Here is a 144179-nt window from a genome sequence, read left to right on the forward strand (position 1 = left end):
TTATTTGGATTAAAAAATGGTTTTATTTGTGAAGCGTAACTCCTTGGAGACTTCACTGGATTACCAAGCATGCTGTCGAGGTGACACAAAGATGAATCATCATGGTTCCGTTAAACGTTCAATGGATGCTGATTAATTGAGGATGGCCTCGCGCACTCCTTCCGACGAATCTCTACCCGGCGCAACCTGCGCACCGCTGGCGGACTCTCAAAACACCATCAGACGTGACAACATGATCAAGGTTCTTCAATGCTTTTACACATTATGCCTTCTTGCCTTAGCCCCATCATAGCCCTGGTGATTGACAAGGGTCCATGCTCATCAGACGTGACAATATTTATGTCCCCACATAAAATAATTTTCTTATTTTGTATAGATGTAGGATGTAGAATCAAGCGGGACACTCAGCGTTTCATGGAAACTATTTATATGAGTTTGGGACGGAGATCTTTAAATGGCTATTAAACATAAGGTATTCGATATCTGCATTTTTAAGGGAAAACAACTTCCTCAATAGTTGCCTGCACATTTTGCTGCACATAGGCAACATCACCATCGTTTTGCAAATAGTTATTATTTGTGTTGTAAACTGTGTATTCGCGGGTGCTAGGTGTATTGGTCAATTATTTTAGCCAAGCTTCTGTAAATACTAATACCTCAGGACGATGTTAAATGCCATAAAACATAGTTATGGTTTCATCAAAGTTTTTACTTTAACTTCTTTGTTCAAACAAACTAAAGAGTTCGAGTGTTTCAAAAAATTTTAACAACCAAACTTGTTAAAATTGTTAAATTAAGTTCAGTATTGTCATCCAAATCAATGTTTTTTCCTAAATCGATTACCACTTTTCTTAAGTATTGTCGGTGCCTTTTACCATCCAACTTCTATATTCTATTGAGGTTATCTTCGTGTTTTATTTCTATGATTTAAAAAAAAAAAATGTATTAAACATATTCTAGTAAAATCAGATTTTTTTTATTATTTATATTACCATATGCTTTATTTATTTAAGAATGCGACCATCTGAAGATATATTTAATACATTGATAACTGCAAAAACCGAGTAAGTTCGTTTTGTATTGGCCATTGAATGGTGATGATGTTTTTTTTTACGTAACTACACAGGTTTCAGATGATTCTGCGTGTTTATACAAGAAATGTTACTTTTTTGAAATTCCAACGTTTTAAGATAGATTTCAGGTAAATAACTGAATGAGGTAAAGGAAAAATAAATATTCTTCTATGGAAAAATATTTTTCTACGTTAAAAAACAATAAAATTTCGAAAAAAATAATTATTTTTTATACTTCTACCATGATGTTGTTCACATCCCGAAGTTAGTGCACTTTACCCCCGGATATCCTGTATAGATAATCTTATTAAAAAAATTATTTCAATTAGATAAATAGTTTTTTAATATCATTTTATAAAAGCATATATTTATATACTTATGAATATGTATAAAAAACTAAGTAACATTTGACTACGAAAGATGTCAGTAATAAAAAAATCAGTACATAATAATTTATCATTGACGAATATGGAACCCCTCTGTGCAGTTTTTGAAGCTTTTGGCGGTGGGTGTTTACAAAATTAAAAATCCGTTTGGGTTTGCAGGGTCTTGACGAGGGATTTAGGAATCACTTTGGACTAACTTTTCGTTCTTACATCGATTCAGCGTGTAACGCTGCCAAACAACTGCTAGGTTTTGTAATCTGCAATCAAAAATCTTTTACTAATACGGCAGTCATAAAATGCTTTATTTTACTCTGTTTCGTAGTATTAGGGTACCCGAAGATACCACACACTCAAATGATATAGAAAAGGTGCACACGAAGTTTAATTGATACCTTTACATGAGAGCGCGCTAATATTCAAAACGATTGGAATGAACAGACGTAAGCGACTGCTGTGAAAATATTTAACTAAACACGACTTTAAATAGAGACAAAATCTCTCGACAATGTCTCGAGAAGCATTTAGGTAAAGAAATACTGTGAATTTTTTTTAATTCCTGTAATGTGTTAAATAACAGATCATCACCTCTTTTTTTTATTTTTTTAGGAGCATATTTCGCGATTTCTTTCTATGGTGGGTATTTCAGGAATTCACTTATTTAGCATAACAAATGCACGGAAATCATCTTCAAAAATAACATATATTTTTTGAAGAACTTAAATGAATGAAATTTGAAAGAACGGAATGCCGGGTCTTAAACAGAAAACTGGATAGCTATCCCCATATTTACATCTTGGGAGGCGGGTTTAGGTACCGCCACCCCAAGAACAATTCATTAGATAAATATAATAAATACATCTGTTTTTGGTCATCCCAAGTGGTTCGCTTCGTTTTGGTGCCGGGGTTCGTGGGTTGAGGTTTGTCCATGTCTTGCTGTCAACAATTGTATGGCGGGCCGGATTTAGAGAAGTCGGTTGAGGGAGAACCTTTGATCTCTTCAGCCGGACCCTCTCGAATCATCGCCTCGCAACGCAGTGGGAGAGATGCATAGGTCACTTCTGGAGGCACTGACCACTCTTTGATTCCACAACCCACCTTCTATATCCTTTTTCCTTCTCAGAACCTCCTTTCCGTCATTTAAAAAAGACCCTCCCTGGAGATTACAAAGGCCCACAGGCCCGCAAGCATATCAGGGCCTGCATACTATTATTATCTATATCTAAAATTTTACCAGCGCAAGCATATCAGGGCCTGCATACTATTATTATCTATATCTAAAATTTTACCAGCGCAAGCATATCAGGGCCTGCATACTATTATTATCTATATCTAAAATTTTACCAGCGCAAGCATATCAGGGCCTGCATACTATTATTATCTATATCTAAAATTTTACCAGCGCAAGCATACCAGGGCCTGCATACTATTATTATCTCTATCTAGTGATTCTTCGACTGATTGAAATAGTCAATAAAAATCAATACTTTCAGGCTGTGGGTATAATGCTTCTTTATGCTACGTATACATCCGCGAGCCGAACTGCGGAACTGAACCTCAACTTATGGGAAAGAAACGAAGCAACCGCAAATGGCGCGAAACGCTGCTTGCAGTTGATTCGTTCCTTTCCCGTAATTCGTGGTACGGTTCGCATTTCGGTTCGCCAATGTATACGTACCCTTACAAAGTGATAGAATATTATACCGTCATTCCGCCATGACGTTAACATTTCCGATTTTGCGTTTATTATTGCACGTCACTATGAGGAGGCTAATTATTAGTGCGACATTAGTTATAACTTGAGTAACCTGGAATAATGAACCACTGATCAAGATCGTTTGTCCTTATAAATTCAACTTCAGTGACTTCCTCTAAATAATTACTTGTAGCCATATGTTTTAATATATAATATCCTTATCAGTACTTAGCACTGATAATGACATAAATTCGAATTCACGTCAAGAGATACGCAAGTTCATTCCTGCTCCGGTCGCACCTTTCCACCTCCGTTACCATTTGAGATTAATATATAAAACTCAGTAAATAATCACACAACCACGGTCAATTTATTTGTTGTCAAAAAGATTTTTCTCTATAAAAACATAGTATAGGTACAGCCCACCTGGATTGGATAGTAGAGGTTAGTATTTAAGTAGAGAAAGGTTAACGTTCGTATTAATGTTCGAGTTCCCCGATCCAGTCAACGATTGTCCATGATCTCCGGTTGTCACCTCGGTCTTATCGGAAGGGTTAGGTTTTTCCTTGTCAGGGGTGTTGCTCTGCGCGGGGTAATGGTGGTAGTGTTGTGTTACTTTGGGATTTTCACAATTGTGTAACTGGCCTTGGTTATTCTGGACTAGCTGGTATCTGTTTGAGTCCCCCATTTTGAACTGTAAGAAGAATTCCGTGTTTTGTTTATTAATAAAAAATAATGTAACATTCTTCACAGAAAATATGCTATAATGTACATAATAATCATTTCACATAATGTTTTTTATAAGATGTAAAGCTAGGCTTAGAGGGGGATGTGTTATTACGTTTCTTTATTTATTAATTTATATGTGCTGTCTCGCGTTTTATACTAGTACAATGTAGCGTCATATTATTATTATCCGTGTAATAGAGCACCTACGATGTCTAAATAATAAAATGTTCTTTGAATATGCCAACCATCTCTTAAAAAACATCTTACGTGTTTGATAAATAAAACTGGGGTCATTATCATTTCAAAAAGAAAAATATTGAGTTACGGGAACTATTTTAGGTAAAACGAATCCTGGGAAACGAAACAGTAAGATGAAATAAATTAAATCATCTGTTAGTATAAGTATCTGACAGCCTGTACAGTTTTGATTGTTGTAAACGGAAGTGGGGTCCTCTGTTATTTTCAAAAAGTATCGTTTTTCTTTAAGAGAAGTTTTTGAACAGCATCACAATGAGAAAATTTCAAAAAAAAAATTTACAAGCAGTGAAAAAAAATTATAAAATTTCCCGACCGATTTTCAAAACCATTATCGCAAATTGCCAGAAAAAATTCCTGATCATAAATTTTTTCAACATTAAAATAATTTCCCAATTTCGTATTAAAAAATTTCCCCGATTTTTCAATAACATTTTTTTTCCTAAAAAACAAAAATTTGAAACAAATAATATCAAAATGAAGAGTCTTCTCTAAAAATTTACCGATCTATTTTCCAATCAACTTTCCCAGAAGAAAGTTTTCCAGGAATTTCAAATCTTCGAATAACGAAATCAAAATGATAAAAGTCTAACGAAACTTTTTCCAAAGTTATATAAAAATTGAAAAAATAAAAATCTAACTTATGAACCCACCCAACTTCATGTACGACGATATTCCTGTCACGGTTTTTTTCCTTGCGACTGCTGCCACTGGATCGCCCGATATTATTTTTCTATAGGTACAACCGGCTATTTTTGGAATCGGTAATCGGTGGAATAAGCTATTATATAAAATTCCGAAATTCGAGCTGTGCCTATGAAGAAAAATGTATCTACACTGATATAATATATATTGAAAACGGTAATGTTCAAATTTTAGAGCACTCAAACCGATTTAGTCAAAAAATATACGGGAGCCATTGGTATGGGGGAGGTATTGCTGAATTGGAATCAATAACAGGTAAGAGGGAGGAAACACAAATTTAATGCAAAAATACCCAATTTTAGCAGCGTTCTTAAGCTTATCAAAAATCCACCTGCAGAGCCTGCTATTAATTTTTTTAAATAGTAGGTAAGAGTAAAATAGTAGTAATAAAACATATAGAAAAGAATCCTCTTAAATCTAAAAAAATTCTTGTATCTTACTATCAATACGTTTTGAGATAGTATAGTTATTTTCTTCTTCTCATTTAAAAATTCTTTTGTAGTATCATATTTAATACTAACAGCTGTCACATAATGATCTGCTATGGACATCTCGCATACACACGCTGATAATGGTTCCATTTGTTTAAGCCTATTAGTGTATCTAACGTATATATGATCTATACATGAACGTGTTATTCGCCCATTAGCAATTGCTTCCCTTGTGACATCGTCTATGCATTTAATCAAATAAATGCTTGCAAGAATATTCTCAAACGAGGTTACTACAAGATTTTGAGAATTCATCAAGTTTAGATTAATGTCCCCAAAATACAAAACATTTTCTCGTGGGCCTATTAAATCCGTCAGAATAGATTTTATTTCCCTAATGAATGATTGTTTGCTAAGATTCGATATAAGGTCTATTTTATCTAAAAGATCTAAGGTCGATATATTGCTAATATACTCAGGCTTTCTTATTTGGAAGAGTAATTATACCAGAAACATTTTCAAGATAGTAAGATTGTAATATATTATATCGGGGATTATTAAAAAATAAAAGACTGTTGACTCAGACCTATGACGTTTATGCACAATGATTATTATCTCCCACGTGACGCATCAGGACTGCCAACATAGCAATACATATCATAATAGTTTTTGTTTTAATACCAGATTGTTCCTAATATATAGCAATACACCTCCTCCTGACCTATTAGAATCCACAAAATAAGTCACATCACCCCTATAACTACCTATCCAACGCTTTTATCTTAGTACATAATTTTTGTATTTTTTTTTTAATTATATGGGAACTCCGCAATCGGTGTTAAAAACATTAATTAATAAAATTTACATTAAAGTAATACGAGTATGTGTTAATAATTAGTGATAAGACAAATAAAGTTAAGTAAAACAATATTTTGCTACCAGCTTCAGAATAGGTGAGTACCGGCAAATTAATTACATATATTGGCGTTCCCCACGAATTACTAATATTACCTCTTATAAGGTTTTTTCGATTGACCTCCCACTTCCGGAACCTCAAAACCGCCTCTGGTTATCACAGAGAACAATCGACGTCCAAATGAATTTTGAGTTTTTGAATCTGATCAAAAAAAATTTTTCATTTACTACTTCAAGCAAATAACTTTAAATATTGATTTATTCCACTTACCAAGCCGACAAGCGTTCTGCAGTGATGTCTAACGAAGACTATTCTTATCGAAGGGGGCTTATCATTGTCGTTCAAAAATTTCAATTTTAAAATAGGTTTATCTCAGATAAGAGAGGATCTGTTTCTGGGTCAGATAAACATGTCGTATGAGTCTTCGTTGCCATGATATCATTCTACTTATAGACCCAACACACCATCCGACTTTCAGGACCCGATAAGTCCCATCGAGTGGGATCTTGTGTAGGCAAAATATCCGATCGAATTATTATAATCCCCTTGTCAGGCGGATGGAACAATAATAATTGGGTAATAAGTCAGATGGTGTGGAGGATCTTTAAATCTACTTACAAAAGAGAAAATCTAATAAATTATACATGACTGCTGTTCTTACCAAGAACTAATGTAAATATTATATGTAAGTGGTCACGTCGCAAATTTAGACATAACACTGACGTCCGTTGTTTCCAATATTTCCCCAGCGAAGACCTTACATCTGAATTGAAAAACCGTATTAATTAATTAATTAATTAATTTACTGAACAATTTTTATAGCGCCGCTTTTGTGATATATCACCTCAGGGGCGTACAATCGGTTATAGGTACTTAATATTTGTAAACGTAAATTGTATTTAATTAATTTTTGTTTCATAATTATAATGTATGGTATATTTTCAGCGCGTCAAAGTGGAACATACTCTCAAGATTGTCATTGAGAATTGAATCGTTGCTTTACCCGTGTTTAGTGATCATAACTATGCGGAAGAATAAATCTAATAAATCTATATTGAGGTGCGCTAAAATATTTAAAAACGAACACAACTATCAGTTTTTATGGATAAGAAGTGCAAAAATCTACCTACGGAAAAACGAAACATCACCACCCATCAGTGTTGCCAACCCAACTACTTCAAAATATGCTAGAGTGATGGGAAAAATATGCCAGAAATATGCTAAATTCCTTTAAAAAATGCCAAAAAAAAAGCCAACATAAATTTAACTTAGTATTTATTGAGAAATAGAGTGATGGGAAAAATATGCCAGAAAAATGCTAAATTATTTTAAAAAATGCCAAAAAAAGCTAATATAAATTTAACTTAGAAATAAAATCAGTGAAATAAAATATCAATATCTTCATCTTTATCTTCATCTTCTTCTTCTTCATTAACAGCAGCTGATGTGGAAGGCTGAGAGACGGAGTCGTAACTTTCTTTGGTCCCAATGCAGCGTAGTACTTCGTCAGGAACAGTGTAAAAATAACAGGACTTTCTTGCTCTCTTTAGGCCAAATCAAAATGGCATTCAGGGTTCTCACCGCCTAACGATATCGGAGTTTTGTTTTGACCAGACTAATTTGGCTAAATACACGTTCAATGACCGCATTTGAATACGGCAATGTTAAAATAGACATTGCAAACTGACATAAATCACCGAAGGGGTTATTATTAACTGCATCTTTATATTGCATGACTTCATTCCAAAACTCTACAGTGGAAGTCAAGGATTCCCATTTAATGTGAACTATGTTTCTCCATTGAGACACCAGTTTTTCAATCGATATCATTTTTGTTAGTTAAAAAATTGGTTTTTATTATTTTCATGTTTCTTTAAAAATAAGCCAAATAAATATGCTATATGCTAAAAGCATAATAGTTATGCTAAACATGGAGTAATTATGCCAAATTTAGCATATAATATGCTAACTTGGCAACACTGCCACCCATACACGTCTCATGCGAATTACAGCAAAAAAAAACTTATCTAACTACCATTGCAATGTTAAACCACCTATCCTCTCATAACTACTATTTTTTCATAATTTTTTCAATATCACCCTTTTTACATTAACCCCACATGCTAATAATTACACTAACTGCTCACTACTACATTCTATAATATACTCACTCACTTTAATCGATAATAATAGTATGTTGTGCTTTGCTAAGCCCAGTGGACTCATGACTAATAACATAACTCTAGTATATAATATTCTTCAAATATATTCTACAGAAACCGAACATAATAATGTAATTACCGAAAATTCGCAATACATGATTCATTAATAATTTTTTATCAAAATTCAAGAGGTTTGCGCTCGAAAACACTGGAATTTCATCAAAATATACTGCTCAATAATTATGACTTGATCTTCATTACCGAAAGTTGGTTGGTTGATAGTATCCGAGATGAGGAATTATTTGATAATCGCTATTCTGTTTACAGAAATGATAGGGATGTACACCGCACTAGTAAATCAACTGGCGGAGGCGTACTCATAGGAATTAAAAAATAATTTTTTGTTACCCCTCGTTCTCGGAAATCAGACGCTGAGGATATCTATTCTGGATAACTGTCAATACATCAAAATCGAATCGTCATTGTTATAATATTCATATGTGCTGCGTGTATTTACCTAGCTTCGGTACAAAATTAACATCATCAGAAAGATTAGCATTATTTACTAGTCATACCAATACTATTTTTGACTTAACAATCCGTTTTCCCAATGACAAGTTTTTAATCATTGGCGACTATAACATGCCCAATATCGATAGAAATAATCAACAAATGCCAAGTAATAGAGATCAATGCGCACTCGCGTTACTTAACTGCTTATCTTTTGCTAATTTAACCCAATTTAACCATTTACCTAACAAATTCGGTCGAATTTTGGACCTCGTCTTCTGTAAAACTTCAGTTAATGTGTCGCTTGCCGACCACCCATTAGTTAAAGAAGATGCTCATCATAAATCATTGATTGTAGAACTAGAATTTCCACCCACTATTGCAACCCTCTCAACCCTTCGAACAATTAAATTATTCCATAAAGCAGATTATGCAGAGATCAATGAGAGACTGAAAAAAAACGACTAGTCAATCGTTATAAATGCACCTGATGTAAATACAGCGTTAAATTCGTTTTATGTTATAATTGAACAGATTATCGAAGCGTTTATTCCTAAGAAAGTCGTAAAATCTGGAAAATACCCACTATGGTACACGGCAGCCTTAATAAAAATAAGAAACGAAAAATTAAAATTCTTTAGAAAATGGAAGCGCCATCGGAACCCCCTTGATTATCTTTCATTTTCATTGCTTCGCAAAATGCAAAAAACAGTCGCTTCAGCAGCTAACAAAACCTACATTTCTACAATAGAATCCGGTATACAGAATAATGTTAAAAAAATATGGTCCTACGTCAATTCTCAAAGAAAATCTCCTGCCATCCCTGATCATATGATTTACGGTGAAAAAACTGCTAATGACAGTGGAGGAGTAGCCAACTTATTTTATGAGTATTTTGGATCTGTATTTTCGAATGCTCAACCTGCACATACAAGCAATGCCAGTCTTTGCTCTAATTCAAATAGCATAATCAACTCAATCGAGATCAATGAAGACATCACATTCAAATACCTTAATTCAATTGATATCAAAAAGGGACCAGGGGATGATCAACTTCCAGGGATCTTCATAACTTATTGTAGTAAACAATTGACACCCCCCATTTTTGTTATTTTCAAACTATCGCTATCTGAAGGAACATTTCCCGACAAGTGGAAAACAGCCTTGATTACCCCAAATATATAAAAATGGCAGCAAAAACGATGTCTCGAACTATCGACCTATATCCAAATTACCAATACTAAGTAAAGTATTGGAAAAAATTGTTTATGATCAATTATATTCTACTATCTCACCCTCAATCTTAAATAATCAACACGGCCTCATGAAAAATCGCTCTACAACTTCAAATCTTGCATTTTTTACAAATTTTCTTCATGCTCAAATGGATATGCGATGCCAGGTAGATGCCATTTATACGGATTATTCTTAAACATTTGACCGTGTTAATCATTATATTCTTTTACAAAAGTTATTAGGTCTAGGAATTCACGGTGACTTCTTTAGATGGATCGCATCATACGTCAATAATCGGCACCAAATCACGGTTGTCAATGGTTTTGCATCTCGCTTAACGGAAATCGTCTCAGGTGTGCCCCAGGGGTCGCATCTTGGACCACTCTTATTTAATATTTATATAAATGACATTACGTATGCTTTAAAAATAGTAACTTGGTTTTATACGCGGATGACATGAAAATTTATAAAGCTATACAGTGTTTACCCGATTGTATGGAATTGCAAAGCAATCTTGATAATTTGTGCGTATATTGTGAATCAATTTTATTGTCCTTAAACATATCTAAGTGTCACTCGATTACATTTACTAGAAATAAAAACAAAATCATCTATCCATACAACTTGAATGACAAACCTTTACAACCTATGTCTACGTGTAAAAATCTAGGTGTTTACTTAGATAGCAAATTAATTTTTGACAAGCACATTGAACACATTATTTCAAAATCTTACAGAATGCTAGGTTTCTTATTAAGAATATGCAAAGTTTTCAAAAGTGCTAAGACTCTGAAAATTTTGTTTTGTTCATTGGTCAGAAGTCCACTGGAGTATGCTTCCACAATATGGAAACTTCAATATAAGGTATACATAGATTTAGTAGAAAGTATACAGAATAAATTTTCGAAACATTTACTCAAGAAATACAACAAAACTACAAATAATATGTTAACTTTACGAAAAAGACGCACATTGTCAGACCTGTTGTTTCTACATAATCTGCTAAATAATAAAATAGATAGTCCCGAATTGCTATCCGTCATTGGTTTAAATGTTCCAACGAGGCGTACCAGGCACACTAGACTTTTTTCATATTGAAGCCAACAATACCAATGCAGCAAACAACTCGGTAATTACTCGCGCAATCACAACATACACCCATTACGAAAAATTACTACATTTAGACATCTTTCATGATTCCTTTCTAACATACAAAACTAACTTTTTAAATTTCTTAGCATGACATATTTCAAAAATAATTTCACATCATTTTTCAAAAATCATTAACATTAACAGTCAATTACAATTCGTGAGCTTATTATAGCTTACTAAGAACTTACTAAGAGCTTACTTACTAAGAGCTTACTAAGAACTTGCAATCATTATAATAAAACTTATTTTGATGCTGATATCCTGTCGTGTACCTTAGGAGCTTTTAAAAAAATTGTTAACAGAGTATTGTAATAATTAACCCTTTTCTATATTTAATACATTACATTCATCATTTATTCATTATCACTCTTACATATTATTTGTATTTAATATCAAATGTACGTGTGTGTATGTATGTATGTATGCATGTATGTATGCGCATGTATGTATGCAACTATCTATATGTATGTGTGTATGTATGTATTTATATGTGTATATGCATTTGTATGTATATATATGTATGTATGTATGCGTATGTATGTATGCAACTATGTATAAGTATGTATGTATTTATATGTGTATATGCATGTGTATGTATATATATGTATGTATGTGTTTATACGTGTATATATATACATTTTCTCTTATTATTTCCTTGTTTTTAACATTTCTTTGTTTTTAAACTTTCTTTGTTTTCTTTGTTTGTTTATTGCTTTTTAACCTTCTTTATCTTTATTGCATGATGTGAACATTGGTTATTGGGTTGTAACCTAATTCTTTTAATTATTTTTTCTCTCTCTCTATGCATGTTATGTTATAAACCTTTTAATGTTCCTAATAAAATAAAATACAAAATAAAATTAAAAAATAATTCTTGTTTTCAATTAATTTATTATTATCTATCCACACACTTCCTTCCTTTTATAACAATCTCAGGCAAAATTACGTAATGATATTTTGTAGACATACGTAATAGGTACAACAACTATGTAATAACTAAAAATATCCAACTGTATCTTATTTTACTGTGTATGTCTTAACAAATAAATAAATAAATAACTGAATAGCCAGGGTGGAAGATACAAACAGTATCACTTTGATATTAAAGTGTTTTATTATATGTCTTGAAAAGGGGTCTTTGTTTCCCAAACATTGAGCTTACATAATAGAGAGGTCTGTAACTCTTCCATTAAATCATTAAAACTATATTTACGCCTTTTGCTCGATACATTTTTTCTATATGGTACTTTAGGCGGGTTAAAATCAATATCAGTGCAAACAAGTCGATGGTCTGACAGTCCTATATCACGAATATCTGCTAAAAGCGGTGGATCACTGTTCTTTGAAATTAGTACATCTAATGTACCACCAGCATCGAGAGTTGGGACGTCGACCCATTGGCGGCATCCAAAGCTGACTAATAGATCTAAGAATTCAACAGTGTTTGGTGATGTTACGCGCTCGAGACGAATATTAATGTCGCCTGTAATAATAAGTGTGTCGGAGAGTCCGACTAAAAGTTCCAAAAAATGTGAAAATCTGTTGTAAAATTCGACAGAGATTAGTTTCGATCCTGGCCTACAAGTGTACACAACATGAACGACGTTCCTGAAGAAGAAACCCGGCCTCCAATATACTCAAACGTGTTAAATGTACCAAGAACTACTTTGTTTAACTGTAATCCTTGTCGGGCTATTATCGCGACACCCCCGTGATTCACGTGTGAGATATTATTTGATGGTTTCTCCCCACTAGGTCGGGCTTCTTCGAGCACCCTTAAGCTCGGAGTCTCTTAATTGAGTACGAATCACTGTTCTCGTGCCAAGTTTCTGTGAGGGTAAGGATATGGAGTTTTTGGTCTTAAAATCGTCCACCAACTCAAGTTTTTCGTTAAGATATCGTGCAATCCAGGAACCAATCGCAAGCTGTCTGCTCCTATAATTGGCATATCGTTCTAATCTTATTTCATTTAAGTTGCTGTGGAATTTATCAGAATCGCGGAGTGCGTTAGACGGTATGTAATTCTTTAAAAAATATATAAATTTGTTTTAGACCACTTTCATTTTAATACACTATAATTAAAGTGGTCTAAAACAAATTTATATATTTTTATTGTAAATTATGACGAGCCACAAAGTAAATGCTTATTACAAATATGTGGTATGTAATTCTCTTCGTCGATTGGTGTGACTACTTAAACACCCTGTACTGACGGAGGCTTATTATCATTACTATTGTTATTATTAATTATTGTTGGAACGTATTGTTCCTCCCTGCATAAATATTTTGTTTTTTGTCCACCGCGACACCCCCTGTATCTAAATTTCACATTCAGATCACGGAATCGATTGTACAAGGTTGCTTTTGCAGCCACTAAAGGGTTAAACACACTATTACTTTTAAAACTTAGGAATGTTGCCCGATCACTTACCTACAGTAAGAGTGTTTACAGGCTGTATCACATTGTTCCTTTCTGATACACAGTCTATGTTTTGTACTATGGCGTCCAGCACGGCAACCACGAAATCTAATTTTTTTGACCATTGCGTCAAAGGTCATACAGTGATATTTTTGCAGCTAACATAGGGTCCATAAAAACACTTTCACTACTTTTGAAATGGAGTAATGTCGCCCTGTCGTATCGGATATTGTTTACAATTACCATAGTTCAAAGAATACATATCATATATCACTTGACGTACGATACTCGACACATTATAATGGAAAGATAGCAAATCGATATTGCCAATTTATTTATCAGATCACTTCCAAAGCTTTGTACGAAAGTGAAATATCAGATACTAACGTAACGTTCATAATACTATACATTTTTTTATTACTTTTTATTCTTTATTAGGAATATTTCACGGAGAAAACATATTGATAGAAGCAACATAAAAGCAAGATAATCATTCCATTTACAAAATGTTTTCGTCGTGCAATTTTTTTAGGGGGCCACTGGGACTTCTAAGCTGGTCCGAGATTCCATCGAAAATGCCGATTGTCAGGTACATGATCCCAGTGGTTCCTGGGTTTTTTATGACGGTCACTAATAGTTACGCCGATCAAGGGGGCAATTGTTTGGTGATTGACCCTTAAGAGAACTTATTTAAATCGCATTCTGTTTGCAGAATATCATCCATTGTATTCGGGTTTAGGAGTGTCAAATAAATAAGTCACCAAAATTACATTATACAGAGGAAATATTTATTTATTAACACACACTTAAAATAGGTGTACAAATAATGATAGGTACTTCTGTACCGTCTAAAAGCTAACTAAGACTAAGAGCAAAGAGGAGTCATTAGTACTTTTCACACATGTCTAGTTAGTTAGCGCCCTTTGTGGCAGCTGGACGCGTCATGCCGTCTTCCAACCGCTTTGTGTTTTTTTTTGTATTTTCAAGGGAAACAAGGCAACATCCCTTTGAAATTATTTTAAAAATCATTGAATCAACATTTTAAATTAACTTACCAATTATTAATCAGAACTTTATAGTAATGTGATTAGAGTGCAGTGTTTTAAAAATGAATCATCAAAAATTGTGCTAAAAAATATTCCAAATTCGCTGAAGTTGAACTTGGGACGAGAATCGGTAACTGTAGGTACGCCAGATGTTTTCAATGGAATTTTTGGAAACTCTGAAAGCCCTAACAAGTGCCCAGGGTAATTTATTTTCCCGTCCGTTGCCTTTTATTGCGGAACAATGCACCACTAACATAATCACCAGGAACAAGTGTACAAGGATATGGACTTGCCGAACGTCACAGAGGTGCTGCCAAGGTTTGTTATCTATATGAGGATACTGTGACAGCGCTTAATGACACATAGCAGCAGACACATACATCGACGGATGACGAACCTCGTGCTGGCACTGTTGGTGGGCGCGGTGAACCCTTTCGCTGCAGCAGCTGGCCCAGTTTCCTCAAGACCTAGGATTCTTGCAGCAGATTCTCCATCTTCGTGTCACCTGTTTCTGTACTTCATTTTATTTAACTTAATTTCAATTTCAATTTGTAATATTTATATTTTTTTGTAATATCTGCATTAACTGTAAAGCGCCCCTGAGGTGATATCTCACAAAAACGGCGCTATTCAAATCATCCAATAAATAAATAAATACTGTATATTTATTTTTATAAGCAATAATTGTTCGCCTGAAACACTCATCCACATTGAAAAAATCTCCTGATAAAAAATACATGACGCCAACGGGACTCGAACCCGTATTTTTTATCAGGAGATTTTTTCAATGTGGATGAGTGTTTCAGGCGAACAATTATTGCTTATAAAAATAATTGTTATCCTTTGTGCTATGCATAAATAAAATCTTGTCTTTAAAAACATTAATTTATCAAAAAATAATAACTGTATATTTATTAATAGATAAGGAATATTGTGTCACAGGGTGCGGGAAACCGAGTGTAGGAATGTGGGTCGGTGTAATTACGTATGAACCAGGATACAAATACAGAAGGTACATTAAGGTTTCACAAACAAAGTAATTATACAATCTCAAATATTGATTGTAAATAAAATTATTAATCAAAGAAATAATGATCAACACCTTTTTCTTAACTATAAACTCATAGATTAACTATAAACTCAAAAGTTACGTAGTAAATTCCTAAACAATACAAACATTACTTCTTCCGGGTCGATGTTTGGGATGTTGACGTAGTTTTGGGTAACGCTGGCATTTGGACAATTGTGCAGCTGTCCTTGATTATTCAATGTATATGCGCACATTTTGACCTGTTATAATAAAAAAAAACATATTCAATCATTTATGGGCAAAACGAATAAAATATTTTCTTAGAATGAAAAGGTTTGTCTCCAATAAATGATTGGCAAACTCCGAGAAATTAACACCTCATATCCTAATTTTTAACCTTTATACTAATTTCAAAGTTCCTCTAATATGGAAATCCACAATCTTTATAATTTAGTTTATAGACTCCAGTTTTTTTTCCATTTTAATATCTCTATCCGTATTATTTATATGTAATTTTTAAGTTTATTTTTAGCGAAACTTTATTGTTTATAAACATTATTTCCATCCATTTTTTCCCATCCTGATATTCTAGCAGGATAAATATATAAATTAAGAAACTTGTTCTTGTATTTATTGTTTAAAATATTTTCAGTAAACTAGGAGTTATAGCCATTACTAATTGCAATTTGTTTAATTAGATTAAGTTCAATTAAAAATTACTTGGGGATAGAGGCACATTATTTATCTATGAATCATTGAGTGAAGTTGATGATTTGACGTGAATTGATTTATTATTTTCGTATATGTGTTTTTACTAAAAATATTAAATTCAAATTTGCTATTCATAATTGAATTATTTAAGTCTAAGAAATTTATATTAGAATTTTGTCCAATCTCTGCTGCGATTCGAATGTTTTTATGAAGCCTTTTTGGAATTGAGAAATTAATTTAGTATTTTTTATATTTTCGTAGAAAGCAATCACTTTGTGGTTTAACATTTTAATAAAATAAAAACAATATTTTTTGTTTAGAACCACGAATTTTTATTAATTTTAAGACCGACCGGTTTCGCTACACTCGAGCATCGTCAGGGTACAAAATTAAACTAAGTTAACGTTAGATTAATATTTAGATAAGAGATTATTAAAGATTATTTCGTTAGATTATTTTTTAATTTTGTACCCTGACGATGCTCGAGTGTAGCGAAACCGGTCGGTCTTAAAATTAATAAAAATTCGTGGTTTTAAAAAACAAATATTGTTTTTATTTCAATTAATTTAGTTGTCTCTCTCTACCTGTCCAAACACAAAACACATCGTCTATATATCTCTTTCAATAAAATACATATTTAAATAATTAATGCAACCGTTTTAAAATTTTATTAATAAGTAATTTGCAAATATGTTGGAGACAAAAGGACTGGTACTATCCCCGATAGCCACTCCATATTTTTGGTTACTAAGATAATGTCACTGAATTGAAAATAATTGTGCATTAATACAAAATTAAATAATACATTTATATGATGAGATAAGTATTTATATGAAAATAAAATATCTTTAATTATTGGTTTAAATTCTTCAATAGGAATACTTGGGAACAAATCAAAAATATCAAAAACACTAATAATGCTTTGTCAGGTTTTTCCAACCGTTTTAAGTATTGACCTGTATTCGAATGTCTTCTCACTCAAAACCATCTCGAAATAAAAGTGAATATGATCTACAGAAGAATATACTTTATAGGAAATAGATTTTTTTTAAATATATGCAAATACCATGATAAAAGTTAGGTATTGAAAGTTAGTGGGTCCCAATACCAACCTCAGTGCTACTGCTAGATGCCGATGTTGGTGTGCTACTCTTGAGGTGTGGGGTAGGTAATGAGGGTGCGACCATCAATGTTGCTGCTGCCTCATCCAGCTTCGATGCAGCCAAGAGCGCTTCAAGCTTTTTGATAAACTTCGCCTGTTGTCCAACTTTGGCAAATAATTTTTCGACCATAGATGACTTCAGCGCCAGGAATGCTTCCTTGTCAATTTCTTGTTCTGTATAGACAAATAACATAGGGTGTTTAGTACCTACTAATAATCACATATAAATAACCGCATCTACTAGTAACTACTAGCATTTACTAGCATTTACTAGCATCTACTAGCAACTAAAATACACCATCTAATTTAGACTGAAGTGGGAGTAAGATCAATTCAAAAGCCAAAGCCAACTTGCATCAAAGAACTAAATTTGAATCAATTTGGCAATGGCTTTTAACCCAAGCAGGATGGAACAGTCACAACCCTGGTGGCTTCTTTTCTTGGCTGGACTGGAATAGGTGTGTTATATGCAACTGTATAGGGTGTGATGATTCTGTAATTATATTATAACGATCCACATACCTTTAAAGTTATCGAGCGTCGCAGAGTCGTATCCCCACAGGGATAGAGTATCTCGAACAAACTTGTCGGACATGATGAAAAACGCACTATTGCGCACTATAATATTCACGAAGCGCACAGCTGACCGGACGTGCAATGCCGATAACGGCCGAAGTCGAATATGACACACTTTGTCGCTTTGCTAAAAATACCATAACTATTGCTAAAACAGCAAAACTTTTTTCTGCAAAGCTAGTTTGGTTTTTATTTTTCTCCGTGAATAAATTTGACACACCTAGCTGAATAAAATGTGAAACCGCAATGTGTTGTCTGATGAAGACTTGTTCACTAATAGATAGATCCCTTTGTTCTGCTTATCAAATATCCACACAGTCGAAGTCTGAAATTTTTCTGCTTATCTTGAATAAAAAAATTTAATTTCACCAAAACGATAAGATAAAACAGGATAATCATTTTTTTCATTACAAGTAAATTATAAAACATTACAAATGATATTAATATGCTGAGTAATATAATTTTTTTTATTATTCTACTATTCCATAAAATGAGCTCAGTAGCTTGTGTTTATGGGAGTAGTATTTAGTTAAAAAAAATTCTAATGAATTATTTAAACAATTATTATTTTTTTAAAGCTAGAAATAAAAAGTATAAAATAACTAAAAAGGTGTAAGTATAAACACGAAAATATTAAATAATATGTAAAGATAGGTATAAAAATCGATTAAAATTTAAATTTAACCACTTTATACCATGTTTTTTAATGTTCTGCCATAATAAGCAATTGCTTGTGTGTATGGGATAAGATATTATTTGTTTAGTTTTTTTAGATTTTTTTTGTATTATTTTATTCAACATAAATATTTTAAAAAAATTTTCGCAATCCTTCATGTATTTAAAATGACTGATTTTTGCATTTTACAATATAAAATTTTTGATAGACCTAATACGCCTAAATTTTTAATGAGTGAGATAGGTATAATGCCAGTATCCGAAATAACAAATGGTAATATTTTTATAGTCTGAGAATGTCAAATTATTTTTATCTCATTTCCTAAATCTGTTTTTATTCTTATTTCTTCATGAACAGATTTTTAAATATTACAGGAATTTGGAATAGCGACATCAATGATGTAAGTTATTTTTTTTTATTCTGTCATGTAAAACTATATCGGGTCTATTATGACTAATCGTTCGGTCTGTTTTATCATAATATATTTTATAAAATTCGTATTTTAAAAATTAATTTGGTTCGTATTCATAATATGGTATTATATTACGGCAGTCAATCAAGTTATGTTTAATTACTAACATTGGTGAATTATTTTTAAAACTTGATTGTGCCTAAATGTATACTCGGACGGTGCTAATACAGAACATCCCGATAAAATATGTTCTATAGTTTCCGGAAAAGCCAAACATTTTCTACATAAATCATCAATTTGATTTGTATCTTTATTTTATTGCCGGCAACCCGGGCGTTTATTGCAATAACATGATCAAAATTACAAACATGAAAGTAACCCGCCTCACTTGAAGATTTCTGTTCTGAGGCGGGTACATACATTTGCTTACACATACATATTATTTATACAAATATATATAAATAATACAACCTTAACCATAACATAAATATATATATATATATATATATATAGAGTGATGTTCTCGGTTTACCCGCGTAACGTAGTCCTTAAAAGGACTTTTTAATTCCTGACGTTTCGGACAGATCTCACTGACCATCTTCAGAGGCCTTAAATCCTGAATTTTGTCTCAAACTGAACGCTTTCAATAATAAGGAAATAAGTATGCGAAATACAACTCACTTATATTTAATTTGCATTTGCGCGTTTTGTAACATTTTCTTGCGGAATTCACATATAATAATAATAATAATAATAATAATATTTTATTCCAGGATGTGGGGAGGTTAGTGCAATCCCACACGTCCCATATAAATATACATATAGATTTACATTGTATAATACATATAATAAATTTACTAATAAGGACAACTATGCAGGGTGTGGTCTTGAGTGCGCTTGGGCCCAGCGCTCACTCAGGAGTGGCGCTTGGTGCTGGTAGGATGCGGTCACCAACTTGTTGGCGGAGGCCATTAGCCGCATCCTGGCTCCAGTGACCCGGTGTCTCATCAGGCCGGCAAATCCATGCAGTCCTAGTTCCGTGAACATCGTCGATGCGCTGCTATATCGTCGGTATCCAAATATTATTCTACAGGCGTCATTGTATTGAATTCGGAGTCGTTCCATCGAGCAAGTTCGGTAGTGACACCATGTCTCACACGTATACAGGCCAGTACAGAATGCGTTGAATAGTATTTTTTTAACGGTATTGCTGCATTTGCAAAATCTGCGGGCAATCATATTGGACACTATGCTTAGGCTTCTCCTTTGTCGTTCGATATCGCCATCGTCCGATAGGTCTTCATTAATAATGTGCCCCAAGTATTTCACGTTCGAACATGTTTTTATTTTTGCCTCGTTAAGGTATACGGGGAGCATCTTACTTGTATCTTGTCTTTTTCCGTGGTGGAACGCAATCAATTCCGTCTTCTTCGGGTTGTACATCATATTATGCTGTTTTCCATATTCTTCACAAATGTTTAGGAGTAATCTTAATCCCTTGATCGACGGAGCTAGGAGTATCATGTCGTCCGCGTAGCTTATATGATTCATACATATACTGTTAACACGACAGCCCGCTGTAACGCAGCTCCCGCAGCTAACAGTCATATGTGACTGTTAGCTGTGTGATCATTTTGATAACCCTTTCTGTTAGTGTATCAATCCTTTCTTTCGGTATTATAATTTTTTTCTTAGTTCTGCTGTTGTTTGTATAATGAAATTTGCTAATTTATCAGATTTTTTATTCTTGAGCTTTTTTAACAACAATTGGTTCATTGTCAATTTTCGAGGTCATGGCATTTTTAGGTCTTCATTTGGTTAATCAAATCTGTTAAGAGTTCTTCTTCCTTGTAGCCAGCATCAACACCCTTAATGATAGTGCAGGTTTTTTTTCTTTATTTCATTAGCTTGTATTCCAATATCCGGGTTTTCGTTGATTTCGTTTATTATTTTTTCGGTTTCATTATGTTTCTCACATGTTAGTATTATTTTGTTTTGATATGTTTTGTTTGGTCCAGAAATTCCTATTCTTAGTTTGTCTTTAAATATTTTTTCAATTCCATCTGCAGGCTTATCTTCTTTTGAATAAATTAGTAGAGCAGCATTTACTTTCGGTATTGGGTGAAATTTTTCCCTTACCACCATTGCATAGCTTTAATCTTCATGTTTTTTCTTCACTTGTTACTTTTTTATCAATGTTTCTAATTTTCTGATACAATCATCACTTTATTTTGAAGACAAATTATTATGTTTTGTAGTGACTTCATCTCAAGCTTCCATGAATCTTCGATATTGATTAATTTTTATTTTTTTCCCAATTTATACATTTGACATTACTGTTTTATAATAATAAGAAAGGAAACCCACTAAGGCGCAGTCTGTGCGTGGGTAATATAAGTGTATATATATTTTTTTTTGTACATAAAAATAACAGTAAGCATATAAAGAAAAACGGTAGGATTATAATTAAAGTTAGTCTAAAAGATTGTGCAAGAGGTGCATATTAAAAATAAATTAAAGTAAAAATAAACATTGTAAGATAATATATATGAAATAAAAAAACACAAAATAAAATAATAATAAATAAACAAACAGATAAAGAGAAAAAAGTAAAAATTAAATGAATAATGCTTCAACATTTGCATTGTACAGCCACAACTTTAATTTTTTTGGTATTGCGCTAGTTTAGTTGTTACTTGATTTTTTTTTGGTAATAGATTAAAAGTGCGAGGTCCAATAAATCTACTGTGAGTTTGCATTAAGTTGATATTGGTTTGTGGGGTATAAAATACATTATTTCTTCTAAAGTTGATTTTGAGTTCATATTTTTGAAATTTGTTTTGGTTTTTCAAGAGATATTTCAGGCTTTGAAGTAAAAATAGTTTACGAAGGTTGAATAGTTGAGATTCCTTGTGCAATCGATCAGTCGAAAATGTCCTCTTTTTATTATATATAACCTTGATAATATGATTTTGTACTATTTGTAGTGGTTTTATAAATGTATCTAGTGCGCCACCCCATCCTAATATACCGTATATAATTGAGGATTGAACTAGAAAAATAAATCATTTTCAATTTGTCAACATTGAGTACTTTCTTAAGTCTATAAAATATGTACGTCAGATATCTTAATTTAGAAACGGTGTCATTAATTTGTGGTTGCCAGTTTAAATTTGTGTCAATGTATATACCCAAATATTTGATCTTTTCAATTTTTCCAAGTTCAAAGCTAGAGGTGCATGTTACTTTATTACAGTGAGCATTATGTAATCTGATATTAAGTTTATTGGGAGGTTTGTTTTTACTGTTTTTTTATGAAGAGTTAAGTAAAATGTTTTATTTTAATTTAAGAAAAGTCTATTACAATTTAGCAATGATAAGACATATGAAATACATTTTGTTGCATTTAAAAAAGTTTCAGGCCATGATTTTCCATTTACTATTATTGCTGTATCATCAGCGTTAGATACAATTTTACCAAGGATAACAACATTACATAAATCATTTATATATATTAGAAACAGAAATGGGCCAAGCACAGTCCCCTGTGGTACTCCATTTTTTATCACTTTTTCTGTGCTATAAAAATTCCCTATTTTTGTTTTTTGAAATCTGTCTTTGAGATAGTTAGTGAGAATTTTTAGTGCATCCTTTTTTAAACCTATTTGATTAATTTTGTTTATGAGTATATTGTGATTTACAGTATCAAACGCTTTTCATAAGTCTAAAAATATAATTAGACTTTTTTATTTTGATCAAAATATGTGTATAAATTTTTTTCAGATCGAATATTGCATCTTCAGTGCTTAATTTACTTCTGAAGCCATATTGATTTTCAGTTCTCTCCAAAAACTTAAATCCAGTCCTCTTCTTCATCCTGATGATCACTTTGTATGCCTTATTCGAGAGATGATAGCCTCCATTCAAAGCTCTGGTAAAACTGTAACTCTGATTTGGATTCTTGGACATGTTGGTATCATGGGTAATGATATTGCGGATGCCTTGGCAAAACAAGGATCATCCAACCCTATTGTTACCCTCGTAAACCACATTCCCCTATCTGACGTTTTTTCCATCATCAAAGATAGATCTCGCAATGTTTGGTCGGAGTATTAGCATATTGCTAGTCAATCTAAGGGAGCTGCTTTGCCTCAATACAAAGGACTATTCCATCAAAACCGTGGTTTCAGCAAATCCTTCATTTTTCCAAAAAATAAATTTCTTCACTCATTCAAATGAGGATCGGACATTGTTCCGTTCCTTCCCATCTTTTTAAAATTCACGTCGTTGACTCCCCATATTGTACATTCTGTGGTCTAGAAGTGGGAACTTTAGATCACATATTTTTTGGTTGTCCCTCTCTAAACAAATATCCTCTCTTCTATCAAGCCTTATCTAAAATTGCCTCCCCTCCATTCAACATCTCATCTCTTCTAAGTTTGAACTCGACTCCAATTTTCATTATAATTTTGGAATTTGCCTATTTTAATAAAATTAATATTTTAATTCACCTTTCATTTCTCAATAATTTTGAATGGTGGCCAAGAACACCCTTGAAGGGTGAAAGCCAGAAATAATGGAAAAAAAACTCCATTTTCAGCTAACCCATTACTTGCGGATGATTCACAGGAGAAGTGATGTGCTGGATTTTTTATCTTTACAAAAAAGCTTAAATTCTTCTGAACAGAAAACAGACCCGTTATCCGATACAATAGTTTCTACAGTACCAAATGTATCAAACGTCTTCTTTAATTCCCTTAAAGTATAATCCGTATTAGCTTGTAACAAATCAATGATTTCTATCCACTTGGTACTTGCATCTACTATAATCAAAAAATTGGTATTAGCCATCGGACCAAAATCAATATGTATTCTTGTCCACGGCTTTTCCTCAATCGGTCAATGTTGTAAATGTGTTTTTGGTGGATTCGCCTGATTTTCCAGACACTCTTTACATCATCTAACTAAATTTTCTCTATCTTTGCCCATTTTTGGCCACCAGATATACCCTCTTGCTAACCCTTTAGTTTTAGCTATACCTAAATGTGAATTATGTAACATATTTAACAAATCCCCTCTCATAGCATTTGGAATGATGGCTTTATGTCCCCAAAAAATACAATCTTCCACTAAAGACAACTCATCTCTAATTTTCCAAAAAGCCCATAACTCACTATCTTTTGGAATTTTCCTTGGCCAACCCTGCCGTAAATATTTTTTTTTTTTTATTTTTTTTTTTTATTTATTCTTTAATATATTTGTTAAACAATGGTATAGTATATTGTCCTCCACGCTAGGAGTTCACCTGTGTTGTGGAGGACTTTTTCAATTGTAAAGTTATATAATTCTAAAACAATACAGTGGAGTTGGTTACACAAAGAAACATTAAAAATTAAAATATAAAATCGATTTTTCCATAGTTATAACAGTAGTTTTTCCATAGTTATTCCAAAAAAGTGAAATATAAAAAAATAAATATTAACAGGATTGTAGCCAGTTCCATATGTGTTTTTTGTATTCTGTAAGATTAGATGTTTTATATTGTGTTGGAAGTGAATTGAATAGTTTTATAGCCTGGAATCTGTAGTGTTTTTGTCCAAAGGATGTGTTGGTTTTTGGTATTAGTAGTTGGTGTGCATGTCTTGTTCTGGTATTGCGAGAAGTTTGTGAAGTTTTAAATGTGTTTAGGTTCTTGTAAAGGAAAGTAAGTATTTGTTTTGAATATAGTTTTTGAATCTTTAACACTGGGAATTGTTTAAATATGGTTGAAGTGGGTGTTAGTATTGGTACTTTAAGTATAACTTTTATTAAGGTTTTCTGAGCTTTATATAGTGTTTCGATGTATTTTTTACTGGCATAGCCCCAGGCAATAATGCCGTATTCCATTATAGATTGTGCTATTGCGAGGTATATTTATTGTTTTACCATTGATAATAAGTCATCTTCAATAGTGGTTTCCTTTAAATTATCATCATTTAATGGAACCTGAGAGTTATCACAAACATAAAATAACAACTCTTTTTCAACATCCTGAAAATAAATAGAACTGAGCTTCTCAATATGTAAATCCTCCGATTTATTTGTCTCTTCTATTGGTAATCTTGATAAAAATTTGAACAATTTTTTTCTGATGCTGCGTATTCAATTTCATAGTTAAACCCTGCCAAAATTAAACTGTAACGTTGCAATCTATTAGCACTCAACCCAGGAATGCCCTTTTTTTCTGACAAAATTCGTACTAAAGCTTGATTGTCGCATTCTTATTTAAATTTCCTACCGTATAAATAAACAAAGAATTTTTTAATGCAAACACTATCGTTGTTGCTTCTCAATCTAAAATGCTATATTTACTCTCTGTGTCTGTAAATTTCCTTGATGCAAACGCTATAGGTCTACTATGTAAAATTGTCGCACCCAATCCCTCTAAGGGTGCATCCGTTACTAATTTTACTGGTGTATATGGTTGTGGATAACATTTATTATATTTTACACGTATGTGGATCAAAATGTACTAACACGCAAACAGAAGAAATTTCTTTTTTAAGTTCTAAAACTGCATTTTCACAGTCTTTTGACCAAATCCACTCCGAATCTTTTTTTAATAATTTATATAGAAGTCCTAACAAACTAGATATATTCGGAATAAAATTTCTATAATAGTTAACTAAACCTAAGAAACTTCTCAACTGGTTAAGATTACAAGGACTACTAGACTCCATTATTGCTTTAACTTTACTTTCTATGACTAAGCTTCAATTTCGGTTTAATATTATTTCTCCTACTATGCCTCGAATTTAAATAATCACTTCGATGTTTCGATACCGATAGATTATTTTTCGGACTTTTTGATCTTGAAAGCAAACTAGCTACTTGATAACACACTTTTTCATCTTTAAAATTTGATTCTCAAGCCTCTAAACAAGCAGCAATTCTCAAACGAATTTTTTTCGCCCTCTACGAATAACCGTTCTCTAATTTTAGGGTTTCTCACTTTACAAATGAATAAATCTTTTAAATTATCTTCAAATCTAGTACCGAATTTTAATTTATGGATAAACTTTTTAACCGTGCCGCAAATTCTTTTACACTTTCTCCCGATTCATTAATTACATTATAAAATTTTGATCTTTCTTCAACCAACGAAGTAACATTTTCACAATAATTACCCAAAAATTCACACAAAATTTCTACTGTGACATCATTTATTTTTCTAGGAGTAACCAACTCAATCAATAATTTAAAAGTTTCCTCCTCCAAAGCGTTCAAGAATATAGCACTTTTCTTTTCGGCATTAATTTTCTCATCATATAAAATGAAGCAATTCTGTAATCTTACCTTGAAAACCCCGAAACAATCTGTCTTGTGACTGAAAGTCTCCAATGTCTTGATTTGAGCCATGATTTAAAAAAAATTACAACAATATAAAAAAATTATCCACACAAAACTTAATCTAAGGACTTAACTCAAGTCTAATGTTGCTGAAGCTCTGGTTCTGGTGATCCTGGACTTGTCAGGGTTCTGACAATCCACTCCCTGCTGCTTGCTGATCTTCCTTCATAGCTCTCGGCTGCTCCCAAGAATAGCTCTCGGCCGCTCCCAAGGATAGCCTTCTGCTGGACTCACTAATCCGCTCCCAGCTGCTCCTTGATCCAATACAGCTCCCAGCTGTACTGCTGCTTGTTCAGCCCCCGGCTGCTTATGGGTTAAAATAATTCAGCTCCCCGCTGAATATTTAGCCTCTTTTCGATAACCCCGCTCCCGCGTGATTATTTTTTTCCAGTTTTCGCAATTCAGCTCCACGCTGAATTCTTTGCAATCTTTTTTTTCAAAGATTCTACAATCCTGTTCGTTCAATGTTGCAAGACTCCCCGTCCATAACATTTAAAACTGCACCGACGCCATTACGTGAATACTCTCCGAATTTCTTCAACTTTAACAACACGCCCGTTTGCCGCGTGAATTCTTTTAAAACTTCGCCACTGTTTTATTATAAATAATTACTAAGTTTCCTCGTCGCTACTGTAGTATCCTGTAGATTCACATCAGGAACTTGGATTCAGGGTTGGTCTTCAATCACGTAAGGCAGGTTAAGTATTTACAGAGATCGTTTATTATACTGTTATCTGTGAGCCTACAGAATACGGAATGAACAACAGACTACCGCTGAGGCGCTCCCCGCGGTCCGTAGGTAGGTACAGAGTACCACAGAAATGATGTTGCTTCATGTTTGATACAATAGCTTCAAAATCGGGACTTTTTGATGTAAGAACAATTTGAATACAGTCTTCGGCGTTTAATCGATTTCTGTTCTTCGTTTTTATGTTCGTTAGAGTAGAAAAGCCTTGTTCACAAAAATAGGTTGTTGCAAATAGCAGCAACTTTTTTACCGCCTCCTCATGTGCAATTTTGAAAGCCTTCGTAGCTTTTGACATCCAAAAAGACAGATTGGTTTTGCTCTCAAATTGAATACGTGCTTCAGTATCAGATCGAAGTTCAAGTATTGTTTCTGCCGAACCCGGAGATTCTTCTGGTATATTAGCAATTTCACATTTAAAAGGATCTAAAACCCAATTGAAATTATGTATATTAAGATCTGGAAAGTAGTCAGAGAACCGCTCTCTGCGTTTGGGGTAAGATTTTTTATAACTGTATCCTTGATGTCATCAAAAGTAATATTTTCACAGTCTTCCAAAATAGCAAACTAGAAAAATTTCCTTATTACCCCAAAAAAATTTTTTTATCCCATTTGGGGTAATTCCCCGACCGCTGAATTAAATATTTACATACCTCACGCTCTTTGTCCTGGTTAAACACTCGATTGTGAGCCTTATATCCCATTTCTTGATTTTCATCGCCACGAGTCGCATCTCGTTTACGTACTTCGTTTACGTAGATCGTTTACAAGAAATAGTGGTTCAACAGGAAATAGTGGTTCAGTCCATTCTTTTCGAAGATCCCGCTTTTACATTTTCATAGACTTGTAAGTTATTAATGGCGTTTACATAGAAGTGATGCATGATGCAGTGTACATAGGAGAATATCTGTATTATACGGGAGATACTGACAGTAAATAGATGTAATCCGTTGTAAATTAGGAACAAAATACACAATTGTAAAATTGTGATTACAAGTATAATGAGAAAATATTAAGAAATAATAAAAAAAGATAGCAATATTAGTAAAACGTAAGAGTAACATATATAGTAAAAAAGGAGTCACAACAACAATACATAAAAGACAAAACATTAAAACTAATTTACCAACGCTACTCTAATTTGTAGGATTCGACAAAGTGTTGTTATAGATTATGCTTAATTCTATAAATGGAGTCAATAAATAAATCAATAGCATCCCCATACTTGTTGCCCAGATCATGCATCCTATTGGTCAGTGAGTGTGTCTGATAGTTGGTCGTGTATGTATTCCAGAAGAATGTTATATTTTGTCATGTATTCCTAGTCGGCACATGTAATTTAATAGTGGCAACGATGGCAGGACTATCAATTAAGTTGTTAATGACTCTGTGTAACACAACCAGGTCTGAAATAATTCTCCTGTCAGACAGTGTTATTAGATGCAATTGATTCATCAAAATGACATAATTTATGTAATCAATAGGAATTCTGAGCTTAAAATTTACGTACTTAAGAAATTTGTGCTGAACTCTTTCTATATTACTGGAGTGAACTTTATATAAAGGGGACCAAATTGGTGAATTATACTCCAATTGACTTCTGACTAATGAAATATAGAGGGTTCTCACACAATCTATGGATGTATAGTAGATATATAAATAGTTTAAATAATAAATATTCGTTTATTTCACGAAGTTTGGTTAACCCGATAAATATGTTTATGCCAGAGCTTACCGGATACCAGCAGTGTGGTTCCTTCTACCAAAAGGATCAAGGAAGATTACGAAGGTAAACATCTGTTCTGTGTTACTTGATAAGGAATAATATTCAAAATTTTGTTCATCCAATATGCAGACCTTTTCTTCCTTTCCTTCAACCACTAAGATCATTTCTTTTTCAGACATCAGTGTTCCTGTAGTACCCAGCGGCAGTTATTCAGTCGCCACACAGAAAAAATGGTGCTTCCCTGCGTAAGAATATTTATAGTCTCAGTATACATTTAAAATGTGTTTTGTGCTCATAAAGTCTGTATTCATATTAATTTTGAAATAATTTTATGATTAAAACCTCAAATTGAAATATGTAATCATTGAAAACGATATAAGCGACTTAAATGAATATTTAAAACAGAAAAACATCCATTCGCCGTCTCGATACCCATTTAAAATGTGTTTTGTGCTTATAAATGTATTTGTGCTTATTTATTTATTGGATGATTTGTATAGCGCCGCTTTTGTGAGATATCACCTCAGGGGCGCTTAGCAGTTAATGCAGATATTACAAAAAAATATATAAATATTACAAAAATAAGTTAAATAAAATGAAGTACAGAAACAGGTGACACGAAGATGGAGAATCTGCTGCAAGAATCCCAGGTGGTGAGGAAACTGGACCAGCTGCTGCAGCGAGAGAGTGCACCGCGTCCACCAACAGTGCCAGCAAAAGGTTCGTCATCCATCCAGGTATGTGTCTGCTGCTAATAGAGCGCTGACACAATGTCCTCTTATGGATTCCAGACCTTGGCAGCACCGCTGTGACATTCGACGAAGATAGAGGATGGAGACTCTGCAGCAAGAATCCGAGGTGGTGAGGAAACTGGACCAGCTGCTGCAGCGAAAGAGTGCACCGCGCCCACCAACAGTGCCAGCACAAAGTCATCCGTCCAGGTATGTGGCTGCTACTAATTAAGCGCTGTCACAGTATCCTCACATAGATAACAAACCTTGGCAGCACCGCTGTGACGTTAGGCAAGTCCATCTCCTTGTACTATTGTTCAAATCAAATCAAATCAAATCAAAAATTATTTATTGTAAAATTAAAATTACAAAAGGTATAGCTTATGGGTAGACCCTATTTCTTCCAGCTAACCACATTTATTTAATTACAATGTTTATACAGATAAAATAACAATATACCAATGAAAAAATACAAATATATATACCAATAAAAATAGGTGTTTCATTTACGTGAGGTATTCACTCAACGTGTAGTGACATTTATTAACAAGGAAAGTGTTTAGTAACGTTTTGAATTTGTGTGTATCTTGTATTTGTTTAATGTTATGTGGAAGGTTGTTATATACTTTAATGGCCATGAAGTATGGTCCTTTTTGGAATATTGTTTTGTTTGCTTTTGGTATTAGTAAGTTTTCTGTGAGCCTTGTAGCGTATTTATGTGTTGAGTTTTTTAGTGGGAACTTGTCTGTAGATGATCGCACTAACATGCATAACTCCAATATATATATGTCTGTGACTGTCAGAATTTTCAGATTTTTAAACATAGGTCTACATGAATCTAAACGATCAGAGTTTGTAATTTTTCTTATGCATCTCTTTTGTATGATGAAAACATCTTTAGCGTTTACCGAGTTTCCCCAAAAAATAATACCGTATTTTATTATTGAGTATACATAACCATAGTATGCGGCTATTACTGATTCGGTGTTTAATATTTTTCTTAAGGTACCCAGAACATAAGAAAAACTACTGATTTTTGCTACAATTTTTGAGACATGTTCTTTCCAGTTTATGTTTATATCTAATTCCATTCCCAGTAGTGAACAGGTTTGGGAAGGTTCGATAATATTATTATTAATGTTTACATTTATATTTATAGGTGTAGCTTGCACTGGACAAAATTTTAAAATTTGGGTTTTGTTTGTGTTGAGTGATAGATGTTGCGATAACAGCCAGTTTGCTATTAATTGGCAAGTCTCGTTAACTTGTTTGTTAAATTCGTCAACGTCTCCATTACATTCAAACAATAAAGCGGTGTCATCAGCAAACATTGAACATTCTGTGCCAGCAATTATTGGAAGTTCGTTTATATAGATAAGGAAGAGGAGAGGCCCAAGAATGCTTCCTTGTGGCACACCCTTGTTTATTGTTCTCCATTTGGATTCTACCATGTAATGGACCATTTTTTCATTGATATTTGAAATTTGAACTTTCTGCTGACGATTTTTTAAGTACGATTCAAACCATTTTAATGCTAGACCTCTAATACCCACATGTTCAAGTTTAGTTAGAAGAAGCTCATGATCAACATTGTCGAATGCTTTTGAGAGGTCGAGAAAGATACCTTCAGTTTTTTTACTAATATTAATATTTTCTAGAATTTTATTCAAAAAATTGAAAACTGCCTGTGTTGTTGAACGGCCTTTACGGAATCCAAATTGTTGTGGACATATTATCTCAAAGTTTTCGAGAAAGTTATAAATGCGATTGTACATGGCTCTTTCAAATATTTTTGAAAAGTTTGGTAATAAGGATATCGGTCTGTAGTTTGAGATTTCCTGTTTAGGACCCTTCTTATACAAAGGTACAATAATAGATTGTTTTAATTGTTCTGAGAAGGTTCCTGATTCAAAAGATTTGTTAATTAATATTTCCAACGGGTAACTTAACGCTTCTGCACATGCTTTTATAATTTTTATAGGGATTTTGTCAGTGCCGACACTGCTTTTATTTTTCAGTTTTACGATGATTTTAATAATTTCCTCCCTGTTTACAGGCGTTATAAAGAATGATCGCGACTGTTTGTTTTTGAATGTTTTGGCAGATTGTGGATGTAGAGATGTGTTTTGTGGTGGTGGCGGTGGTGCAAAGAAAATGTTAAATTCATTTGCAATGTTTTTTGGTTCTGATACCAGGTTATCATTTATTTTAAGACAGATTTTTGGTTTACTTTTAGAATTAGAATTATTTGAGTTCTCTTTTATTATGTTCCACGATGTTTTGGTTTTATTTTGCGCGTTTTGAATTCTTTTACTATTGTAATTCCGTTTAGCTACCTGTTTTACTTTACTGAGAATTTTTTTGTATTGTTTGTAATTGTTTATGATTGTGAGGTCATTTGTGTTTTTTTGTTTCATGTACAGATGTCTTTTTTGTTTAATAGATATCTTAATACCAGTCGTTACCCAATTTATTTTGCGTTTTTGGGGATATTTATACTGTTTAAAGGGGAAACAAAGCTTCATACCATTATTTATTTCATTAATGAAGTATTCGTAGCTGTCATTAATGGATTCAAAGGATTTAAGTGGTTCCCAACATATACACGATATGTAATTGTTAAAAATGTTTGTGTTTTCTGTGTTAAATAATTGTTTTTTGTATACCACGTTTGGCTTATATTATATTCTGTTTTTACGTGCATTAACTGTGCCATATGATCTGATACAGCTAATTTTGTGACTTCCCATGTGTAAGAGCTTTTTGATATATTTGTACCTATATGATCAATTATACTTTTTTTTATTTCCTTGTATACGAGTAGGTTTATCAATAATCAAGCGTATGTTGTGAGATTTTAGTGTGTTTTTGAGTGAATCTGCGTTTTTGTTCTTGTAGCTTGTATCAATATTTAAGTCACCGCAGAGTATTATTTGTTTTTTGTTGTTTTTGCAAATTTTGTTTAAGGCGAAATAGGTAGACTTGACCTGAAATTTGGCATTTTTGAGGTCACTTTTAGACGTATGGACACTTTTCTAGAAAAAAACACAAATTGATTTCGAAAGATCGTTATTTTATCTTGTAAAGTAAGTTGTAAAATTTTGGAAAATGATATTATTTTCAAACCATAATAAAGTGTTACCGTTGGACGATATGCAGATTTGTTGCATTTTCAAAGGCGAAGTTGTATCATACAACAAATATTTCAAATCATATAATAATACAGTATAAACAATCAATAAATTATCTATCATATATATGTATAAGAATTTTGTTTTTATTTCAAATAAAATTACTAATAAATAAATCCGAGGACGCGTTTTGTGACGAAAATCCCTCAATTTGACTATTTATTTATGACCTTACAAATTGGTATAGTTGAGATCTTTTTACAAAAATAATTTACTATGATATTATTGAAACATTAAAAATAATTTATGACCAAGAAATATATTCTTAAAGTATATAATAGTAATTAATTTCGATTCGCGTTTATTGTTTGTTCGTTGTTTCTGATTACCTCGGCGCAAGCCGAAATTTTATCATTCCCCGCTGCGACAGCGCGGCGAGCAGACGTCTATTCCACGCCAGTCTACTTGATAACATTTTAACGAAATTCCTCGTTTAAAAATGAGGAGAAAAATACTATCGGACAAAATTTTTATAAGAAAACAAAAATTTCGTCATCAAAAACGTACATGGGAGAAATATTTGCAGAAAAAAAAGGGTTAGTCATATTTAATTATCCTTGTACATTGTACGTACTCTATATGCTACAGGGTCGTTCAAACGAATCAGTCAGAATACGCATATATTTTTTATAACATTTAGCGATAATTTTGTGTTGTTTAATTTTCAGGGAAAATAATCACCTACCGACGAATGGTTGTGATTCTGAAGCAAATATTGTCTCTAAAATTCCGTCGGTATGTGTAATTTACATTAATATTATTATTATTTTATTATGTAAATAGGTAATACCTACAATATATTGTGAATCATGGATATTATCGTGACCGAAACCGTCAATATCGGGGTATTTATAAACTAGCAATTATTCCCGGCGTTACGCGAGTTACACGCACAAAACCATACCCTTGTATACATGGTGTCGGGAAACGCGTAGTATATTACTGTGACCGATTCAACTCTAATTACCGCGGTAATTATAAACAAGCATTTATTACCCGGTGTTGCGCGATTTACGCGCATGCAACATTACCACGTGTACACGGTGTCGGGAAACTCGTGGTGAAATTACGGTGACTGAAACCGTGAATATCGCGGTAATTATAAAATATCAATAATTCCCGGCATTACGCGAGTTACACGCACAAAACCATACCCTTGTATACCAGCGCCCTTGAGGTGATTTCAGCGCCCTTGAGGTGATTTTGCACAAAAACGGCGCTATACAAGTCATCCAATTATTATTATTATTATGGTGTCGGGAAATGCATGGTATATTACGGTGACCGATTCAACTGTAATTACCGCGATAATCATAAACCATAATTTACTACCCGACGTTGCGCGAGCAACACGTATGCAACAGTACCTTGTACACACGGTGTCGGGTAACTCGTGGTAAAATGTTTCCAGTCATGGATTCAACGTTGGGATAAGTATATCTCTAGTCAAGCACAGTACTTCGAAGGAGATTAATTCCATTTCCATGTAAACTTATTTGTAATAAAATTTTCTTAGTTACACATTAAGCTGTACAATTTCTGTTTCGAAATCTTCCTCATATAAATATATTTAACTGGCTACAAAAGAGCAGGCAATGCCGCATTCTAGTCTATGCGTATATGATTCCCGTCAAAATAACGGTTTTGAATCGTGATGTGCGATTCAAATCATGTTTTTGTTAATAATTTCTATTCTATTGTCCAATTCCCTATTACATTGGTATAATTCAACATAGTATTTTTAGTGTTACTTTTTGTCAGTTTAATAATGTCATATTGTGAATTGAGCTTCTTGTTTTAGAAGAAAAAAAACAAGGTTATTTTGATATAATTACTTTAAGTATTAGAAATAAAACTTACTGGTAATACCTATCTTACAAACGGATAAACATGTAAGACGAGAGATTTTTTACAATCAAACTTAATGTTAATCACTTTTGTAAAACCTATATAAAATAAAATTTAAAAAAAAACAAGTGAATAAAAATATTTGAAAAATTAAAAAAAAAAGTTTATTCAAATACCTACCTATTTTGTACCTACTATGTCAACGCACTACATTTGTATTTATTTATGTTTACGCACTCCGACGTATAATTTACAAATATGTATGTAACTACTTATTAGGAAGAAAGCTACAACCGAAAATTCAAACACAATAATTGTTATTTCATCGGAACCATGCTGTGGGTTTCGACCGCCGTGCGGAGTGTACGGCTGGCAGTGGAATGAATATGGTATTTCTGTCTCGTTCTAAAAAACTTCCGATCGTGAGACTGTCTTTTGACGAAATTCGAATTCTCGGTCGCTGGTTAATACGCCTTAATAATAGTTCAAGTTGTTCAAAAAAAATATTTATATCAGAGTCATTATAGTAAACTGTACAAATTATCATTTTAAGCTTTGGGATTTCAATACCAACACATTCAAATACAAATTCTTTCGTTATTTGTTTAACACTTTCTAGTTCTGTAAAAGCAATGTTTTCGTTTTTTTTTTTTTTATTGTTATTAAGTTTAATTTGTAGAACTCCATTTTATTTTTTTATTTTTTATATATACAATAATATTATTATTGGGTTTATAAAAACAGTTTATTTTTAAACAAGTTCTGCTGTGTAATTATTATTACGCGTGACAGCTGTTTCGCCCTCTGAAGGCATTATCAAACTGTGGGTAGCCCACTTACAGACGATAAATTTATATTATTTCTAGGTAGGTATTTTAATTTCATTTACTGATTTCTTAATTGATTTCTAAGTAAAATATCAAAAATTATTAATGGTTATTACCCCAGCAAAGTTTCCCCAATTAGTGTAATGTTTAAATTTGACTGAATGTCTTTATGTTAGTTATTCCCAAACGATGACTCATAGGGTTATTTTAATAGCATAATTAAGTACTTCATAGTGCACTCATATTTGCATTAGGTTTGAAGATATCTAGTAGGGGTGAACGAATTATATTTGTTTGTTCATTAATTAGAATAGCTTTTGGATTATTAGAGTTTTTGTTAATTTCTAACTGCTCTAAAAGATTCAGTTTACGGCCTTTATTTTGTATGTGTAACGGAGTTGGTTTATTATTATCATTAAGTGAGTGATTTTCATCTAGGAGATGTTTGGCAAATTGAGATTGTATTTTATTATTATTTTTAAAAGATCTTATATGTTCTTTAAACCTAGTGTTAAAGGACCGGCCCGTTTGTCCAACATAAACAGCGTTGCATTCGTCACACTGGAGTTTATAAATGCCACTATTTTGTAATTTGAGTACCTTACTTTTTGAGTTTTTAAGAGATGATCCTAAGTTGTTATTTGTGCGGAAGGCAATATCTAAACCACACTTTTTGAGGACTTTGGCAATTTTATTAGATGTCTGTCCGATGAATTCTAAACACCCGAATTTATTATTCGTCTTATTATTAGTCGTTGGGTAAATTAATTTAAGGTTATTTTTGTGTTTGTTATTATTAATTATTTTTTCAATGTCTCTACCCTTGAAGCCATTATTTTTAGCAATAGTTAGGATTGTATTTTTTTCCTTCTCGTATGCTTTCTTGTCAAGTGGGATATTAGTAAGCCTCAATGGTACATAGGCTTACTAATATCCCACTTGACAAGAAAGCATACGAGAAGGAAAAAAATACAATCCTAACTATTGCTAAAAATAATGGCTTCAAGGGTAGAGACATTGAAAAAATAATTAATAATAACAAACACAAAAATAACCTTAAATTAATTTACCCAACGACTAATAATAAGACGAATAATAAATTCGGGTGTTTAGAATTCATCGGACAGACATCTAATAAAATTGCCAAAGTCCTCAAAAAGTGTGGTTTAGATATTGCCTTCCGCACAAATAACAACTTAGGATCATCTCTTAAAAACTCAAAAAGTAAGGTACTCAAATTACAAAATAGTGGCATTTATAAACTCCAGTGTGACGAATGCAACGCTGTTTATGTTGGACAAACGGGCCGGTCCTTTAACACTAGGTTTAAAGAACATATAAGATCTTTTAAAAATAATAATAAAATACAATCTCAATTTGCCAAACATCTCCTAGATGAAAATCACTCACTTAATGATAATAATAAACCAACTCCGTTACACATACAAAATAAAGGCCGTAAACTGAATCTTTTAGAGCAGTTAGAAATTAACAAAAACTCTAATAATCCAAAAGCTATTCTAATTAATGAACAAACAAATATAATTCGTTCACCCCTACTAGATATCTTCAAACCTAATGCAAATATGAGTGCACTATGAAGTACTTAATTATGCTATTAAAATAACCTTATGAGTCATCGTTTGGGAATAACTAACATAAAGACATTCAGTCAAATTTAAACATTACACTAATTGGGAAAACTTTGCTGGGGTAATAACCATTAATAATTTTTGATATTTTACTTAGAAATCAATTAAGAAATCAGTAAATGAAATTAAAATACCTACCTAGAAATAATATAAATTTATCGTCTGTAAGTGGGCTACCCACAGTTTGATAATGCCTTCAGAGGGCGAAACAGCTGTCACGCGTAATAATAATTACACAGCAGAACTTGTTTAAAAATAAACTGTTTTTATAAACCCAATAATAATATTATTGTATATATAAAAAATAAAGCAATGTTTTCGTTTAGGTAAATGCAGACACCTCCATGAATATGGCTCTCACGACAAAAAATTGAACCTAATTTATAGCCCTTAAAATTGATAGATGTCGCTTCACCCTTTTGTAACCAGTGTTCGCTAGCACAAAAAACGTCGATATTTTTTTCACACAAAATATTTTCTAATTCTAAGATTTTATTTCGAATGCATTGTACATTTTGATGCATTATATTGATGGTTTTTCCGGCTCTGGCGGATAACTCTTCATGGTGAGCAGGCGAACTTTGTATGTTATGGATGTAAAAACTCTCTTCGTTATCTGATTGGTTGTCCGAAGATAATTTTATGTTACTGTTTACCATAGAGCAGGTCTTTAGTGACATAAAAAATCAATTTTCTTTTTTTCCGCTTCAATTTTTCTCATGTGCACAGAACATTCATCACTCCAAGCAAAATGGTCAGTTGGCAGTTGTAATTTTAGTCGATCATTCATTTTCTTGCAGTTAATGCATTGGATGTCGTTTTGATAGTTTTCATTGTCGTCGTCATGTGTTTCGGAACAACGAGTGCATGCTTTTTCATTTCTGCAATCTTGTGATTTGTGCATGTAGCCATTGCACTTGTAACACTTTAAAAGTGAAATGTTGTCGAATACTCGACATCTGTCCCATCCAATATTTACTCTGCCTTCTTGTAACATTCTATGGTATGTTTTTCCGTCAACTTCCGCGAAAATGATGTAGTTAACGTCACCTCGTTTCGTTTTGACTTCTTTTATAAATTTTATTTCAATTTTTGATTCAATTGTTTCGAGGTAATCATTTTGCATTTTAATTTTCGATACAATTTCTTCCGGAGTGAATTTATCTGTTAAACCAATGATTTTTAGTTTAGGATTCTTAGGTTTAGGTGTATTCACGACATATTTTCCTCCCATCTTTGAGATTATTTGCTCCTCCATCTTCTTTGATGCAGCTGTATTTTTGCATTCTACGATTACTGCTCCTTGTTTAAAATTTCTTATTCCGGTGACACCGAAATTAACTGGATCTATATTTTGTTTTATTTCATCCTTTGTAACAGTATTTTTTTGTTGTTTATCTTTCGGCTTAACAATGACTATTGGTTCATGTTTTTTGCAGTTTGGTGGTTCCACATTATTTTTGTCATTTCTTGTTATTTCCGCATACGATTTTATTTCCGCATTTATTTTAATATCTTCAATGTTTTTGTCAATTTTAGTTGTGACAGCTTTATTTTCTTTAATAATTAATTTTTTGATCTCACAAATATGCTTGGCCAGTGGTCGTAAATTTTTTAACTCTCCCCTCATTTCAGACATTTCCGTGTTCATATGGCCGACCAAATCAAATAAGTTTTCCATAACAACATAAATAGTTTCTTTTTGTATTACAGATATCTTTCCTTTACATTCAATAATCGTTGTTTTTATTGTATTAAGATATTTTCTTACTGTTGTCATTGCATTTCTGTTGTTAGTAAATATAGGATCCAATTGTAATGAATCATCACTAATTTCCCCTGATTTTTTCGGGCTTGTAGTGTAATCTTCAGGATCAGACGCAACCTCAGATGTTGTGCGTACGGCACGATTCCTTCTTTTATTTTGATTAGGCGATCTTGGCGTTAGACTAGATGTCCCAAATGGGTTGGCTTCATTCATTGGAGAATCGACGTTAGGCATTTTGTTGGTGTGAAATATTCAAATTTAAAATAAAAATAGTCTTTGCCGGTCTGCACCTCCCATAGAAATATGTTTCTCAATAATTATTATTGAATGGCACTAGGATTAATTGACAGATGGCGTAAGTATGATTATTGTTGTTAGCTTTGAGTTTGTGTCAATAGATGTCACTGGAGTGCTTTTATTTTTATTTTTTAAAGTTTTTATTATTTCAAAGTTATAAATGATAATAATTTCTTTTTATTTTTTTATTTTTTATTATAGTTTTATTTAAGTTTGGTTTAAGTTTAATTGTTTTTTCACAGTAACTTTCGTTTCCGTTGGTGTTGTTGGTATCAATGATTTGACAATTTAATCTGGCAAAAAGACACAGCGTAACGGCGATTTGCACTAATCTAACTGTGTTAAGTTATTTAAAACTTTTGCGCACTGTATTTAGACGATAGTTGTTATTTAAATTTGATTTTTACGTGGGATTTCACAATATCACATTTAACACCTAGTTTTTTTACGATATCGAAGTGTCACGGCGATTACCAGAAGTGGTGTTTATTTTAGTTTTTTTTCACTTTTAGGCACTGTTTTAGGCAAAATTATCCATGAAACTGATATTGTATGTTCGAATTTGATATTAGAAGTCGGATTTCGCTAATATCACGTTTTACACATAGTTTTCTGGGTTTTTATAGGAGCTAAAATTTTGACATATTCACTGTTTGACGTTTAAGTAGTAATAACAGTTCCTGACGGTCGGGATAATAAATTACCCTGGGCACTTGCACGGGCTTTCAGAGTTTCCAAGAATTCCATTGAAAACATCTGGCGTACCTACAGTTACCGATTCTCGTCCCAAGTTCAACTTCAGCAAATTTAGAATACTTTTTTGAACAATTTTCAATTATTTATTTTAAACACACTGCACTCTAATCACATTACTATAAAGTTCTGATTACGAATTAGTAAGTTAATTTAAAATGTTGATTTACTGATTTTTAAAATAATTTCAAAGAGATGTTGCCTCATTTTCCTTGAAAATACTAAAAAAACACAAAGTGGTTGGAAGACGGTATGACGCGTCCGGCTGCCACGAAGTGTTATGTTATTTATGTTATCTTAGTGAAATAAAATTAAAATACTTCACAACGTGTAACCAAGTTTTTCATTTTTCTGATTAACAGAGAAATGTTAACATTCAATACTGTCGTAGAAAAGCACAATCATTGTTTGAAAATGTTTTTCCTTTTAAAGTAAAGGAATACAAATTTTAAGTAATTTTAACCTATATTTTTTTTTAAGATTTTGAAACAATAACATTTGGCTGTCATCAGTTGTTTTGTTTTGCTCTATCTAAAATAAAAAATTTTACCATTCTTTTTTGTTTTCTGGCAAAAAAAAGTGTAGTGTGTTGTGCCTTGAGGTTTCTTCTCCCTTCTGATCTTCCAGGAGTCACTTTTCGCTGCTAATTTCCAGATATTCATAAACTTTTTTCACTTCTGTCACTTTCCATACTATTATTGTAGTTGTTTACTGTTTACTGTTGTGAATAATGGAGGAAGATTTCCCTCCTGGGCCCCTACAAAGCCCCCAGATCCCTCCTCAGACCCCCTAGACGGGGAAAATGGAGAAATTTCTGACAGTGATTCTGTCATTTTGACTTCTACCAAAAAAAGGAAATTTACTCCTTCTTCCCCAATAAAACTTGACTCTCCTTCGACTTCACAGTCCCCACCAGCACTTTCTCAACTTCCTCCAACAAACTTTTATTCTCCTCATTCCCGTGGCCCATTCATAGTATACGCCCAAAAAACTGAGCAAGGAAAAACCATCCACCCTCTTGAATTTGACAAATTCCTATCAAATAGCAAGAATCTTTCAATCAAGCCTGGAGGTGTAAAAGCCGAGGGTCGCTTCCGAATCTCCGTCGAATTCCTCTCAGGGTCAGCTGCCAACAGTTTCATCAAAAATATCTTCATTTCATCTAATTCAAAGTTCAAGGCATATATCCCTACTTTCAATGTCACTCGCATATATCCCATATATACTCGGTATCTCGACCGATCTGTCCATCGAAGAAATTCTGTCTTCTCTTTCAACCCCCCAACACATTGGCAATCCCATAAAAGCCAGGAGGCTAAATTACAAGGACTCCTCTGAGGGTATAATTTCCTGGAAGCCCTCCCAATCTGTCGTTATCACCTTTGAAGGTCAATCTCTTCCCTCCCATATATATTTATTCTTCAACTCATTACCAGTTGAAATGTATACTTATCCCACCACTCAATGTTTCAATTGCTGCCGTTTTGGTCATACCAAAGATGCATGCAGATCTCAACCCAGATGTTTTAAATGTGGAGAAAACCACGCAACCGAACAATGTTCTTCTTCCTCCTCACCCAAATGTTTTAACTGCTCAGGCTCACATACAGCTATCAACACTTCTTGCCCAGAACAATCTCGCCAAAAAAATATTAAAATTTCTATGGCTTCTAAACTTTTCCCACCTGTCAAAAAATCATTTGCTGAGGCTTTATCCAGCAACTCCTCATCCAACCCTCTTCCCTCTTCTACAACAACTTCTTCTCGTTCAACTGAATTCTCATACAAAAACGCTATATCTAAACCGGCTCCTGGATACGATCAGCAACAACACAACTCACTGCTCTTTAATCCCAATGGTTCATCTCTTTCAAATGCCACAAATGGGTGTGCAAATAATTATAATCCGTCCTCAATGAACTCTCTAAAACTTTCTGAAAAACTCTCCCAAGACAATTCTTCATTTATCTAAACTCCTATTATGCTTCTAATTTACCTTATTTCTTCTCAAACTAATCTACCGTCCAACGCTGCTACTATTATTTCCACATTAAAATCATTTATTCTAAATGACTCTTCAAGATGTCAAAATACTTCAGTGGAATAGCCGAAGTGCTATTTCTAACAAATCTGATCTCCTTAACCTATTAAATTTCAACTTTAATTCTTTGGCTGCTATCTCGGAGACTTGGTTTACTCCATCCACCCACTTTAATGTGGGAGGGTATTCCTGTCTCCGCGACGACCCCCCAGGAGGTACGGGCGGCGGTGCTGCCCTTTTTATTAAAAAATCCATATCATTTTCCCCAATAAATAATATCAACCCCCCCAATGCTGACTTCCAAATGGTTGCAGCTAAAATAAAGGACACATCCTTTATTTCAGTCTATCTTCCCCCAACAGCTCACTTCAATAAACAAACTTGGTTGCAAATTGTAAGTCAACTAAGCCCTCCTTTCTTTATATTAGGCGATTTCAATGCCCATTCCCCCGTCTGGAGTTCTGTTTTCTCCGACCGAGATGGTCGAAGTGTGATGGATTTCCTAGATCAATCCAACCTTTTCCTTTTGAATGACGGATCTCCTACTAGGATCTCACGCCACAGCACAAACCCCAGTGCAGTGGATCTCTCGATATGTTCTACTAGTCTGGCTTCTCTCTCCTCGTGGGTGGTGTCCCCCGACCCTTGCTCCAGTGATCATTTCCCGATCACCATTACTTATCAAACTTCTTTCCAATCGGACAAGTCTCATATTTCGACAAAGATTAAAACGAAACACACCAAATGGGATGAATTTAACTCTCATATGGACAAGTTCCTACTAAATTTACCCGACACCAATACATTTTCCGTCAAAGATGACTATAATAACTTCAAATCAATGCTCATAACTGCAATAAATAAATCAAATCCTCCCCCTAAAACTAAATCTCTTTTAAAAAAACTCCCTCCAACTCCCTGGTGGGATGAGGAATGTTCCAAAGTAGTAAGAATTCGGAAAGCTAAATCTCTTTCCTATCGTTACAATATGACTATGGAGAACTATATTCTATACAAAAACGCTGAATCCAATGCCAAAAGGGTATTGAGGTCAAAAAAAAGATCTGGGTGGTAGAACTTCCGCAGTTCAGTATCTCCGAACACTCCAATTTCGGAAGTTTGGTCTATGATCCGAAGATTCAGATCCTCCTTCAGTTCACCATCTCCTCGAGCATCTCATTCTTAATGGATAGATGAATTCTTGGACAAAATTGCCCCCCCTTCTGTACCTAATTTAGATGAAATAACGCCTATCTATAATACTCCTATGTCTAATCATTGGCTAGACTCTCCATTCACCTTAATTGAGCTAAAAAATAGTTTATCAATAGTCAAGGACTCCAGGCAGAGATGGTATACCTTACAGCATAATCAAAAATAGTAATGATAATGTTCTAAACCACTTCTTAAGCATCTTAAAGAAAATCTTCCAGACTGGTATAATGCCTGATGACTGGAGTTGTCAAATAATCATCCCTATTTTAAAAACAAACAAATCACCAAATTCTGGATCCAACTACAGGCCAATCGCTCTTTCATCCACCCTCAGTAAACTTTATGAAAAATTAATTAAAAACCGATTAGAATTTTTTGTCGAGAGTAAACAGCTTCTCTCTCCATCTCAATTTGGATTTAGGAAAAAAAATCTACTCAAGATAACCTTGCCATCATCAGCACTGATATTAATTTATCAATTTCTAAACAGGAAGTTTGTCTTGCCGTCTTTATAGATATAGAAGGCGCCTTTGACAATTTTTCCATCCCAATCCTGAAAAAAAAACTTCTAGGCCTTGGCCTTCCCCCAATGTTTGTCCAATCTATTATTAATCTATTTCTAGATAGAAAAATTTTCGTTGAACTTCCAGATATTTCTCCTCAAAGTAGGTCTGTTTGGAAGGGTTTACCACAAGGCGATGTTTTGTCCCCCTTACTGTATAATATATACACATATGATATGCATGTCACTATTCCCCCACAAGTAAAAGTTATTGAGTTCGCAGATGACATAGCTTTCTTTTTATCATCCAAAATCATCCCTCTCGCCGTCAAATATCTTAACGAAGCCATGAATGCCCTTTGCACATGGCTCACCTTAAATGGTTTTGAACTTTCAATCCAAAAGACACAGTGTGTCACCTTCTCAAACCGCCATAAAAACCCCCCCGTTCAAATTTTATTTAAAAATTCTCCAATCCCCAACGCTTCTGAAGTAAAATTTTTGGGAGTAAGATTTGATAGGAAACTTAAATGGTCTTCCCATATTAATAATTTAGTTACTAAATGCGAAAAAAATTTAAATATCATCAGATCATTATCTGGTGTTTGGTGGGGAGCTCACCCTACTTGCATTAAGTTGCTTTACAACGCACTTAATCGAAGCCATCTCGATTATGCCTGCCCACTGTTTAGTACTGCCTCAAAAAATGTACTTGATAAATTAGACAAAATTCAATCTAAATCTTTGCGAATTATAACTGGAGCGATGCAATCGTCACCCATTAATTCCCTTCAAGTAGAATGTTCTGATCCTCCTCTTTATTTAAGGCGTCAACTATTTGCTGACAAATTTGTTCTTAAATGTTTAAATTCTAAATGTCATCAGGTTATCCCCAGAGTCTCGTTGTTCATTGACTCAACCCATTCATCTACAATCAGAGCTCCAACTAAACCTCTTCCTAACATCTGTAAAAATTTTAAGTCTCTCTCAGAGCTTCACATCATCCAAAATGATCTACTTCCCTTATACAAATTAAAATATAGTCACGTCACCCTATCCCCAACAATATTTGAAGGGATCGGAATCCTTAAAAGTCGTTCCAATCTCCCGGCCCTAACTGTCAATAATATGTTCAATGACATTATTTTATCTAAATGGCCCAACTTTTCTCTTTTATTTACTGATGGATCCAAATCTCCCGACTCTCCTAACTGTGGTATTGGTATTAACGTTTACCACAATAATTCTAATGACAGAATATTTCATTCAATTTCAAATCAATTTTCAATATTTTCAGCCGAGTGCATTGCAATAATAGAATCTCTCAAATATATAATCAAAAATAATTTTGAACATTGCCTCGTTCTCTGTGACTCTCTTAGTGCTCTCCAAAAACTTAAATCCAGTCCACTTCTTCATCCTGATGATCGCTTTGTATGCCTTATTCGAGAGATGATAGCCTCCATTCAAAGCTCTGGTAAAACTGTAACTTTTATTAGGATTCCTGGACATGTTGGTATCATGGGTAATGATATTGCGGATGCCTTGGCAAAACAAGGAGCGTCCAACCCTGTTGTTACCCTCGTAAACCACATTCCCCTATCTGACATTTTTTCCATCATCAAAGATAGATCCCGCAATGTTTGGTCGGAGTATTGGCACATTGCTAGTCAATCCAAGGGAGCCTGCTATGCCTCAATACAAAGTACTATTCCATCAAAACCGTGGTTTCAGCAATTCCCTCATTTTTCCAAAAAAGAATGAGTCGATCCTCATTCGAATGAGGATCAGACATTGTTCCGTTACCTTCCCATCTTTTTAAAATTCACGTCGTTGACTCCCCAAATTGTACATTCTGTGGCCTAGAAGTGGGAACTTTAGATCACATATTTTTTGGTTGTCCCTCTATAAACAAATATCCTCTCTTCTATCAAGCCTTATCTAAAATTGCCTCCCCTCCATTCAACATCTCATCTCTTCTAAGTCTGAACTCGACTCCAATTTTCATTATAATTTTGAAATTTGCCTATTTTAATAAAATTAATATTTAAATTCACCTTTCATTTCTCAATAATTTTAAATGATGGCCAAGAACACCCTTGAAGGGTGAAAGCCAGAAATAATGGAAAAAAAAAACTTATTTTTACGACGGCCTCGGGACGACAGATTTTCAACTTACAAAGCGCCATCCTGAGAAAATATTCTGTAAGGAAAGATACCGTAGAGTTCATTTTCGCAGGACTGCACTTTGTAAGTTGGAGCCTTGTCGTCCCGAGAGAATCTGTTAACATTTCGAACATTTATTTTTAAAATAATATTTTAGGCTGATGAATGGCACAATATGATCTTCCCTAATTGCCTACCTAGGGAAGATCATATCGACTATGGCCGCGCCTTTTTTTATTGTATCGGCTACCTTGTCTGTGAAACTAAAATACTGTAATGACGTCATCGATTAAAAATAATTTCGCGTTTTTCAACTTAACAACTTATAAACTAGGTAAATTTATTTTTATCCTTAAAGGCCTATGCAGATTCACGTTTTATATGAGAAATTGTTTTATTGATTTTGTTATTACTGCTAAATGCAAATTAAACACCCATGGGCTATATAATTTACAAAAATTCTAAATTGTAAACATTAGATAAATAGTAAAATATAAATATACACTACCAAAAGGCTTTCAATAGTGTCCTGCACTCGTAGCTGATCAAATAATTAAATATTTATAAAATTAACCCCATTATTATAACCTTTTTGAAAATATAATGTTTTTTGGAATACCAATTTACTTATCAATTTAAAAGGTTAGAAAATAGTGATACCGGGCATTTCAATTAAAAGAGGGATTTTTTAAGGAGACTTATTGAGTCCTCTGTATAGCATATTTTTAACGTAATTAATGGAAAAATACAGTTACAAATAGTTCGGATTTAGAAAAAATGGGGACAGTTTTGACAATTTTTGGAAAGTAAGTTGCAGAGTTTAAACAAAAAGTACTCAAATTAATTTAGACAGTTTTAAACAGTTTTGGAAAGTTTTTGGCAGTTTTTGAGAAGTGAATTCGCAGAGTAAATACGTCGCGGTAATTTAAACAATTAAATTCAGACTTGGAAAAGTTGGGCCTAGTGTCCGATGCCTCAAGATAAAAAATCTCAAATCAAAGTAGTAAAGTGTTAAGTAAAGTAGTAATTTAAATTTAAAGAGTTTTAACAGTTTTGCGGAGTCTGAACAGAACGTTTAATTACGACGCGTGTTTTCGAGCATTAATTTTTGTTTAATAAAAGACAGTCCCGTAGGTTTTTTTGATTTCGATAAAGTCACGGGTTAAGAATAAATTTATGATTAAAAATAATGAAACCTGAAATTCTTTCTTGAACAAAATAAAACGCAAGTGTTCAGATTTCATTTTAAGATTTTCATAAAGTCTCGGATTATAAATAGATTTATAACTAAACTAATATACGCTCCAGCGCCCATACCTCCGGAAGATCTACTTTACTGGCTCTAGATGGGGAAGGTAATTGCATACCATATCATGATTCTAACGCGGAAAGTGTGTAATGTAGGTTTCGTCTGATGAAGCTCATCTCCCACGCGCTGTCAGACCTACACTCTACCTCAAAGAAGCTGTTGTCATTCCGCCAAGGGAGCGTTCCAGTTGGCTTACATCAGCTTCCAGGTCGACACCATTGAATAATGTAATAGCGCTGCGGACTTATTCTCACGTGATATCACGTCATCGCCCCCTCCACGTGGATTTCACAGACACCCCGAGGTATCTTCATCCTAGACGCCCCAACAGCGGACCACGCTCCCGTTCATCATAAAGCGGCGTCACAATTTTTCATTCCCCTCTCACGCCACTCACTCGATATGCTCAACTTTCCATTTTCTACTAACCTATATTTGAATTGCCTATAGAGTTAACCCCATAATTTTAAAATCAACATCCCTCCCTAACCTAGCAATTATTGAAATATAACAGCTATGTCTTTTATTATGTTTTAAAAAGACTTCAGGTATATTATTTTGTTAATCATAAATTTATTTATAATGCGCAGCTTTGATCGAGCCTAACACTCGCGTTCCTATACAGTTCAAGAAGACCTTTAGGTATATTAATTTTCAGTTATATATTTATTTATAATCCGAGACTTTATCGAAATCTTAAAAAAGAAATTTAACACTTTAACGTTTTTAACGTTTTATTTTGTTGGAGAAAGACTTTTAGGTATATTATTTTAATTATAAATCTATTTATAATCCGAGACTTTATCAAAGCCTTTAAAAATAAATCTTAACACTTGCGTTTTATTCTGTTGGAGAAAGACTTTTAAGTATAAGCTTTTTAATGCCTATTCACAAAAAGGGTGATAAAAGTGATATTTTAAACTACAGACCAATATGTATATTGTCCGCTATTCCCAAACTCTTTGAATCGTTAGTCCTAGATGTCATTTCAAAACAAATCAATAATATTATTGTACCCAATCAGCACGGCTTTATCACAGGTAAAAACACTTTAAGTAACTTAATCATTTATCAAAATTATATAGCTGATTCCCTTGTTCTCAAGCATCAGGTGGATTCGATATACACTGATTTTTCCAAAGCTTTTGATAAGGTTAGGAGACATATTCTTGTACACAAACTTAGTCTTTTGGGCATTAAAGGAACCTTATTGATCTGGATCAACAGCTATCTCAGTAAAAGAAAGCTTTGTGTTAAAATAAATTCTGTAGAATCTTACATCTTCGAAGCCACAAATGGGGTTCCCCAAGGATCTCACCTCGGACCAATTCTGTTTTTATTATTTATAAATGAAATTGTTAGTGTATTTAAAGATATACAAGTTCTGCTCTTCGCTGATGATTTGAAAATATATAAAATGATACGTAGTATAGAGGATTGCCATATTTTACAATCTAATTTGGATAAATTGTATCATTGGTGTGTGATCAACTCATTATTTCTTAATATTCAAAAGTGCCAAGTTCCAAAAAAAATCCAAAGTCATGTTACTTATGAATACTCTTTAAATAATGTACTTTTGACATCAGTCGCTCAGATCAGGGACTTGGGTGTTATATTTGATGAAAAGTTAACATTCACTCTGCATGTAAATGATATAACAAAGAGAGCTATAAAAATGCTTGGTTTCATATGCAGAACGGCGAGTGATTTCAAGTCACTTGAATGTTTGAAAACATTGTACACTTCTTTAGTAAGAAGCCAGGTAGAGTATAATTCGCCTATTTGGTCCCCATTGTATAAAACGCATTCTGACAATATTGAAAGGGTACAGCACAAATTTCTAAGATTTATTAACTTTAAACTGAATATTCCAATTCAAAATATTAACTATTTTCTTTTGATGAAACAACTTAACTTAATAACGCTATCAGATAGGCGGATCATCTCTGACCTTATACTTTTAAATAAAATTATTAATAATTCCATTGACAACCCTGAAATTCTCGCCAAAATAAAATTTTACGTACCGACTAGAAATACGAGGCAAAGTGCTACATTTTTCTGTGACAATTTTAAAACCAACTATGTAGCTCAAACACCTATAAATATACTACATAATTTTGGCAATAAATTTGGGAATATTGTAGACATGCTTAAAGATTCGAAAGTATTAGTTATAAAACGAAACCTTTTTAATCATTTTACTGAGATGTATGAATTCACAACTCTGTAGTGAATACACTTTTGTTTTTATGTGTATATGTTCCTTAATACATATTTAGCTTTCCGTAATCCACACTATTAATTTGAATTTACCTTAATTTAATAAAAAATCATAATTTATTGTAAACTATGTAAAACAACTGTATTACTTGTTAACTACTTTTGTAAAAGCCCATTAGGGCGTAAATAAATAAAAAAATAAATAAATCTATTTATAATCCGAGACTATCAAAAGCTTTAAAAAAGAAATCTTAACACTTGCGTTTAATTTTGTTCGAGAAAGACTTTTAGGTATATTAGTTTAATTATTAATCTATTTACAATCCGAGACTTTATCAAAATCTTTAAATGAAATCTGAACACTTGCGTTTTATTTTGCTTTTACTTTTATAAAAGCCCATTAGGGCGTAAATAAATAAATAAATCTATTTATAATCCGAGACTATCAAAAGCTTTAAAAAAGAAATCTTAACACTTGCGTTTAATTTTGTTCGAGAAAGACTTTTAGGTATATTAGTTTAATTATTAATCTATTTACAATCCGAGACTTTATCAAAATCTTTAAATGAAATCTGAACACTTGCGTTTTATTTTGTTCAAGAAAGAATTTTAGGTTTCATTATTTTTTATTATAAATTTATTCTTAACCCGTGACTTTATCGAAATCAAAAAAAACCTACGGGACTGTCTTTTACTAAACAACAATTCATGCTCGAAAACACGCGTCGTGATTACACGTTCTGTTCAGACTCCGCAAAACTGTTAAAACTCTTTAAATTTAAATTACTACTTTACTTAACACTTTACTACTTTCTTTTATCTTGAGGCATCGGACACTGGGCCCAACTCTTCCAAGTCTGAATTTAATTGTTTAAATTACCGCGACGTATTTACTCTGCGATTTCACTGTGCTGATAAATGAATTATATTTAGAACCTGACTTATTAATCCTTACAGAATGTTGGATAAATTCCTCACATATGTGTATAAAAACATCAACAACTACAAAATCTTCAATACTAAACTTTACTAACATCAAAACGATGGAGTAATTGTATATTGTATAAATAAGATGGAACGCAAAATAGAAGAAATCGAATTACAAGACGCAAACTGTCATATACAAATTTGTCACCATTTCTTTTAATCACTAGACTCCATACTACTTCAAGAACGAAACATCAGGAACTTGTTCATCATATGGGACATCAACATTAACATACTGGATACTGGAAGGCAACATCCACAACACAGGAATACCAATTACTCCTCCTTTCCCACGGGATGACTGCCGCAATAAGGGAACCAACAAGAGTGGATCACAAAATGAATTAATCAATCCCCTCGCAAACCTGCATTGACCACATAATGACAAAAACAAATAAAAAATACTCCACAATCATACATCAATCCACTATCACTGATCACTACACTTTAATTCTTAACATCCATGCAAAGGAAAATCGACCATCGACTCAAAATTTAACGGGGAATAGACATGTTATAGACTACAACGAACTAAAAAATTCACTACAAACTGAAACCTGGGAATTAATATATAAAACTGAAGACCTTGAAGATGCTTGGAAATTATTTATTAAACTATTGTAATTAAAAATACATAGCCACACCTCAATAAAAACTTACACATATTCAAACTATAAAATTATCAAAAAAGCATGGATCACACCTGGCCTACTAAAATGTATAAGAAAAAGAGACAAGATCCATCAGCAAGTAAAAAAAACTATCCAAACGACCTTTCCCTAACACTATTTTATAAAAATTATAGAAACATCTGCTCCAATCTTACTAAATCCCCCAAACCAAATTACTACAGATCTAAAATACATCAATCCAATAATAATCCAAAACTTATCCGGCAAATAATTAAAGAAATCACCTACACAAATCAAAACAAAGCAAACCCATTAGAAGAAATCAGCACAGAGAACGTTACACTCTCGCTCAACAAAAACGTACATAAACTAATTAACTACGCAAACAACTTTTTTGCAAACATAGGCTCGAACTTAGCGAATAAAATAAACAAACCCCAACACTATAACCCGAAAATAAACAAACACCCAAATCCACAAAGGTTTAAATTTGCTCTAAAACAAATCACTAAACAAGAACTAACACTAATATTTTCTAAATTCAAACCAACATCATTCATACAAGATGAAATTACCGAACCCATACTCTTTCTAATAAACAAATCTATTACGGAAAGCAGATTTCCATCACAACTCAAAATAGGGACTATTACACCAATCTTTAAATCAGAAAATCGTAAAGATATCAATAACTAAAGACCAATCACAATTCTGAACACATTATCTAAAATCTTAGAAATAACAGTTAAAACTCAACTCGTCGATTACCTAGAATCAAATAAACTATTATATCCAAAACAATTTGGTTTCAAAAAAAATCTAGGAACATCCAACGCCATAGGCTTGGTAATTGAACATTCAAAATTCTCTAGATTCACATACAAAATGCATTGGAGTATTTCTCGACCTTTCTAAAGCCTTCGGCACAGTAAATCACTCACATCTTTTTGAAAAACTAGAGAACATAGGGATCACTGATAATGAACTGATATCCTTTAAAAGCTACATGGGAAATAGAAAGCAAACTGTGAAACTTAACAAAATAACCAGTGAGTGTATTGATGTTGAATTCGGGGTGCCTCAAGGAAGTATTCTGGGTCCGATTCTGTTCCTAATTTACATTAATGACTTATGCCACATAGAATGTGACGGAGAGATCATCAGTTTTGCGGGTGATACTGTTCTCTTTATAAATGGGAATAATTGGACAGAAACATTTAAGAAAGCAGAAGACACACTAAACAGGATTAAAAAATGGCTAGACTACCATTCACTTAGGTACGCTAAATGCTATTTTTTATTTATTTATTTAAGTTTTAATCCAGCAGGACTGGGAGGATAGTGCAATCCCATTCTGCAATATTACATGAAATGCAGTAAAACAGGGAAACAATAAAATAAAGTGAAAAATTATAAAAATGGAAATAAGATAAAACAAATAGAAAAAAATATATTAGGCTGGTACCTAAACATAAAATTAAAATATAAATCAAAAATAAAATAGTCATATAAATAGGTAATACAATAAAAACAATTAGATTAAATTAAATTAAACCGTCCATCAGGGAGGTCGCCGCATCATCTGCATCCATCGCTCATTGAGTGGGAAACTGAGCCACTCGGATGCAGCCACAACGATAATGTTGGTTGACTTCCGAGTCCTACCCCAGAAGCTGGCTAGTCGGTGGTGAAGTAAGGCGGGGAATGAGTGTACCGTCCCTTCAGTAAGCATTGTGGAGGCACTGCAGAACCTCTGTAGTTGCATGAGCTGCCTGTATGCATTATTGTAGCACACCATCAGTTTGTCCCATTACGCTGCTGGGTATTGTGTCCACAGCTCAGATGTGTCACCACAGTGCAGTGCAGAATGCCTTGAAAAGTCATTTTCTGACATCGCTACAGTGGTAGAACCGCCTTGAGAGCATTCCGGCCCGTATATTGATTGCTCTTCTTTGTCGTTCCATGTCTTCTATATCCTTCATATCTTCGGTTAGGATATGTCCCAGATATTTAACCTGCGAGGCTACAAAAAACTCTGAATAAAACCTTAACTTAAAAATTCATAGCCCGCATCACTTAAATGAGCATTTTAATTGTCCCTCATTAGAAAACGTTGACCATGTAACGTATCTGGGTCTAAAAATTGATAGAAATTTAAAATGGACCTTAGCTGGACTATAGCTATTTAGATAATAAAATTAAAAAACTAAGTTATTTTTTTTAACTATCAGGAATGTGCTCATTAAAAAAGACTTACACATTTTACATGGCTCTCTGGAAATCACTGTTAGAATACGGTATTGTCGGATGGGGCAGTGCAAATAAAAATATACTAAATCCACTAATTAAAACTCAAAAAGCCATATCGAAAATTATGCTGAAAGTTCCTGTAAGAACTAGCACTGACGAAATCTTCACCAATCTTAACATCATGTCAATCAAACATTATTACATTCATAAGTACAAAACCCAAAAAATAACAACAAACACGTTCAATAGAAACTCTAGATCTTATGGTCAAAAACTTATCCAACAAATAACTACTAATACAACTTTTGGGCAAAAAAGCTTCTTATATCATAGTATTAAACTCTACAGCAAAATACCACTCTCACTCAAAAACCTCAACATTATAACATTTAAATCTCATATAACAAGCTGGATACTTAATATATGGAGATCTGAAATAGAAAATATACTGATATCAAACACAGACTAAAACCGAATCTACTAAACTGAACTATACAAAAAAACACTATCGTACTTATTTTAAAATTATTTAAAAGAAAAATTATACTACATGATATATGTTCATAATTAAATTCATATGTTACTTTGTTGTAATTTTAATTTCTTATAATTAAATTATAATATATAAATGAAATCCTCAGCACGGGAGATCCCAGCGAGGATATCATTATCTCTATATGTTACTAAGAAAATAAAATAAATAATGATTATTATCATTATCATTATCATTCCTTAGCCTATCTCTATATATCTGCTATCCTAACTATAATTATTTTTACACAGACCAATTTTTATTGTGTCTGTTACTCCAGTTCAATGATTTCCATAAATTTTGCTTTGAATCAAGGCCTCATTTTCAAAATTGGAACTAATTGTTGGAAAAAATCTACCAAGCGATAAAGTAGGTACCTACCGACAACAGATATTTAAACAGAAAATTATTTTAATTTATTCCCTTTTCAAAATTATTATTATAATATCCCGTTATTCTTCTCGGGTCTGCGCTAGGTAATAAAAATGCTGATTTCGGTTGTCTTCCTGCCTGTAAATCCGGTTCAATGAACTCCTAGAACTTTTGCTTCGAATTTGATCTTCATTTTAAACATCTGAAATGTTTGTTGTCGACTTCGGACTAGCGATAAAGTACCTACCTGCAATATAACATTGTATATAACATAAAATTGTTTTAATAGGCTATTTCAAAGTCGCAATTGATATGTCGAGAATTCAGACTATCCCCATTGATGTGTATTATATTATATTTACTGTCCTTAATTTGATAACCATCGGTCTAACGCCGAACGACCAGAAAGTAGCGCATCCGGTCCTCGCACACTGCTACTCGCGCCATAATAGTGGAGCACGTTTCAACGAGATATTAGCATGCAATGTGCGCCTATATGGCTATCACGGGTCTGCGTTAGTATTGTATTAATATCATTGGGAAGGAATCGAACATATATTGTCTTCCGACCCAAAGGCAAATGCGCTTACCGCTGACCGGCAGCAGTTTTACCAAAAAACCCAACAAATATATTTTCAGTCCTGTTTTTTATCAGTTAACAAATAATTGTTTATTTTTTGAAGTGAAACTTCTTTACGCGCGTTATGCATTTTCGAGGACCGGAGTAAAACCGACTCATGACCGTCACGAAAAACCGTGATCATTTCGCTATAGGAGCCTAGCTAATATTATATACCTAGTTTAGGTCACTCTCCAAACTTAGCTTCGCGGTCTAGAAGCAGAGCGCCCGACTCTCGTCGTCAAGAACCTAGGTTCGATCCCCGCTTCAACTATTTTTTTTTTCGTTTTGTGATTTTTTTAATACGAGGAAAAGTGATAAAATGCTCTCGTGCTGCGACTTTGTCAGGCATACATATAAGAAGATATCTACATGATTGTTGTCAAAAATGCACATTTATATTTTTTATTGAGTAATTTATTTTTAGAATTTTTGCGATCGAACCTTCTTATTCTGTTTGAAACGATCGATTGAAGGAAGCGAATTTTGTATCGTAATATAATATCATATACAAACTCCGTTATAAAAATAAGCTCGGGACAAGTCAATTGAGGAGTACACGTTGTATACGCGGTTCTCGTCGCGCGAGATACCTCTCCTCGCGGTCTAGAGGCAGAGCGTTCGACACTCGTTATGCAGGACGCGGCACTATGGTCCCCTTTGAGGAAACTAGCTAGACAAAAAGATTTCAACGATGTTTTTATTTATGTACAAAAATATTCTCACAACATTGAAAAATGTCTATAGTATTATGTTCACATCAATAAAAAATTTAAAACAATACGTGGCAACGTTGTAAACACGACACTTTGGATGTGCCAATCGTTCGCCCAGCGGTCGGTCGATTTCGGGTGTACACCCTGTTCGATCGTTAGTGTTGTTATTTGAAATCGGAGAGAAATTACGCAAAGACAGAAATTAAAGTCAATAGTATGTTCTTTCAAATTAATTTAATTTTTTTATAATTTGCCTATTCAAAATTACTTTAATTATTAATTAAAAATCGTGAAAAAAGTGTCAATATTTACAATTATTTTCCAAAGTTTAATTAAACTTTCAAAATCGTGTACCGATTTGTACCACCAAACAAAACTAGTTTCATATAAAACCATTCTTTATGTATAATATCTTATAAAATTTATTTGCTCAAACTTGCTCTTTTGTCATTTACAGAGCCTGTACCTACAATCTATCGTTTGGATATTTTGGAGATTCTAGAAGTAAAGGGCACCTCAAAGTTGAATTGTGCTGCAATAATGCAGTGTGTTTATGAACATATAAAATATTTATTGAAGAAAAACAGTTTTAAAAGTCTCGAGGATAGTTTACTTAAGAAAGAAATCGCTTCGTTTCTATTAATATTTCATAGAAAATGGTTTGAAGTCGGAAGAAGTACTTTAAAATTGATGTTTAAACATGCAAAATGGCTTAACACAGTTTTTATTCTTCATGTAGTGACGCGTGACGAAGGACTACGTGGTATACCAGAAAAAGAATTAAAAAACAAGAAAAAATAAATGTCTTCTGAATTTTCGAAGTCCACAAGAACTATCTCATGCTACTCAAATAAGCTTGAGGTGACATGGAAAACGGGATGCTGCCAAAATATCAACAAAATATTCCGAATCGATAATAAACTTCGGTTCCAGCGAAGAAAATACAGAAGTCTGTTAACAAAGCCACTGTTGGAACATTAGCATTCAATAAGAGTGATGATAGCGACTCGGCCAGTAGTTCATTAACAAAAAATGTCATTTGGTTTTGTTCTTATATTATGTTAAAAAAATATTTTTAACTTATAACTTTAAATAAGTACTTCGTTATAACGTAACCGGACCATTATACCATACGCATTTTATTAGTAATTAATTTTGTTTTAAAAATTCCGTAACAATGGCTAAAATAAATGTATATTTTTTTAAGTATTTTTTTATTACATTGTGACCCTTTTGCGTCAAATGTCATGAAAAAATATTTTTGTCCAGCTAGATCGGGATTTGGGACCACTGTGGCGGGTTCGAATCCCATATTTTTATAACTTTAAATTTTTTTTATCACATGCTACTTATAAATATGTCAATATTAGGAATCTAGTTAAACGTTCATTTGTTAACAACACGCCTATAAATAAATTTATGCTTTTTAAAACATAATGTACAGCATTCTGAATAATAATAATATGAAATAAAAAGAGAGAGAGAAGAATACTAAAAGTCCGTCGTGCGTAGGCTTGCCACACACTGTATTTTTTTAATCTTTGTATGTAAGATTAGCCACTCTCAAACGAAAATTTAAAATAGAAAATTCAGAAAAAGATTCGGTCGCATCTGCCACCTATATTATAAACAAAGATCTATACATATTATGAAGTTAATTTAAAAACATTGTTATGCATGGTGTGTGATTTATTGGTGAAGTCTGGTCGTGTGGAATCTGTATGAGTGGGAAGAGTGCGCTTGTATTGGCGTAGGTACTTCTTGCACAAATACCGGCCTTACCAGCCCAATTTTTAGAATACATTACAATAGTTATGTACGTACTTGCCTCAAACATCAACAGGTTGTTGAACGCCACAAATACTAAAAACAAACCGTACAAAAGAAAGTTTTTTTTTTTAACCCTAATAATATTAAAAAAAACTTTTTTGTAGTTTGACTGAGGACTGTATCTTCCTTCCCAAGGACCGGAGTCAACCGCGCTAACAACCTTGCCAAATGCCGATCGGGTAGGACCGACATTTACATCGTGTATTTACTGCTGTAATGTAAGCTAATATCAGAGAAATGCGTTTGTGTATGTGTTCGCCGCCAAAAGTTGCATTGAGTGCATTGTCATCGACAACGAGTCGTCTGACGAGTTTCAGCTCGATTGGATGTCAGGAAGTGGGTTTATGTGTATTTCCAATATTTGCTCCAAATTCGATGGTTTTGATTCACTCTCGAACAAATGTGAAATTCAAATAAATGTGTTTAAAAATAAAATTACTGTTGTTATCGCATTGACTTTCTGGTATTGTTATCGCATTGACTTCCTGTTATTGTAATTTGGCCAGTTATTATACTGTTAACATGATTTTACTAAATTTAATTATAATAATGAATAATGCTGGACAATCAGGGCCGCCGCTAGCCGCTCGAACGCCCGTGTACATATCCGTCAATGCCGCCCCCACCCAATCCGTACTTTACTTACCAACTTTCACCAATATTTATTAATAATTAAATAATCACTGATTATTTTTGTTAGTTAATCACAAGTTATATAGGGCTTACCACAAGGATCGTACCTTGGACCCTTACTTTTTATAATTTTCATTAACGACCTTACTTTTGTAGAATTTTTCTCTATATATTGCTGATATCCTCAAATTTTATATTGCAATTAAATATATAGAAGTTTGTGAACTCTAACAATAATACTTATCACCTTATCTGCCTAGTGTATTGATGGAAAAAATATATAACGAAATGGAATAGTACGTAGCTAAGTGTAAAGTTATCATTCTCTCTAAGAACACCAAAATAACTCTATTTTCATACGGGATACGTTGAAAGAAAAATTGCAATAATATTCAACATTAAATAACGTTGTAAAAAAACAAATAAATTTTTCGGTTTGATTGTGAGATCAACTTAACCATTTAAGAATTCTAATAGCTCTATATTTCTTTTCAATTTACGGAAATCGCAGTATTTTGTCTTTAATAGTCTGAAATCCGCGTTGTATTATATTAATATATATCTAGAGTTATCTAGAGAATCTGTTCAAATAAATATTTCGCAGATTTAATCTTATAGGTCAAGTGTCCACCACCTACTTGACAGTTACCAACATAGACTTACATGATGTTTCAAATAAAAGAGAGAGAGGAAATCGAAGACAAATAAATGTTCTCTGTTTTATAAAAGTGTGTATAATCATCAAGTGTGTATAGACATCAAGGAAATAATAATTAAGAACGTAAAGATATCAAACACTGGCGTTGGTATTGCTAGCATCAGAAAAACATCGAAAAACCAACTTATAATTAACCTTAATAAAGAAGAAGATAGGATCAAGACAAAAAACGAAATAGAAAAAATGAACCTAGAAGGAATAAACGTGGGCGATTTAAAAAAGAAAAGTCCTTGTATGATTTTCAAAGGAATCGACGAGAATTATAATAATGGAGAATTTATGAATGACTTAATCCTACAAAACGAAGACATAAAAACAATATATATGGAAGAAAAAATTAAAATAAAAGGAACAATCAACATAAAAAAATATAAACAAAAAAACATTATTATCGAATGCACTGGAGACATTAGAAATTTACTAATAAAAAAACAAAAAGTAAACCTGGGTTTCTCCCAAATAAAGGTGGAAGACTGCAACCCACTAATGCAGTGTTTCCACCGCCAAAAATACGGCCACACAGCCACGCGCTGTCTAAGAATAAATGAAAAACCTATTTGCCCTCATTGCGCTGGAGATCACGGCATTAGAGACTGTAAAAACAAAAATGAAGTCCCAAAGTGCATAAACTGCACAAATAACAATCTTTTGAAAAAAAGTTCTTTTCCAACAAATCATAAAGCAAACAATGAAGAATGCAAACAACGCATAAAAATGTTACAATTTGCAAAGGAACGAATCAACTACAACTAACATGGATGATTACATTGCAAAAAAAATTGACCAAAACTACAACATTACAGAAGAAATATGCGAAAACGTTACCGAAATTAACAAATGGTGTCAAAATAGGGATTCTACTTTTTTAGTGCTGAATATGAATATAAGAAGTATCTCAAGAAATCTAGATGAATTATTAATAAATATTAATAATTTAAATACATCACCGGTGTGCATAGGGTTAACTGAAACACACTCCAACAGCGATCAATACATAAGTGCGCTACCCAACTACCGAGGAATAGCAACTAAAAAATCTATAAACAAAAATAGTGGAATAATTATGTTTGTACGTGACGATTGTGAAGTGATAAACACAGAAGAAGTAAATATTGAATTTGTCAACTGTTTAAAAATAGATATTAAATTTAAAAATTCTATTTATAGAATCATTACAATATACCGCACACACAAATCAAACATAACGAATTTTACAAACGAACTTTATCTATACCTGAATAATTTAACAAAGATTTTTACGATTATATGTGGTGACTTTAACATAAATATTTCTAATAACCATAATTCTATAGAAAAAAATAACTTCTTGCACATGATGACTCATCTTAACTTCAAATCGTGCATCAACAACTATACCCGTGAAGTACCAAATCAAACGCCATCTTGTCTAGACCATATTTGGTGTAATGTAAACCTGAATTATATAAAAAATATCAAATCCTCAACCTGGAAGATAAATATAACTGATCATCACGCAACCCTTTTTAACTATGAAACAAAAAATAAAACAAAAAACCTACCTAAATCAAGTACCACAAAAACCACATTAAACTACCAACTATTAGAAAAATCACTCATAACCGAAAAATGGACTGAAATAATAAACAGTAAGTGCGCCAATCAATGTGCATCATTATTTGAAAAAAAATTATCAGATCACATTTTAAATGCCTCTGAAATTAAAAATCTGCATCAAAACTCTAAAACAAAGAAAATAAAACCCTGGATCACTATCGGATTAGTGAAAGCAGTTAGAAAAAAAAACAAACTTTACAAATTAGCTAATCAACCGACTGCCAAAAAATCAATTATTTCTTATTATAAAAAATATAAAAACATATTAACAACTTTAATTCGAAAAACGAAAAACAGATACTACTCCCAATTAATTCTAGATGCTAAAAACAATAATAAAAAAATATGGACTACAATAAACGAAATAATAAATAAGAATAGAAAGAACAGTTGTGTATCCGAAATTTCAGATGGGAAAAAAACGTATAATGTCCAACTTGACACCAAAAAATGCTGTAATATTCTAAACAACTATTTTGCAAATGTCGGAAAAAATCTGGCTAACGCCATCAAAACATGTCCCAACAGTAATAAAAAGAATCCCCACGCTTCCCAACATCAATATAATAATTTCAACAAAATAACAGAAACTGATGTCGGAAAAATTATCGATGATTTAAGGGGGGGTTCCACACCCGGTTATGACAACATAGATGTAAACGTATTAAAAACAATGAAACAATATCTAATTTACCCCCTAACGCATATAATAAATACAAGCCTTATAAAAGGTGTATTTCCTGATAACTACAAAAGAACAATAATAACACCGATTTATAAAGCTGACTGCCCAAACGACCCACAAAATTACCGCCCTATATCCCTTTTATCAAATATATCAAAAATATTCGAAAAAATTGTAAAAAATCAAATCTGGTCCTTCCTAGAACAACATAAAATTATTAATTCTAAACAGTATGGGTTCAAAAAAAATACCAGCACCCACGATGCTATTGCAAAAATAACTAATTTTATATATACCGCCCTAGACTCAAATGAAAAATGCATTGGAATATTTATTGACCTTAAAAAAGCATTTGATAGTATTTCACACACTAACTTAATAAAAAAAATAAAATTAATTGGAATAAATGGAACGGTACTATCCTGGATTATAAGCTTTTTGGAAAATAGACCACACCAAGTTAAATTGTTAAATGAATTAAGTGATTCCGAAAGTAATAACTTCTCAATACCACAAGGCACAGTTTTAGGACCACTTTTGTTCATATTATATGTAAATGATATATTTGAAGTTGCTAAATACGGGGAAAATGTCTCATATGCAGATGACACAGTGCTTCTTCTAAAAGCAAACACATGGTTAGAACTGAACAAAAAGGCTAATTCAGACATCAATGAATTGAAAACATGGTTTGACAATAACCTACTAACGTTAAACTCTAAAAAAACACACTACGTACCATTTTTCATAAACAAACCAAATACGCCGCATGAAATAAACATTCGAATTCACTCTGCACCAAGCACTCAACAACACCACTGTAACTTACTATGTACTAATATTGAAATTAAAACTTCAACCAAATATCTAGGGATCACTATTGACCAATGCCTAAAATGGATACCACATATAACCATTCTCAAAAACAGAGTACGAAAATTAACCTTAATTTTTAGCTGCTTGAGACATATTCTAAATAAAGAACTACTGAGAATGACGTACTTCGCATTCTGTCAATCCATAATCCAATATGGTATAATAGGATGGGGGGGCGCCTATAAAACTCACACACAACCTCTTTACATTGCGCAAAAACTAATAATTAAAATAATATTAAAGAAATCATTTTTATATTCATCTGAACTCATTTTCAAAGAATTTAAAGTCAGAAAATTAAATACTCTTTTCCTGTATCACGCAACCTTACAAGTTTACAAAGATGATATCCTAAACAAAACCGTACCATTCAAAAACATAGCAAATCTCAGGCAAAAATACATGTTACCAATTCCGATTTGTAAAAAAACTTTGGGTCAGCAAAACTACAAATACTTAGGAACAAATTTCTTCAATAAATTGCCAGAAAATATAAGATCACTAAATGATAGTTTCAAAGAATTCAAAACACAATTAAAAAAATATACTGAAAACCTAAACTAAATTTAAAAAAAAATAAAAGAAAAACAAAAACAAAAAATTAAAAAATTAAATAAAAATCTAAGAAACTAAACAAATAATACCTCATCCCATACACACAAGCAATTGCTTTTTATGGGAGAACATTGAAAAATAATAAATATTAATCATATCATAATATCTTATCTTATTACTAGTGAAATATGTATATATATGTATATCACACATTGTAAATTTATTTATTGAATAAATTGAATTTGTTTAAAAAAAAAAAAAAAAAATCATGAAGATAGTAATTTAATCAGTCAAATCAAGTAATATATCAGGTTCAAATCCACAAGAAGCCCGAACAAGTTATTTACCAGGCCCATATCCACGAGAAGCTTTAAGGGGTTATATACCAGGCCCATATCCACGAGAAGCTTTAAGGGGTTATATACCAGGCCCATATTCACGGGAAGCCTTAAGGGGTTGTATACCAGGTCCATATCTACGAGAAGACCTAACAAGTTATACACCAGGCGCATATCCACGATAAGCTTTAAGGGGTTATATACCAGGCCCATATTCACAGGAAGCCTAAGAGGTTATATACCAGGTCCATATCTACGAGAAGCCCTAACAAGTTATATACCAGGCCCATACCCACGAGAAGCTTTAAGGGGTTATATACCAGGCCCATATCTACGAGAAGCCATTACATATTTTGGACAAATTTTTTTGTCAATAACATTACATATTTTAATGCAATACCTAGATTGTCTAGGTAATACAAGTTCTTGCCAAATCAAACACTAGCATAGATGTTTTAAGATGAATTAATAAAAATAATTTATGGCTTGTTTCAAAAGATATCTCCATATTTCTATGCCACTTGAATAGTGTTTCTTTGAGTGATAGTTTTCTCAGGGAAAGCATTTCAGAAGTTAGGAGGGGTGAAGTGAGGTGGGGGGAGGGCTAATGAGGGTTGACCCAAAACTAAAATTTGGTACGTTGATATGGCTACATTTCGGTAAAAATTCGGGATGTACCGAGAAGAAAACTTCTTTATTGCCAATTTCAACGATAACTGTGGACAAATTGTTTTCTAAACAATGCATGCAATAAATCCAATGACAATTGTAATTTTTGTTATTTGTTTTGGCTAAAGAAGGAGTTAGCGCAACACGGCATAACACCCCAAAAACAAATAACAAAAATACTTTTGGCCGTGAAAATCTTAAATCATATTTGACAATTGTAATGCCGGAATGATTAATGATAACGATTTTGAACATTCCGAGTTCTCTATATTTGCCGCCACCTGAAAGTGCCGCCCATGTGCAGTGCATGCCCTGTTCACAAGCTTCGGCGGACCTGTGGGCAACCAGAAAAACTTTAAATCCTAATTTTTAAATAGGTAGGTTAGGTACATCATTAATTGATGAATATTGAATCAAATTCTGCTTTCGTATGGTTGTACTGACTTTCATACATTATTTTAGCGTTGTGTTTAGAGTTTTTTTGCAGAAAATCAACACAATTTAAACAAAATAAAGTATAAAATCCATAGTAAGGTTATAAATACATATTGATTAAACTGGTAGAAGAAACAGTAATAAACGACACGAGCAAGTGAATCAAGTATATAGTTACTCGATTCAGGTCATGTCAAAAGTGGAGATAACAGAAGACGCAGTATGTTGGATGAGACAATGTATAAACTAAATTATAAAATCGTATTACCACTTTCAGTGTATATTATTTGGGTTAGTTTGTGTGCCTTTGGATACCGACTGATAATTAACCTAACTAAAATCTATTATTTTCCATTAGTGCTAATGGCTAAAAAAATTCACCAGATCCATAAAGTGTAAAGTAAGCAAAACCTTTGTTTTCTAACATGAATGACAGCAATTCTTTAAAGTTTGCATCTTAAAAGATTTGCCATTCCGGCTTAAGATTAGATAACTAGATAAATATATTATAATAACTTTCTATTTATTTCTTGAGGCAGTACATTTAAGTTGGTATATTAAGTTAGTTTCATGACAGAAAATAATAATTAACTATCTATTATTTTACAGTAAAGCGTAACATAGTCGGGTGGTTGAAACAAAATCCCACCTAACAGAAGGCCGCCTCTAGAATATAAATATTATCTATTTGATTGTGTATGTACGCCACTTTCAAATATATACTTGCATATGTCCCTATTTTCCTTTACATTCTGTTTTAGCCATAATGCTCTTTTTTGCGAGTCTTCGTTATATTCATTTCTTTATTGCGTCTTTGTACTCTGTTTTAAACTTTCTGTTTTGTTTTTCATTACCTTTCCTTCCGTTTATATTTTCCAACAAAAACGATCATCGTTGACAGATCTCGCATATCCCACAAACAAAGTTTAATCTTTAAAAAGTCCCTCCAGACAGCATGCTCAAAGAAGACAGGGAAATTAATTCCTTAAATAATTTCAAATTGCTTTCTGTTTGCGAAAAAATAATAAGAGTAATTCATAATTAATTTATATGTGTTTGAAAAATACCAAATCGTTATCTCTTTCATACTCTGAGTGTACAGATAAAAACTTTATAAATATGATTGCGTGGCTGTTTCCAACCATTGTAGATGTAACATCGTAGAGTACGTTACATTATAGAGTACGATTTTTACAAATAACTTCACTATAGAAAAGTATTTTTCAAAATGAGCTTCTTAGAGGAAATCACGTTCACTGTGTTAGTAATTACATCTATAGTTTCGGGACAGCGGCAAGGTAAGAATTATAATTATATTTTTATACTTTATATAAAATCATGGAAAGTGATGAAACAAAAACTTTATTAACTGGGTTAAGTAGGTTAGGTTAGGTTAGGTTAGGTAAAAAAAATAATTTCATCGTTTGCAATGACTTTTTATCACTTTTTAAAAGTGTGTGGAATTGTCACTGTGTTGAGTTATCATGGAACCTTTATAAACATACCCACTTTAAATTTTCAATTTGAATTCTGAATAATTGTTTTTTTCCAGTTATTCTTTTATATATTCAAACTGATTGATAATGCCTTTGAAAGGCGAAACATCTGTCACGCTGATTAATAATAATTGCATATTGAGTAGATTAAAGAAAAACTTCAAATTAAAATAGAGTTCCTAAACTCGATAACAATAAATAGAATATAATTTGTTGTCTATTTTTCTATTTTTCTGTGTTACATAGAAATTGGAAACAAGTTATATACCTAGCAACTATCCAATTTGTTGGCTATTAAAACTAGATTAACTGGCATTGATTGTAATTTAAAAAAAAAAAAAAGGCAAACATTCCCGGGTTACGAATAACCATGACAATATTTGAAAATCTTACCATATAAAATACTACCACCACAGTAAGCTGAAAATGTTGCTTGTGTTGTGATGGAGGACTTAGCCAGCCGAGGAATTGAACACACATTACATACCAACATTCAAATTAGACTGATTAATTGTATTTCAAGTCGATAGTTTTTAAAAGAGGTTTAATAATACATTTTTTACAAAAAAATCAATTCGACACCAATACTTACAACACTAAACAATAGGTTTACTGACATTTGTCTTACTAAAATCCATCATTCCGACAAATTTAATGCTGTTTATTAAAAAAAAAGTTTTTTGGTGTATACCTATTTATAACTCAAATTTACTTTTTTACTTCACAATATTGTTACGTAAATCCAATCTGGTAGGATTTATAATATTATGTAAGAAGAAGTATTGGAAGATAGCTGACTGGAACTTTGTTATTTTGTGGAGTTGTCTGCAATGGTCACTTTCTAATTCAACAGTCAATTGAAAAATGTAAATCAGTTTTTTTGTTCATTTTCCTACAATCGCGCACACAGGATTTTATCTTGTTGCGGCCAAGTTTACAGAATTGAAATATGCGATGCATAATTATTGTTTAAAAATTTTAAATTCTCTGTAGGTATGAGTGAAAACCAATTTCAAAAATATTGGTTACTTAACTAGTGACCTAAATATTTAGTTTTTTTTAATACCGCACAATATGATAACATATTACTGTAATCATTGTTTTTCAGTTTTCTCGAAAAATGTCGAAATTTTGATTTTAGTTTATTAGGGAAAAAAACGAACACATATTTTATCAAAATGATGACATAATACATGGTTGCATGAACCAATGAAGTTTCCGCATAAAATACAAAACTATAATTACTTACCACTTTGCACAACGTTTTTCGGAAATAATTTGATTTTGAATAACGAACTCGACTTTTTTATATACAACGACTGGTGAAAAATATTAGCACGAAAGAATTATTTTTATCCTATCAAGAAGCTGTCCGTTTTCTATTGTTTTTCCTTTGTGAGGTGCAATCTAATGACTTGTGATACACTTAAATATTTAAAACACTTCTTTGATCCTCGCGAGGCGTAGTCCGTTTCTATACTGTTTCTGCCGCGAGATGCAGTCCTTAATATTTGTGAGAGGAAGGTTTGTCATGATTTACTCATTAACTCCCATAATGTACAGTGCTTGAGGCAGTACCAATAGTCACCAGTTGAAGTAATTACATACCGCTGCAAGCATTACGCAATTCTTCTCTTTTTATTTTTGGAAACTCTTTTATAAATGTATATTTTTGTGGTGCGCCACGGGTCTCTGTACAAAATCCATGCATTGATATCTGCTAAATCCTAAATATCACAAACTGTTGCCAGCGAGATTCTGTTTTCCCAACATATTTACCAAACTTTTTTACACAACTAGTAATAATACAAACGCTGCAGCCAATTCCCCTATTTCTCGCATCCTTCAAACATTCAACTCAATTCAAACAAGCATAAATACCGATATATTTTTTGATTCTCTCCCTCTATTTAAGAAAAACTTTTTTAGCACACTGAATTCGCCTACATAACACATACAACCACACAGAGACACACATGCACACGTACACACACACAAACACTCACACATACACCTCTCTCCTTCCCCAGCACACTAATTAACTTTACTTAAAAATGTAACTTAACCGTAAAATGTATAATATACCTCATATGTATATATGTCAGCGACATGTCATTGGTACCAATTATTGTACTAACTTTTATAACTTTGTAACTATTGTCATCTATGTAATTATATACTGTTTGTTTCTGCAATAAACAAAAAATAAGAAATAAAATAAAATACGTTTTCTCCCTCTGACCAACCACATAATATAACCTATAATATTAACAACCAGATATCCTTTTCTGTCACAAATTGACATATCATATGACCGTCATCTTTTCTCAAATTTAATACATACAAATGTATTACCAAGAGAACGTCATATCCGTGTGAAAATAATCTGTTAATATAATTTAACAAAATGATTTTTCCATTTTCCCAAAATGGAAAATCATCACTAATTATTTAATAAATAAATTTTTACAGCGCCCTTGAGGTAATTTTTCACGAAATTGACGCTATATATATTAGCCAAATATTATAATATAAAAAGATAAATTAATTTTGGTCATTCTACCGAATGTGTTAGCGCTCTTTTTCATTTTAAATATTTTCTGTATTATTAGATTAAGTGACTTTAAGTTTTGGCATTACTAAATGACTAACCAAGTTTAAATTTTCATTTGAAAACCTTATTTTTTTCCGAAATCATACATATTTTGTGGTCCGCTGCAGTCATTTTAGTAATCAGTGTTTTTTGAACCACAAAATATTAATTATTTTGTAAATTTTGAACTAAGTTTTTTAGTAATGCCACAACTTAAAGCTACTTGTGCTAAAATAATACAGTTAATATTTTACATGAAAATCACTTTTTGACCTTCTCGGGAGAGTGATTCTTTTATGAAAAAAATTCCACCAATTTTCCCAATCAAAATTTTTCGATATTCCAATTTTCCCGAAAGCCTGTTTTTCACAAAAAATAATTTTAAATTTCCTAACTTCACTTAATATCATCAAAATAAAGGTTTTTCTAAAGATTTCCTTACTAATTTTCGATTATACAATTTTCCGAGATTTTTTTCCGAAAAATAACAATTTCCCAACATGGGAAAGCATTGATTATTTTGTTTTCCAAACTTTACGTTATATCAAAAAGATATATTATAATAATTCTTTTTTATAAATTCCCGATCTTTTTTCTGAGAAATTTTCTAAGGAAATTTTTCCTGAAAAATAATCTAGGATGAATAATTTTCAAACTTCGAACAACGAAATCGAAAGAAGACTAAACATAACATTTTCCAAAATTAAAAATATTAACTCTTCTGAAAAAAACTAACTTATGACAATTTTCCTGTAATGGTTTTTTCCCGGTGACTTTGCTGCCAGAAGTTGCGTTTGTAGTGATGGGTTATTTCACAGAATTTCAACAAGTCATCAAATTTCAATGTTTATTTTCAAGTTCTGTTATTATATAATTTGTTGAATTAGAATGACGATGATATCTCACTATATTATTTTATAAATTATTGTATAAAAAAACTAAAATCTCTTCACTTTATATGTTTTTATGTTTTTTTTTCTTCTATTTACATATGTATGTATTCATTATTATTTTTTTCCCTTTACACACAAGTTTTAGACTCTTGTAAAGGTAAACATCTTCATTTTTATTGAAATATGTTCTTACTATGTAAATTTAAATAATTATACTGTATTTTATAAAATATATAAAAATATTTAAAAAATATATATAAATCATTACTGACCAGTTGTTTCACTAACCTAAAATAATAACAGAATTTGAATAGAACAGTGAAAGAACTTGGAAAACAACTTAGAAATTTGAAGAACTGTTTAAATTCTATGAAATAACCCGTCCTAAGACTTATACACCAAAACATTCACTTGAGTTGACAAGTCTTGCAATTATGGTTATGAAATTTTATTTCAAAATACACAATTTTGGCGTAATTCTTTAATTTCTCGAGTCTATTGGTAGTAAATTTCTTAGTTAATTGAAACTCCCAGTGGCCGGATAAATCACCACAATAATAATTCATCACATCTTTAAAAAGTTCTATAAAGTCATGGAAAGTGATAAAAAAAAACTTTATTAACTGGGTTAAGTAGGTTAGGTTAGGTTAAAAAAAAATCATCATTTCTAATGACTTTATATCACTTTTTAAAAGTGTGTTGAATTGTCACTGTGTTGACGTGCTGCTGCATTAAATACTGATTGAAGTTTGTCAATTTGATATCCACACGCTCTACACATACTCTAGCTGCATGAAGAAAGTTTGAATCAATCGTTTGTCACTGACATAGTGACTTTTCTTAGGATAAATTGTAAAACTACTAATTTAAAATTTAAAGAAATGTTACATTGAATATATTGTTTATAATTAATTGAGTGGGTATTTAAGTACCTACTTTCAAATCTCTCATGCTTTCAATACCTCCTCTCAAATCTTATGCTTTCAGAGCAATTTGTGTTTGATTTATTAAATAACAGAAAATGCAGAAGGTACCTCACTTTCACTTTATACACTTTATTCACCTTCACCTGTTGTGTTGTGTAACCCTGGTGCGTCTGTTTGTTAGTAGGTGATAACTGCACGGTGGTGGACACGGGAAGGGAGGGAGTGTGCAGTCGATTCGCCAACTGCCAGACAGCGAAGGAGGCCGCCAGTGAAGGCATTTTTCCACAGGTACTGTTCCTCCCTTGATGTGTCTGACAATATCAATATATTTGACTTTGCGCCCCTAACCTTCCTTTGCTTACAGAAATGTGACTTAACTGATAACGAGTCGGAGTTGGTGTGCTGCACGGAGGCTGCCTGTCCGCCGCTGCCGAAGGGACTTGTCACTCAGTTACCGATTGGCTCCAAGGCCGCAGACAGTGAGTATTGCTAAACCTGACCAGAAATATTTTAAAATTATGTTGCATATCTGAAAATCTGTTTCAATTTTTTACAGTTTTTTTCGAAAATACACCTAATACATAAATAGTTTGAAATTGTACAATTATTATTGTATTTTCTCAAATTTAAATTATGCAATAGGATGATTTACGACAAAACTGTGACATTTTTTTTCCAAAATTCTCTTCTTTAAACTAATAGTTTAAACAAATATTCAACAGCTGTGACGTACTAGATATACGCCAATTATACGTTAAAACACTACTAAACTACATTTTGACAAAAAAAATAATTTTCAACATACACAAAATAACACTAACAGACCAGTTAGACAAGCGTACAAAGAAAACATAAAAACTCCGACAGTAAATTCAAGCTTTGGACAAAGACACTACCAATACCATGCTATAAAAGCTTTCAACAGTTTAAAACTTGAAATTAAAATTGAGTAAAATAAAAATAAATTCACACACAAAATTACAAAATGGATTAAAGAACAAAAAAGACAATATTACCAAAATTTCATAGCATAAAATAAAAATAAAACCTACACGTAACACACAAAACCAATATAAACACACATCACTCACAAACACACAAGATTATTTTCATTGTATTACTTTTTAATTTTAAATGTATAATTATGTATTTTTAATTTTAAATGTATTATTTTCTTTTTAAATGTATTATTTTATCTTAAAATAATATGTAGATTATATGTTCATATTATAAAATGAAGGCCTCAGCACGGGCAAGCTACCCAGTGAGGCCTACATTACTGGAAAACATAAATTGTAAAAAATATAGTACCAAATAAAAAAAATAAAAAAAATTAAAAAAACGTTTTTGTTGAGCTAGAGTGTACCGTTCTATGTGTTGATTTCTTACAATGGGTTTTCTTTGTTTTGATTTGTGTAGGTGATTTCTTGAAGCTCAGTATCTATTTTTTTAAACATAATAATTGTTTTCATTTCTTAGAATTTTGAGTTGATGAATTCGAATATTGGGTCATCTTTGGTATTTTTGTTAGACCTTTAGCAATATTAACAAAGCGCATACATATATTACGGATAAGCTAAGGAATCAAGGCAATTTAACAAAGCGGATATATTATTACGGATAAGGTAAGGAATCAAGGCAATTTAACAAAGCGGATATATTACGGATAAGCTAAGGAATCAAGGCAATATTAACAAAGCGGATATATTACGGATAAGCTAAGGAATCAAGGCAATATTAACAAAGCGGATATATTACGGATAAGCTAATTAATCAAGGCAATATTAACAAAGCGGATATATTACGGAAAAGCTAAGGAATCAAGGCAATATTAACAAAGCGGATATATTACGGAAGCTAAGGAATCAAGGCAATATTAAAAAAGCGGATATATTACGGATAAGCTAAGAAATCAAGGCAATATTAACAAACCGGATATATTACGGATAGGTTAAGGATTCAAGGTAAAGTTAATTATATTAAATCAAATAAAACACTTTGTTTATTAACCACGACTTTATTATTATTACATCTACCGGTTTCGCTACGGTCGAGCTTCATCAGGATGTGAAATATAACTAAAAACTAAGACAGAGGTGATGCATATTTATAGGAAAACAGAGGGAGACAGAATATAATACATTATAAAAGTGGGAGGAGTCAAATATTACATAGGCATAGTGAATTGAAGATATATAATAACAATTAACATTTTTACATGAATTATACATATATAATAATAATACATTTTAAAGACATAAGAAAAAGCATAAACTTATTATTTAAGAGTGGAAAGGATTCTGGGAAACAAGTTAAATATAGGACTATAGAATGTGTTTTTTTGATTAGATAAATTAACTTGTGTATTTAATAAATGGTCTGATAAGTTACTGTTTATAGATTTCCTGATTTCTAATGATTCTAAATTGTCTAACCTAATGCCTATACTATTTTTATGTAAGAGGCTAGTACCTGTTATTTTATCAAATCTATGGTCTGCTGATATTAAGTGGTTGGCGAGTTCCGAAAAACCTTTACCATTTAAACACCGTACATGTTCCTTCACTCTGGTGTTTACATTGCGCGATGTTTTACCTATGTAAAAGGCGGGACAATCACTACAGTTGAGTTTATAAATACCCGAATGGCTTAGTATGTCATCCTTGTCTTTAGTATTAATCAAAAATTTTCCTAGGGTATTGTTTGTATAAAAGGCAGGTTTAATATCTAAAGGAAGGTTCAAAGGAAGGTTCCAGCTTTTAAATTCTTTCCATACCCAAATATTACCCTAGAAGTAGGTGTCAATGCTTCTCTAAATTTTCTAGACCTCACGCTCACCCTGATAAATAATAGAATTGAATTTAACATATACCGAAAACCGACCTACACTGACATAACCATCCACAATACTTCTAATCATCCCATCTCCCATAAACATGCAGCGTCCCATTCAATGATACATAGGTTAATTTCCGTCCCTCTATCTACCAATAATTTCTCAAATGAATTATCAATAATAAAACAAATAGCAGCAAATAATGGCTATGATTCGGCCTTAATTGATAAAATTCTTAATAAAAAACAAAAACATATTTCCACAAACAAATTTCTATATAGCAGTATTCCGCCAATTAATATCAACACCCCTATTCACCACTGGCGTAGGATTTTATTTATAAATAATTTTTCAAATCAAAGCGTTAGGAACCTTCCTTTAGATATTAAACCTGCCTTTTATACAAACAATACCCTAGGAAAATTTTTGATTAATACTAAAGACAAGGATGACATACTAAGCCATTCGGGTATTTATAAACTCAACTGTAGTGATTGTCCCGCCTTTTACATAGGTAAAACATCGCGCAATGTAAACACCAGAGTGAAGGAACATGTACGGTGTTTAAATGGTAAAGGTTTTTCGGAACTCGCCAACCACTTAATATCAGCAGACCATAGATTTGATAAAATAACAGGTACTAGCCTCTTACATAAAAATAGTACAGGCATTAGGTTAGACAATTTAGAATCATTAGAAATCAGGAAATCTATAAACAGTAACTTATCAGACCATTTATTAAATACACAAGTTAATTTATCTAATCAAAAAAACACATTCTATAGTCCTATATTTAACTTGTTTCCCAGAATCCTTTCCACTCTTAAATAATAAGTTTATGCTTTTTCTTATGTCTTTAAAATGTATTATTATTATATATGTATACTTCATGTAAAAATGTTAATTGTTATTATATATCTTCAATTCACTATGCCTATGTAATATTTGACTCCTCCCACTTTTATAATGTATTATATTCTGTCTCCCTCTGTTTTCCTATAAATATGCATCACCTCTGTCTTAGTTTTTAGTTATATTTCACAACCTGATGAAGCTCGACCGTAGCGAAACCGGTAGATGTAATAATAATAAAGTCGTGGTTAATAAACAAAGTGTTTTATTTGATTTAATATAAAATGTCTAACCACAAAGTGATTGCTTCCTACGAAAAAATAAAGTTAATGATGTGCTTGGTGTGGATGATGATGTAGCTCCAACTTTGCTTCATTATAAATACTGATGCATTTATTTTAATGAATACAGAGAATACAGAGTCTTTACAAATTGACAGTTGGGTAGCGAGAAAGTAATCACTAGGGCTTTTAGATCTCGAGGAAATTGGTTATGGGTTCCAGGGGTTTAATTATCAGATTTTTTTTTTATTAAAAATTGAATTCAATAATAAATACACGTGCGAATAAGTAAAGAAAAAGTGTGATAGTATAGTATTATCATAATATATTTTATAAAATTCATTTTAATGGAGTTACTCTAACTTTAAGTAGGGCACGTCAATTTATAATTTTGAGACTTCCTACTAAACCACACATCAGCAAAAGTATTTTTTTGTTTTTCCTTTAGCGTAAGTGTAAAAAATAACATTCTTAATTTTTTTAAACAGTACGTTTCTAATTTACTTGACTGAGGTTATGACACGAGAGGCACTATATTAATATACACATCTGTAAAAAAATTTGTTTCCTCTGCAGATTGCATACAGTTGGCAGAAAAAATTTTCCCGTGCCAAAAAACAAAGTTCAGTGTGACTCGGGGAAACCTGTGTCCTCAGCACTCACCAGACTCCAACACAGAAAATCACAGGACTCCCATGAGGACTGCCGCCGAGGCCCCGCACTATGTAAGTTTCAGACATTAGGTAGCTTTATTTATTATATATTAATTAATTTCATGGCTAAGGCCATTTGAAGCAAAGTTTCCATTCTGAAGGCCTTTCACCGGGGCAATACTGAGATTTTTAACGATGTTTCACTTTAAGTGATATAGCCCTACCAGCTTCGGCCAGTCGAGGGCACCCGACTAGCAATACGGAGATCGCGGGTTCAAATCCCGGTGTGTGTTAAAAAATTTGGTCATGTTGTGTTATTTCACAATTTATTCATTTAAAATAGTATATAATATACAAGTATAGTTTATTCATAGCTGCTTGAAATGGCTTTAGTCGTATTTGGTGTCAATCTACTCATTTTTAACACGGTCGCACATGATTATACCTGGATAGCCAGGTACTTTTCTCTCCCGCATCTCGGTCCCCTTCCCACTACCTTAAACCTCACAACACGAAATTTGGGATGCCATAGTGTCACTGGTTCCAGATGGTTGGCAGTAAAAAATGAACAAAGCAAGTGAAAAAACGAAAATCAGCAAACATTTTGCGAGCAATTTAAAACAACACTTGCTTAGAGATTAATATGAAGATGTGTTTTATTCCCAGGGACGAATTGGACCAGGTCGGAGAGGCGAGATCACCTGGCAGTTCTAAAATAACACTTTCTTAGATATTAATATGAAGATGTGTTGTGTTCCCAGGGACGAATTGGATCAGGTCGGAGAGGAAAGATCACCTGGTGGGGGGCTCCAGTGGCCTTAATGAGTGACAGGTGGGTAGTGTGCTCTGCATACGCCATTGTAGATATTGGGTAAGTTTATTGTTTTTTTTTTCATTTTAAAATTCAACTCTTCCTTGTTATAATGAAAACTGCAATGATGAAAATAGAAAAACAAATTGGTTTGATATTTGAACGATCTAACATTGAAGATTTAAGCACATTATTGGCGATATTTCACAAATTTGTGGTAAACACGGTGTTTGGAAACTCGTGGTATAAGTAGCGAACTAGTGAATTTACCTCGCATAATTGACTGAGCGTTGCGAAGTCCTGTTTTAACTCGACCGTTTTGCATTTCATCTGTCTGTACATTCAGTTTTGGGTTCAGCATGGTAGCCGTTTTAATGGTTCAGTAAAGATTATTTTTTTAATGTGAAATCGTCGTGTTTGACTTTCTTATTTAGATTTTTTCAATATTATGACGCCTACCCGCCTGAAGAATATTTCAAAATAGAAATATCATTGAGATAGTGAAGTATTTCTTTAACCCCTTGTAATGTTAAGTCAGGCTTACATAACATACGATATTGAAGACAGTGAAGTTACTTTTCAAGGATATACAACAATACACTGTGATTCCTACAGTAGACACACAGCGGGAGCAATAATAATTATTAAAAATTACATATTATATGAAGTTATTTCTAACACACAATACGAAAAGAACTGCTGGATACTAGCGATCAGGATAACTTCTGGATATAAGAAAGGAGTATATGGAGTTATTTACCATTGTCTAAATGCAAGTACCAAAGACTTTCTATCATTTATAGAGAACTGATGAACCCAAAATCTCGAAGAAATACAAGATAATATCCTAACTGTTAACTTTAATATAAATTTCTAAAATTTGAAGGATACGTTTACTAATAGACTGAAAAAAATTATCCAATCATCGGGAATAAAACAAATTGTTAAAAGTGAGACACGAATAACAGATAAATCCAGGACGTTAATTGACCTTGTCATATCCAACAGATTAAATTTGAATGTAAAAGTTCTAGATGAGCCAAAAATAATCGACCATAATCTTATCCACATTACAGAAAACACAAAAAGAACTAATACAAAAACAAGCAAATTAATAAAATACAGAAATTATAAAAAAATATAACAGTGAAAGGTTAATTGAACTTCTGCGTGATATGGATGAGATTCATCAAATGGAATTTAATGAAAAGTCTAAATTATTAATAAATAACCTTCAAAAAGTAATTGACTAGTTGATACCAATACAAACTACTAAAATAAGAGGAAAAAATAAATTGTATAACAATACAATCAGGGCTACAATCAATCAAACGACAAGACTGGAAAGCATTCAAAAATGCAAGAAACAAATACTCAAAACAACTGAAAGTTTGTAAGAACGATTACTTCAAAAATAAAATCATCTGTGAAAAAGGAGACACTAAAAAAATGTGGAAAACCATAAAAGGATTACTGCAAACCGAAGATAAAGGGTTGAAACATGAGATTGAATTTCCATATCAGATACAAAGTAGCGTACAGAACTGCTTCAACAAATAGAATTACATCACAGTATACCAATACTGAAGGAAGACAACCACGTGAGAAATGTTCCCCTAAACCGAGAAAAACTTATGTTTAAAGAGATTGATGAAACATATCTTTTACAGATTCTTAAAAGCACCAAATCAAAAGAGAGTCCAGATGAAATAAGTTTTACAGTTTTGAGAGATGCAATGCCAGTGATAGGAATATCTGAACATTTATTATGGTCAGATATTACTGACCATAATAAATGAATCGTTAAGAAGTGAAAAATTTCTAAACACATGAAAAACATCTATTGTGAAGAATTTAGACCTATAAATATATTACCAAAATACGAACAGGTTCTAGAAATTGTAACAAAGAAACAACTCGTTGAGTATTTGGAAAAACATCATATATTATGTGACGAGCAATCGGGATTCCAGAACAATAGCTCTTGTGAAGCGGCAATAAACATAGTGATTGATACATGGAAGAAAGAAACAGACAAAAAAATCACCATTGCAGCATTTTTAGATTTCAAAAGAGCATTTGAAACGATAGAAAGGAAACAACTTTTGGAAAAATTAGAAGATATAGGTTTTTCTGAAGTAGCTCTAAATCTTATCAAAGAATATCTCCACGAAAAAAAACAGGTAACAAAATTTGAAAGCTCAGAATCAGAACCAATAGAAAACAACCTCGGTGTTCCACAAGGGTCGGTATTACGTCCAATTCTATTCATTATTTACATAAATGATATAATTAAAACCATAAAGTATTTCAAAATTAGATTATTTGCAGATGATACGTTAATCTACATTTCATGGGAAGATTACATAGATGCAATCAACAAATTAAATGAAGACCTACAAAATATAGCGAAATGGCTGAAATTAAACAAATTAAAACTCAATGTAAACAAAACAAAATATATGGAAATAGGCAATAAAATGGAAACACAGAGTTAAAATTGGCAGTTAATAATGAAAAAATGATCAAGTAAATGAAATCAAGTACCTGTGTGTAATACTAGATTCAAAACTCACTTTCAAAGCAAATTTTGAATATGTGCTAAAGAAAGTATCAAAAAAGGTAAGAAATAAACTAAATGGAAACACTACAGAGCTCATTTATAAAACTATAGTTGCTCCACATTTAGATTATTGCTCTACTGTGTTATATTTGGCCAATGAAGGAAATTTGAACAAACCAGATGTTATACAGAATAGAGCTATGAGATGTATACTGGGAAAAGGCAAATACATAAGCATTGATCAAATGAGAGAGCTGCTAAATTGGATTCCAATAAAAAAGAGACTGTTATTTAATGTGTTAATTTTTGTGCATAAAGTCATGAACAACCAAATGCCAAAATATTTTAAGGATGAAATTTTTTTTAATAGAGATGTTCATAATTACGAAACCAGAAACGTAAATAGAATTAGATTGCCACATATGAAGAAATCAAAATCACAGAACTGTCTAATGTACAAAGGACTAAAGATGTATGATAAAATGCCTGAAAGTCTGGAGAATGAATGTATTTAAAAAGAAACGTTATGTTTATTGTAAAAATATTTAAAGTTACAAAATGAAATATTATCGTGTTTATATTCAAATTTTGTATAAACTAACTCAATAAATAATAAAAAAAAATTATAAAACATAGTCACCATGTCCACCGAGCAGACCGGAATCAGAATACCAGCTCCAATACAAGAGGAGGTGGTGTCCTGATCGCGGTCCGCAAACATATTACTTCGAAAGTACTTAAAATCAAAAATACTGATGCGGAACAAATGTTCGTATTGTTAAGTGGTGATTTTAAGAAGACTATTATTGGAACTGTTTGGAACCTCCAAATGCCAACATATCAATCTATTAAAAACACTGTGAAGATGTTGACTTAGTAAAAACAAAATACCCAAATCATAAAATAATTATTTGCGGTGATTATAACCTACCTAATTGCAGTTTTAGAAAGTAATTTTAATTCAATACCAGCAACCGCCTGCGAACGATTTATTCTAGATATGTCTTTACTTTTTAATTTAACCTATTTAAACAATCGATTAATAATCGTGTTCTTGATCTAGTTTTGTCAAATGAGAGGAACGTAATTACAAATTAATCATTAGAGTCTATTCTTCTGATATACAACTACCATCCCCCACTGGCAATACTTATCCCTTGTACTAATGAAGGCAATCAAAAAGTTTCAACTCCTACGTTTAACTTTAAAAAAGCAAACTATCGGGATATAAATGATCGTCTCCACAAGGAAGATTGGTCATTTCAAGAAGGAGATGTTAATCAAGATATTGAATCATTTTATTATTTGCTGGATAAAATTATTTCAGATCTCATCCCACTCATTCATTTTAAAGAACCGAAATATCCGACATGGTTCAATAAAGAACGTGTTCAATTAACTGCCCTTAAAAAAGTTTTACAAGAGAAATATAAAGAAGACAGGTCTTTAATTTTAAAGATTGTAAAATCTTACCAAAAATATGCTACAATTCTTATATTAATAATGTCGAAACATCAATAAATCATAATGTAAAGTATTTTTGGAACTATGCAAACTCAATGAAAAATAAAAACTTTGGTTTACCCGCCAATTTGGAATATGCAAGTAAAAAGGCCAAAGACACTCAAAATATTGCTGACCTTTTTGCTGATTTTTTTTAAAGAGTTTATGAATGTGATACACCAGTTTCTGCTAGTACAGCATCAAAATTTACCACTGATCATAATCTTAATTTATCTTTTATCCACATAAAATATAATGATATATTGACTGAACTAAAATCACTAGAAAAAGCAAAAGTGGTGAACCAGATAATTGGCTTGTAAACGTATCAATATTATATATCTGATTCCATGTCTAGTAAATGTCAAGTTGACTCTATTTATACCGATTTTAGTAAGGCGTTTGATAAAGTTAATCATGAGTAATTGCTGAATAAACTGCATAAATTCGGTATAGGCGGTTTACTGTATAAGTGGTTTAAAAGGTTCTTCCTTGGTACGTATAGTAATCTTGTGCAAAGGAAGTGTTTAATTTTGGACATGGAAAAATGTATTCAAGTCGAGTACGGTTTTCAGTTAGAAATTGGTCCTTTTTTTTTCTTTTATGATTTGAATTAATGAATTTTTAATGTACAGATCTTTAAAAGGAGGTACTTGAAATTCTTCGAATAAGCGGTCTGTTGGGTAGTCCGAATGTTTTTTTAATATGATTTTAATAATTATTCTCTGCACGACTTCTATTGGAAGGAGGTTAGTTTTATATGCGGATCCCCAACTAATGATGGCATATTGTAAATTTGATTGAACCGAAGCATAGTATATTAAATATAGGTTTTTTATCGACAAAAAATTCAGATTCTTAAGAATATATATATTAGTTTTCTAATATTTTATACAACTTGACATATTTGGTCTTTCCATTTCAGATTTTTATCTATAATTATTCCTAGATATTTGATTGTGTTTGTTGTTTTTAATATTGAGCAGTTTGTGATACAATAGATTTTATCATGTGTTTTGGAAATGTATGATAATGTCAATTTTCTTCTGTGGCTTTCAGCGTTACTTGATACAATGGTACTTTGCTTTGTCGAGTTTAAATTGTATTTCGATACAGTTTACTAAATGTATAGGAAGTTCAGTTATTTTGACAATACTAAATTAATTCTGTTTAAATATTACGAGACCACTGTTTTGATTGATATCTGTTTTGGTTGAAACAAAATTGTAATCTGGTAAGTAAATAGAGGGTGATTCGGTGTTAGTAATTTTTTTTTTTAAATTATATTTATTCAATAAAAAAATTTACAATGTGTGATATACATATATATATTTCACTAGTAATAAGATAAAAGATATTATGATATGATTAATATTTATTATTTTTTAATGTTCTCCCATAATAAGCAATTGCTTGTGTGTATGGGATGAGGTATTATTTGTTTAGTTTCTTAGATTTTTAAATTATTTTTTAAATTTTTGTTTTTGTTTTTCTTTTATTTATTTACGTTTTTTTTTAGTTTAGGTTTTCAGTATATTTTTAAATTGTGTTTTGAATTCTTTGAAACTATCATTTAGTGATCTTATATTTTCTGGCAATTTATTGAGGAAATTTGTTCCTAAGTATTTGTAGTTTTGCTGACCCAAAGTTTTTTTACAAATCGGAATTAGTAACATGTATTTTTGCCTGAGATTTGCTGTGTTTTTGAATGGTACGGTTTTGTTTAGGATATCATCTTTGGAAACTTGTAAGGTTGCGTGATACAGGAAAAGAGTATTTATTTTTCTGACTTCATATTCTTTGAAAATGACTTCAGATGAATATAAAATTGATTTCTTTAATATTATTTTAATTTTTAGTTTTTGCGCAATGTAAAGAGGTTGTGTGTGAGTTTTATAGGCGCCCCCCCATCCTATTGTACCATATTGGATTATGGATTGACAGAATGCGAAGTACGTCATTCTCAGTAGTTCTTTATTTAGAAAATGTCTCAAGCAGCTAAAAATAAAGGTTAATTTTCGTACTCTGTTTTTGAAATGGTTATATGTGGTATCCATTTTAGGCATTGGTCAATAGTGATCCCTAGATATTTGGTTGAAGTTTTAATTTCAATATTAGTACATAGTAAGTTACAGTGGTGCTGTTGATTGAGTGTTTGGTGCAGAGTGAATTCGAATGTTTATTTCATGCAGCGTATTTGGTTTGTTTATGAAAAATGGTACGTAGTGTTTTTTTAGAGTTTTACGTTAGTAGGTTATTGTCAAACCATGTTTTCAATTCATTGATGTCTGAATTAGCCTTTTTGTTCAGTTCTAACCATGTGTTTGCTTTTAGAAGAAGCACTGTGTCATCTGCGTATAAGACAATTTCCCCGTATTTAACAACTTCAAATATATCATTTACATATAATATGAACAATAGTGGTCCTAAAACTGTGAAAATGTTTCAGATAAAACCATGAGGTTTATTTTTTTTATTTAAATTGTTTAATTTTAAAATAAATACATCCTAATTTTTTCAACACTCCGTATATTGATATGAAAAATGAATATTTCATTTAGATTCTTGGAAATAAGTTCGTTACATGAATCATTAAGGTGACACAATACTCTGATAACGGGGATTTGCCCCGACGCTCACATTTTAACTATTTCTGATGAGCTTATTACTAAAATGTTAAATTTTTCTAGAGGGATTCGAAGGGATGCAAGTTATTTATATTTAAGATTAATAAAAACAGGACCTTATCATTAAATATACTATATAAAAAGGTATGTACATTTTATTAATTGTAAAATGTTGTAAGATAAGCGGCAAGCACCAGATTTTATTTTTCTAGACGATGAATTAGTAACTTCCCGACGAATCCCTCTAGAAACATTAGAGATTTTATTAATGTATTCATAAGAATTAATTAAAATATAACACTCTGAAATTTCCAATTTCTATACCGCTAAAGGAAACACAGCCGTAAGTACTTTAATACTGTAACGCACGCAACTGTATTCGTGTGCAGGTGCTGAAGTACTTAGACCGTTCCAGCTCAGTGTCGGCCAGAGCTCAAGCCGGAAAGGTCGCCTCTGTTCCGGCCCCAATGTACGGTGATTTTTTTTACGTATTTATTTATTTAATCAAACGATTACTTTTAAATCTATTAGTGAAATTTTCTGTTTTTTATAATTTAACTCCTTCCTCAAGTGAGTAAAGGTTTTTTTTTATGTTTCACCAATATAAAAGAAAACATTATTTTTTTTCAATTGTTTATACTTAAAATGTGCACAGTGGTCATGTTTCAGATAAATTTGGACATTGTTAAAAAAATATGAAAACAGTTTATTTGGTAGAAGTTTTTTTAATTCTTAAGTTTCTTTATTTTAATAGTTAAATATTACCTTAAATATTTTTTTGAATAAAAAGTTCCGCTGTTATGTGCGATTTTTATTTGTAATAGTCACACCTAAAAATGATTATCAAGTAAAACTTATTTCATATAAAAAGTATTTCAAATATAATAATTATAAACAATGTAATTTCTTTTTACATATAAATTATATTATTTGGGTTTCAGTCACACCAATTTTTGGGCACAGAAAAATTGGAACTGATTGTGAAGAACTCAGACATGCCATAAATACCTAATATAATATTTTAACCAAAAATTGCTTTACTTTAAAATGCAAACAGATTTTTCAAGAATTAACTGGGTCTGCCCTAGTATAAGGTATTATACAAAGTGACCGGTATAAAATTTTGGAAATTCGAAAATTTTTTTTCCATAAAACAAATACTCTACATAGAAAGTTTTTCTCCATACAGACAATTAGACATATGTTACCTATAAAGTACCTAAAGTCATTCGAATATTAAAAAGAGTTATTCATCTTTTAAGTTTAGATTGTTAGATCATTTGTTGTAGATAGAATTGTACAATTATCTCCCCAAGTTACTGCACTTACTTATGTTGAAATGATTTTCAAATTTAAGGTAAAATTGAACCAATTTATAATAAATCTCTTGGCTAATATATACGTACGTTTCAGTTAAATATGGGAAAACAGAAGACAAAATGAGTTTTATCCCGAACAAAATGACGGCACCAAGGAAAATGCTTAACGGAATTGAGACGGTACTACATAAATAAACACTTAAAAGTAAATTTTTGGGCTAAATTTTCTACAGAACATAATTGTAAAATGACAGCTTAATTAATTTTATATATCTATAAATATGTAGGTATATACATGTATACGCACTCGATAAACTTCCAGCGATTCCTGAGCTTATTCAATTTGGAGTATAAGAAGTACATTCATTTTGGTTTCCGATGACATATTTTTTCCACTTCAAAAGAAAAACAAAGCATTGGACGGTGAAGGTTTTTTGATATCGAAATACTGACATAAAATTTTACCCATTAAATCCCACCTATGTATTGTAAATTCCTCTCGTCCTACAATGAGTTCTGTAACTCATCGGGATTGCTCTAGCAAGAAATAAAATATAAATCTGAGATGTAAAAAAACTGTAATGTAGGAACTATTTTCTATGTCAAAGTTTTATTAGTAAAAATATTTTATTTTTCTATTTTTGTACTGTTTCTTATGTGAAACTTATAATTTTGATATCAAAATACCAATGTAAAATTGTACCTAATTACTCCTACCTATGTATTGTAAGTTCCTCCCGTCCTACAGTGAGTTTTTTAACTCATCGGGATTTTTCTATCAAGAAAAAAAATAATAACAATAAAGTATTTGTGATTTCTGATTATTTGGGATGCCTTGCATACTGCAGATGATTATATACTGTATGTAGATACCACGATTTTCAAAACACCATGCAAATTATGCAATTCGTTAACTAATGCCAACAATAATGAAAATTATTATTATCATTTTAAATTTATAATTATAAAACTTGTCCGTGTGAAATCAAACTATGTCACACTGTGCGAAATTTTGACCAACGCGGGGCGTAAACGAAATGTTTTGGGCTCTAGTATTACTCTAAGGGCTATAGCCGCGCCCACTAAAAACGCCCATAACTGATATTATTTTGACGTCTTATGTCCTCTTAACACATTCATATTCTTGAATTTTAAAATTATTTTCAATTTTTTTATCTATGAATTCATTCATTTGAATTAATTAAGGTTTCTCTAAAGTAATGTTAATGAAATCATCCTTAAAAGTATCATTAGATCCGTGTATTCGCTTAGTCGCCATAATAAGAATTATTTTATTTTCGTTTAACTTACTATTTAAGCAATTAAAAAAAACTCGCTGTAAAAAACTTCTTTCGTTGTGATATTTGAATAATAATATTTCACAGTTACAACAATATCGTTATTTCTATTTATCGCATAAGATTTATAATTCGGTATACGAATAGCACTCGCGGGCGAATATTGGAATATTGTTGCCTGAATTCGATTTATGTGTGGTAGATGGTAAGTGAGTGCCTCATGATTTTTAAATGTCTCTGTTAACACTATGCAGTCCGGCTGAATTTTTAAAATGTTTGTTTAGTATTGAAACAGTTTTGGATAATACCTACAATTTTTCCCCTCCTATACTATCATATCTACTATCCATTTCCTTCCTTAAAAACAGCCTTACCCACATTGGAAAGAAGATGATTTGTTGCATTGTATTTTTTTTTTTAATTTTTAAAATCAAATCTTATAATATAATTATGAAGTTCTGTTTTTTGGCTTACTACGAAGCCTTAAGAACTCCCTCGAACTGTTGGAAGAGTAAAGTTAGCGAGATGAGTCAATGGTTGAACAGAATCAATTCGGATATCGACATATATATTTAATATTTAAGAAGTTGCTTTTAAGAGAAAGCTACAAGCCAAAAATGTATATATTCTTGGAATGCCTTATATTATCACAAATGTAGGTAATAGGCATTAAAATCGCTTGACAAACGGAGTCTAGAAACGTTTGATTTCAAGCACAAAAGTAGTTATTACTTATTTTGTAAATAATTTTGTAAGAAAGCAAAAAAAGTTAACCAAGGGAAACTGTTACAGATAATCTTAGCTATAATACTGTATTTTTTAAAGTTGTTTCCTTTATGCGTTCATACATTTATATTGAAAAAAAATTGCAGTTTACATTTATATTTTTTATTGAGTAATTTATGTATTTATTTGTACCTATTCTACTCAAAGGAAACAATAGGAAAACCTTCAATTTATCTTAAGCCTATTTTTGGTATTCATAATGTACACCAATTCGTTATAAAGATTAATCAAAATAGTGATTTAGCACAAAGCTTCGTCTTAAACAGCAATCTTTGTTGTCGCTAGTGTGGTACGCAGTTATTTTATTTATCACTCCATGTTTACAGATTACACTCCATGCTACACTAAATTCTGCTTTATAATATGTATTAACCTACTTATATTAATGCAATTTATTTTAAGGCGCTTTGAAATTAACGATTTAACGAATGTTTTTAAAAGAATTAAAAATTGAATTGAATTGAACCAGCGTGTTTTCATTTGAAATATAAAACCATAACAAATATATGATGCTGGTGAATCTCAGATGACGTAGTGATTGTATTAGACCTACTTAAGATGCACATGGCAATGTTAATTTAATCTGCACTTCTTTTGTTTCAGCTCGGAGAATATCCAGTTCGTCGGATTGGGGGGGAACTTTACACCTCGGTATAACCCTGGCGCTATATACGATGTGATAAAAATACACTCCCATCCACTTTACAACGGTACTTACTCATACGTGTATAACGACATCGCCCTTCTGCAGCTTGACAAACAGTAAGCTTTTCATAATTATACAAAACATTGGAATAATGTTCACAAAATAAATATATATTCATGGGTGCGACCGGAATTTTAATTACAGACCATTTGCTATTCCGGCGTTTACTCTAGCAACTGAGCTATCTAAAATGGAGTACAATTAGGTTGTCATTGAACAATGGTAATTATATCAATTATGTCAATGGTTATTTACTTGCTTTTAGTTTTTCATTAAAATAATAGTGGTGATACAAAAGACAATGGCATCTCCACACTGACCTACAAACAAGAGTTAGTTCAAGCAAAGCCGGTTCCTTATTACTTATTAGCAGGAATAGTTCCACCTGTATAGTGCCACCTCAGTGTAGTTCGACCAACAAACACTCCGGAGTCCTGTCCTATCTTCCATTCTTGCTACATGCCCTGCTAGCGATTTGAATTTTTTTTTTTTTTTTCATATTAATATCAATAGCAAAATTTGTACATTATGTAGGTTTAAAGTATAATATAAGTATATTTTTTGTATTTTTTTCACAGTCCTCCTCACTAGGGTTTCCTGTTCTGAGGCGGCCTGTAGTTTTTCTTAAATTTTTGTATTTAGTTTTGAATTCTCTTTACATTGTCTTCATAATGTTTGTAAGTTGATTATTACTTTGATCTCTAAGCCATGTTTTGACTTTTGTTTTAAATATACTCATTTCGTTTATTTTTTTGGTTTCATTTGGTAGAGCATTGAACAATTTTTTAGCATGGAATTTATTATTTCTCTGTCCAAAGGATGTGTTCAAACTGGGAGTAATCAGGATATTTTCGCTTTTTGCCCTGGTTGTGTATTTATGTTGGGCAGTGGAGTATTCGGATATGTTTTTTTTCAGTTTAAATAAAATATTTTTTGAATATAGTTTCTGTACATTGTAAACATTTAAGTTTTTGAATATTTCTTCTGTCGGAGTTCTAAGCGGAACTTTCAGTAAAGTCTTTAATACTCCTTTTTGTGCTATATTGAGCCGCTCTGTGTGAGTGCTCAAGGCAGACCCCCATCCAGTTATTCCGTACTCTATTTGTGATTGACACAAAGCATAGTATACTTTTTTAATATCGTTTATATTGAGGATATTGCGATGTTTCTAAAGAAGTATATGTACCTGGTTAGTTTTTTTGTAATTACATCTATATGTGAGTTCCAACGGAGATTATCATCAATTTCAATTCCAAGATATTTGATGCTTTTGGAGTGTGCTATAGTGGGACAGAGGCATGATAAGCCTTGATTTTTTTGATAAATTCCTTGGCATGAATGTAATTTGAGATTAAGGTCCTCTGACGGCTGCCCTCTGGCTGTTTTAGAAAATGTCAGATATTTTGTTTTATTGACATTAAGCGTCAGGGAATTTCTTTTAAGCCAGTTTTGCAGGAGACCAAGTCCGTGTTCAGCTTCTTTGTAGGTATTTATCCAATCTTTTTCTTTAAATAAAATTACTGTGTCATCAGCAAAACTAATGATTTTTCCTCTTGTTTCTAGGTTACAGATATCATTAATGTATATTAAAAATAATATCGGACCTAGTACGCTTCCTTGTGGTACTCCATGGTTGATTAGGAGAGGTTTGCTTTTTCTCTTATTAATTTGGACGCTCTGTGTACGCTCCGTCATATAGCTTTTTAGTAAGTTTAGTGTTGTACATGACATACCAATTTTTGAAAGTTTTGAAAAAAGTATTTTGTGATCTATTGTGTCAAAAGCCTTTTGTAAGTCTATGAAGACTGCCAAAGTTTTTTCTCCACTGTCTAAACTTTAAGTGATCATATCGGTAATTTTTTCTATGGCGTCACTAGTACTTAAGTTCTCCCTAAATCCATACTGAGTTTTTGATAATTTTTTATTGTCTTCTAAGTAGGATAAGAGTTGTTTTTTTAGTATTCTTTCCAATATTTTTGAAAATGTATTTAGTAGGCTTATTGGTCGGTAATTGTTTATGTCATTTTTACATCCTTGTTTAAATATTGGTATAACAATCGCTTTTTTGAGGGCTGTAGGGAATATGCTATTCGTTATAGACATGTTGACTAAGTATGTAAGTGGTTCGATAAGTTCTTTACAGAGATATTTTATTGCGTTGGTTGAGATTGTGTCCTCCCCTGAAGAAATATTTGATTTTAAAGAAGAAATTGTGTTTTTGATATCGTCAGCTGTAATTTGTTTAAAATTGAGCTGATTTCCTTGCTCAGGTGGTTCGTTTATTTGTACATCTTCATTACATTTTGTAACTTGCTTTGCTAGATTTGATCCTATATTTATGAAAAAATTATTGACGTATTCAAGTATTTGGTCAGGATTATCAGCGTATGTCCTGGGAACATTGTTTATATTCAGCACGTCAATTGATGTAACGTTGGCAGATTTAGAACTGGTTATTTCATTTATTATTTGCCACATTTTCCTGGGATTTTGTTTACAATCTACAATTTTTTTTTATAGTAGGTTTCTTTTGTACACATAATAACTTTTTTGCAAATGTTTCTGTATCTTTTGTAGTATCTTAACATGTGTATATCGTATGGAATTTTTTAAAGTTTCTTGTGTAACTCGTCTCTTTTTCTTATGCAGTTTATAAAATTCTGTGTAATCCATGGTTTAATATGTACATTTTTGTGTGAGATTTTCTTAGTAATTTTTGTGGTATTAGATAGTATGTTATTCTGAAGAAGTTCTATGAAATAATTCCATGCATCATTTGTATTGTTCATACTTTGCAGTTTTTTCCAATCGGTACATTGTAGATTATGTTTAATGATATTCCAGTTGATTTCTGTTTTTTCTGTTGTTAATGGTTTTTTCTTCGTTTTATTTGACTTGTTTATTTTTATTGAAAGCATAGTTGTATAATGATCGGTTATAGTTGAATTAAGTACAACAGTTTGAGTAATGTCTTTTGTTTTACTCATTATATGGTCTATGCAACTTTCACTGTTGTCCACTTTTCGAGTAGGAACATTTATTAAGCTTTCCAGTCCATGGGATGCTAGCATCTGCAGATATTGAATTCGCTTAGGGTGTCCATTTTCTAAAATATTTATATTTACATCTCCAATAATAAATATGTTTTTCGTTTCTTTAAGAAGGCAGAGTTCCTTGTCTACGGATTTAAGGAATGGGTCGATGTTTCTTGTTGAGGGCGATCGATAGATTGCTAATATAGCTTTTTCTTTACTGATTTTAATTTTTAAACAATTGGCATTAGTGATAATAATTTCTTCAACTTCGGCTTTTATTTCGTTTTTAATGTATATAATTACACCATCGTTTTGTTTTTTGTTATTCAAACTTGAGTAGGTTGTATATCCAGCAATTTCCAATTTCATGTATTTATGATTTATCCAACATTGAGTAAGTATTATTATTTGAAAATTAACTTTTAAATATTTCAATAAAATTTGCAATTCATCAAAATTTTTTCTTATGCTTCTTATGTTTTTGTGTAGTATATTGAAAGAGTTGTTATTTAAATTCGATAGATCATTTGGTTCCGAGGTTAATATAATGTCAGCCATTTTTATATTTTTTTCGTAATCGTTTTTGTGCCCTTTTGTTATACAATATTTTTTATATCATCTACATGTTTTATATTAATTATTTTTTCGGTTGGCATTCTTCGCGTCATTATTTTTCCATCTTTGAACCAAACGTAGGAGTACATTTTTTCATTGGCAGATTTTTTCGTTTTCCAGAGCAGTTCCCTTTGATATGGGCTCAATTCCTCTGCAATATAGATTGGTTCGGTGGAGATATCTTTTATAGCTGCATAATTAATATTTTTCCTTTTAGAAAGAAGATTGTCTCTTGTCTTTTTTTCCGCAAATTCCACTAGCAGTTTCGGTGGCGCATTGTTCCTTCTATCATGTGTCCTTTTTATATCCATTTTGATTTGATTGATTTCCATTCCTGCCGCCGCCGCAACTCTTTTTACTATCTCCATCTGCTGCTCTCCATTTTTTTGGGGAATGCCCGCTATTTCTAAGAAATTAGACCAAGATTTTTATTCGAGGTTTGAAATTTTTATTTCAAGTTGTTTAATAATGATATTCTTTTCCTGGTGTTCCTTTTTTATGTTTTCAAAATCATTTTCAATTTTTTTATTTTGTAGAATTGTTATTTCTAGTTTTTTATTAGTTCATCGTACTGACTACTCATAAAATCAATGCTTTTTTGAGTGTCCTGGGTTTGTTTTTCAATTTTTGATATAATTTCTTTTTTCATGGATTCAAATTTTTTTTCAATACTCTGTATAATTTTATCAATGTTAAATTTTTCTTCGGTTTCCGTTATAACTCCCTTTCCTCTTGTATTTGCCATTTTCTATTTCTTTTTTTTTTTTTTTTTGGTTTATTAATTATATTTTTATTAATGTTGGAACAAAAATGCCCCTAAGTATATATTAATTTATGTAAATTGTCTATGGCGAAATAGTTTTGTATTGTCTATGGTTATTGTATGTTTTCACCAAAGTTGATTTTGGGTTACAATGACAATACTCTTTTTGCACTTCAATTTACAAATGTTTAATTTCACTGCCACCGTCACAAATACTGCCACTTTGTCTAGCGTATCACTATATATTGTTTTTTTAAGCGGGTTATGTTATTAGGTTGTTTTATTGACACTATATTATATATTATTTACGGTGCTGTCAAAAACGGCTATTGAGTCAAATCATAGACAACTTTTTTTTTTGTAAATTTGATTGATGATTAATGAATTGAGATTTTCACGGCCAAAATTATTATATTTTTGAATTATTTTTGGGGTATTATGCCATGCTGCGCTCCTTCTTTAGCCAACGTTTCGGACAGCATATAGTATTTGTGTTATTTGTAATTACTGTAATTCTGTCAGAAATGGGCTAAAGAAGGAGGTAGCGCAATATTCAATACCCCAAAAATAAATCACTATCATTGTTCTGGATTTCATTGAACCAGAGCTACGAACAGAGGCACAACCGATATTAGAACCTATTCGTAATTATTATTACAATGTTACAGTAAAGTCACAATATTTATTATTTTTATGAAATTTTATAATTTTTTGTTATTTTTTAAACGCTAAAGAAATTATTGCAATTATTTTCGATGTCAAATAACAGTTAACAGGGTCTCGCGAGTGTTCACGAGTGTTATGCGTCATGCCGGAATATCGGCATACCGCACCTAAAGGGTTAAGGAATATTATTGCATCGTACTACCACTTCACAGTTTTTCAAAAATAATTTATATCAATTTCAGGGTAACATTCACAAGCAGTATAATCCCAGTCTGTCTCCACACCGGCACAACTCTTCCTGACAGTGGCTTCAGCCTCATCACGTTGGGTGGCTCATCCACACCAAACTACAAGGTTAGAACACAATTCTCTGCCTTCATGATGAACAATGACCGACGATGTGATAACGATCAGATTGACAGCTGTGGCTGGTCCTAAATGTACATTTGTTTAAATAGATATCTTACCACCACGCGTCTCGCTTGCTTCATGCACATTGATCTGAATCTTGGGATGACCCAAGTACTTGCCATGTCTACCTTGGGAATCCCATACGTCTTCTACCATCCACTTATGCGTCAAAACCATCTTAGTGTCCCTTTATATAACTTTTCCACAAAGCTTACATTATTGAATTCTTTCCCGATCTCCACATGTTTATGGTATTTCTACCACTCTGAAGAGGAGCAAATATACTAAACAATATATCATTTTATTAAAATGAAAAGTTGATTAAAGCACACACTTAAAGTACGAGTATCTGGTTCAAATCCCAGCGGTATTTTCACAATAAATTTATTGAAAGTAATGTACATATATACTTGTGGCACGTTCCAGAGTGGAAGATACTCTCAGTATCAGTGAAAGATCTTCATTCGGATCGAAGGTATCTTGAAATCGCTGTAGTCGTGTTTGGTGACCAGGTCTAATTAGTCAGGTATTTCCCCTCCTTCCTTTTTCCCATCTCCTTCCCCTCCCCTTTTACACAATTGAAGATGTCATAGTCCCACAGATTCTAGACAGTTTGGAGCAGTTGTAACACTTGTGCAGTATTTGTTGATGGCAACGTTATGCCCTATATGTGAAAAAAATTAAAAATCAAATTAAATTTTCATTAAAAAACACATTTCTTCAAAACCTCACTTCACATTTTAATACTATACGGATTGTTCTAATTGGATAAAATAATTAGTTTGTACGTTTTTCAACATTTCTGACGACAATGCAGAGAGTATCTGAGGAGGAGTGCTCTAGAACATTCCCCGCTGGCAGCCGTCAGCATCCTGCCGGCGTAAAACATGACCTGCAGATTTGCAGCCGCCCAGTCAACACAACTGGAGGATGTCCGGTATGTAACGCTGTTATGTATTGAACACCGAGCTCATTATAATAATGATTTATTTATTATTTATAATAATAAAACATAAAATATTTTACAAGAGTTTTATAAATAACAAAAGAGTAGTCACGCTGCCTGCCCCATGGCAGCTTGTCTACCATTTTTCTTTAATATAACGCATAATCATTTTACCTATAAAAATTAGTTTTAACTTCACAACAATGTTCAAATTATATATTGCAAGATTCAATCACTTAGGACGGATTGTTTCACAGAATTTTAACAATTCATCAAATTTCAAAGATGATTTTCAAGTTCTGTGAAGGTTCTATTCATGTTCTGTTCTCAGTTATGTGAAGCCTCTGGCCAGTTATTATAGAATAATAGAACTTGAATAGAACCTACACAGAACTTGAAAATCAATTTTGAAATTTGGTGAATTGTCAAAATTCCGCGCTCTCTTCTATCAGAATGTATCTACTACTAAGGAGAAACTACTTCCTTTATCATGTTCCCACTATTAATTAATTCCTCCCGTGGATTATCATTTTCGTAACTTTCTTCATATTATCAAAAATTCAAACACGCTTGGGTGAGTCCATATTTATAAATTTCTGAATTCCTCCAAGTATCTGGTTGGTAAATCTTGAATCTCAAATTAAAACAAAACAATTGGCGAGTTCATTTTGAAATAGTCCGTGTCAATCACAATGACATCAATAGTGTAAAAATAAAGAGATGAACACTTTTAAAGCACTTCCCGGAAAGATGCCGGAAAAGGGTATAGGGCGCTAGTCCATATAAAACTACACATTCACTCTTAGTTAGCAGGAGCTCGCATCAGAAACATCTAGCGACATTCTAGATCCATGCAGGTCTGTAAAAGACGCGAGACATATATAGTATACATCCTCGGCGCCGTCGGTTAGTCTCCAAGGAGTCTAGTCCATCTACAGGAAACACTTGTGTTCTGTTCCTGCTGTTTCCCTCTAGTTCCTGGTGCTGGTGCCAAGGGCTGTCCTGACAGGTGTTCTGGCCAGCGAAGCCGTCCCAGGTTTAAGCATATAGCTCTTCATACAGCAGGTTTAGTTCAAGGAAGGTAGCCGACATTCATTATTGGCGTGCGTCATAAAATAAACAAGTCTGACCATTCTTTGCTTCATTCTTGTATACACAACTGTGTTTCATTACCATTATGGAATTCAAATGGGATGAGACAGATCGCGTGCTAAATGGGCTAGAACCAAAATAAACCAAGTCAGTAGTGTTAGTTGGTCAGTTATATTTAAATCTGGATGGAATGAAATTATTATCTATTCAGTAGCGTGCGTAAATAAGTTAAAAATTAATTGTTATTTTTATTTCACGGATAATTTTAGTGAAATTATTTATCTTTATTACATTTCCAGCACAATCCGGAGTTGTAGATACTCACAGTATCACCCTGATGGAAGACCACCATTCAAATCGAAAAGTTGCTCTATGATTGTACTTAATAAATTTTAAGTTTTTGTAGGAAATTTTGGTTTTTATTTAATAAGAGATAAATGGAAACATACTTTTTGGACGTAAGGTCAATAATCAATAATCTGAAATTTTAGTATGTTCACATGTTGCTTTATTTGTTCTCAGAACAGGTACAGGGGCGCCCCGCTGACTGTACCCAACAGCCCCAGGGTGAGCTGCACGCACCTGTTGGTGGGGTTGGCATCCTGGTATAATACTTCACCCTGTACGCACATCAACACGAAGATATCCACGTACATCCCCTGGATAGAGGGTATTGTGTGGCCTGAAAGCGGTATTGTTGTCTAGGACCTTGTTTTAGACAATTTTAAAATTTATTTTTGTTGCCCTGCCCCCCTCCCCCTTCTTGCTATCTCTCTGCCTCCCCATACCGACGACCATGACTTGATACACGGGGTTTGAAAACTTGTTGTACAAGCGGCAAACTGGCGGATCTACATCACATAGAAAACCGAAAAAAAACTCTGGTTTTGTTCGATCTGAACATACAACCACACAATTCACTATTATCATTTAGAACACGTTGGCGAAGTATCTATCTTATCTTGGGTATTCATTTTTATTTATTTAAATTATGATTAAAAAGTAAATCGCAGGTTAATAATATTCAATTAGAATTTGACTTCAGTATTTCAAGCTCAAAGCAAACTGTCAAAGCAGCGCGCGCGTACATTCCAATGGATTAGTAATAGAGTATACGATTCTGTGCATTAAACATATGAGCATTAAAGACGGTTTTTGTACGTTGGATGCTGTCATTAAAAATGACGAAGATATTGGCTTGCGGGTCTCAGTGCGCATGCGCGGAAAGAACGTACGTTCTAGCATTCTTGGATACGGTTTACATATCGCTTCCACACCGCAGTGGGTTTTACGCGTTTCACAGTATTTGAGAATGTATGTGTATTTAGACTCGCCCGCGCTGTTTGTATCGTGTTGTTCGTTGTGCGTACACAGAAACGTGACGATAATATACACAATGTGTTATAATAATAATATTTGTATGATTTTTTAATGTGCTGTTTTTATAAAAAATTACATTAAGGTCGCTGTAGAAGTATTTAAATTGCAGTATTGCTGTTTACGGCTAGAAGTCCAAATCTTTTTATTCTAAAATGAAAGGGATCCACAGCATGTATGGACGGACCGCGCCTGGTACATACCTATATTATTTCAATAAACAGGAGATTTTTAGGATTTAATAATATCAAAATCAGTTGTATTTTTTAAATTGAAAACAAGTTTTTTAAAAAACATATTTTTGTAATATTGTTTCTTATACCTACTAAACTTAAATACAAAAATGATGCGCTTAAAATTTTTCTTACTTCTATCAGAGTAATAAAAAGTAAAATGAAAATTTTATCGACCTAATTCTGTTACCAACGTTAAAAAAACCAATTAACTGAAGTTATATAACAAATCTGAGCTCAATCGGCCAATTGGTTATTGAGAAATCGTAGTTGCCGATTTGTATTTGTGCGTGTAAAATGGATGTACCAATGGGTGAGATTAAAATGAAGTAATTGATAGTTAGCAGCTAATCAGCCAACCCAGGGTCAAGAACAACTTGTTCCTCTCTATTGGAAATTGGATTATAGTCAGTTTGGCATTCTGTCATTCAGTTCTTGTTACTTGTTGCCTTGTCACTACTTGTCAGTAGTCATACTTCCCTCTATTCTATAACTCTATCATTTTATCAATATATCACTATTCAGTTTGGACAGTCTACACTCAATTCTAAAACCTTTTCTTTCTAGACAACAATACCGCAGTAAGTAAGGTGGGGATGATGGGTAGATACTGCGTGGAAATGCTTCGGGAATATGTTTTACTGTTTTGTGAACACCTCACTAGGGAACAACATCATATGCTGAGGTGTTCACATATCTTAGTTCTGTGAATTATTGGAATATTATAAAAAATAATTTAATGTAATGAAATGTAAATGCCTTATGTATGTTTGGAGTTATAATATGCATTTATATTATGTACTGTAAACGTTTTTGACTTTTGTTAAATGTTAATAAATTATTTTTAAACTTGTGCACCTTTTGTTTTGATCCAGACTGAAACCTTTTTTTCTGTATAAGTGTTGGTGTATTCTGTATTGTCAACAAAAGCCTTTATGCTCATTGATGGATGAAGGTAAACAAATTAACGAAAGAAATAAAACTCTGGAAAATTAAGCCAGAAACAAGAGAAAAATACACAAATGCATAAAAATCATTGATAAAAATAAAAAGAAAAATACAACCACCTCAAGTGGTGCAGAAACGAGGACCTAACAGACAGACGAGGATAGCGACTTTATTTTATACTATCTAGAGATGACTAAATACTTACAAATAACAAGAATCAAAAGTCAGATAATGTAAAGAAGAACTATATTATCAGGAGGAACTACTCTAGTAGGATAAATTTATAATTTCTACATTTTCTTGATGGACGGTGGCCGTACTTTGTGGTGCGGAGTTGACAGAAAATATAATAAAAAACAGCTATCTATTTTATTATAGGACCATCCCATAAAGGTCCCATGACCAGTTCAAGCACGGGGACTCCATCCAAGCCAGAGTCAAGTTACCCTCTCAGAACAGGGCCCTTGGGTAATGCAGACACTAGACAACTGCTGACCCCGTACATTCCCGTTGTGGAATCCGGCGGACAACTCTGGTGTGGAGCCCCAACAAACCCCTTGACTTTGTGCAGACTGACGGTGCGTTTGGTAGATTTCCCTCTCTTAACAAATGGATTGTAATGTTTAGAGCACACATCAGGTAGGGATGATCGTGTGAAAAATGGGAGATTGGCAAAGAAAGCAATAATGCGTCAATAATCAGAATTAATTATTGTCCCTCATTGGAAAACGTTGACCATATAACTTATCTAGGTTTAAAATCTGATAAAAATTTAAGATGAGCATATTACTATTTTAATAATAAAATTTTAAAGAGTAAGTTAATTGTTCAAGACCATCAGGAATGTCCTCAGTAAAAAAGACTTGGATTAACTTCTGATGGATTTAAATTTCCCGCCCTTTTGTAGTAACTCTAACTTGACCTTGTTGTAGGTAGAATATATTTTTTTTTTTTTTTTTTTTTTTGTTCTTTATTCAGTAAAGTTTATACATTACAGTAAACGGGTAAATTTTTGGCCACCACACTAGGCACATGCCCGTGTTGTAGTATGTACTACTCTTCTCTTCTGTGACATTGCAAAGCGAGTGTATAACAAATGTACTTCTTATCAGTTAATAAAAGCAAATCATACAAAATAAGAATTTATTTCTGTTTAAATCATTAGGTTATGGGCCCAGATAACCCAGATGCATTCATTGAAAGTTTTTTCTAATAAACTAGCAGTGAAAAAAGGACTATTAGTAAAACATAACCTCCGCAGTGAAAACATTACCTCTACTCCAAAAAAAAAGGTGACTTTCTCGAATCATATTCCAAAGTGTTTTCGTGTTTGAACTCTGTGTTTTCATACATAAAAATGGCAACAAACAGTTCATTGGTATTAATCGAAAAGTTAACCGGCCGTGAAAACTATGCGACATGGTAATTCGCAGTGAAAACCTACCTACAACACGAGGAATTGTGGGATTGTATTAAAACAGCTGACACATTTACAGTGATTGATACGAAAAAAGACACAAAAGCAAAAACAAAAATTATTCTTCTTGTCGATCCTATTAATTATGTACACATAGAAGAAGAAAGTACGGCAAAAGGAGTATGGGATAAATTGGCATCGGCATTTGATGATTCCGGGTTGACACGCCGGGTTGGTCTTCTGCGTGATTTGTGTAATACCTCGCTCAGTGCATGTAAAAGTATTGAAGAATATGTGAGCAAAATAATTTCGACAGCTCACAAGCCCCGCAATATTGGCTTCAAAGTGGACGATGAGTGGCTCGGGACTTTGCTGCTCTCCGGTCTGCCCGACTCATATCAGCCAATGATTATAGCAATTGAAAGCTCTGGCACGAAGATAACTGCAGATTCTGTTAAAGCAAAATTATTGCAAGATGTGAGAAATTATGCAAACAACACAACAGCCTTCGCAGTAAATAAAAGGTTTCATAACAATGACAAGAAACAAACCAAGGGTCCGAGATGTTATTCCTGTAACAAATATGGCCACAAGAGCCCTGAATGTAAATCAAAACCCAAAAACAAGGTACAGAAACCTACCTCATCCTATGCTGCTGTGTTTATCACATCGTCTAATTATGATGACGCCTGGTACATAGACTCAGGCGCCTCAGCTCATATGACGAAGAACAAGAATCTCTTTCAAAAGGAATCAACTCCTGTAATAAAGAACATTAGAGTTGCAGACAATAAAGTGTTATCTGTGTAAAGCTCGGGAGAAGTGAGTCTAGATGTTTATAATGACAAAGGCCAAGAAAATAAGATTCTGTTTACAAATGTTCTACATGTCCATGGAGTAGCAACTAACCTGCTATCTGTGAGTCAAATTATTCTAAATGGTGGCCAAGTAAAATTTGATAACTCCGACTGTGTCATTTTGAACAGCAAGCATCAAATAGTAGCAACTGCAAGTATTGTTAACAACATGTGCCGGCTGAACATGCCTGGAGGGCATGCTCACATGACTAATGTTGAAGAACAAGATGCTTACCTGTGGCACCATAGAATGGGGCATCTGAATTTTCACAGTTTAATGAAAATGGCTGAAAATACTAAACATGTAACTTTTCTAAACAAAACAGAAAATCTGACATGTATAACCGGCAAGGAAGGTAAACAGACACGATTACCTTTTAAAAGTGAAGGATCAAAGGTTAGCAAAGCCCTAGAATTGATTCACTCTGACATATGTGGGCCAATGGAAACCCAATCTCTTGGTGGTGCAAGATACTTTATAACTTTTCTTGATGACTACTCAAAGAAAATTTGTGTATACTTTCTCCACAACAAATCTGAAGCTCTTGGAAAATTTAAAGAAGTTGAGAATCAACTGGATACTCATATAAAGATTCTTCGGACAGACAATGGCCTAGAATATATGATAACAAAAAATTTACCGATTTCCTGAAAAGTGCTGGAATCATACACCAGACAACCACACCGTACACACCTGAACAGAATGGTGCAGCGGAACGCATGAATAGAACACTGGTGGAAAAAGCAAAGTGTATGCTTCTCAATGCTGAACTGCCAAAGTTATATTGGGCTGATGCAATACACACTGCCGCTTATATCATCAATCGTTCTCCAACGAGATCCTTGTTGTTCAAAACTCCCATGGAAAAATGGTTTGGCCTGAAACCAAATGTGAATCATATGCGTATATTTGGATGTAAGGCAATGGTTCACCTGCCTAAAGAAAAGCGCAAGAAATGGGATCCAAAAGCACAAAAGATGATCTTCATCGGATACTGTAACCACACAAAAGGTTATAGATTCATACTGCCGAATTCCAGAAAAGTAATAAAAAGTAGAGATGCTACATTTCTTGAATCTTCTGTGAAAAGAGACTTTGTTCCTTTAGAATTATCCATGAATAAAATTGAAACAGAAGAGGAAAGTTCAAAAGATGAAGATTGTGCCTCAGAAAGTTCAAATGAATCTGTAAAAGAAAACAAATCCACTTCTGACAGTGAATACATACCAGACACCAGTATTGAATCACCTGAAGTAAGTAGTGTGAAGTTGAGACCTAGAAACAAAAACAAAAACTTTCCAGAAGAAAGTACTTACCTATGTTCATTTATTCCTGATGTTCCGGAAACATATGAAGAAGCAATTAGTTCAGAAAATAAAGAAAAATGGATAAAATCAATTGATGAAGAACTAGATGCACATAAGAAGAATGAAACCTGGATATTGATAGAAAATCCTCCAAATGCCAAAGTGATAGGATGCAAATGGGTGTTCCGAATAAAGGAGGAATCAACGGGTCCACGGTTCAAGGCACGACTTTGTGCAAAAGGATTTGCACAAACAGCAGGTATCGACTACACCGAAACCTTTGCACCAACTGTAAGGTATGATTCAATACGTTTATTATTATCCATGGCTGTCCAGTATAACCTTAAAATCATCCAACTTGACATCAACACCGCATTCTTATACGGTGAGCTTGAAGAGACTATATTAATGACTCCACCTGAAGGTCTGCTTAGTGAAGGCAATATGGTATGTAAGCTCAACAAGTCTCTGTATGGCTTGAAGCAATCTCCCCGTTGCTGGAATAAGAAGTTTGACTCGATTTTAAAGAAATTTGGTTTCGTCAACAGCAAAGCTGATCAATGTGTTTATTTTGGTCAAGTCAACAATAAAAAATGCTACCTTTGCCTGTATGTCGATGACGGCTTGTTATTTTCTGAAGATGAATCAGTACTAAAAGAAATAACTAATGACTTAAAAACTGTATTTGATGTAAAAATAGTGAATTCAGTGAGTAACTTTGTAGGCAGGCAAATTGAGATACCCAGCAATGGTATATTCATACATCAAACTAAATATGTGGAACAGATATTACATAAGTTTAACATGACTGATGCCAACCCCAACAGTGTTTCTGTGGACCCTCATGTAAAGTTACAAAAAGGAGATGGAGACCCAGAAAAGAACATTCCTTACAGAGAAGCTGTGGGTTCCCTCATGCACCTAGCTATAGTGAGTCGACCTGAAATTATGTATGCAGTGAGCCTAGTGAGTCGATTTTTAAATTGTTACAATAAAATACACTGGAATGCCGTGATGAAAATCTTCAAATATCTGAAAGATACAAAAAATTACGGACTGTATTACTCATCCACATCACAGCCACCAGTAGTGACTGGTTATAGTGATGCTGACTATGCCAATGATCCTGATACAAGACGTTCAATCACGGGCTATGTTTTCATCAAAAATGGAGCTGCTGTAACATGGTCTAGCCAAAGACAACAAACAGTTGCCCTGTCAACAGAAGCAGAATTTATGGCAGCCTGTGCTGCAACCAAAGAAGCTATGTGGATAAAACAGTTGTTATGTGATATTGAGGAATATAAAAAAGATACAATGTGCTTACATTTAGACAGTCAAAGTGCGATCAGTGTTATCAAAAATGTAAACTTCCATAAACGCTGTAAACATAATATCGACATCAAGTACCACTTTGTTAAAGAAAAATATTATCAAAAAATTATTTATCTAAAATTTTTAAGTAGTGATAATCAATAGGCAGATATATTTACCAAAGCATTGCCAAAGGATAAATTTCAATTTTTAAGATCTAAACTTGGAATGCACAATTAAAAACTCTACAAATAATATTATGTAAGAATATTTTGAAAGTTGTATAATATCTTGTTTCAAAGGGTAATTAATATCCAGTTATTTTTGTTTTTTTAATATTATAAGGCTTGAATTTAGAGGGAGTGATGGATTTAAATTTCCCGCCCTTTTGTAGTAACTCTAACTTGACCTTGTTGTAGGTAGAATATATGTACTCCTCTTCTCTTCTGTGACATTGCAAAGCGAGTGTATAACAAATGCACTTCTTATCAGTTAATAAAAGCAAATCATACAAAATAAGAGTTTATTTCTGTTTAAATCATTAACTTCATCTACATGGCTCATTGCCAATCGCTGTTAGAATACGGTATTATCGGATGGCGCAGGGCAAATGACAATATCCTAAAATCACTCATTAAAATCCAAAAAGCCAATGAAAATAATTCTGAAAGTCCCTGTAAGAACTAGTACTGGCGAAATTTTAACTTCTGATAGTATTTTTTTTTTAATAATCACAATGCCTGCACAGTTTAGAATTGTTGTAAATGGAAGTGCCCTTTATTATCTTCAAAAGGAATGATCGGGGACGCTGTTTGAAAACTAAATCAAAAGTAAAATTTTGACAACTTTTTCTTACCAGAATTTCTCATGTTTAAAAACTTTTACACTATTTTACGTACAAGAAACTTTTCGGAATAAAAAACTATAACAAAAAATTTCCAATATTAAATATACACCCGTTCTGATGAATCTGATTCCAACGCCGAAAAGATTTGAGGCTGAAATCGACCCTGGCTCTATTAATCCATCAGGACAAAAAATCGGTAAATATTCGGGATTGCTGGCCACGCTTAATACGATTTTTTTAAATAAAACCTTTTGATCAACTTAATTAGTTAATGCAGGAAACTCCATGCATTTGGAAGATCTATAATTTTAGCATTTTAATTACTAATTACTTAAAATGAAAATTCGCTTTCGCTGTATGGGATGACAGCCAAAAGAATTTCTGTTGAAGACATTTTTTTATGTTGGTATTCCTGATAACATACGCGTGGCTATCATTACCGTTTACTCTATGCAAATTAGGTATATACTATTTTGGCCTTATTATAAAGGTATTTAGACATGTTTTATAAATAAAAACATATTTTTTTAAAGTTTAGGTGTATTGGTTAGGTTGTAACGTAGGTTACCACATATATTACCATCTATTAATAAAACTTACCGTATACCGGTTATTTGTTCCACCATAGCTTGCAGCAATAAGGGGAATGAAATGATGACAGCAATATTAATTGTGATAAAACAACATGGAGTATATTTGAGATTAAACTTTAATACAAGAGCAATACTTAAATTTAAATTATCAGGGGTGGTTGGCTATTAGATAGCACAACGTAAATTGAATTCGGCCACGAAATTAACTTGTATGATTATATTAACTATGAAGCTAAAAAATAAGACATCACCATTGAGCGCCAGTCTAGAAAACTCTTCTAAACGAATTTATAATCATGGTGATATCTAAGAGATTATGTGTCTAATTCATGTGGATTAATAAAATTGTCTCACGTGCGCGTATTAAATCTCCGACATTCAAACAGCCCGTTTTCCGATGTCCTCCCGCCACCTGCCACGAAAACCAACTGCCGGCTTCTCTGGAATTCAACGCCTAGCTTACTCGAACCCTCCGAGTGGCAGCTGTAATTCTATGCCAACGCGTGTCTAGAAGTCTTGTTATGTGAGCGGACAGTTCCTACCGCTATAAGGTTAGGTTAGGCCAGTAAAGGTTAGGTTAGAATAGGTTCGGCTAGGTTAGGACAATAGTAATAATATTTTTTATCAAAATGTAAGGATCTTTAGAGGAAAATAGAGGATCAGATTGATAAATTAGACTAATTAGAAGATCTGTATTTAAAGCATTCAAATTCCAATTTGCAGTTTATTATTATTGGTGATTTCAATTTGCCCGAAATTAAATGGTTACATGAAAAATAATGTTATTTCTCCTTCTTATAATAGAAGCCAGAAAGCACACAGTCTCGTCAACTTTTCGTCAATTTGTAATTTCTATCAATTCAATTATGTACTGAATAAAAATGAAAATGTATTAGACCTCGTTTTATTTCATAAAGTTAACATACGTAAAGCACTTATTTATCACATTATTATCACCCTTCATTAGAAGTTAATAAAAATGTTTCAACATATTACTGTAGGAGGGGAAATTACGATGAATGTCAACAGCATCTAGTGTCCGTTAATTGAATAACTCTTTTTAAAAATAGAAATGTGATTAGCACGGTTCTCTTGTTTTATGAAAAATTGGGTAAAATAATTTTTAAAAATATGTTTCAAAATCAAAAAAATCAATTCGCTGTCAGGCAACATGGGTTTGTTCCTCACAGATCTATCAATTCAAATCTTTTGGAATTTTGTAAGTATGTGTGTAATTCTTTTAATGAAAGATTACAAGTAGATGCAATTTATACCGATTTCCAAAAAATAAAATATTAATGTTTTACATTTTTCTTCTATGGTGTTTTGATCTTCTTATAATAATAAACAAATAGTAGTGTTAATATAATAATAAACATGAATTTATTTGAATTTCTGTTAATTGTGTTGTATCTATGGTTAATGAATATGTTATTCTTTATTTTCCAGTTTGTTTCATTCCAAACAATTCGTCAAAACTTCCTTATGTTCTTCGGTAATACTGGATAAACTTTGCGGGGTGCCAACATATATTTTCAGAAACCTTTAAATAATCTTTGACTTGTTATGGGATGTACAATGACGATGTTTACTTCTCGCCCGAGCAAAAGAGCGAATACATAAGTATGACATCCATTGGAAAACTGTTCAAATTCAACGATTTATCCATCATAGTGTGTGCATTGCAGATTTTTCTCTTCCAAGAGACCAGGACTAAAAAACGATAGAAAAAATCTGAATCTTAAGGATCAGCTAGTGTTTTAAATTTAAAAATTGAATTAAAAACGAAAAGATTGTTTATTTTGAAATGTGTAAGTACCATTAAAATAGATGAAAATAAGTTATCAAACAGAAATATCAATATCATTTTGCTTATTTTTAAAAAGTTGGTACTCGTTTAAACATTTGAATACTTACCTGTAAACCAGTTTTTCCTTCCTTCGTGTATGCGAAAGTCAAGACTTACATACCAAGGTATTATTAATGATTAAAAACCAGGTTACTAAGGAAATAACTACCGTAAATGTTCATGAATAAAATGTAACTGTAAAACAAAAAAAGTTTATTGTTTTTAAAGTGTTTTTAATCTGTTTTATGAAACTTAAAATTTAACATGATAGGAAGATAAAAGATGCATGTACATGGTCGGTTATGTACGACATTATTTATTTCATCTCTGAATCTGGGTTGGAAGTCAGTATTCTAGTAGTTGGGTCCGTGTGTGTTTCCAAAGCCCTGGTTTCCCATGTTGGGTCCGTGTGAGTTTCCAAAGTCCTGGTTGCCCATGTTAGGTCCATGTGAATTACCGAAGTCCTGGTTTCCCATATTGGGTCCATGGGAGTTTCCAAAGTCCTGGTTTCCCATGTTGGGTCCGTGAGAATTTCCGAAGTCCTGGTTTCCCATGTTGGGTCCGTGAGAGTTTCCAAAGTCCTGGTTTCCAAAGTTGGGTCCAGAGGAGTTTGGGAAGCGCTGTGATTGGTCGTCCATGTCGATGATATGTAGTTTCTGAAACACAACAATTTTTTTAAGTAACGTTTCCTTTTTTAAATTTTAAGATAATTTACGTAGTTTGTTTCTCCTCTTAATATCAATGATACGTATACATTAGCGATTTAGCGAAAAGATGCGCAAGCCGAACCACGAATTGAGATAAAGGAACGAAGAAACCACAACCGAAACCGCGAAACGCCACTTGCGGTTGTTTCGCTCCTTTCCCACAATTAGTGGTTTACGCAAAATACATGGAATGTTCAAATTTATACGAATCATAACTAATAAAAATCGATTTTACGCTTACTCTAAGACAGGCGTTAATTAAAAGAGCAAAGATACACATTACTTGAATGAAATGGCCACAAACTAAAGGGTTGATATTTCATTAAAAGGGTTTTCAAATTATTTGGTTAGGTATGTTAATTAATATAAAACAATTTTTATTAACGCGAGTCGTATTCAAGCGCGGTTATCAAGCAATGTCCGTCGCTTTGTTGCCTATCAGTAAATATATGATGATGATACTGAGACCGGTGATTGATAACCAAAAAAGAATCCCGAATACGGTGCGAAATTTTCCCAAAAATTTTCACGGTTTTGAAAATAGGCAGGAAGAACGATTACACCGTTTTTTTTTAACGAGGAAGGAAAACGCATCCCTAGGTGCAAACATTCTTTGTAAATATGTTTAAAAAGTATATATTATTATAAATCATTTTCAATTGTCGGTAAAAATAACTTTTTTTCGAAATAAATAGGTAGGTACTAGCAAATAATAGAATATAGCTACGCGTATAAAAACTAAGAGCATGTTTTTACAAACTCTTAAGAAAAAAAATTTGATGATATTTATTTCTTCCCCAGATTTAGGGTTATTTTCCCTGACCTCACATCACTGACGAATTATGCTGATAAGGATGACACGATTATACAAATAAATATACCGCTCTGCCGTCGATATTTATAAACCTTTGGAATAAACATTTTTCGTCAATTATTTATTAACTTTCTAGCTATCGAACCCCCATCTTATAAACATTATTCAGATTTCATATTTTCACTTTTACAATATGATTATGTGCACTACATACCTGTTTTCGTGAAGCAAATTCAACAATCAAAAGATTAACTATTGAATCATTTTATTTACGCTGGCCCTTTATATAGCTTTAGTTGACAAAGCAAGGCTGTCAAAAATATTATTTTTTTATAAAAAATGTATATTTTGTAATGATTTAAGATTTCACGGGCCAGAGTATTTTATCCTTACAGTGTCTGAAACGTTGAAAAACATCGAAATCGGTTTAGCTGTCTTGGGTACGCGATGATGCTAGTTCTTAACCTTGTATACTTACATATTTGATTTTAGATGTCCTTTTTTGTCTTTTACATTATTTCTTTTTACTCTTCTATTTTCAGATTGAGGTGTCTGCAATATTATACTATCTACGTAAGTTCTTGCATACTGCTTGCTAATCCCGTATTCATGGACATTGGAGGGTCTAGAGTCGTTAAAAAATGTAGCTTCTTTAAATAAATAAAAAAAATAGTCTTGACGTGTGCGGTGAAGGAGGAAACCATATGTTCTCTTAAAACGCCGTTGGTAAAGTGGCGAGGTCCCCTCCAATGTCCAAAATGATGGATAACGAATGAGGAAGCGCAATACGGCATAGTAACCCAAAAATAAATAACAATATTTAATTTAGTTCTGCTTATTTACAATGAATATTATAGATTATTATACAGAGATTGTAGATTATTTGAAGAAAAACATGGTATGTTTGTTATTCTCAACTGTTACATCTAAATAAAAATTAATTATTCCAAAGCTTATGTATCTAGCCTATTTTTTTTATGTGAAACGCACAAGAGAAAGACTATGGCATCCCCAATTAGTGTAAATTGTGAGGCTGAAGGTAGTGGGAAGAGCAAGAAGATGGTGGGAAAGTACCTGGTTATTCAGATCTGGTCACCAACCATGAACAAAGCCATTTCAAGCAACGTTTCAATTCTGATTGGTGGTCTTACACCATGGCGATACTGAGAGTATCTTTCAATTTACTTCCAATTACTTTGCGGCAATAGTGATTTAAAGTCATTAAATGTGAAAAAACTGGCCTACAAACCTAACCAAACTTCACTTTTTATGACTTTAAATCACTTTTCAAGAGGGTGTTGAATTTCCAATGCTTTGAGTTTCCATTTTTTTCATGATGTAAATAATACAATATGTCCGGGTTGTAGTCATTTGGTAGGTAGGTACTATTTAAAATTATTTTTCAACATTCAAGGCGTTGCCCATTGTCTGAGACATCATGTAGGTAGGTACACTACATTATATGCATATAATTTTATCCAAAAAAGTAAACACTTTGTGGCTTGACATTATCCAAATGATGTTTTCAAAGAAGTTAGACCTGTATAACTCAAATAAAGTAATCCCTTGTAAAGGTGCATAATATACCAACCAATACATTTTAGATATTGAAGAAGAAAGAAATTTTGTTCAGTGAGTATATTAATTAACGTCGCAGTTGAAACAATAATATCATTAGAAAAATCCAACCCTGATTTAAAGTGGCCCTAGCTCCACCTCTCTATACGAGTAAGTGCTTTTAATAATAATGCCGTCAAATTGTTATCTACTATTTATTGGAATACCTATTACGTAATCTAATCTCGGAACACACCAGATCAATCAAACAACCAAAGCCAGCCATTATCAGTTTTATGAAAAAAGGTTTTTTTACAAATAATATTTTAATAATATCATAATATTTTCTTCTCTTATAGCGTGATTGTAATTACTGATTATCTCCGCGTGATAAACAGATTGGTTTAAAATTTAAATAAATTGCTTTAGACACGGTTATCGACCATTTTTAGGATTAAACACTGTAATATTTTTTTCGTCTTCTACTCCTTTTTCCGTTTATTTATTTATGTTATTAACAACTCTTTTATCATATTTTATATTCTTTATTTCTTAACAAAACTACATGCATAGTTATTTGATTTTGTATTGAGTAATCTTATATTTTGTAATCTTAGAATTAAACATGATTTTGAAGATTATAATTTACATAATTTGTGAATATTATGAATTATGCAGGTACATTAATAGTTTACGGAGAATATAAATTATTCTTCCGGTTCGTCGTCTCCAGATCTGGGCTGGTAACCAGAATCCTGGTTTCCCATGTTGGGTCCGTGTGAGTTTCCAAAGTCCTGGTTTCCCGTGTTGGGTCCGTGAGAATTACCGAAGTCCTGATTTCCTGTGTTGGGTCCGTGGGAATTTCCAAAGTCCTGGTTTCCAAAGTTGGGTCCCGTGGAGTTCTGGAAGCGCTCTGATTCCTCTTCCATATCGACTATGTGTAGTTTCTGAAATGGGAGAACGATATTATTATCTGGATTTCTCTACTTCTCTTTTTACAAATTGCAGTGGATTTGAAGAAATTGCACTTACTCTAAGACAAGCATTGATAATCAGAGCAAATATACACATTGCTCATATAAAACTCAAACACGTACAAATTTATGATTCATTTCAAGAAATGAATTTGGAAATTTTATTTTTCTTGAATGTAAGGCAATTTTATGTATTTTTTTTTATTCTAGACACACTCGAATTAGGTTACTAAGCAATGTCCGTAGCGTATCAGTAGATTATGGATACTGATAAGAACGACACACACTCATATGAATCACGTACAGTGTTTATTTATGAAACAACAGATTGCATAACTAGCCCTCTGGCGGCGAAATTTGAAAACTTATGTTAGAAATAATGCACACGTTACGAGTAATTTAAAGTTTTTCAGCCCCTAGATATTTATTAATCGCTGGAGATTAGTTTGTGGACACTTTTTTGATAGAAGATTACGATTAGGGACAACGTACCTGTCTTGGCGAAGCAAATTCAACAATCAAAAGATTAACTATTTAGTCATTTTCCTTGTGTTGAGCCGTTATATAGCTTTAGTAGATCATAAAACAAGGTTGCCACACTAATAAAAACAGTTATATAAAATTAAAATATTTTATTATATGCTTACCTCATTGTATTTCATAGAAATCTATAAATTATAGTGAACGATTACCTATTAATCGATCATTGCTAGACGTCCAAACTAGTTTTTCAGTTGACCAAAAAACGCCTTTGATCATCCAAATAAGTTGAGGATATTTTTTTTGTATAACTCGAGTTAGATGCACGTTGATTTAATTATCATTCTTATTACCTTGCGTGACACACGACTGACTATATGACTACCATGTATAAAACTCCAAAGTCTGATATTAATTATTTAGAAAATTCGCCAATTCAAAGGCTACACAGACAGTCAGTATAATTCAATCGACGTTTACCGCCACCACTAACTATATCCAAACTAAAATTCAGTCTATTAGAATATTTCTAACAGATCGAAAAAAATACGTGGAAAAATGTCCACGTATTTTTTTATTTAAGATAAAATTTATAGCACAAAGGGTAACAATTATTTTACAAGCAATAATTATTCGCCTGAAACACTCATCCACATTGAAAAATCTGCTGATAAAAGATACATGACGCCAACGGGACTCGAACCCGTGTCCCTTCGATTTCCGGTCGACAGCTCTGACCACTGAGCTATGGCGGCTTATCTCTTACCCGCGAAATTATTCAATATATACTAGTGTTTCATTCAACAATTACGTGTAAGTATAAAATTTATCTTTATACTAATTTTTCCATGTTCTGCCAAACACCCAATCGGGCGTAATAAAGATTTGTTAATTACAAAATTGCTTTACCACAAACGGTTCAAGTTTATTTCGTTAATTATGTTAAAAAAACTTACTTTAAACACGTTATTATATTAGTATTAGTATTGAAGTTTGGTAATTTTAGTTTTGGTATTTTTTTTTAAATGGTTAAAGGAAGTTTGTTAACATAATTAAAGTAATAAGCATGAACCGTTTTTTAAATGTTTATTTCTGTAATTATGTTAACACACTTACATTAACCACGTTATTATATTACTACAATGCACTTATTAAACTCGTTTGCACAACTTTTGATACATCTTTCATACTTCATGCGCACCTTTTATCGCTTTATTAATTTAGCTATTTTCTGTAAAACATAAAATACGCGTAATAAAGGTTTGCTAATTACTAACATGGTTCATAAAATGTTCATATTTTTATTAAATATCAACAAAGTTACTACATGTTGCTCTGTACTTAATTATATACAATAATTATTGAACTCCTTTGTACAACAGAACATTCTATGATAACTTGTATTTTATGTGCTTATATAGTTCATACTCAGTTTATTTTGTTATTTTATTTCAGTATATTTATTATTAGTTATATACTACACTTATTATTGAACTCCTGGACAACTAACCTCTAGCAACGTATACATGTAAAAGCCTTGAATAAATAAATAATATAATTATTAATTTGTCAAAAAAATAAAGATGGAAAAGTCTTATTTAAGTATACAGAGATTACAACTTAAAGCCTTAATCATCTTTGGAGATGCTGTGTGGAAGGTCTTTTTAAGTAAAGGTTTAAGGAAAAGGTTTTTAAGGAAGTTCTGGGCAGTAAAAATGTATGAGAGGTCGGTAGGATTCTAGGAATCACTGTGTCCAGGAGTGACGGAATATATTCCTCCCTCTGTGGCGCAAGGCGATGGGTCGACAGACCAGTTGGAGAGGTCAAAGGGTCGCCCCAAACCATCCTCTTCCGATCTGGCAAGCACACAGCTGGTGTGCAAGCACATCCTGAACACACCTTACCCGATGAACCCGGGCACCCCGGCTAAATCACCAAACGTAGTTAACCACTTGGGTTGACCTATGGAAGAGGCGTTGGTTATCCAATACGCGGCAATACCCAAACCCGCATCCCGAATTGACAAGACAAAACAATTCCAACCCTGCTTTCAATTTATAAATAGCAATTGCGACACAATAATATTATTCCCCTCGGCCCTTTTTGACAATCTAATCTCAGAACAGAACACATCAATCAAAAAATAGAGTCATCCATTATCAGTTTGATGAAAACATATTCCGATATTAATAATAATATTGTCTCTTCTTGGACCGCTCCAACGAATGCACGATATCGTGATTACGACCGCGTTATGTTAATTTTGCTACGTACGCGTACACAGGTACCTACCACATGAATTTGTTAAACTTTGTAAATATAATTGAAAAAATCGTATTTCTTCCCATAAACCCTTAATAATACCTTGCCATCTTCCTACTGCAATTTGGGAGGTATATTATTGTACAACCAACACCTTTGTCGTAGGTCACCCCAAGTGACAAGCTAAGTTTGCTGACTTAGCAGGAGTGCTCGGTTTCATAGGGTGACCCGGAAAAATCCGGTCGATGGAGACCTCTACAGCCGGGCTTTACACAATGATTCCCAGATTTCTGCCCACTCCTAATACCTTTTCCTTTTCAAAACGTCCTAATCACTTTCCTTAAAAGACCATCTACGTAACATTCCAGCTATTCTACAACAAATTTAAGCAGCGGGGTGAGGGGAAGAAGTATGAAAATTGTCAAAACCTATGTAATTCCTTGTCTCATCTAATACCAATCATAAGCCGTTATAACTGCATTAACAACACAAAAAGGACATTAAAATAGTTCATTAAGCACCACAATAAGCACACAAATCAAATTTCCCCTTACCATAGATTTGGCATCGATGCCATTCGTGCGAAATCGCACTAATGCTCTGTCCAAAGCTTTTTAGGTCTTTGCCCGAAGGTGACCTGGGCCCTGAAGGAAATTATTTAATTAATGTGAAAAACCACATTTTTAAATAATCATTATTTTTTACAGTTATTTCGCATTCTTGGGACAATGCTATCTGCCTGTAAATTGTGGTCAGTATTTATAAATAAATCGCACGTAAATTTATGAAACTACTGCAAATATGAGTAAAAAAATATTTATTTAATATTATAGAAACAAATAGTACATTGGTTACGGTGATGGAACAATTACAAATATTCAATATTTCAAGGTGTGTATCTATGACATGTTTCTTTGTAATGTCTTGTAAATATGTGGTATGTATATGAGTGTTGACGTGTTGAGTGTATAAATGTGTGTGTGTGTGTGTAAGGGTGCGCGAGTGTGTGTGTTTATGTATACACATTGAACATCTTATATCATTGACACGATGGTCCTTTTAATTTTGGGCAGGAACGACTGCTTTTTTATTTCCTGCAGGTTCACCATTTTACACGTAAACCTTCCAACTCATATTTTTATGAAGAAATGTTATGACCTCATCAACCACCACAATGTCAAATAAATAGGAGTGTTGAGATAAGAAAATCAATCATGTATTTTTAATTATGAATAAGTGATGAGTCACTGAAAAGTAGGGTTGAACCTCCTTGTTTCATAGATTGAAGTTGATAAGATAATTATTTTTAATGTTATCTCTGCGACTGATGATTATTTTGCTTATCTTTGAAGTCATTCGTTTTTCATTAGAAGTTACTGAAGACATTATTACTTCTGAAGACATTATCAATATAGACAGTTTGATAATGCCTTCAGAAGGCGAAACAGCTGTCATGCGTAATAATAACTACATAGCAGAACTCGTTTAAAGATTTTTTTAAATTGAATAATAATATAATTGAATTTGTAAAAAAAACTTTAAATTAAAATTGAGTTCTAATTAAACTAGATAACAATAAATGTATTATATCATTTAGAATACATCCATTACCAACTTTAATGAGAATGGAAGCGAATACACCGGGCGGAAAGAGCCGACGAGTCATGAGCGTCGTTCCGTGCAAGAGCGTTTTCGCGCAGGAGCGTCGTCCCGTCTTTCCACCCTTCAAGCCAATCTAGGGCGTCAGGCATCACCATGTAGACCTCATTAAGTCCAGTGGAGAATGAGAGGAGTGGGAATTAGGATTCCGTCTTATCTCCGGACGAAAGCGCACTCGTGCCAGCTTCAATGGCTCAATGACCCCTGTTAACCCGCCTAGGCTCTCTCTTAGTTCCTCTCACGGTCCAAAAAAAACAATATTGATTCGCGACCACCAACTTCAGCATGAACTAGTTCATGACATGAACTAATTTAATATACTGAGGTCACTTTCTTCCGTTTCCTCTACCTCTGCTCCGGTAACTGAGCCAGACACAGCGGCTCAACCACCACGCAAATATGCGTGTATTCCGCCAATTTTTTCTTCGCAGGAAAACACAAATTACTGCCCTTTTCCGCACAGTTGGTCGGTCTTGGAAACCGATACCTTTAGTGCTGGTCAATCTGACCAAAAACTAAGAAAGCAAAACAATATTTTTTACATCACCATGCTGGTAGACGGGATGTTATCGACGTTGTAATTCTTAAATATACTAGCCATTTACACTCCTTAAGAGTACTAAACGATCTCGCGTCTGACCATAATCCTATCCTACTAACACTTTAAGGAAGTTCAAATCCTCTGGTCCCTCGTAAGTCTACTAGTACTAAAACCGAATGGCGCAAACTCAGCGAGCTTTTAAATAAAAACATAACAGTGCCAACTTCTATTCCAGACGAAGCCAGTATAAATACCACCACCTCAAACATAATAAAATTAATAGAATCCTGCATCAACGAGGCATCCGTTGACATACCCAACGACTCAAGTCAACACGGGATTCGCGAAGAGATCAAAGATCCTATTAGGGAAAAAACTACACAAGTAAAGAGTGGCCAAAAACATGCAACCCAATCGTAAAAATCCACTTTAATCGTTTATCCCGCCAGGTAAGAGATGTTCCAAGCAAGTACCACAATGAGCGCTGTCTTGAGTTTATCTCATCTCTTGAAAACGACAGAGAAGCTTACTGGAAGCTCTCCAACGAATAGAACGCCCAAATAATAGAATATCTCTCCTAAAAGGCTCCAATAGAGTAGTATACTCCTCTGCAGATAAGGCCGAAGCCTTCGCAGACAGCCTTGAAGCTCAATTCTCTCCAAATACTGACCACGATGACCCATCCTTCGTTTCAATGGTGGATTAAAAAGTAAGCTCAGTTATGAATACCGAATCTGATGACACACCCATCAAATTCTCATCACCTAAAGAAATTTAAAAAATAATCGCTTCACTTAAAATTAAAAAAGCAGCCGGTCCTGACGGCATTTCAAACAAAGTCCTTAAAAGTCTCCCGATAAAAGTCATCTGCGCCATAACAGTAATCTGAAACGCATCACTTAAACTTCGCTGTTTTCCAAATGAATACAAGCTAACGTAATATTAATACCAAAACCAGGCAAAGGCCCAATTTTAACAGAAAATCATCCCCAATTAGCCTTCTTACTTGCCTAGGTAAAATCTTAGAAATAATCATCCTCGTAAGACTAAATGAATTTCTTCAGAAAAATAAAATCTTACCAGAGTTTCAACATGGTTTTCGAGCTGGTCATTCGACCTCTTATCAACTTCTCCGTGTGGTTGAACTCATCACAGACGGATTCAATATAAATGAACATACAGTAATATCCTCGTTCGACGTAAGCAAAGCTTAACCAAAGACTAATTATGGCATAATGGCCTACTTTACAAGATGTTCCTTTTCAATATATCCTCTCCTATCCTATCAAAAAAATTGTACTCAAAAAATGCACTACTCAATTTTAAAGAAAAATATGAGTACCTTGTTGAACAACACACCTACACTCCTCAATCCTCAAATCTACTAAACATTCCAAAATTAAATACATCTTTCGGCCAGAAAAACCACTATTTCCATGCTATAAAATTATATAATACCCTTCCTATTGAAATTAAAAACACCATGGATATAGAAAAGTTTAAAAAAGACATCAAATTATGGCTAACTAAACATGAAGATGAGGAAATCATTAAATTTATGAAGTAACCCCAACGTAACCTACAGACAACAAACATAAATACTTTTTGCTTAATTTATTTAATATTTTGTGGGAACCAACAAATAAGAAGATGTGGAAATCATGATCAACACAAATACAACAATCTACAGTCCGCCTCGGAACAGGAATACCTAGTGAGGAGGACTGAGAACAAACTACATCACTTTATATTTTTATTTTACTTAATATTGTATCTTTTTAATTTACTTTATATTGCCGTTAAATAAAAAAAATTAAAATAAAAAAATGTTAATTGTCTCCAACCCTTTCTATATACTAAAGCGATATTCCCAAACGAATGAACCATAATGTTATATTATTAAAATCACTCAATTCGCAGATGATAAGAATATCATGTCAAGCTCGAGTGTCGCGTCCTCTGCTACAAGACGCGTACATCTCCAAGCCAGTCTAATCCAAGAACGGTGCAAAAAATGTAGAATTTCAATAAACTCCCCATAAAGTGTCGCGACTGCCTTCTCACGTTGAAGGCCTAAACAACCATCGAATATAATACTATTTCGTGAAAAAGTTCCATGGGAGAAATCATTAAAATACACCGGAGTAACTTTAGACGGTGGGGAAAACACATTAAAGAAAAGTCAAATAAGTCAATAGCCCACTCTGCACGATGCTAGGTAGAAAAATTCGATTATCATCACACAATAAACTGGTTCTTTACAAGACGACCACTGGGCCAGGCTGCACATAAAAACCCATTTGGGGTATGCAGCACACTCACACATTAATAAATTACAAACCCTGCAAAACAATGCCGTTCGACTAGCATCGAATGCGCTGAATCAGTGTTTCCACTCTCCACAATGACACAAAAATTTCTCTGATAAAGGATTTAATTGTTACACAATCTGAAAAATTATATGCTGGATTAGTCGGACATGAAAACCCTACAATTAAGTCTCTCGCTAAATATAGTAAGGTCGAAAATTTTAATATAAAAAACCTAAAATAATCCTCCGCAAGGAGTGAAATCCTGTCCCAAGTGCAACATATAGTCAAATTTAATTTTCACAAAAAAACCACTTAAATACTTTTGTCCGTGTAATGCATCATTAGATAATCCATTTCGTCACTACGTTAGAACCAATAATATATTTTATAAACATTATGTTTTAGTAATTATATATTTTTTTGCTTTTATGATTACAATTGTTCTTATAACAATCATTATTCGGCCCAAGCGAACATGAACATCATTTTACAAACTCCGAATATCGTTTTTGTATTCGACTTATATCCTTTTTGTACTTTTCTGATCAAATGCCACAGATTAAGTACCGGCGCTTACAGTTCGTCCATTTCCTATTACAAGTACTTATAAATACGTTTGGACGAAGGATGGAAATGTATTACTGAGAAAGAACGAAGAATCCCCTATAATAAGAATAAATGATGTTAACGACATTCCAACCCAATAATCATGTACCTACTAGAGTAAGAAATTTATATAATTAAATTTGAAAATGGATTACTATGACGATTTTTCGGTCCCAGACACTAAGGTTTATGAAAATATGACAGAACTAAATAACTACATAATTGAGGGAAATACAGATTTCAATTTAATAAATTTAAATATAAGAAGCATACGCAAACATTTTGATGATTTCTGTATTTTCCTCAATTCTCTAGATTTTCGTCCAAATGTAATCATACTTACCGAAACGCAAATGCGTGACTCAATACCCTACCACATCTCCGATTATGAGACTTACTCACTACCCTGTAAACATACTTCTCACGATGGTCTCTCAATATTTTACAGTTCAAATAAAATAACTAACGTAATAATTAATATCCCCAAATTTAAGTATTCTAATGCCATACATTTATCCTTCACACATAACAGTAAAACATACTCTATACTTGCTATATATCGCTCCCCTTCCTTAGACTCTAAATCCTTTATTACAGAACTTAAATATTTTATAAATGAAAATAATTGCAATCAATCCGATTTCTCATTTATTGTAGGTGATATAAACATCAACATTGATAATTCGATCCTAAACCCTATTGCAAACGAATATCTAAATGTAATATATAGCGAGGGTTATCTGTCTTACATAAATAAACCCACTAGATATGGCCATCACGCTGATTCTTGCCTCGATCATATATTACTCAAAACTAATAAAAATTTTATACCCAGATCAGCTGTCCTAAAATTCGATATCACAGACCACTACCCAACCTTTTTCGGTCACAGTAAATTAAATTTTCATCATACAACTAAAGAACAACAAGTGGAAAAAAATAAAATTAACTACCAAACACTAAACAATTCTCTAAAAAAAGAAACTTGGAACCAAGTTTTATCCAATGATGACCCAAATCAATCACTGAATACATTCTATTCGATATTAAATAATAATATCAAAAATAGTCTAGAATTAACACGAACACCTAAAAGAAAACATAAAAAAATTAAACCATGGATCACGCGTGGACTGATAATTGCAAGTCAACACAGGAACAAACTGTACAAAATTTACAAAAACCATGAGAATTACTGTATGGTAAAAGGTGTACCATCTAATGGAAATTTACGTCAGCAATACATAATCTATAGAAATTTTTTTAATATTCTTATGAAGAAATGTAAACAAGAATACTATGCAAACCAATTGCAAAAAGCTGATAATGATTCTAAAAAAACATGGCAAGTCATAAATGAAATAACGAATAGAACACACAAAATAAAAAGATTTCCCGAAAAAATTGTAACAGACGATAAAATAGTCATAACGGATGTAGGAAAAATCGCAAATAAATTCAATGATTTCTTTACAAACGTTGCCGCAGATTTAATAAATAATAATCCCTCATTTCAAAACAGTATACATAAATCAACCCAAATAGACATACCCACCCCCGAATATACTCCTAATTTATCTCAATTTAAACGGATAACTGAATCTGAAATTATAAAACACATTGACAATCTTAAAACAAATACAGCCAATGGTCCAGATGAATTAAGCTGTATCACAATCAAGTCTATTAAACAACACATTTCTATGCCCTTACAACACATTTTTAATTCCTGCCTTGAAAAAAACATTTTCCCAAATGCATTTAAACTCTCAATTATTGTACCCATACATAAATCTGGATCGATCTCTAAACTTGACAACTACAGACCAATATCGCTGATATCCCAACTTGCAAAGATATTAGAAAAAATCATAAAGATACAAGTACTAGAGTTTCTAGAATCTAATGCACTCTTGTCACCACACCAATATGGTTTCAGATCAGGTCTTAGTACTGATGATGCTTTATTTAATCTAACAAAAAAATTATACACCAATCTAGATTCGAATGTGAAAAGTTTAACAATATTCTTAGACCTAAAAAAGGCTTTTGATACCGTCAATCATAATAAACTGCTTGGAAAACTTAATAATATGGGAATCAAAAACAATTGTCTGTCACTTTTAACAAATTATTTACTTGATCGCAGACAATCCACAAAAATTGGCGTAAATATTAGTAAACCAGCATCTATGAGACATGGGGTTCCACAAGGAACAGTTATAGGTCCGCTTTTGTTTCTAATTTATATTAATGACCTATGTAATATTAGTATTCCGGGAAAACTTTTCTCGTATGCTGATGATACTGCAATCACAGTTCATGGTAAATCCTGGGACGAGGTCTCTAAAAATGCAAATAAGTGCACAATTATTGTCAAAGAATGGCTCAATCAAAACCTTCTAACTCTGAACTGTGAAAAAACTATATATATTCCTTTTTATAATACCAAAAAAGCGGCACCTTTAACTCATCTAAGTATAAGGTTTCACAAAAATACTTGCAATCCTGTCTTATGCACTAACTGTACAGAAATGAAATCGGGGAATACAGTTAAATATTTAGGAATTATAATAGACAGCCAACTCAAATGGACAAATCATGTAGAAAAGCTTGTAAATAAACTTAGATATTTAACTTATATTTTTAAACGTTTAAATAACATAGTAGATATCAAAAGAATCAAATTGGTGTATCATGCATTGGTGCAATCATCAGTATCTTATGCAATAATTGCATGGGGGGGGATTTATAACACCCATATTAAGCCACTAGAAATAACACAAAAACTAATACTAAAAATAATGTTGCATAAAGATATGACCTACCCCTCCTTGCAATTATTCGAAGAGGCTAAATTGTTAGAGATAAGAAAAATTTACTGTACACAATGTTTAAAATATATATTTGCTCGAAATTTTCTTTTTATAAAAAATGAAAATCGGTCTAGTAATAGGGTAAATAATGTATTTAAAGTTCCACTGTGCAAAACAAGGCTTGCGCAAAGACATGCTTATTTTATTACACCAAAAATTTATAATGCACTCTATACCAATACAGAAATCAAATGTGAAAATATATCATCCTACAGGAAACATAAAAATGTAATAAAGTCTTGGATAAATACCATAGATATTAATATTTACCTGCTGTAACATCTGATCTTAATCTCTATTAACTTTTAACAAATCCTTATTAACTTTTATTTTTCATATTTAATCCCGTAAATACAGTAAATAATGATTTTACTATAAATATTTTCATTCTTTTCTTTTCAATTTTCTACAAAGATAAAATATGTATATTTAGAGTAATTTTAACTGAACTGCCTTAAAGAAACACAAGTATACCCACGAACTGGCGATGCCTATGTGGGATTTTTTTGCTATCATACATTTATGCATATTATTATTTTTATGTATATGCTGTTTATGAACTCGTGTGTGTGTACGTGTATTGTGTGTGTATGTTATGTATGGTGTGTAATACACTATATATGTATACATATGTGCATGTGTACATATACTTTTCTGTAATTCGCATTGTTTCTTTCTTTTTTTAATATGTATGTAAAAAACATAATTTGTATTTTAAAACCATGTATGTAACAAAAAAAAAAATAAAAAAAAAAAAAAAAAAAAAACACAAAATAACGGTTTTAAAACTTCACACAATACAACACAACTAATTTTAAATTCTAATGGTAATTCGAACTTTGACAGTTGAAGAACTCACTTGTCTTTTTTCCGTTCGAATACGAAAAAACCTAATTTTATTGCCTTTTTTCGGTTAAAACTATATTTTTTGTCCTCTTTGAGTGCCTTTATTGCTGACCAAGTCCAGTAAGTGTTATTTTATATTAATATACATTCCTTTTGCCCCAATGGCCTTTGCCATGCGTAAAAAACCACCAGATCCCGTCCCCCCTGATCCTGACCCTGTTAATTTTGATAATGACATTGCTAGCGAGGTTGAAATAATTACTGATTCCTCTACTCCCAAAAAACGAAAAGTTAGCGTCCTTCCGAAAAAGGAATCTTCTCAGGTTACAGTTCCTGTAGAGACTGTCGCTCCTCCACTCGCTTCACTGTACCCAACTTCAGCAAAAGCCCCCTTCATCGTGTATGTGCAAAACAACACACAAGGCCACTCACTGCATCCCCTTGATTTCGGTAAATTTGTTGGAAAAAAACCACTTGGCATTTCCCCAGGTGGTATCAGATCCGAAGGAAGATTCCGCATTTGTGTAGAGTTCACAACTGCACTCAATGCCAATAAATTTATAAATTCCATTGACTATCTCTCTGCCAAAAAATACAAGGCTTACATCCCTTCATTTAATGTCTCCCGCATGGGTCTAGTGAGAGGTATCCCCACAGACCTATCCGAGGAAGAACTCATCACGGAACTTATTATCCCAGCATCTTCGGGGAAAGTTTTAAAGACTAGGCGGCTGAATTATAAAGATAGAACTTCCGATTCTATAGTTTGGAAACCCTCCCAAACTGTAGTTCTTACATTTGAAGGCCAATCTCTTCCCTCTCATGTGTACCTTTTCCACAACTCTCTCCCAGTGGAAATTTATTCATACCCGACAATTCAGTGCTTTAACTGTTGTCGGTTCGGCCATTCCAAGCAATCATGTCGTTCTTCTCCTCGCTGCTTTTCAGTCAAAGTCATTTAGCAGAGCAATGCCCCTCCCCTTCCAACCCCCCTACTTGCATCAACTGCTCAGGCTCTCACACAGCCATAAATCCATCCTGCCCCGAACTTTCACGCCAAAAAAACATTAAAAGTTATATGGCTTCCAATAGCGTATCATACTTCCACGCTTCTAAAATAATAGCTCCCTCTAAAAAATCTTTTGCTGAAGTCGCCTCTCAACCCCAGTTAACTCAAAACATTATTCCTCCAAACTCGTCATACAGGAAGACTGTAATGACAAAATCTGCTTCTCGTCCTCTTAAATCCCCCGGATATGATCATCTTGGCCATAACTCCCAGCTCTTGTTCCCAAATGGTAACATCAGCTCCCCATTTCCACAAAATACCGTCTTTCCTAACACCAATTCTTTGAACTGCAATTCCTTTATCCCTGATTCAAATCCCAATTCCTCAAACAACATTATTTCTAATGACAATTCTAATATTATTCAAACTCTCATCATGTTACTTATTTCTATAATTAATAACAATAATTCCCTACCGTCCAACGCTGCCTCTATACTCTCCTCCTTAAATTCTCTTGTTTCCAATGGCTGCCCTGACAGCAGGGATTCTTCAGTGGAATAGTAGAAGCGCCCTCTCCAATAAGGCTGACCTCATCCGCCTTCTACAATTACACACAATTTCTATTGCTGCCATCTCTGAGACTTGGTTTAAACCATCTCAGCTCTTCAAGGTGAGTGGCTACCAATGTCCGCGGGACGACCGCATTGATGGGAAGGGTGATGCAGCCCTTCTAATCAAAAACTCCCTGTCCTTCACCCCTATTTCCATTAAACCCCCAGATTCATCATTCCAGTTAGTGGCAGCTACTGTCTCTAATATTACGTTTGTATCCCTCTACATTCCCCCTTCTACCCCATTTGACATTTCATTATGGATCCACATGTTTAGAAAAATATCTTCTCCCCTGGTCATTCTGGGTGACTTCAATGCCCACTCCCCTCTCTGGGGTTCTTCATCAACGGATCCCTCAGGAATCAAAATAATTGACCTTATGGACTCCTTGAACATGTGCCTTCTAAATGACGGATCCCCAACAAGGTTAAGTCTACCTGGGCAGAGCCCTAGTGCGGTGGATATAACTCTTTGTTCCCCAAGTATATATCCAATAATTTCCTGGAGAACTTCATCAGACCCCTGCGGCAGTGACCACTATCCAATTATTATAAATCTGGCTCAAGGGTTAAATACTAACCTCTTTAAAAGAAAGCCAAAATTTATCACAAAAAAAGCCGACTGGTGCCATTTTAGAGAATCTGTCCAGGGTCACACCCTTTCCCTGCCTACCCCTTCTTCAGATAACTGCACCTCCTCTTACAAATCTTGGTCTGATTCCATTCTAAAATCTGCAGACAAGTCTATTCCCAAATCATCCCCTGTAAGCACGAAGGCTCACTCTCCCCCCTGGTGGGATGAAGAATGCCTTTGAGTGCTGAAGGAGAGGAAAGCGGCCAATAAGATATACTGCCAACAGATGACAATGGAAAATTTCTTGAAAGCCAAGAATGCCCAAGCTGTTGCTAAACGTACATTCCGTTTAAAAAAAAAAACAGCTGGCGTAATTTCTGCACTAATATATCCCCTGCTACTCCGGCGGGGGAGGTTTGGTCCATGATTCGCAGGTTTAGGTCTTCCTTTTCCCTGCCGAAGTCATCTCACAATTCTGGTATTTGGATTTCTGACTTTCTTAACAAAATTGCTCCCCCTTATGTACCTAATCTTGACGAAGTGCCTGTTTTATCTTACTCCCCAAATTCTTCATCTTGGCTAGATGCTCCATTTTCCATAGACGAGTTAAAAAGAGCCACGGAAGACCTAAAAGACTCAGCTCCGGGCAATGACGAAATCTTGAACATATTCATCCGCCACACTGATGACGATTCCCTTTCCTACTTTCTCTCTCTCATCAATATCTTTCTGGACTCTGGTATTATTCCCCCGGACTGGAAAATTCAAAAAATCATTCCCATTTGCAAAAGTACCAAAGATCCAAGTCTAGGCTCAAGTTACAGACCGATTGCTCTCTCTTCAACACTTTGCAAAGTAGCTGAAAGAATGATTAAGAATAGATTAGACTGGTTTGTAGAGAAAAATCATATTCTTCCCCCTTCCCAGTTTGGATTTAGAAAGGGTAAAAGTACCCTTGACAACCTTTCCTCTCTTGTTACAGATGTCAAATTAGCGTTATCTAAAAACGAATATTGTATTGCAGTATTTTTAGACATCTGTGGAGCATACGACAATGTAAATATACCAATTCTTAAAGAAAAGTTACTGGCGATTGGCATTCCTCCTAAATTGGTTCAATTCATTATCAATTTGCTCTCCGAAAGAACTGTTTTTGTAGATGGATCCGAATCCTCTCCCCACATAAGACAAATATTCAAAGGACTCCCGCAAGGGTCTGTCTTAAGCCCGATACTGTATAATATTTACACATACGATCTGGAAAAATCTATTAATTTTATGTGCAACATAATCCAATATGCTGACGACTTAACGTTTTACAAAATATCCGCCAATCTTTTCATCGCAGCATCAGCAATTAACAACGCTCTTAGAAAACTCTTGGCTTGGTTAAATAGTAATGGTCTTGAACTTTCCCCTGCCAAAAGCAAAGTTGTCATCTTCACTCGTCGACGAAAGCTTCCGGATATTCAGGTAATATTTGGCGATGAAGTCATCCCTATCTCGAAGGAAGTTAAATTCCTTGGAATGTTTTTGGACTCCAAGCTTACTTGGAACTCTCATATAAATCACGTTGTTACAAAATGTGAAAGCAACATCAATCCCCTCAGATTTCTAGCAGGAGTGTGGTGGGGATCCCACCCAGCTTCATTAAAACTTCTATACAATGCCCTCATCCGAAGCCATCTCGATTACGGATCTTGTCTGTTTGATCCAATGTCCACTTCAAATTCTCATAAATTAGATAAAATCCAGTCAAAATCACTTCGCCTTGTCTTAGGAGCCATGAAATCTTCTCCAATCAACGCAATGCAAGTGGAATGTTGCGAACCTCCCTTACATATAAGAAGGCGATGCCTAGCAGAAAAATATGTTTACAAAACATGTTCAATAACATCCCATCCCTTGATTCCTATACTTCAATCTTAAAGTATGAGGTTAATTCAAATCACTTTTGGAAAAATCATACCCCTCCCCTTTTTTATGATTGCTACAACTCTTTCCTGGATTTATCTACAAACACCTATCTCAATGAATCTCTTCCCTTATACTCATACCCCTATGAAAGCCTTACTTTCTATCCGAAGGTCCATCAATTTATAGGAATAAGTAAAAAAAAACATTAAAAACTCAACTCAATTAAATAATGCAGAATTTAACACAATTATTGAAAACAACTGGCCAAATTACATAAAAATTTTCACAGATGGCTCCAAACTCAGTCAGGACTCCCATTGCGGGGCCAGTGTCTATGTTCCTCACAGAAAATTGTGTTTCCCACACAAACTTCCCAAAGAATGCTCCATTTTCTCTGCTGAATGCATAGCTATCATAGAAGCTCTTCAACTCGTCAAATCATTAAATATTAAAAACGCACTCATCCTTTCAGACTCGCTTAGCTCACTACAAAAAATAAGCGCATCCCCACTCAATTCCAGTAGCGACTCTCTAATCTGCTCGATCAGGAACCTACTGCATTCCATGTCACTGGTTCATGCATCAGTGGTCCTAGCCTGGATACCGGGACACCTCGGTATTACTGGGAATGACATGGCTGATCATATTGCTAAGGAAGCCACTGCCCATGGTCCGTTAAGTGATATCCCTATTCCGGTTAGAGACCATTTCCCTATTCTAAAAATTAAGTACCAACTCCAATGGTCTTCTGAATGGAAAAAATCTTCTCTGATAAAAGGTCACCAGTACTCATTAATTCAACCTTCTATTCCTGCTAAGCCCTGGTTTCACAAATACACTACCATCCCTAAAAAATATATTTCTTCCTTAACCCGAATGCGGCTGGGTCACACTTGTTGTCTTAGCCATCTTGCCAGGTTCCACATAGTCAGTTCGCCGTACTGTGATTGTGGGTCAGAGGATACTCTAGACCATAATTTTTTTGAGTGTCCTATCAATGACCAATTTCCAAACTTCATGCATGAATTGGTAAAACTTGATATTAAATTGCCTACCAGTATTCCCTGCCTTCTTAGTTTAAACACTCCTGAAATTTACCATTTGTTGGCAAAATTTATTTATAAAAATGGCCTTAATATCTGACCATAATAATAAATATAAACCAAATTTCTTTCACTTTCATTTGTATTCACTTGTTCAGGTTCCTATTTTCATCTATTTTTACTAATCCCAACTCTGCATATTTTGACTGAGTTAAAACACTATTCTTTATGCATTTGTATATTTTTCTTGATTCTTTTATTGTATTTGTTTATATTCATATCATAGAACTGTTTTAAAAAAAATAATGCTTCTAATTTTGGAATATTAATTCTAATCTTCTTCTAATTTCTAATCTTTTAAATAACAAAAAATGCCCACTACTATTGTGCACAGGTTCCTATTTTTATAATTTTGTAATTACCCATTATTACCAGCTCTGTATTGTTTTTGTTAAGTTATGTTTATGTTATACCCATGTTATGTTTATGGTAGGTTTATGTATATGATATGTTATGTTCATGTTATGTGCATGTTATGTTATGTTCATAGTATGTTTGTGTTATGTTTATCTTTATGTTTTATAATCACATTTGTTTACTCCCATATGCTGTGTTTGTTTATAAGATTGCCAATTTCATAATTCTATTTTTAAAAAACGCTACTAATTTTAGAAAAATCTTTGGTTTAATAACGAAAAGCGCCCACTTATATTGTACACAAGTTCCTATTTTTATAATTTTGTGATAATCTACTGTTACCAGCTCTGTACCGTTTATGTTAAGTATGTTATGTTTATGTTATGTTATGCTTATGTTATGTTTATGTTATGTTATATTTATGTTATGTTATGTTTATGTTATGTTTGGTTTATTTATGTAAGTTATGTTATGTTGTTTTATCAATGTTGTTTTGTCAATCATGTCAATTTTATCCTGTCATTTGTTGTATTTATTAATAAGAAAAATGTTGTAATGTATGGCCAAGATCACTCTTAATGGGTGAAAGCCAAAATAAAGAATAAAAAATAATAAAAAATTCTAATGGTAATGAACGGAAATTATGAAATTGATAGTATAGTATAGTATGCCGAGTACTGAAATAATGTTTTAAAATTATGCAATTCGATTGGGGGTCAGATAAAGTATACACTTCTATTGGGGGTCAGATAAATTATGCACTTCGATTGGGGATCAGAAAAAATTAACGTTGTTCATCAGAACCACAGACATAGGAATTAATAGACGAGAAGATAATGGCGAGGGGTAAAATCAACTGTTGAAGAACGAAGGGAGTAAGGCTGACTGTGATTCGTCAATAAATCAATCTGACAGTTAATAGGCATCTCGCATTATAATATCACCATTTACTTCTTAAAAGTAAAATCTGCTTTTAAATGAATAGACATTTTTACATGGGAGCGCAAATTACTCGCCACGTTATGAACAAATTTGCGAAGTCCAAATTCGGCAAAAAAATTCGGTTCTATTTTCAGAGTCGAATATTTCGTTTAAGTATTTAGTTAAGACACTGTTATAAATGTTCATAATTTACTTCCCAGCAACCAACCAGCTTTGTGTTTCGCGTCCAGACGTTTCTCGATGTGATAGTATATGTTTCTAAAACTGATCTATATTATACGATGTGAATATGCTTAAAATAAAGTAAAATAATGCTTGTATATGGAATGTAATACGACAATTGGGTTTATTCTCTTTTTCACATCTATTTTTACAAGTTTTCATAGTACAAGTCAACATTTTGCCATGTTATTTCGTAAAATGAACCGATGATGCCTCGACCATAGTTCGCACAAGAATGATGACGTCACGTTTTCAAATTTCACTTGAGGCCATACGCGAGCACAGCCGGCTCCAATGGAACCGGTATGGGGAGTGGGGATAATACGCTTTTAATCACTTAGGGCAGGTCTACTAATATTCATATGTCTATGATCAGAACATTTAAATTTGGACGACTTTCGTATATTTTTGGATGTTATAAAATCTGTTCTAAAGATTCATGTAGGTACTAATATTCACTGAATTCAGATTAACGGATTCCTATAACGCCCAAATAAATTTCAGGCTATAATGAATATCACACATCAACCAAAATAGTGGCGTGGTATATCAACAACTTTTCAATTTAAATTCTTTTCTTTCAAAATTTTTTTCTTCATATTTCTACTTCTTTCTTTTGCCTTTGGTATAATTACTTATAATTAGGTAATATTTTTTAAAATTTTGCCATTCGATTTTAGATATGTATTGAATAACAAAAAATAAAGACATTAGTTTCTTAGAACAGGCACTGGCTAGTTATAAAGTAATGTTGACTAGGCCATACTGTATTCACGCCTTAGAACAGGCACTGTCTAGTTAGAAACTAATGTTGACTGGGTCATACTGTATTCACGCATGTATTGCAGCTTATCCTCGACGTACGTCTTATATACCTTTCATGTCTTTGTGCACATATACAATATCCTATTATTTTATTTGGCCTAATATGTTACTTATAAATTTTCTGTATCAAATGTATAGTAATATTTTTTTTAAATAAGACCAATATTTTGATGAAATAAAACCATATTTTTGTTGAGTTAAATATTTATTCGTGTCATACAGGGGCTTAGATTATAATATGTATTAGCAAGGAATGGGTGGTGATATGATAGCTTATTGCTGGACGAGGACTTCGTATTCAGTGGAGTTCTTCTCTTCTCCGTCGAAGGGGAAGTAGCAGCAGCCGTGACTGCGCTGGATCTAGTAAATATTAAATAAGCATATTTATTTATTTATATTTTCTTACATGCAGTTTACATGAAAAGTACCTGTTATATAACAAACATTTACACTCATTATCTGTATGGGTTAAAATTAGTGTTTTGTGACCACCTCACATTTGTTTCACAGAATTTGAACAATTCATCAAATTTTAATGTTAATTTTCAAGCTCTATGAAAGTTCTTTTCAAATTCTGTTATTATTTCACTATAGTCCAGTTGCTTCACAAAACTAAAGGCTCAGGTATTTGCTTGTTTTAAAAAGTAAAGTGTTATTATGCAGTCTTAAGTAAAAACATATTACATTTGGGGTGCCTCCAACATGTTGTGTAACCTCCTCTTCAGGTATTGCTATTTTTACTGTTGTGTACATTAACCCCACACAGGAAGCATCCCATGTCATTTCGGGGATGCTGCGTGGGAGATCTTTTTAAGGAAACGAAGGACAGGAAGTTCTGAGAAGAAAAAAGGTATGAGGGGTGGGTAGGTTTCTAGGGATCAAGGTGATGGGTCAAGAGAGACCAGTTGGAGAGTCAAAGGGTCTCCCCAAACCAGCCTTTCACGATCTGGCAATGAACCCGGGCACCCTTGCTAACCAATGGCAGTGTCGGTTATCCAGTAAACGGTACCCGGGGGGTGGTAAAGAAAACCGCCTCGCCTGATTTAATGAAATAGGATAGTACCTTTCCAGGAGTGAGGGCTCCCTCCCTGTGCACGCGGCCTAGGTACAGGACCTCTCCATCGGAAGTGTGTCCAATCTCAATAGCTCCATCGGGCACGTTTCCGTTGGAGGCTGGCTGCCAGGAGATGAATTTCTGGACCATTACCTACAAAATACCACAGATTTAGCTGCAATAACACCTTTACACGGTCATGTTGCTGAGAACCCCTTTGTAGCCAATTTTGTTTATGAAAAAGTGGGAGAGGTTCCAAAAGAGCTCTCAGCGGTATGTCCTTAAATGCCTGGCTCAAAGATATTAGAAGAACGAGATGTGCTATGAGCAGTTCATACTGTGTGGAATTGTTTTGCCCAGTGTCGCCGGTTTTGTTCACCAATACTACTGCACCCCTTCGCTGACGCTAAGGTATCCGCACTAATACATAGAACAGATTTCTGTGCGTACACGTCCCGATAGTATTCAAAGTACCCTAATTAGGTAGTACTCCGCCTACGGTCCGACGGCCAACATAGCATATCTCGTTCTTCTTAATATCTTTGGCCTGGCTACTATAGTAGGGCAACTATCGGTATACTAATCCACAGTTTGTAAAATTTGCCTACAATTACACACAAATTCAAGTATTAATCGAATTTCTTTTTTAAATTTCTAAATTGTGTAATTTTTTCATAATTTAATATCATTGATAGAATAATTTTAAAATAATAACTAATATTTGTGTTGTGTTCCAAACTTTCCAAATGATGTGCTGAATTAATTAACAAATTCTTTAATTCGTCGAATTTTGTGGTTTTTTCATGACATTCTCATGACATTTTGGTTTTGTTTTTATTTTTTTTTATTGATGTGGTATAAGTAAAAATGTACAAGAACAGAGTAAATAAATTAATTCGGGAAATTATGTTTGATCTATATTGATAGGCATTTGACTCTCAATGTTTGCGCCTTCTTTCTATCAACGGCGACGCTTTTGATAGCGGATATATCTCTGCGTTTTGGAACAACACACTAATATTGGATTTATTCAAAATTTATAACATTATGTATTTATACTTAGATATATAAATATGATATATAATATGCAGTGCAAATTGTTAGTTATATAATCTTAATCCTACCCATTGCTGTAACTTAACATTGATTTTATAAATAAGGATAAATAATTAATAAAGTGTACACAATACAATTCACAATTAATGACACAAAATATGGAACCGTATTCCTTTGAAGACACTAGTTGAAAATAGAACTTGTAGATATTTAACAATGTTTCGAACATCTGTCCATAAGGTCCTGACGCGTAGTTAAGCGCGTAATCCACTACATGTATGAGTATTTGTAATGAACAATATAACACACACAAAAAATGACAATTATTGCACATTAAAGAACAACAGGACAACCCGTATATGGGGCATACAAATGAAAACCAGCATCCAAGACAATCAAAGCAATTAAAGTGATTATGTGCGAATGTATTATAAAGAGATTAATATCTACCCCAAAACAGCAGCAACAAGATGAAGATTCTAATTCGTCCTCAATAAGTACCTGTATCATCGAAAATATATTCTAGCATCACTTTAACTGCTTTGGATTATGCTCTAATTCCAAAAATCACAATGAAATTATGTTGAATACTCTGCGCAAAAGTATGATCAACATTTATTACTTCTTATATAAGTTTTTTAGAGAAGTTCATGTAGACAACACAAAACAAGATCATTAAAACAGCTTCATTTCTAAACAGAACAAAAATATTTTCTGCATAAATACTCTTCAACATTCGAGATAGTAAAATCGAATAGAACTACGGTTAAGTAAAGCCTTTAGCTGAGTTTGTTTAAATGCAAGAAAATTAGACAGGAATCGAACAAAACAGTAGAAAATATTCATAAGAAAAAGAAACAGAGATAGTAGAAGAAGGACAGAAAAGAAACTTGATTGAAAGTTTGAAAGTTTCTCCGTAGTGTTAAGAAAATGATTAGAAAAAAATGAAACCTGAAACAGTGTGTTTCCAAGTACATAAAACAGTGATTCAATATGTATGGTATAAAATAAATAGGGTAATTCTTTAGAACCCGCTAAAATATGATTAACTAATTAATATAAACGCTTGAAAACTCTACCGGCTGCGCCAGTTTTTGTTAATATTTTAATATTTATTTGTGTTCTGTGGTCTTAGGTGTTTAAGTTCATAATTATGCTAAGTGCAAAATTAGTAATTTTGTGACAAATAAATACTAAATTTGTTGGCCCTGTTTCGTCTTTAAACATAACTCTATGTTATGAACAAAAGGATCACCGAAACAACCAATTATTATTTACTTAGTTACAGGGGCAGACATGAATATCTTTGTAATGTTATGTATCATTATGGTCAAGCGTTCATTTTAAAGAAATCTTAAATTCATAAAACTGTCTTACTTTCTGCCGTCCATTAAATGACATATTAGAGGTAAAGAGAGGATATGTGAGTTTGTTTGATTATGTTAAGATGTTAGGTTTACGAACTAATAGTATTAAAAAGTCATATAGAGTTTGTACCTCAAACTGGTCCTTGACGATTTCCTGACTGTCGTAAGCGATGTAGGCTACGCTCTTGGAGGGAATGACCTTAGCGGGGAGAAGGTCTCCCTGGTGGTGGGCTCTGCCGGCGTAGATGGGGGACCCATCCTGGTCGTGTCCAACTACGATGGCTCCGGGGAAGTTGCAGTTGGAGGCAGAGGCGTTGACCCAATGAAAACCTGAGAATACAAAACTCCACAATCATTTGATGTTTCCTTGCAGAGCATTTATACCTTCGACACACTGTAATAATCTACAAAATCTATCCAGGTTCAAAAAAAAATTAGAGGAAAAATAAATAAATTTAAATCTAGGTTCACATATCGGTTGAATCGCATTCGTTTTAGTATAATATTTGCAAATGTATGAATAATTTGTAAAAATATAGGAACATTGAAATTAACCCCAACGATATTTTTTTATTAAACGACAATACCAAAAATAGTTTTATATATAATAATTTCTTATCTTTTAATTGAGATGACATTTATGTGAAGTGATTTCTGGTGAATTTAATAAAAGCTCGGATGTCACGTGCACAATGATGTATGGTAAAAATGCTTGTGGAAGGTGTACCTCTACAAAAGGGTCTGGAAATAGAGACGTACCTCTCACTCTACGACCAAAAATATTATTCGTATAAAATATTCCACACGAATTTTCTGTCATTGGAGCGTTCTGGATTCCGCTCCTACGAACGTCTTCGCTACTGTTAGGGAGTTCACTGTACGTATAGAGAAAACCGCCACTGAACATTGATCGCTTATGGTCTTGGGTAAATGAAGGCGTATATTTAATCATTTTTCCATCCCCGTACACAACGGTGTAACCCAATTTCTGTAAAACCCCTTAACAAAATCCTCAAATACGTACTGATCATAAAACACATTACTGGCTCGTAAAAATTTATTTGAGTAGATTTTTATTTAATAATAGGTTTCCAGAAAGTAAAACTACGAATAATGGCTTCTGTAAAGCTGTTCTCATAGCATTGCTTGTATGACCTCTTTGAAAGAATTGTACAATGTTCACCAACTAACCTACATGTTTAATACTCGGTCCGTTTTTCAAATAGCATTTATCAACATTTGCTGATGAGCTGTTGTAATAAGTAATCAAGAAGTCAAACGAGATATTTGGTCACCTCATTTTTTTTTCTTTCTTTGAATTTCAGTTGTGTCTACAAATTTTAATGATGTAAATGAATTAAATTTTATTCTACGAAAAGGTGTACAAAGAGTAACGTCCAAATGTTGTCGCCGTCCATGGAGAAAAGTTAGTATTTTTAATGTATTAAGAATCTCTTCAAATTATTAGAAATCCGGTTAAAAACGAGATCGCAGGCTCCTAACGAATAAATTGATAGGTTTCCTGATAAACTTTTTAGTTAAATACGAATATATATTCTGATTTACGATACGAATTTAAGCATTATATATTATCAAGGCATTTCCAAGTGCATGAACACGTGTTCCGACATACTAGGAATTTACTAAAAGGTAACGTTGTCATTATTTATGTTTACAAATTAATAATTATGTCCGGGATTGTACTTAGTTAATATCGCCCAACCCTAATGAAGGTTGAGTTTTATTTCAAAAAAAGTACCTAACTGTTTTTATCATCCACAGTGTCAAGTCAAACAAAGTTTACACTTTTTATGAAATTGCAGTTTTATTTGGGCAATAATTGGATAAAACTGTTTATTTAGCTTTTAAAATTTGTTTTCTACGTGAACTTATCAGAGTCAAGTTAAGAGAGATTATTACAATCTCATTTTCGGATTATAAATACCAACAACACCGAGATAAAGCAATTGGTATTATGTCGTTTGTTGAATGATTGATTAAATTGAAAAAAATGTTTACAGGATTATAGCTTGATATAAAACTAAATAAAGTAACTTAAGATAAGATATCCTTAAATTTTAGGTAATTTTTTAAAATTTATTTGGTACAAAAATGATTTGCTACGTGATTATTTAAAGAAGTAATCGCATAGACGCCCGTTGTCTTTTATCGTGAGATCAGTTGTGATTTTAATCATTTATTATTGAAAATATATTTCAATTAAATCAAGAGTTTCCTATATACCTTTATCTTATCTAACAGTTGTGTTTGATGAAATTATGTTCTATTTCTCCAATTTAATAATGTTGAAAAGCCCAGCCCATTCCAAAGCTTTGATGGTATCTACCCTTCGTTGACATACGCATATTTATAGAATTAAAAGTGGTAAGTGAAGAGTTTTAGCAGTTTCAAATAATTGCATACTTTATATTGATATGCATTTGTAATGACATAAATTGTTAATGGCGGATTTGTTAGTTTCATGAGACGACACAGTCACAAATGAAAACACATCCTTACATTTGAATAAACAGTCTTTTTAAGGCGAAGCACTACGAAGTAATGAAAAATCATTTTTTTTTAAATTAGGTCGCTTTGAAACATGTTTGTTGTTTTAATTAAATACTGCAGTAGAACACATCTTGGCCTATAAAATCATCAAGCATTTTTTTGATAAATCTATTTATAAGACCATAAAAAAATTAATTATCAGGCCTAAAAAAACTGCTTTAATGTTCAATGTTGGCCTTTTAGATTGTGATTGTATTATATAATATGACAAATTAAGTGCTTTATAAAATGATCGCAAAACATTTAAATATTTGTACTTGAATTTCGCAAAATAAATCAAAAAAGGCGGCTGGTGTTGGGAGGGAATTTAATCCTTATCGCCATCTACGTAAGGTGTTTTATCGTTAGTGGCCCGAGTCCAAATATTTATTTCTTTTTTTTTTTTATAGTGAATACCTCACAAGAGTCCCAACTGCTCCCGTCTGGAGCCAGTGAGACTATGGCATCCCCAATTGGGGTATGTTGTGAGGCTGAAGGTAAGTGGGGAAGGGAAAGGGAAATATATTACACGTAGTCGTGCATCGCCTTAGTCACCATTTTGCGCTGTCAGCTTTTTTTATACCGAGAATACACGTGATTTCTAGAGACAGTTAAGTTAATTGATAGTGAAATTTCAACATAAAATTCAATTTTTTTAAATATGATAAGCTAATAATATTACGATCTTAGGGATTTTCAGAAAACCTACTGATATCATCAACATTTTATCTTCTAGATACCGATTAGCTAAAAAAAATCTTTTTGATTCTGAAAATATTATGCAATAATTATTTAAACTTTAAATTATAATCAATGCTTACGCACCCTACATATAACAGTTAAATAGGAAATCTGTTCAATTCTCTTATTTTCTATCTTAATTTAACCAAAATGACGGTTGATATGAACATTTTGCCCCAAGCCTGTGAAGGCTGATAACTCCGCTGTAACTTCTCACTATTTACCATGAACGGCTAATTTAAATGAAAAATAAGTTTAAAAAATATGAAAAGAATAGAAGAACAACACACCTTTACCGGTAGGACCACAAACCGAACTGAACAAAATGAGATTTTAACAAGCACCTTCGTTAGTAAGATATGTTAATTTAGAACAAATTACAACCCACGGAATGCCACAGGGAATCGAATATGTCCACATAAACTTACAGTTGTGTTTATCATCGTCATCTGACTCATGGGCTTCCTCTTCTTCTTCTTCTGGTGTGGGGGGATCCGGCACGGGTTCGGGAGGATAGCTCAGGAGGCTGGGGTTGTAAATGAACCCCGGGGGAGGGGGGGCAGAAAGATGTTGAAAACTCGCCGGAACTTGGAACGGTACCGGAGATGGACCAAAATCTTCCGGATCGCAAGTATTGACTGGGTTCAAGGGATATCCGGTCGGGCTGAATGTTAGACCGGAACTAAAGCCTTGACCAGGAGTGGGGCTAGGAGGAGCAGGGAAGTTAAATCCAGGGTCATAGCCCTTGTAGGACATGGGGATATAGGGGGTGCCGTCCCCCGCAGGGTGGCGCATCCGAGTGGGGTAGGGTGGACCGTTGAAGCCTGGAGGCGGTGAACCTAGATCAAATGTTCACCTCTTACTAATATTTACATACATTGTTTAATTAACGAGTTACCGAAGGTGCTTGATACTTGATTCTATACAACAACAAAAAATATCAAAAAACTGAAACGTTTGTTCTCATGAAATGACAGATCCCGTTTCAGGTGTTTTGCTTCAACTGGGATCCATTATTATATTTATGTTGTCCTTATATCTGTGAATGTCACACTGTAAAATAATATATTTTAAATTTAATTATTGTTTCTGTGATAGGTTCTTTTCCTTGCTAGTAAAAAATAACCCTTCTTCTCCTAAAAAATTTAAAAATAAAATTTTAAAAAAATATTTCAAATAGATTTATGCGCCAAAAAATTTCAAATAAACCTAAATATTTTTTTAAAGTTTGATCAAACATAAAATATGGTATATATGTGGAAACAAAATTGCGGTGCTGAAGTGGAGTTGCAACTGACAATATAGAAGGCACAAATAAGAAGATGTGAATATTTTATGTATAGTTAGAATATTTAATCTCTAAAACAATTTTCTTCTCAGTAGCTACTATCCTAGAGAATCTGGATTTAAACAAACATGTCTCACGGGTACATTGTGTTATTATTTGCTTTACATTGAATCTTCCGACGACTCCTAGATAAACCTTATCTCAATTAGTCATTATTTACTATATTGATTTACATTGCTTCTTACAGTGTTGTTGACTGATGATAAAGTTTTTTGTACAAACATTGAATACTGTTTTTATCAAATCATGGGCTAGACCACCGCCATCTTTAATAGAAGCCAAACTGTAGAACTAATCTGTCAGTTAAAGAGACCTGTTTTCGGACTTTTTTCACTGGGTTTGGCAGAGTTTAGTACTAAACCTTTTAATCCCAGTGCTAGAAGTCCGAAAACAGGTCTCTCTAATTCTAAGTTCAGTTTCTACAGCATGGCCTGTGTTAATAAAGATGGCGGTGGCTAGAAACAACGTGTTATTATTTGGATAACTAGAGGCGCCAGATTTTGGATTATGAGATTAGCAAAACGTACCGATAATACCTTAAATGTTCTGATAGATAATCTAATCATCAATCATATTTATCTCTTTATATATCCGTGTTAGTTCTACCCGATTTAACCATCTGTTCCTCTTTGACAATTACAGCACGAACTACTCCAACCACTCGAGCGATTGGTGTCATACACATACATTTACCATGTTATTTAATTAATACCATTCCTCAAAATATTAATATGAAAACATATGATTTTGCTTACTCCAGTTTAAATCCAATGAATCCACCTTGATTTCACTGCCTATCCCATATTTTTAGGTTATTTAAATTTGCCACACTATGGCAAGCGATCGCTTAGCGAACATTTTTGAAAACTTGGTATAATATTCCAAAAATCGCTCGAGTGGAATAACTTAAGTAGAGCATTTGAATTTAGGCTTGCTAAATTTTAGCTCCGTCTTGGTTAGCTTCGTTAGAGTGGTGAAAGTAGCACCTTTGTGGCAACCAATGTGTGGCAAAAGTTGCAAGATGTATATGTTTATTTTACAAACAGTCTAAATAATTTTAGTTAGGAATATTTTAGCTAAAGGCGAGTCGCTTCACCTTACGAAGGCAATTGCAAACAAAACTAAAATACATGTTTTTTGCAATGATAATAAAAATAAAATTTAATGGCATCACAATTTATTAACAAGAAGTCTTACATACCTACATGTACATATTTGTGATGTCACAGATAAAATCTTCAAAACAACACACTCATTCGTTTGTTTAGTGTACAGGATCCCAAATAATAGGTCGCGACTCCAAAATTGGAAAAAACTCCATTTTAAAGTTTGATCTGCATTATGAAGGTATTGGGAAATGATGTTATTGCTAATTTGAAAAAAAGTGCTTTTATTATATTTTCCATGACTATAAATTAAAAAAAATATAACTTACAAAGTTTAAAACCAAACCATTGCTTTTAAACCTGCTTAACTTATTGACCCAAACTTATTCCAGACATAGATCGCTAACTCAAATTACCAAAAAATGTAGTTACCAACTTTTGGCAATAACCTCATGATATATTCCTTAGCAAGTAACGCATTTCTTGAAAAATTCTGTCTCAGTGTTGGTGGGCTGTGTATCAGTAATGACAGTAATATCCAAAAGATACCATGCTAACCTTCTGAATCTTACTAACATTCACTTCCTCTGTTTCATTCGCTGTATCCGTATGTTCTCTGTTAGAAGAGATTATCAACGCTTGTTAATTTGAAATCTAAAACAAGAAACAAATCGACAGTCGAGAATACTATGGTTATTGTAATGTAAAGTGACGAAACATGTTGGCATTAACGTCAACTCATCCGCGGATTGCGAAGCTTGTATAATTTGGGCAGGTTGTAAAATGGGGTCGCGACCCAAAAGATGTTGGGAACCCCTGGTTTAGTGGTTTTCATCCTGGGACCGAGTCATATAAGTGAAAGAATGATACTGGTGTAGTTAAATAGAGCATATATTATGGTGCTAAGTTAATATTATTATCACGCAGTACATTAACATTGATATATGCATATATTGCATAGCTCGGAATATAAAATATTTGTGTCCATTACTTAGGATGGGAACAAGCGGTTGTTTGAATTATGAAAAAGGTTTTTCCAATTTAGAAGCACCAACAAGATTAGATTACGTAGGAAATATCAAATCGTGTCACCATTATCTATCAACGGATGAGGCATGAATAGGGTACAATGTACTTTACATGCGTACTAAAATCATGACGGAAGATCTTTCTAGCATTTCCTCTTACACCCTTAACAAGATTTTTGGGTGTTTGAAGTTTTCTACTCCCAAAGTCATTTTGACTGTAATAACACTTAACTGCAATTTACTACCAGTAACTCTTCAAGTCAGTGACAACTACCGTAACAACAATGACAGCCTTTGGGGATACCTTTCAACTAAACTTTCGCTTAAAATTTTCGCTAAGCGCCGTCTGATTATATTTTCGTCAAACCTAACTTAAATTTTGCATACAAAATGAAGTTTTTGTAAATTGTACCGTCTTACCAGGTAATGTGTTTATATATTTATAAAAATAGTATAAAATCTCCCGTATGTAGTTTCCCCAGAATAACTACTTTTCTTCAGAGAAATTCTTTTTTAAAACGCACTGAAGGATTGAAGGACACAGGGTTAAAGGACTCCCAATGCGATTTGTAGAGCAACAATTTCCCTCAAAATATTAATATTCCATCGATATATCGATATCAGGAATATCTAATATATCTACGTCCATCTGTGCCCATAATCGAGTGCCCATTATTAGCCAGCAAAAAATTATAATTTTATACACACCTTATATTCTGTTTCCAAGGCCTATTTACTAGATAATACAAAAGTTGTGTTATCGGTTGCTATCGAACACTATCATAATTTATTTTACGTAATTGAAATATTACATTAACTGATAATTAAATTGATTACTAGCAGCTATGTGCAACTTTGGATGAGATATATGTTATCTACAAGCTAAAATCTAACTGTAACTGAATTATGTTATTCTTATTTTTTATCTTCATAAAAATGTGGTCCTAAAATAATATTTTTCAGTTATTTGATAATTTAATAAAAATTATCTTTTTGCATTATTCAAGTGCGGTGAACCGGAGCCAATATTTTAAAGGATGTAAGATTTTTAATGAGCTACCGATAGATGTTAAAGAAGGTAAAAGCCTTTCTACTTTTCGTGAGTTATGCCTAAATACTATAAAAAAATAAGTTTTAGATGTATTGTAAAGTGTCCTTAATATCAAAGAAATAAATTGTCAAATGTTTATACTAGTTGTAAAAATGTAATTTTTAATAACTAAATAAAAACAAACAAAAATAGTCAATAAATGTTGATGATTCTCTTCCTGAATTCATTCTAAGAAAATGTTGATTATTTTCATATTAACAATATATTGTTCCCTAAAATAATAAATAATTGTATCCAAGAAAAAATACGTTGTGGATCCCGGACTTATTGCTATTAGACTAATTATTGCTATTGAGGTTTCCGTCTGTTAAATAATAAATTATCTTAAGTATAAAGCATGAAATTTGTTTGTTTGTCCCACAAACCAATTGAACTGAAAGCAAGAACAAAAATTGAACAATTTTATTTTTTTAAATTTGAATGCCAATATTTTCAGCAGACAAATCGTATTTTTTTACAATTGTGCGTCAACGAAAATTACATATATATTAATAAACCGTAGAATCCGGAAGACTTCTTGTAATATAATACATTTTAAATTCTCTCTTAAATGGAAATGGACCAGATAATAATATTCAATATTCAAAATAAAAATAATATTTACAAGTTTTCTTTAACAAAAATCCCTGGCGTAGCTAAACCCGGTTAAGAAAAAAATGTATCTAATAAACCGTAATCATCAATCAACATTTTTAACTGAATTATAAATGAAAGATCGAAATCCATACAAACTAATTGACTATAGTCATACAGTAATACTAAAGATTAAATATTCTGTTGCGTATTTGAAGCGAATCTACATAACATCATTCTTCGTGAAACATGCAGCAAGTCTATTACAATATAAAACAAGCTAACTACTTTAAATTCATATTCTTCTAAAAAATAAATATCTACATACTATTTTAATCTCGAGAAAGAAAGAAAAGATTTATTTGCACAGCTGAAGTACAAACATAAATACATAATTAACGTTATAGGTCTGCTATCGATTACGCGTTATGTAATACCAAGTAGAAATTTCAATCAAATTTAAAAGTTTTATATTACAAAAGTAACCTATCTTTTTATTCTAGAAAATTAGATATTTTACATCAAGATCAGTTTTTACAGTTAGTTTGCAGAAAATTATGGAAATGACACAGTAAAAATAAATAAATTTGATTAACTCACCAGCCATTTTGCTTTTTTTCTGTTTTATCTCAGGCACTGATGACTTGAAACGAAAATGTAATACTGAACTGTGGCAGTCTGAGTTAGGCTTATATTGGATGGTTTTATCAGATCTCTTTATCACCTTTTAGTACATAGGTTCATTCGTGTCATCATTTCACCCACAAGACTCACAATGTGCTGGAAATATGAAAAACATTAAGGAAACATTGGTGCGTGGAAAATTGCATACCTTGTAAATCGGGGGTGTGCGGCTAAAGAAAATTGATCAGATTTTATCTTAGTTAATCAAGGAGATTAAATAGTACATGCTTTTCACTTTTGAAACACTTTTTAATTTTTCCTAAATCAATCTATTTAAATTTCACTTATGTTTTCGGGAATGAGTGACTGAATAAATGCAAATCTTGGAAGCGGAAATTGACCCACTTCCCGACATCCGTTCAAGCTGAAACTCGACGGATAGACTTGTTGTCAATGACAATGCATTCTAACAACTTCCTGGAATAAAGCATTATTATTATTATTTATTATTATTTGGTGACTACGACACGCGGACATATACGCATTTCTCTGAAATCGATAACATTACAGCATTTAATATTTTATTTTATTAAAACATGATTTAGAGGGTACATATGGTTTTTGTAATATTTCACCCTACATGCTAGGGATGACCCTGTGTTATGGCGGGTGAATTTTACAGTTTGTATAGAATCTATAGGTACATTACTATAATATGAAAAAGAAAAATGATGTAAAGCTAGTTTGGGTTGCAAGAAGAGAATGGAGAAGTTAGAGAATTATAAGAAGGTGAAAAATTTATGAAATTATTAGTAAATAGACCACAGTAATTAATTATGTACATACTATACCGCTAAGTTAGGGAATAAGGATATATTATGTTTTGTCTGAAATGTGATTAAATTGATGAAGTGTGGAATGAATCTTAATATAATACAATATTTATTTATTTATTTATTGATACATTACTCTACAGTACTTTACATTTCAATTCAGCAACGTTGGCCTCACTGGGTTGTTCACCCGTGCTGAGGCCCCCATTTTAAAATATGCGAATTTATACATTTAAACAAAAAACAACATTAAAATAAAGATAAATTTACATCAAAAATAAAGATTAGAAATCAAAATCCAATTCTCACACCAAAATAAAAACATTAGAAGAGAATGGAAATCGGCATTTACAATGATCTATGTGCTTGTGCGTGCCGCTTGCCTTAGGTATACATTTTTTGTGTTGCGTGTATATGTTTTATTCTCTTATGTTATAGAATTTTGGAAATATTGTCTTTTTTGTTCTTTAATCCATTTTTTTATTTTGTGTTTGAATTTATTTTTATTTTCCTCAATTTTTGTTTCTAGTGGAAGACTGTTGAATGCTTTAATTGCGTGGTATTTATGGTGTCTTTGTCCAAAGGTAGTGTTTACCGTCGGAGTTTTTATGTTTTTTTTATACGCTTTTCTGACCGGTCTATTAGTGATATTTTGTGTTTGTTGGGGATTGTTATATTAAAATATATAAATATATTAATATACGAAATAAATGTCGGTCCTACGCGATCGGAGACTTGGCGAGGTTGCTAGAGTTGTGGACTCCAGTTCCTAGATAAGAAGGTTCAATACTACAGCCAAAAAAAACTTTATAAAATAGATGTATTATAGTAAAAAAAACTATGTTTTATCTAACTATCGATTCAGAGTTTAAGATTTCTTACTTTAACATTCTAAACATTTAGGAAGATTGGTATACAATCAGGTTTTAAGGTTGTTTAAAAAGTAATTAAATACGAGCACATAAAACCCGCTGCCGCGGTTTGAACCTAACCTGACCTACCCATCAAGCCGTTTTACTGCAGGGGTGGGCAGAGAAGACGGACCGCCAAAACAACTCGGTCTTGGCACACACTTCTTGCCTCATTCACATTCATACATCTTCTCATACATACTCTTGACATGGCCCGACTCAAGTATCTGATTCACTTGATCGTGCCATGTCTTTCTCAGGTGTCCCCGATTTCTGCTACCATTCACATTTACATCATATGTTCTTCTTGCACTCCATTCTTCGCTCATTCGCTCTACATGCCCAAACCATCTAAGCGTCCCTTTCCTAATCTTATTCATTACATCAGTCAAATAATTTTCGGCGTGCTTCCAAGGTGTTTAAATCGAGCATTCCTGTTAAGAACAAGGATGGATACAGGATCGATAATACATATATTCTCTCATAAATAGATAACACATAAACCTCATTTAAACTTTTCTATTTCTAAGATATGGTTTTGTTCGAAAGGGACCCAAATATAAGAAAATAAGTACAATTTGTCGACATAAAATAAAAGTAAATAGCCTCAGTTTAGTATTTCTATTAAATTTAGGAGGAGGTTTGCTGCTTTTCTTGTTGTATTGATTATGTAGAAGAAATTAATTTCGAGTCAAATGCATTCGTATTCCCTGTCGAATACAGCTGAACAAACAAGGTAAATTATTATTCATTGTAGAATAGTGCATTATATTACCTTAACGTCAACATGTTCAGTACAGTTTCAATACAGATGTGATATCATTATTGACTCTAGATGGAACTCAATTACTCTGTAATACAGAGTATTCTGGATTGAATCTAATGAAATGCTCTGTATATCTAGAGAATGGTTTATTTCTCGATTCCATCTAAAAAAAAATGTGTTCTCTGCTTATATACCGTGATTTTGACATACAAATGGATATTATCTATTTATTTTTATTTTTTATTAATGACTATTTTTAAAAAAAGTTAACTATTTTATTGACAGTCGTCCTCACAAGGAACTCCTGTTCCGAGGCGTATTGTAGGTTGTTAGTTTTATGGGTGTTACATCATGTGTTCCTCATCTTCGTGTATGTTGATTTCCAAAAAATGATTTTGATGTTACTTCATAATTTTAAAACATGTTCTTATTTTTTGTCTGCAAGTTGTGTTGATGTTACTTCATAATTTTGAAATATCTTCATATTTTTTGTCTGCAAGTTGTGTTGATGTTCCTTCATAATTTTATTTATTTCCTCGTCTTCATGTTCAGTTAACCATATTTTGATGTTTTTAGTTTTTCATCTCCATTGTGTTTATTTTTATTGTTTACTAACTGTACCCCGCCACAAGTAGCTGTGACTCATCCTGTCTGTGCAGATAGAGAAACAATAGCGCGTGTTGCTTTTCTATCTTTAAAATATAGGTAAATATAAACAAACGCGTATTCAAGTGCAACGTTGTGTCAAAGTTTCAAAGTAATCGTTGAAGAACTTTCGGAGATTTAAGATTCTGAACAACGAACATTAAATTTTTATTTATTGTTTTTTGTATACAGTATGGTGTTTCTTTTTATTGTTTTGTTTACTTTTTTATTTACAATATATATACATGTATGTTAATGTATAAAATACCTCAAAATATACGTAATTTTAAATTATTTATACTATTACAATGTACCTCACAAAAATTACTATTTTTTAAATAATTTGCAGCATTTCTTCTTTAATTTTTAAATCAATGATCATTGGTATGATTAAATAATAATAATAATAATAATAATTGTATTTCCTAATGGTTTAGGAAATACAATTTTACACATGAAATAATAGTCATGCTTTATTTGTATCGTTGGATTAATTTGAATGAAATACAAGCATTACGAGCGGTTGTTGGTTTCAGATGTAGAAAACGAGATTGGGTAAATTAGGCAATCGGGACTTGAATTAGGACAATTTTCAGTATAATATAGGTAATAATGTTTGATAATCCAGCAGATAATCACCGATTCCAATAACTTTGAAGATTCTTATAACCCATATAAAGATGCATCGAAAAATTGTAATTGTTACATCACCATACAGAATTTTAACATTAAACCTTGTACCAAACGTT

At 32.8% G+C, this 144179-nt stretch overlaps 3 protein-coding genes, 2 long non-coding RNA genes and 1 pseudogene across 5 annotated transcripts; 2 read left to right on the top strand and 4 right to left on the bottom strand.

Moving 5' to 3' along the window:
• Positions 1-17545: 17545 nt before the first annotated feature.
• Positions 17546-18430, bottom strand: LOC149417792 (uncharacterized). Its single transcript, XM_089639852.1, has 2 exons — positions 18139-18430; positions 17546-17790 (listed from the first exon to the last, which is right to left on the bottom strand). The coding sequence occupies exons 1-2, from the start codon at positions 18209-18211 to the stop codon at positions 17546-17548; spliced, it is 318 nt and encodes a 105-aa protein (XP_089495978.1). The 5' UTR covers positions 18212-18430.
• A 46839-nt stretch (positions 18431-65269) lies between these two features.
• LOC149417793 (serine protease persephone-like) lies at positions 65270-96160 on the top strand. Its single transcript, XM_089639422.1, has 9 exons — positions 65270-65407; positions 70199-70305; positions 70382-70496; positions 74563-74711; positions 75401-75510; positions 86150-86308; positions 91574-91685; positions 92560-92679; positions 94303-96160. Exons 1-9 carry the CDS (start codon positions 65338-65340, stop codon positions 94483-94485), a joined length of 1125 nt encoding a protein of 374 aa, XP_089495548.1. The 5' UTR covers positions 65270-65337; the 3' UTR covers positions 94486-96160.
• Positions 96161-100724: 4564 nt separating this feature from the next.
• On the top strand, positions 100725-101399 carry LOC149417794 (uncharacterized; annotated as a pseudogene).
• A 3349-nt stretch (positions 101400-104748) lies between these two features.
• LOC149417795 (uncharacterized) lies at positions 104749-106285 on the bottom strand. The gene is made up of 2 exons (XR_016303141.1): positions 106259-106285; positions 104749-105179 (listed from the first exon to the last, which is right to left on the bottom strand). It is a non-coding gene; the product is annotated as an uncharacterized LOC149417795 (long non-coding RNA).
• A 1855-nt stretch (positions 106286-108140) lies between these two features.
• LOC149417796 (uncharacterized) lies at positions 108141-108825 on the bottom strand. The gene is made up of 2 exons (XR_016303142.1): positions 108634-108825; positions 108141-108548 (listed from the first exon to the last, which is right to left on the bottom strand). It is a non-coding gene; the product is annotated as an uncharacterized LOC149417796 (long non-coding RNA).
• A 19078-nt stretch (positions 108826-127903) lies between these two features.
• LOC149417797 (pfs47 receptor-like) lies at positions 127904-135326 on the bottom strand. Its single transcript, XM_089639423.1, has 4 exons — positions 134914-135326; positions 131325-131524; positions 128781-128924; positions 127904-128077 (listed from the first exon to the last, which is right to left on the bottom strand). The coding sequence occupies exons 1-4, from the start codon at positions 135278-135280 to the stop codon at positions 127991-127993; spliced, it is 798 nt and encodes a 265-aa protein (XP_089495549.1). The 5' UTR covers positions 135281-135326; the 3' UTR covers positions 127904-127990.
• Between the last annotated feature and the right edge of the window lie 8853 nt (positions 135327-144179).

Source organism: Hesperophylax consimilis, chromosome 14 (assembly GCF_061612785.1).
Source record: "Hesperophylax consimilis isolate HC1 chromosome 14, BYU_Hcon_1.0, whole genome shotgun sequence".
NCBI lineage: Eukaryota > Metazoa > Arthropoda > Insecta > Trichoptera > Limnephilidae > Hesperophylax > Hesperophylax consimilis.

Bases quoted from the DNA above. Each gene is read 5' to 3' on its own strand.
- LOC149417797 (XM_089639423.1), bottom strand. From the start codon at position 135,280: ATGCGCCACCCTGCGGGGGACGGCACCCCCTATATCCCCATGTCCTAC. The intron at 131,525-134,913 runs GTAAGTTTATGT...TTGTATTCTCAG, and splicing joins TGACGATGATAAACACAACT to GTTTTCATTGGGTCAACGCC. The intron at 128,078-128,780 runs GTACTATCCTAT...AATATTTACTAG, and splicing joins GAGCCCTCACTCCTGGAAAG to ATCCAGCGCAGTCACGGCTG.
- LOC149417793 (XM_089639422.1), top strand. From the start codon at position 65,338: ATGAGCTTCTTAGAGGAAATCACGTTCACTGTGTTAGTAATTACATCT. The intron at 86,309-91,573 runs GTAAGCTTTTCA...TATCAATTTCAG, and splicing joins CTTCTGCAGCTTGACAAACA to GGTAACATTCACAAGCAGTA. The intron at 91,686-92,559 runs GTTAGAACACAA...ACGACAATGCAG, and splicing joins CATCCACACCAAACTACAAG to AGAGTATCTGAGGAGGAGTG.
- LOC149417792 (XM_089639852.1), bottom strand. From the start codon at position 18,211: ATGTCCGACAAGTTTGTTCGAGATACTCTATCCCTGTGGGGATACGAC. The intron at 17,791-18,138 runs GTATGTGGATCG...TTGTCTATACAG, and splicing joins GACGCTCGATAACTTTAAAG to AACAAGAAATTGACAAGGAA.